This window comes from Ictidomys tridecemlineatus, chromosome 2 (assembly GCF_052094955.1).
Source record: "Ictidomys tridecemlineatus isolate mIctTri1 chromosome 2, mIctTri1.hap1, whole genome shotgun sequence".
NCBI lineage: Eukaryota > Metazoa > Chordata > Mammalia > Rodentia > Sciuridae > Ictidomys > Ictidomys tridecemlineatus.
Window position 1 is genome coordinate 9715548 of NC_135478.1, and position 136285 is coordinate 9851832.

Here is a 136285-nt window from a genome sequence, read left to right on the forward strand (position 1 = left end):
CACGCGCGCGCACACACACACACACCGAGTTCCAAGCACAGACTGACATGGGCTGACACACACAGACACACATACCCAATACAGACACAGAGACCCCTCCCTGGCACATGCACACGCATCACACAAACACAGGCACTAGACACACCCACAGATGCTCCTTTCCTGGAGTGTGCACACCCACCCCACACACCCCAGTCACATGGGCTGACACAGAAATAGATGTCCAACGAAGACACATGGTGTACTCACACACTCACACACCTAGTCACACTCATTAACATGACCTGACACACACACGGGCACACACTGACGAGGTCTCACACACACACACACACACTGACGTGGCCTGATGATGTCCCTGACACAGTCACAAAACCCTCCCTAACACACCCAGGAACCTGCATCTGGCCACTCTGGTACACATCCTCGTCACTGTTCCAGACCCACCGCACAGACCACCACACAGAGGGAACGACTCACTCAAGGACAGGACCCGCAGGGACACTTTCTGCACAAAATTCCTGGTCATGGGCAGAGCACTGATCCCTGATCACATAGAGACCCTGATCCCTGCCAGAAAGCCCTGCCACACTCACCCTGACTCACCCCAACTCACCCCCCCCCCAGCTCGCCATGACACTTTCCAGAAAGACACTCGTGATGCAGCCCCGGCTAGCACTTGCCGTCACACTTGGATACCCATCAATGTCCTCTGCACTTGACATCCACAGGAATGCTAGCCCCCAAGGGCGGGGCCATTTGTCTTGTTCCCTACTATGTCCCTAGTGCTTGGCATAGGGCCTGACAGACACCTTCTCTGACTCACTGACACCCCCACGTATACAGCCAGACCCATGTCACCACTCACAATGTGCTGATCCACATATAAAGACTCTTGAGCGTAACCTGACCTGAACTTCTTAGGAGTCCCCAGAGGACGCCCAGACCCCCTCCAGACACTCCCAGACATGCTGCCTGCCCCCCCCCCGCCCCGTCCTAGTGAGGCACTGGGACCAGAAACATTCCCCCTCAGGAACATTCACACGTAGACACACACGCTCTGTGCCCGCTCACAGGGGCTCAGTGGGCACAGCACAGGGCCCTCCAACAGCCAGCCCTGCCTGAACATATGTGTACACATACACACACACACACACACACACACACCCCAGGCACCCATGGCCTCTGAAAGACAATGCACAGCTGAGCATTGCCACAGCTTCTTGGCCTAGGAGAGTGAGATGGCGCCGGCTGCACCTGGTGGCAGAAGGGCTCTGTCTCGACAGGAGCTGCCTGGGGGCTGCAGGCACCTCCCTACCCACCCTGGGGGGGTACTCCGGGTCCTCAGCACCAACCTCTTGCATTATTTCTTTCTGCTCTGGAAATGAAGAGTCAGGGGCCTGCCAGAGGGGCTGGGGCCTCAGCATTGTGTGTGTGTGTGTGTGTGTGTGTGTGTGTCCATGTACCTGAGGCCCGATGCCCATATTTGCCCCTGAGGGCTGGGCTGTGTGTCTCTTGCTGGATGTGCAGAGTTGGGGATGGAGCCCAGGGCCTGTGCCTTGCTCTCTACCACTGAGCCGCACCCCAGCCCTCTCTGGCTCTGTGTATGACCTTGATCAGGGCTACATGCAAGTGGTGGGGGCATGTGGAAAGTCTGAGGTTTGTGTGTGACACCTACGTGTATGGCCGGGTGATCCTCTTAGGGGTCTGCCCGCTGAGTGGGTATCAGAAACTGTTGGACACGGTGCAGAGGCCTAGAGGTACATTTGGGCAATACTGTGTGTGTGTCCCTGTGTTGTGTTACATTGTATCAGTGACCCTTTGTATCTCTCTGCTTTGTTTGGCTTGTACCTCCAGGTAGCAAATGGTGTGTGTTGGTGTGACAATGTGTTCATCCTTTTCTCAGTGTCATTCTCTGTTGGGGGTGTATTGCCACAACTGCCAATGTATTTTAGCTTGGTGTGTAGAAGTTTTGGGACAGGGTGTGGTTGTGGGATCATATATGTGTCAGTGCTCTGCAGGAACATTTTTCAGGATGTGTACATGTGCTGGTATGTACTTGGTGTCAGCGTGCACTGATGTGCTTAGCGTGTGCTAGTGTGTATCTGTGAGGCCCACGGAGGTGCATCGGTGAGTCTGTGTCTCTGCGGGTGCTTCCTCTTCGGGAATGCCTGTGTGGGTACCATCATATGATGGGCCTGTGTGTCAGCGTGTGGGTCCGGGTGTGGGTATCACGGCGTGCGGGCAGGGGTATGTGTCTATGCCGGGTGTGCGTTGGTGTCTGTGCTTTGTTGCTGCATGAGGAAAGGGTGGCCATGCGTTCTGTACGTGACATGTGTGTCCGGGTCCGAGCCCCGCTACGTGTCAGCGTGTGTCTGCGCTGGAACGCTGGCCAGCACGTGTCGAGGTGGCCGCGTCGGTGTGCGCCCCCGCGTGTGTGTGCGTGCGTGTGTGTGCATGTGTGCATGTGTGCGTGTGTGCGTGTGTGCGCGCCGGCCGCCCGCCGCTCCCCCGCCCCGCCCGCCCCTCCCCGCGCCCCTCCTCCCGCCCGCGCCGCCCGCCCGCTCCCTCTCCCCGAGTGCGCCGCTTCCAAACTTTGTCTAAACTTTCACTTTCACAGCGCGGCGGTGGCGGCGGCGGCGGCGGCGGCGGCGGGCGAGGGTGACCGGCCGAGCGGCGGCGGCATGGAGTAGACGCGCGGCGACAGCGGCGGCGGCGGCTGCGGCGGCGGCGGACGCGAGAGGCAGCGGCGAGCGCGGCGGCGGCGGCGGCGGCGGCGGCCCCGGAGCCCGCGGGGCCGAGCCTGCAAGCGGCGAGCGCGGAGCGGCGCCGGCCGAGCGCGGGGCCGAGGGCCGGGCGGGCGCAGCGCGGCGGAGGCCGGAGCAGCCGAGCCGGAGCCGGAGCCCGAGCGCGACCGCCGCCTGCCGGGCCTCCCCTCGCCGCGGCCGGCCGCCGCGCTCCCGCCCGGGCGCCCAGCTATGTACTCCCCGTACTGCCTCACCCAGGTACCGGCCTCCGCCCCCGCGCGACCGGGGGAGGGAGCGGGCGCGGGAGGCCGGCGGGCGGCGCGGGCGGGCGGGCGGAGGGGGCGCGCGGCGGCCAGCGGGAGTGAGCCCGCGGGCGCTGAGGGGTGCAAGTCGTGCCGCCGGGAGTCCGGGCACGCGTGTGGGAGTCACTGCGCGCGTGCGACCCTGGCCACCCGGAGGACTCCTGTTGGGGACTTCGTTGGTGACCCGCTGCGTGCGTGGCGCTGTCCCTGGGGCACAGGGCGGGAGTGTGTGAGAGAGTGCGCGCGCGTTCTACTGGGGTGCGGTGGGCAGCGGGACTCCAGCCGACCTGTGGGGTGACTGTGGCGCGCACCGGGGCAGCGTGGCCGCTGGCAGTGTTTGCAAGGGTGACAGAGTGGCCGGAGGGTGGTCCCGAGGACACAGAGAGGACCTTGGGTCTGCCGATCTCCCTGGGGCGGGCGCAGCGGTTCCCAACGGTGGCAGTGTCTGGGGTGTTTGGCGGCTGCCTCTGCGTGCCGCTGGGGTGCCCCGGGCGGGCCGAACTGCCCGGGCGTCTCCCCAAAGTCTTTGTTCAGGCCTCACATGGGAGCGGGGCTAAGAAAATGGCGGGGCTCCCAAATTTCGGAGGGGCAGAGGAGGGGAGGGAGGAACGGGCGTACTGCCAGCTGGGGCCGCGCCTCTCCACCGACCCTGGACGTCGCAGCCGCGCCCCCCCCCCAAAAAAAACTTTCCTTGGTGCAAACTTTTCGGTATCAGCGACCTGGGCTGCTGCGGAGTGGACCTGGCGGCACCCTGGGAATCCGTCCCGCCACTCCGAGGCAGGAGGGGCGGGAGGCAGCGGTGGACACAGACCGCTGTGTTGAGACCACACCGTCGGGTCAGCCTCGGGTACAACAGCGCCGACCTTGGCGCGCTGGGAGAGCGAGTCCCGTCTCCAGCGAAGTTCTCTGCGCGGCTGAGGCAGAGACAGAGGCCTGAATCATGCTTATCCTGCTGTCCCACTCTCCCTGGGCCGTAGCATAAGGCTCTGAGCAGGCACAAAATACTATAGTGGCCCCAAAAGCACTGCCTGCAGGACCAGGCCACTGGCAGGTAACACAGATTCGGCAAAGGGGACACCTGGGGTTGCCTAGACCTGCTTACTGGCCAGGCCTGTCTGTGGCAATTCTCTAGGCCTGGGGCTCCAACTGTCCCCTCTGTCCAGCTTGAGCCCTGCCAGCGTGCCCACAGTTTATAGTGGATGTCCAGATGGATGTGGCCAGTGACTGTGCCTGGGGTGTGCCAGGAGGTTTTGAAGGGGCAGGAGGGCACATTCAGGTGGGTGTGAATCAAGGCCTGCTTGTGCTCTTGTATGCACAGGTGCAAGTTTGTGTGTGTGTGTGTGTGTGAGAGAGAGAGTTAATCTAGAGCCTGCGTGCGGCCCTGTGGGCTGGCTGAGATCAGGCCTGCGTGGCATAGACATGTATGACCCAGACAGCGGGTTTTCCTATACAAGGCGGGTCTGAGTCTAAGTGAGTGTGGGCAGGGGTGCACATGTGTGCTTATGTCTCACTATGTGTGTGCAGGTGCGAGCAGGCACTCTGACTGCCTTGGTCATGGGGGAGACCCCTACATATGTGCCTCCAACTCTACCGCTGGCCGTTGTATGTTGGATCACCCACATGAGGCCTTTGCCTAGCCAACTGGGTCTGCACTGTGGCTGCTTTTCGGTTGACACTTCGCTGGCCTGTGTGACTGGAGTTTGAGGCCTGGTGGGACCAAGACCCCATGCTCAAGCAGCACCTTGTCCACCAGGCTGCCAGCCCTGCTCCCAATTCAAGCATGCCCGACATCTGGGCCTGCTCCCCACCCCCCACCCCACGGCCTGGCTGAGACACCCACCCTTTGGATTTCACAGCACCTCAGGAGAGAAAATGCCAGCTGATTCACTGGTGACAAGACTAGGAAGGGACTGGGTGGCCCCAGACTCAGGGTGATGGCCGCGCTTGGCTCTGTGATACTCCAGAAGGGAGTATGGGCTTAGTTCTGTGTGAGCTGCAGCCCGAGTGTGCCAGGCTGGCTGGGAGGGGAGTGGGCATGGTATCACCAGGCTGCCAGCCCTGCGTGGTGGGCAGGGAAACCCCTCGGCTCTGGGCAGGCTGTCCGCTGGTCAGCAGGGTCTGGCTGCCCCTCCCCGGCAGCCACAACTCTGTTTTTACAAATCTTTCTGCTTCCATAGTTTGCCCTGCCGGTCTCTGCTTTCCTGACGGTCTCTGTCGTTGGCTGTCTTTTTCCCTGTCTCTGCTCCTTTTCTGTCTCTCTTTCTCCATCTCTGTCCTCCTGAATTTGACTGTCCTTGTCTCTGGTCTGGACCCATCTCTGCCTCCCCCTGCCCCCTGAGTCTCGGACTCTTCTGTCTCTCCCCAGCCTCTCTCTGGCCTCTCTCTCTCTCTCTCCCCCTTTCCTTTTTTTCAAACCAGAATTGGCTTCGATTTTAAAGTCAATAAATGATTGAGCAGGAACGAGCTTGGAGCAGCGGGGCCCTGGCGGGGAAAGGCACTGTGGGTGAGGGGGAAGGGCGGCGGGGGTGGGGGGCGGAAATCTCCTTCTAGAAAAAGCATCAAAATCCAGGGCGGCCAGGCAGGGCAGTTGCTGGAGATGCTGAAGCCCACTTCAGACACAGGCCCAAGTCCCAGGCAGAGACAGGGGGTGGAGGTAGACACAGGGGACCCCATAAAAAACAGAGAGACATGCGCTGAGATGTGGACACACACATGCTACTCTACCACCAAGGTGGGGATATAAGCATTTTGGTCACATTGGCATGCAGATGCATGACCGTTGACAGGCATACAGATCAGGAAAATGTGGACGTGTGTTCAGCATGTACGCGGAAACACATGTGAACCCCTCAAGATGGGACCCATGTATCGATGTCGGCTCAGAGACGTGGAATACCTCCCAGACCCATGGCCATGGAGACACATATGGATTCAGAAAACTGTAGACCTGTGCTCACAAGCGCCCTCAACACACTCATAATGTGCCCGTGCTTGTGCGTGCACACACACACACCCCCCTTAAGGCGGGACACGAACATGGGCATCATTTCACGGAGACAGTGATACCTCCCAGACCGGTGGAGCCCTCAGTACACACTCGGTGGAGTGTGTTCACCCCACACACTCACAGATCCTAGGTTGGAGTGATGCCGGGTGTACACCTTTTACACAGAGAGAAGAGGCTGTTGGTTCACCCGGGTGTGCGCACACATACCTTCTCAAACACAGAGATACATACTGATGCGTGCGCCCCCCTCCTGGCCACGAGGTTGCACATACAACATGCAGACACTTGCGAACACAAAGACATCCATGGGCGTGCGCAGATACACTCACCCTCAGACACACACCTACACCGATAGTCCCTGCCTCCAGAGCCGCAGAATGTCCCTGCACCTTTGTTTCTGCGCAGTATCTCACACACTCCTATGCGGGGGGGCCATGCCCCCTGGCCCCCTTGCTCTGATCCTCTGGGTCACTATGGCCATGTCTCTGTCCTTGCAAAGCCTTGGCTCTCTGTCCCTGTACTAACCTGGTGCTTTTCCCCACCCCCACCCCTACTAGGTCCTGGGGATTGCACCAGGGGCAATCTACCACTGACCTTCCTCCCCAGCCCTTTTCACTTTTTTCGTTGCCCAGGCTGGCCTTGAGCTTGTGCTCCTCCTGCCCCAGCCTACGGAGTTGGGGAATACAGACAGGTGCTATCCTACCTGGCTCTGGGACTTGCTTTTCATAGCGTATTCTCTCTTTGGCTCTAGCCGGGCACACACGTCCCACCCCAGCAGTGGACATAAAGGAGGCCTGGGGAAGGTCACTGCTGGGGCTGGACAGGGGCTGTATGAGATGTTCTAGTGTGGGGCCAGGCCAAGTTCAGAGCCGAGACTCTGCTGGGTCAATGCAGCAGGGGGAATACGGTGCTCTGGGAACTGGAGCCAGGGGTCCTGCCCAGCCATGAGAGTCTTGTGTAAGCTCAAGAGCTTCCAGACAGAGGCTGTGGGTAGAGGGGTCAAAGGCTAGGCTTTGCCATAGTTCAGCACCCAGTTTCAGCTTTGGCTCTGCATCTCTTAATCCTGTGATTCGAAGTGCAGGGTTTTTCGGGTCTATAAAATGGGCATAACAGTGTGTATCTCTCTCTCTCTTGGGCTGTGAGGAGGCTCAGCATGATACTTGGCATGTAGCAGATGTTCCAGAAATGCACCTGTTCTCGATTGGGTGGTCATCCTCCTGGACCCATCTATCTGAAAGAAGGATGCTTCTGAGCAGTGGACGATAGGGTCAGGCACCTCCCCACCATGGAAATCTAGTGGACTTCCTGGAGGAAGGAGCAAGAGAAGAATTTGGGGGGCTAGCTCTTGGTCCAGCTCTTTCCTCTTGCATGGAGTCCTATAGGCCAAGCACAGGGAGGCAGGGCTTCAAGGTAGGAAGGGATGATGACGAGGGTGAGGAGGGGGGACAGCCTGCACTGTCTTATGGGGACCTGACACCCTCCTTCGTGGGCTCTGAGCACCAGTAAAGAGAAATGTGTACAAATGCACGTCCCAGAGGGAGTGAGACAAAGAGCTCAGAGACTTGGTGCATCTCGATGGCAGCCTCAGGGATGTCCCCACAGCTCCAGAGCTGTTTCTACATCTGCGCTTGGGTGTTGTCACTCGGACCCAACTGTGGGGCAGGATTTGGCTACATCAGGTGGGCATTGCAAGTGGGTGGCAAGCTGACGCCATAGCTGCTGGCACAATCTCCCTGTGGTCACTGTCTGACTGCTGGCCTATGCATGTAACCCTCTGGGAACCTGGCCTTGCGGTCTGCTTGGGTCTTGTCCCCAGATCTCAAAGTGGGAATTTGGGGTCTTGTAGCTTTCGTCCTCTAGCTGGACCAAGGGAGGCAGGGGAGGCTGATACCTGTCATTTTCTCTGACATGGTGCTGCGGACAGGGCTCCTGTCTCCCCGGAGCCCTGGATGTGGGGACCTGGGAGGTAAGAGTGGCTCTCAGAGGTGCTGGGGTTCTTCTAGGTCTGTAGGAATTGATCGATGCCCCCTCAGGGCCACCATTTTCCTGTGGATGTCTGTATGGCCAAGCGTCTATGGGGTCCTTTTCACATATCTGAGTATCTGTCCCTGGGTGCTATCTGCACGTGACTCCGAGGACCATCACACTTTCCCTCTCTTGTGTATTTGGTGACATTGCAGTGGTCGGGGGTGGGGCGTGATATCAGGCATGTCCTTGTGCTTGACATGGTCTTTGTGTCATGGTGCTGCCTGGGCAGTCCATGGGGATTGGTATTGGTGTAGCTGTCACCGTCTCCATCTTTGATTATCTGCTTCCCATGGAAATGACCATGTCACCGCACAGCGTATCCTATGTACAGCAGTGAGACCCAGTGTGTTATCCTGGCAGACCAGAGCTTACGCCTCCACGTGTGCGCGAGCCTGTACCCGTCAACCCAAATCCACATACATGCCCATGCGGTCTCCGGGTGTCGCCCTGGCTGTGTTGTTGTGCATCATGGGCTTGTCCCTGTGACCCTCATTGTGTTCCTGGCCACATGGTCCCTTCTCCCTGGCATTCCTGTCCTCTCGACATGGTGCACGATGCCCACTATGGCGGCTGGGTGAGTGGCTGCCAGCAAGCTGGCCGCTTGGTCCCTTCCCATGAGGCTGCACGCGGTGGTGGCCTGCTGTGGGCCCCGCCTGCAGCCCTGGCCCGGCGTGGACAGAAGCCTGTTGTGCGGCGAGGTGCGGGTGTGTGTTTGGGCCGCCCACAGGCCTCCCTCTGTCTGCCCAGTGCACATTGATCTTGGCTTCTGCCTGTGGCCGCCCTGGCCTGGCCAGCTGGGTGTCCGGCTGTCTCTGAGGGCCTGAGCCCGCTGTCCCTGCTGTTCCCGCCACCCCCACAGCCAGGCCTGCCCCAGGTCCCTGCCCCGGAGCCACTCGCAGGCCCTCTGAGGCTCCGAGGGCGCGGATTTGGAAACTGAGGCCCCCCTTCCTTCCCCCTTCCTCTCCCTCTCCTCCCTCTCTCCTCCCTCCCCCTCCGGCTCCCTCTCTCCCTCTCTCTCCTCCTGCCAAACGCGTCTTGGCTCTGTCTGAATATCTCTCCTCCTCGATTTTTGGCTCCAGCTCTGGGCGCGCTCACTAAAGGAAGAAGGGCTAGCTCCCCGCCCCCACCCTTCCTCACCGCCTCCCCCTTCCCGAGGAGCCCCTCTGAGGGCGGGAGTGGCCTCATATAGTGGCCTGAGCCCCCCAAGTGGGCTTGGCCAGGGGGGGCACAGGCCTGGTGGGGGAGGGGCAGGGTAGATTGGGCCTGGCAGCCCCAGGCGGGCAGTGGGCAGGGTAACTGTGCTGCCCGGCTGGGCGGGCAGGCGGGGAGGGGTCGGGGCATGGAGCTGGGGTGTCTGGCTTCTGGTGGGGCTGGCAGGCCTCTGTGAGGCGCAGCTGTGCCCAGAACTCCGAGTTGCGTTTGCCACCACTACCAATGTGGCTGCGCCAGCCAGCGAGGGGAGGCGAGTCGCGGGCACTGCGGCGCTCCGCAGCCAATCAGAAGCCGGGGTTGCACTGGGGAGCTCTCCCCCTACTGGGCCCCACCCTGAGGGGAGCTGGGGGTGGTGGCCAGCAGCAGGCAAGGGGCAGCGCCTACCACCACCATCGAGGACCCTGCCCCCGCCGCTAAAACTCAGTGCCAGCCTTCCAGGCACAGAGCAGGCAAGACCAGGGGTCTGTCCGTCCCCACCTGAATTTGTGTGAGCTAAGCTGGAGGAAGGGACTGCTCATAGGTGCACCGGTGCCCCCTGCCCCCCACAGCCAGGCCTTAGGGATTGGAGTTGGGGGCCAAATCATCCAGGTGGTTCCGAGCAAATATGGGCTTCGTTAGTCGGATCATCTGGTGTGTTGGGGGTTATTCTGAGTCCATTTCACACAAAGTCACACATCCTCACTGGCACATGTGGGCACAAAGAATCCTGCTGCCATACACTGGCATTCTGTGCCTCCCTCCCCTAGGCACACAGAGACATAGGCGTTCACACATAGAGGCTGCCCTGGACACAGACACCTGCAGACACCTAGCCACACCAAACACTGACACAGCATGGCACGCCCGGGGGCTCCCCTCACGGATGCAAATGCATGGAACACCCAGTGACATGGCCACAGGTTATACAGCACAGTATAGACACGGACTACCACTACCACCTTCGGTCACCCAGGAGCACACACCAAGACCGTGAGGAACACGGCACCCGTGCCCAGTGGCACATCAGACTCCAGAAAAACCCAGCCAGCACCAGGCACACAGGAACACACACAGCACACGGGCCGTGCAGCATTTGGGGCACGTGGACACACACACCTCCCAGACCCACCCAGGGTGATTTGTCCACTGGGAAATGTCTGGAGAGATTTTTGGTTGTCACACTTGGAGAGAGGACTGCCATTGGCATCTGGGGGTAATGGAGGCCGGGAGTGCTGCTCAGCACCCCACAGTGCACAGGACGCCCCAAGGCAACGAATGATCCAGCTCAAGAGTCAGTAGTGCCAAGGTTGGAAAGCCTGCCCCGAACACACACAGGGTGATGTGGCTATGGCTGGCCCTCAACACTCGTGGCGTGCACACACACGTGCCACACTCAAATGCGAGGCTGGCTGATGTGGCGTCACGCGGTGCTGCTCACCCTCCCAGACGCAGGTATTGTCTTATATGCAGCTATCCGCACACAAACCCGGGCACAAACTGTGCGGCGGGCGTGTGCTCCGTGCCACGTTACCCCAGCACGCAGCGGCAGGACTCACACCCCCACATGAGTTTGAGCCTGGTCACAACTGGCCCTGGTTGGAAACAGCATCTGAGAGATGAGACCTGCCCTCCTGCCCCTCGCCCCGCCAGCCTTTCTGACTGATTTTAAGAAGCATCCATGGACCTGGCCTCTCAGCGTAGAATTTGGAGCCCTGAATCTCTGCCCTGGTTTGTAAAAGCCTGGCATGGGAGCAAGCCTGGGACTCCATAGGCCCACCCCTGTGCAGGATGTCACTGGCTTTCTGGGCCCAGCAGCCGAGGGCCCCACCTCACTGCCCTTCGGCCATAGAGAGAAGGAAGGGGGACAAAGCTACGTTCTCAGGCTTGTGTGTCACGGGGCTGTCTCTCCAAACCTTTGACTTTTTATGTATTTATTTTTGTGGTGGTGAGGATGGAACTCAGGACTTTGTGTGTGTTAGGCAAGCGCTCTACCACCAAGCCACACCCCTAGCCCAATCCTTTGGCCTTTGATTTCCCCATTTATGACCCTGGGGAGAGAGGGAAGAAAGATGGGTGGCAGAATAGTAGTGGGAGAAAGCCTTTTGCAGGATCATAGCAAAATGAACGGTTGTCCCCCAAATCACAGCGATAGCTAGCATGTACCATCGCTCACCATGCTAAGTGCTTCTTAGCTCACCTCCTGGAATCCTGGGCAAGGCGGGTACTGTTGATTAGGAGAGTGGAGCTTCAGATTCAGCTTCTTGGGTTTGGATCCTGGCTCTGCCTCTCTCTAGCTGCGTGACATTGGGCAAATCACTCAACCTCTCTGGGCCTCATTTTGTCGTTTAGAAAACAGGGCTTGTAGTAAGGATCTGAGGAGCTGGTTTGCAGAAAACGCTTCAAAACTGTGCTTGATGTGAAGCAAATGCTTTATTTGATAGATGACAAGCCAAGAATCAGAGAAGGGAAGTCCACTGTTACAGTCAAGGTGGGATGTGGTGGGGCCTTCGTCAGTCCTTTACCACTATCCGAAGTCTTGCCGATGGAAGAGAATTGCAGCAGGTTCTCTGGCCTTTACCTGCACACTCTCGTACCGCCATTTGGAGCATGCCGCAGCTGTCAGTCCTCGTCTTCTCCTTACTACTCTGACCTTCAGATCTTCTTCCAACTAGGGCTCAGAAAACGGGTGTATGATGGTCTCACCCCCTCTGAACCTACACTGGCCAGTCTTGCCCTCACCCCAACAGGACTGGACAACCTCTCCCACACCTTGCTGGGCACCCAGCCGGAGCCCGCGTGCTGGGGGTGCAGCCGGGGGCCTGTGCATTCCTTTGACAAATATTTACCAAGCACATCCTGGGTGCCAGGCCCTGTTCTAGGCCCTAGGGGCTCGGCAGGGAGCAAACCTGGCAAAGGTGCCAGCCTTGGTGGGAGGGCAGACAGAGAATCTGATAAACAAGGGAGTGCCCTGTCCTTGAGACGGTGCTAGGTGCAGGGGGGAAAGCACTCAGGACAGGCCCGAAGGAGGATGAGTTTAGCAGAGGGGGTCAAGGATCAGCATTGTCCTGCCTGTCAAGTGTGGCCTGCAGGCCCCTTTCCGTCTCAGACAGGCAGTTTGGAGGTCAGGGTGTGTGGTTGGGCATGGTTGTCTCCAGCTGCCCAGAATGTAGGGCCTGTTGTGGCTTCATGATATCAAGGATGGATATCCTTGTGGGTACGCCCTATGCTGCCCACCCAGGACCTGGGGACAAGATGGCTGGGATCTCTCCTGTACAGAATCCAGGCCTCGATGGGCACTGGGTATTCTCAACCCTGCCACTCTGAGCCAGGGGGTGGAGCAGGGGCAGCTGGTGGCCCAGAGTGGCACTTCCACCTGGGTCCCTTGATTTAGCTCCCCCAGGGCGGGCCCAGTTTATTTTTACCCGAGCCTGTCACCCTGGCAGTACCAGGCTGCGCCATCTTTGCAGGGTCTTGGGTACTTGCCCATAGTTTGGGGGCACACCTGGCTTTGCCTGCTGGGCCCCCAACTCTCACTGGGCTCCAGACTCTATCTCCCCTCAGAGCTCTGGGTTGAGGGCCCTAAACTGGGCGCTGATGGGGTCCATGCTGCAGGCTGACAACCACCATGCCCAGCCTGGTGGCATTTGGTTTGGCCCCCTGCCTGTCCGCCACCCCCACCCTGCGCCTGGGCAGAGATGAGCGGCTGCCGCTGCCAGTCTCCATTTCGAAGCTTGGGGTGGGGGTGGGGGAGTGCTGTGCGCCTGTGGGCCCCCTGCCTGTCCTGTGCCACCTAGGGCTCATCCTCCCTGGGAGGGCCCCTGGCTGCCTCGCCCGCTTGCTGCCCCTTTGCAGCCTGGAGCTCGGGAGGATGCCCGCCTGGCTTCCATCTTCCCGCTCCTTCCCTCCCTCTCTCCCTCTCCTGTAATGGCTCACCATTTCTGGCATCTCTTCCCCTTCCCCCTCCCATAGGCGCCAACCTCACTTCCAAACCCGCCATTGCTGGCTCTCGGGCCTTCTTTGCAGCTAAGGGCTGGGACCTGGAGATGAGGGTTTGGGGGGACCAGGCGTGAGGGCATTGGGGCCTTCTGGATGCTGTGCATGTGTCTGGAGGGCATGTGCCCTCAGCCAGCTGGCTCCACCCATGTCTCCTTTTAGCCTCAAGGTTGGCAGAGCCAGATGCGATGAAAAATGGGGATCCTTCTGTGTCTCACAGCCCCCCGGGGCCCCATGTTGCTCTCTGGGCTGCCAGGAGACCAGTGTGGGCATCTTCACCCAAGCCCAGGGCCTGGATTAGCAAAAGACAAGTTTCATGCATGGAGTGTCCCTGTGTTCCTCTCCCAAGATCCCCCCAGATCCCCGAGATTCTTGCTCCCCTTCTCCAGAGCTAGGGTGTGGGGGGAAACCAAGCCCTACATTGGGCCCTTGTGCCCCCAGAGGGGCAAGGGACTTCAGAGAAACCGGTTTACTGGCCCCCCCCAAGCCCGCTGCCCGCGCCTCTCTCGGCACTAAACAAAGTTTGCTAAGTAACTTCAAATGTTATTTGAGGACGGCCTGGCCTCAACCCAAGGCGGCCCTGTGGAAACTTGTTTTTCGCTGCCGAGGCTGCAAGTATCAAAGACACACTTTCGGTGGGGGGGGGTTTGCTTCGATGCCTCTTCCCCCTCCATGGCAGGGGCTGGCCCTGAATGGACACTCAGACACATGGAGCCGACACACACAGGCCAGTGCCGACAGAGGGACCTTCACATCACCCTCGGGCCTGTGCATCAGAGACGGCAGGGGAACGGCTGTGGAACACCGCGCTCATCATGTGCACACAACATACCCACACTGCCACACCAAGGAGGCCTGGGCCGTGTGTGTGTGTGTCTCAGGTGTGCCCCCAGCCCAGGTCCCTGGATTCTCCCAGCTGGTGAAGTTTTGCCACATTGAGGAAAGCGTGGCTCTGACACTTGGACTGGTATTTTCATGACTCGGGGGCCCAAGGAATAGGTGGACAGGTGCCTCCTAGCCTCAGTTTCCCCAACCATAAAGGGAAATTGTGGGTAGGAATGGCACAGGAGGCAAATCCCGGCTGAGCAGGAGAGCACCTGGTCTGGGATCTTGGTCTGGCTGCTTTTCAGCTGTGCCTGGGTCTTCTCATCCCACTGGCTGGCCGAGTCCCTAAAGGTGGGCTTGGAGCATGGTATCCACTGATGCTCCTGCCCATCCTGATGGCCTGAGCCTGGTGTGTGCCCCCCATCCTTGCAGGGCACCCCACCAGCTCAGGGCTCTCAAGGTGCTGGGGAATAGCCCATGGCAACCGTGCTCGCTCCCTCTCTTCCCTCCGCAGGCCCTTCTCTCTGGTTTCTTTCTCCCTTTCTCTTCCAGCATTTCCCATCTTTCTCCAAATCCCCCTTCTTCCTTCTCTAGGTCTGCACTGGCCTGGAGCTCAGGGAAAGTGTGGGAAATAGGCACAAAGTGTGTGTCCTTCATCGAAGCCAGCCAGGCCTAGGGTCCTTCGTGTCCGTGACCACCCTCCTGTGGGTACTCCAAGCCTCAGCAAGAAGCTGAGGGCTGGGCACTTGAGCTCACACAGTGGGTCAGGAGCGCCTCTGTCACAGTGCCCTTCCATCTCTCACCTCTGAGGTTTACAAACAGGTGGCCCCCATGGAATGCAATGGAAAAGCGAAGGCCCAGAGGGGACACAGGGCTGCCACTCTCTCTCAGTCCCCAAGAGCCTCCCCACCCTCCCTGTCACCCTAATCCTCAATGAGGTAGGTTTATGGGGTCCCCCAGTCCCAGCCCCACACACTGCCTCATCTCCACTCACAGTCAACGCCCGCAACACCCCGCCACCCGCAGTCTGTCGCGCGGTGACAGCCTGTCACAGGCACCGCCGCACACCGGCACAATCTGTCGTCCACGCACAGTCTCACACACAACCTGTCACACACACGCACGCACACACACACACACACAGCGGCACAGTCGCACACACAGCCAGCCTCACGCGATCACACCAAGCGTCACAGCTTGTCACAGCCATAGATTCCTCACAATAAAAATAACAGCTACCATCTCCAGAGCAATTGCGCTGGGCAGGCGGTTGGTGGGCAGGCAGGCAGGAATCCATGACCTCCTGTGACCTGACCTCCCAACACGAGGCGTCTGTGAGGAACCTGTTTTACAGACGAGGAAACAGAGGCCACAAGGTCAAGTACCAAGGTCATGAGGCTAGAAGTGGGGTGACAGGAATTAGCCATGTCCCCAGGGGTATGCAGGACTAAAACAGGTCACTCCACCTTTCCACCTCCTCTTGTCCACCACAGGCTCCACCTCCTGGCTCTTCTCTGCTCTCCTCCCTTGCCATTCCCCCCAGCGGGGAAAACTGAGGTTGTAAGCAGCCCAGGTCAAAAAACGGGATTTAAGCGTGCTTAAATTGTCCTCGGCTCGGGAGAATTGAGCTGTCCTCCACCTCACATGCTACTTGGTTCCAAATGGGGCACTGATGGGCAGTATGGGGCTGTGAGAGGGGGTTCCTACATGTGCTGTGGGCACCAGTTTGAGGTCTGATGTGTGGTTGCCCTTGGAGAAGCACCCACGTGGCCCGAAGTGATGTCAGCCTGCGGTTCTGTGGAGATTCCTGGGTAGGCTGGGGCGGGAGTCCTAAAAAGCACCAGTCTCTGGACTTCAAGCCAGTCCCCGTCCACACGGATGGAGTGGGGTTCGTGGGTGCCTGGGCCTCCCAAGCTCGCGAGCCCAGGGCATCTGCACCCTATCCACCCCGCCCCCACTCATCCGCGTTCCAGGGCGCTTCCTCCTCTACCACCTCCTCTGCAGCTCGCCTTCCCTAGCTTTTGCCTTCTTTGTTCCACCCCGCCTGCTCCCCGGGGCTTCCCCCATTTGAGTTGCCTCAGCCAAAACCAACACGGTTCCAACGACATCCCGCCGAGGCCCGCCGGGCTGCCGGCCCTGCCCCTTGGCCTGCTGGGGGGCCAGATCCCGGCTCCGCGGAGGCCCGACGGGCGGCCGCCGCGCACGTGGCCACTCGTCTAGGGCGCTTGGAAGCACCCGCTCACAGTTCTGCGCCGCGGTCCAGAAGAGGGACCCTGGCGCACGCAGACCCCTTTCCGAAACCCCAACAGGATATTTGGGGGTCGCACACGCACGTAAGAACTCTCCTGCACTTCACTCCAACCCGTGTCTGGAGCACGCCTTGGGATCCCATCCGGATCCCAGGCTTATCTGCACACACAGGCCTGACACTCCAACGAGGCTTCCGGGCGCACACATGCCCATCAACACGCCGAGCCTGGTACCTGATGGGGTCGGGGAACACAATCCATCTTCACTCCCCTGCTGGAGCCGGGATGGGCTTTGCGAGCCGAAATAATGCCCTGCGCCTTCAAGAGGGTGAGGTGAGGGGTATGTTCCTGGCTCCGGTGGGTCGGTGAGCCTGCAAGAGCCGCTAGTGCCCACACATATGGTTCCAGGACCACGAGAGCACACACCTCCCTGGCCTGCACAAGCGTGTATTTCACAAACCATACACCTGCCCTGTCAGGCCGCCCAGGGCACCTGGCTCCAAAGCCGCATTCAGGTTGTTGGGCAAGGGAGTTGGTGGGATTAATTCCCACCTTGTCCTTTTCTCTGTGAACTCTCATCTCCCCAAATGTCCCTGGGGCCACAGGTGAGACACCCCAGAACTGATTCCGCACAACACCCCTGCATGCACTATATTTATATTTGAAATTTGTACCTCCATATATATATATATAATATCACACACACACACACACACACACACACACACACACACACACACTGCTCCCCTCGTCCTTCCCGCTCCACTTTTTATACTTGGATTTTAACACCCCCAGTAGGTCTCATACCAAACCTTCAAAACCCATTTTGCTAGGCAGGGAGGTGGGGCGAGGCAGGAGGAGTCCCCCCCCCTACCGCAGACGCCCCACGTTTGTAAAGACCGAGACCCCTTCTCCTGAAGGGCGGGACTGCACCGCCAAATCCCGCAGCCCTTCCCGAAACACAATCGCGGGGGTGGGTGCTGGCGGCGAGACGTTGCTTTTTGGTGTGTTTGCTGTTGCTGCTTAAATTAATCCTGAGTGACAGCTCGCAGTTCTCCACAAAGAGGCCATTTAACGCCCCCCCCCACACAACCCCGGGCGAAATTTCCACTTGCCCCCCTGGGTCCAGCTTGGCCGCTCGGGAATTTGCTTCCAGCGCTCCTGGCCTTCCCCTAAGGTGCGCCGCAGGCGTGGAGGCGGGTTCCTTGAGCGTGCGCCATGGACTTCGGGAGTGAGTGTGGGTGGGTTTTGGAGGGGTGGGAGACGTCTTAAAATAGAAGCGCTTGGCGAGCGAAGGTGGGGAAGGGTGTCCCAGGACTTCCCAGAGTGCCCCAATGCCCAACCATAGAGCTCCAATGTCCTAACCCTGCTGAAGAAAGTCAGATGGTCTTCTGTGTCTCAGAGTGCCTCGAGGGGAGGAGAGGGGCTGCTCTGTACGCAGACCTGAAGCCCCCACCCCACTCCGGAAGGGCACTACTCCACGTGCCTGTGCATACCCGGGCAAAGACATGCCTCTGGGGAAGTGTGCTAGCCCCAGCTTGTGCCCCTTGACAGGTGCCCGCCGCCCACAGGCTTCTTTCATTATAGCCTCCCGGGTGTTCTCTTAGCGCGTGGCATTTCCTGGACCCATTGCTACAACTGGCTCAAGACTGGGGAGTGCACGCGGAGCTGAGGGTGGCGGGGATGCCTCCCTTGGGCCCAGGCCGGAAGAAGGCCTTCAGCTTTCCACTCCACAGAACGTGATCACACACTGCGGCTGTCACTTGCACCGCGCACCGCGCACCGCGGGATGGAGGGAACAACACAACCCTCGATGGTGTAGAAGTCCTGGAGCCTGGGGCACTAGGGAACCTCCTGGCTACGAGCGGATGGTGCGCGTGCGCGGCAGCAAAAAAGGCGGGAAGCAGTGCTTCGAGGCCCCGGATGTGGGAAGCGCCTGTGGCGCGCCCCAGGGCGCTCAGGCCGAGTCTCAACGAGAGTTGAGTGGGCAGTGCCCGACCGTAGACCTCGCGGGCAGGTGAGGGGAAAGAGAACGAAGAGTGCGAAGGGGTAGCGGTAATAAGCGAGGCCTTCAACCGTTTGTCCTCGTCAGAGGCCCCAGAATGAGCCCTCCGGCTGCCATAGGCCTTTGGGGGTTCCATTTTTGTCCTCCAGGCCTCTCGCGCGCGGGGCGGCTCCCTACTGCCTGGGGGGCGGCTGAATCCCTCTCAGCAATCCCCCCCAAGTGACTCCCCTTAGAAGACACCTGCGCCCGCAGCGTGGAGGGCTGGCCTGGTTTGGGCTCTGGGGCGCCTGCGGTTTCCAACTCCGAAGGCCGCGGCCGGAAGGGACTCGGATGTGGGCGCACGAGGTGGGGTCCAGGGCGGCCCAGGCGCACTCTCCCTCCTGCGGCCGTCCTGACACCCCGTGGAGGTTTGGGATCGGACGCGGTGGCGGCGATTCCAGCTGCGATTCCCTCCAAGTGTCTGGGCTCAGCCGTCCGGAGTCCGACGGCAGCGGGCGGCGCAGTGGGCGCAGACCGTCTGCCCTCGACCGCGCCGCGTCCTGTGCGCTCGCGGACCCGGGCCTGCTCCCAGCCTTCCCAGCCATCCCTAAGCCGCCTCTTTTTAGGGAGTCATGGCGGGGAAATTTGCTAGGGGAGAGTATTGTTGGTTTGCAGTGTTGGCTGAGTTTGGGGGCGTTTGGCGTCCAGCGAGAACCGGGAAGAAATGTGACTAAGTGGCAGAAAATGCGCTTCCCTCGTCCTGCCTTCAGGACGCCGGAGATGCGAAGCCTAAAAGAACATTTAAAAAAAAATTTCCCCTAAATCCCCTCGGACCAACACCGCCTTGCCTTTCGGAGGTAGCTAATTGAATTTGGGGCGCCGAGGCCGCCCTACCCAGGGCCAGCAGCGCTGCGGTGGGACTCCCGGGGCAGGCCAGAGGGAGAGGAGGAAAAATGGGCGGGGGGTGCGGCGGCCAGAAAACTTGTGCGTCCAGCGGACCCGACTTAACCTGTTGGAGGAGGAAGCCGGTGGCCCGAAGGCCCGAAGGCCCGGGAGCCGCCCCGGGGCATTCAGAGAAAGTGCCCTGGGGCCTCCGGTCCCTTCGGAAGTCAGTTGTAACCGTCTTCTCAAAACCCGAATTACTTCAGTGCGCTTTGGTGGTGTTAGGTCCATTTGCTTTTCCACGTGCACGTGACTCAGCCGGCCCCAGCTGCACCCGGGGAGGTGAAGGGGGCCCTGCACCCTGGACCCAGAGCGACCCATCCAGGTTGCAGACTCCTCCGCTCCACTCCCAGCTCCCAGACAACACTTAGCTCCTTCCCTCTTCCCCCGCTTATATTTCGAGCCTTGGGGCTGGGGATGTGGCTCAAGCGGTAGCGCGCTCGCCTAGCATGCGTGCGGCCCGGGTTCGATCCTCAGCAGCACCACATATGTTAAAATTCTCTCTCTCTCTCTGTCCCCCTCTCTCACTCTCCCTTTAAAAAAAAAAAAAAAAAAAAAAAAAAAAAAAAAAGACTCGAGCCTTTCTTTCCTTTTCTTTAAAAACATTTTTTTTTAATTTAAAGGAGTTTTTATTACTTAAAAAAAAAAAAGCATGCGAGACAGAGGCTGACTGATAGAAACAGGCTGTTTCAAAAGGGGGGCGTAATGTACGTTCGGGTGGCACTCGGGAGATGGCCATCCTCGCCTGCCCGGACCAAGACTGCTGTGGCTGATTCCCGAGTAGAACCGGGCGTCAGGCACTCGGGATCTCTGAGCCTGAAAAGGCGCTATAGAAATGCAAAGAATTATTATGATTTTAATAAAATTGTGTCTCATTTAGGAGCGCGCTTCTGCGCTGCCTCTATCGTCGGAGCCCGGGTTTGCCACTGCAAGGTCTGTAATCAGAGAAAAATACCAGCTTTGTTGAGGGTTAGAATATATCATTGGCTAATGTGTGTGGTTTTTTTTTTTAAATAATGCTAAGCGTTGGAATAATTAAAGAGTGAGAAATAACTCGTCTCTCCTCTCTCCTTTCCATTCGGCATTGTCTTATTTAAAAGCGGAAAGAGCGCTTCTCCCGGGAGCTGGTTAGTTTTAATGCCGGCTTTTTCCCTCACCCGCCTTTCCCTTCGCTCCGGTCTGATTCGCAAATCCCCAAACTGGCACAAGCCGGGAAACTTGCGGCCGGTTGTTCTTCTCCCCGAGTTGGAGACAACCCTCCAACCCTCCCCCGCTTCTGGGCCCTGACCCACTGCCTGGCTTCTACTAGAGCGATTTAAAAAAGAAAGAAAGGAAGAAAGGAGCCGGGCTCTGGTACCTCGATGCCAGCCGAGGGCGCGTTTCCCAGGCGGCCGGCTGGTGGGAGAGTCAAACCCAGAGTGTGGGGAAGCCGCTTCAAGCTCACCCACATCCCCATCCCCCCCCCCCAGAAAAAAAGAAAAGGGGATCAAGTATTTCTAAGGATCAACCACTCTGAGGGCTTAGATCCCTTGTCTTATTTTATTCTATATTTTGATCCTGGAGATTGAACTCAGGGGTGCTTTACCACTGAGCCATAGCCCCAGTCTATTTTATTTTGAGTCAGGATTCCCCCTCCACTACTTTGTCCATGATGGCCTCAAACACTCTATCCTTCTGCCTCAGCCTCCCTGGTTGCTGGGATTATAGGCGTGCATCACTGTGCCCAGCCCCTTGTCATATTTTAAATTAAGCCAGTAGTTCTTTTTTCCTAGACTCCATATGCATTAGGAAAAGAAGATGTGGTCCTGGAGAGCCTGCCTTGGCAGACCTGTGTGGTTGGTAGGGGACAGAGCTGACCACTGGGCTGGGCCTGGCATGGCATCACCTCTCCCACAGTGTCCACAAGGCCCAGATCTGAGAGGAAGAGCAGGGTCCAGGGGTGCTGCTTGGAGAGATATGGCAATTGGGGAAGGGGCTTTCTAACAGGGCTGCAGAGAGCTGCTCCTGGTGGGTGAGATGGATGAATGTCTTGGGTCTTCCTCCAGGTGTGGGGTATATCACTTGGAAGGAAAAGTGGGCCTCCAAAGAGCCTGGGAAAGAGGAGGCTCCCTGTGAGAAAGGAAAGGGGAAAGTAGGCAAGAAGTGGGGGCAGGGGCTCCTGCCCACAGGCGCCAGTGGCTGTGCAGTGCCTGCAAGTTGCAGAGGGAGTTATTTATTTATTTGCTTCAGGTGTTTTTAATTAAATGTGTTTCTCTCGTATTTTCCTTGTTATTTGGTGCTTAGACTTTTCAGCGATCCCTTGCATTTGTCGTTTTACATAAGCAGAAACTTTTTTCCCCTTCCTTGGAGAGATATTGTGGGAGGTATTTTGCCTTTAGTGCTTTCTCTTTCCTGCTTTTTTTAAAATTTAATTTTAAAATTATAAAGTAAATTTAGTGCTAGTGAAAGTGAGGGGGGAGCCAGCTGGGGCTTGAGCCAGGGAAAGGGTAGGCGGACCAGGGTTCAGCTCCCTTCTGAGAAGCCGCTCGCCCAGGACCATGGGGCCTAGCCTGCTGCTGCCCACTTCTTCCTCTATCCCCTTCTTTCTAAGCACCCCACTCCCCTTCATCATCTTGTAGGGGTCTTGTGGACCTGGACCAGGGCAGCCAGCTCTGTTGGTTCTCACTCTGGCCTCCAGAACCCCTGGCTCTGCAGTCACTTTCCCTCCTGACCTACATACTGAGGCCCCCATCTCAGTTCCTGCTTGCAGACAGGGTGAGAAGGGGGCCTTGATCCCCTCAGTCACTAGGCTGTTTGGCTTTCAGCTCTATGGGTCTTGATTGTCCCCCACACACGCCCTGCTAGTCTGCTAAACCCGCTGTACAGTTGGTTGCCCTGTTGATGGGATCAGAGTTGGGCAGGCACTGAGAAAGAGACAGGGAACCCTTCGGGAGTAGGGAGGGTTATCAGGCCTTCTTTCCCCCACACATATCTGTGGTTCACATGAGTGGCACATGCTGCTCTATAACACGGCTGTGCACATAGGTGTTCACAGTTGATGCTACTTGTATTTAGCAGAGCTATTTCTAAAGCATATAAATTAGGGGAACTCTATAGCTTAAAATTTTAAGGCCTGTTCAACGGTGCTGAAAATGTTTATTTCTTAATCTGGGTGGAGTTGCATGGGTGTATTCTCTTTGTGGAAATGTATCAAGAGGCACACTTACAATGGGTGCACTCTTTTTATATACTCCACACTTATGTTAGAAAGTTTATTTTAAAAAGCAGAAGCCCTGGCCTGAAAGGTAAAGAAAAGGCCTTGCATTACAAAATAATAATAAAAATTAAAATTAAAATGTCCTCCAGCCTGTTTCCCTAAATCCTCCCTGCTCCGAATAATGGGAGGGCTTGTAAAAATTAGTGGTCTGATAAAAAAGCTCGGCAGGCGTGTGGTGCTGAGGCTTCCTGACCTGTCCACATGTGTGGAATGCCTAGAAACCACTTGTAGACGTAGGTGTAAATGTAGGATTTTAAAATCTCAGGACGGAAGGATAAGAAGTGGTAAGGGGAAACTTACTTGCCAATTACATTTTGCTGTCAACATCTGGAAAGCAAAATTGCAGCTGTCTTCCTGCCCTGCTGATTGCCACCTCTTCTTTTTTTCTGCACACTTTAATTTTTTGTATGCTTGCCATCCATACTTCAGTTTTCTGCACTGTTAAAACATTTTCACGGCTCTATTCAAATTGAGTTGTTGGGTTTAGACTTTTTTTTTTTTTTAGAAAGTATGTATCTTATAGTCTGACAGCATGATTTTTGGAGCGGTTTATTTGAACAGGCCTGAGCCATCGGTAATCCCCTCCCTTTCCCTTCGCTCCTCCGTATTCCCAGAACTGCTCAGGCCAAAAGTGCCCAGAGAAGACGGGCGGCTGCCCTCGCCCAGCTCCCTCTCTTTGCCTCTGTTCCTCGGGCAGGTACTGACAGCATCGCCCTCCACGGCCCTTCTGTGGTGTTTTTGTTTTCTCTTCGCCCCCCAAAAATATTTGAACCAAAAAGCCTCTTTTTTTTTTCCTCCACCCACAGCACACTGAAAGGGCTAGTGAACCGTGATTCAACAGAGCGAGGGCGCTGCTTTTCTTCCTCAGCATTAATTAACTCAAGTTCGTTAGGACGTTGGGTCTGTCGCCCACAGTTTTCTCTTGTGTGTGCTGAATCGGGTCATAGAGGGAGACTTCCCGTGCAAACAGTTTGTGTTGGAGCTGGAGGACGCAGAGGGGGAGAGAGGGTGAGAAAGAAAGGGAGCCGGGAGGGGACGGAGAGCGGCTGAGGGGTGGGCGCGTCCATCCAGCTCCTCCAGGCGCCTGGTGCCAGCCTCCGCAGGGGCCAGACACCAGCGAAATGAGGATTCTCGAATTTCCTTGGCTCTGATCCTGATAATAAAATAATTGGGGGAGCAGTACATTTTGAGGGATTGAAAAATATCCTTTTGACTCCTTAAATTGTACATTTTGGGGAAGCTGCTTGCCCAGACAGGGTGACCCACCTTCCTCAGAACCCTTGAGCATTGAAAATCCCAGAGCTGGGCTCTGCCTGTTGCTGCAGTAACTGCAAGAAAGAGGCTCCCTCAGGGCTGAGGGTGCTGGCAGATCAGAGTGGGCTCCGCATAGGGGGCTCAGAGAAACCCTTCCTCTCTTCTGGCCTCTTGCTCCGGTGCCAGGGAAAACGTGACAGGCAAAATTGGGCAGTGTGGGGATGGACCGTGACCTCCTGCCGAGGGGCTGGGAAAGCTCCTGCCCTTCAGATTTTGTCACAGTTGTGATCTCCCGAGCCTCCTGAATAAGAGGGTTTGCTGCTGGGCCTGGCGCAGTGGTTTCAACACCTTGCCGTTTGCCCTGGCCTCCTTTCTTACCCCCCAGATATTTTCACAGTGCACCGGGCACAGACCTCATTGTCATGTGCCGGTCTTTCCTTCCCTTGCCTTTTGTCGGTTTTTCAGTTCCTCTTTAGAGAGAGTTGTGAAGCTGGCCGGTGGGGTGCCTCCCTCTTCCCAGGCCCTGAGCCACTGTGGAACAACACTTTCCAGGCCAACTAAGTTGGTGAGGCTCAACGGCACCCTTGCCCCTTGAAACCCTTGGCTGCCATCTGTCCTACAGGGTCTGCAGAGGGTTCCTCCCCACAGAGCCCATCAGCTAGAGGAGAGGGCCTGGCCTTCCTGGCTTTTTCTTGTATTTGGTGACACAAGGAAGTTGCAAGCTAAATAATGAATTAAAGACTAGGGTTTTTGTTTCCCATTGCCCATGGGGAACCAGATGAAAGTAAACAATTTCCAGTCGTACTGGAGAGAATAGATTGTCTCCCCCAGCACCCCCATTCTCACCCTAGCCTGTTCTGTGCCAAGAGGGTGAGGGGAGATGTGCCCGGAGCAGGGGAGCCGTTTGGAGCCAGAATGAGATTGCCTGTTGGCCCAGTCCCAGGCCACCGCTCGGGTGTGTAGTCAGGAGGAGAAAGGCAGGGGAAAGGGGGACAGTATATAGGAGAGAAGTGTGCAGCCTGGTTCTGAGACAGGCCTGGAACTAGTGCTAGACCCAGCATAGGGGTGTGGAGCAGATCCGTTCAGCCAGCCTGAGGATGCTCTCCAAGGAACTGTGTGGCCGCCTTTCCTGAGTGGAGGAAAACAGGCCCAAGTCAGCCAAAAACCCGCTTTGTCCAAATTATGAGTCTCCTCAAAAAGTGCCTTTTCCGGTTTCCATTACTGGTGTTTCTAGACTCTTGGGTGGTTTTGCTGTGGCTGCAGAGCCCCTTCCCATGCATTATCGGAGAAAGAGCCCCAGAGGGGAGGCCCCACCCACCTCTAGAATAAGCAGCTGGGTCCCTTCCCTTTGCTATCCTGAGCTGAGCTGCCCAGTCCTGTCTACAGTCCCCTCCCTTCTGTGTCCAAGAGTCTGGCCACTGCCTTCTTGTGACCTTCCATGAAGCAGCGATCATGGGACAAGAGGGGAATTTCAGGGATATGAAGTTGGCTGGCCTCTTTTGGTTCTTACCAAGGTTAGATTGTAAAATGCCAGAAACTGGGCAAACTCTTGGATCCCTATTTGTGGTCTTTAAATTTTTCTTCATCTTTTCTCACCGAGTCTGCAGACAATGCCATAGTAAAATAGATACTGGAATATCTGGTTATTTTTTTATGTAAGTTTGTCAGTTATTTGTGCTAACTGTATAGTTATCCAAATCAGTTGGGCCTGTGTGTTCAGGATCTGAAAGAATAAATCTGGGCCCCCAAACCAGCGTGTTGTGGACAAATGGGGTTTTAAAAATGTATATCTCCCTCCTACCAGTGGCCTGGTCTTTAGAAATACAGCGTCTTGTGCTTTTAAATGTTTTGCTGTTGGCAGGTACTGGTACCGACCAGTTGTAGAACCTGTCTCAGGCTGAGAAAATTATTTTGTTGTCTTGAAGAATTTTTAACACATGTGAGTGAGATGCTGTACATGTCTTCCTATTTTCCCTCAAATAACCCACCAGGCCTCAGTCGGTAGGACTGTATTTTGTGGTATTTTTGAAAGCCTCATATTTTTCCTTTTCACCTCTGGAATCAGTGTTTTCCTTGCTAGTTTTCTCTCCTCGCCCCGTCCCAGCACCCTGTTCTGTCTCTTCTCCCTGCTTGTTTTTCCTTCTCTGCTGTCTCTTTCCCTTCCATCTTGTCCTTTCTGTTTGTAGCTCTGGGCCCTGCTTGGTGCGCGTGCTCTCTCTCTCCAGGTTTGCCCTTTGCCTCTCTTACTGTACCTCTGTGGCTCCTTTAGTCTTTTTTGGGGGGGTGGGGGTGGGGGCACATTTCCCCTAATGATGGCTGAAGCCAGCAGGGATATTTGAGACTTGTTTCATGAAAACTGTTGATGTTTATGGCCAAATTCTATATTCTCAACAATAAAAGAGGGAGACCTTTATTTCACAAATGCAGAAAAAATCCTTTTGGAGAACGAAAAGCCCATGTAAATTTCAAAAAGTCATATTTCTGGCTTCTGGATTTTTCTTTTAAATAGGGAAAGTACCTTTTCCCCAGAATCTTCCTTTTCTTTCTTTCCCCTGTTGTCTTGGGTTTCCCTTTTTGCTCACTCTTAGCATCACTGGCTTCCTTTCCCGTTGGTTGTTTTTCCCTCTTTCCCTTTCCCTTCTTCCTCCCTCCTTTCCCTCAGGGGCCTGCCAGTCCCCTCACTTCCTCTGTCTCCCAAGTCCTTACTCTTGCTGTGACTCAGACCTGGAGAAGCCCTGATTCATCTGAGGGTTCTTGGGTCTTGGCTCTGGTCCTGTGTGCTGGGTGCAGAGCGGTCTGATCTGAAGGGGGGTGGAGGGGAGAAAGGAAGGAGGCTGGGATGGGGACAGGTAATCTTCCAACAGGAGCCACGACTCTCTCCTAACAAAAGGGGGACAGTCCCCTTTTGTCTGGGGCTCTTGAGGGGCGTGTCTGGGCTGGCGGCCACCCCTAGTGGCCTTGGAGCAGCAGGAGGAGTTGTCGGGGGCTGTGCTTGAAGTGTTTCTAATGGAACCTGAGCAACTCTAAGGGGAGACTGATCTTCTCCCCTTCCCAGGCTTTCTGAATACCTCGCAGTTCTTTCAGAACGGCCGCCCTGCAGGGAGTAGGATCAGAGAGAATGCTGCCTAAGCTGCCTAAGGATCCTCTGCCTACCCCTTCAAGGTTATGCCACTAGCTACAGAGGGATGGTTGACAATTGTCCTAGGTGTCCCCCCCCCACAGAGCAGGGAGGGGGCCTGTTGCTCCTGTGCAGGGCTCTACAAATGGGCCCTGAGGATCCTTGGAGATGCCCCTCCTCAGCCACTGTTCTGTCAGATCTCTTTGTCAGTTCACCAACCTTTGATCCCTCCCTTTCTGCCTCCTTCCCATGGAGTGATTCCTGCACCCCATCCTGTTTCCCAGATTTCCACGGATCCTTCCATGGGCATCTCCTAGCTGTGGGAATGTGTTCTCCCCCTTCCCTCACCCAACCTGATCCAGCTGTACCTCCAGATTCTGATTCAACCCCTGTAAAGCACATCTCTTTTACCTAGCACCGTGGTCCTTGGAAAGGAACATGCCAGGATTCACCAGGAGACTCATGCTGGCCATTTTCTGTTCAATGTCTGATATTTAGCATAATCAGAATACCAGAAAACACCCCCTGTGCCAAATACAAACTCACTTGCAGTTTTTATGGCCTCATCTTGACTTTAAAGAGTAAAATTGCTTTCTCAAGGTGGAGAGGCAGGGGCAGGGTTCCCTACCTTATGTTGCTGAGCTAATGTGCTTGGCTGGTTGGACCAAAGCTGGTTATTAACAGGACATGAATTATTGAACAACACCCTAAGCGGCCTGTTCCTGAGGGCACCTGCCTCTTGCACTGTTACCTCTGTTTATCTTGAGGTCAGTTATGAGCTCACTTCACTTGAGTCTGCCATTTAGGATGAGGGGTCCCAGGTGCCAGGGTGGCACCTCTCCCATTATCAGGCTTCAGTGCCAGCCCCGTGCTGGATGTTTTGTTCTGGAACACCCCAGGTTCTCTTCCGGGAACCTTTCTGATGAACATAAAGGCCACTGAGTGCAGGGTTTCAGATCAGGAAGAAAGGGGCACGAGTGAGCAGTGACCTTTTTTCCTTTGCCAGCTGAGGGTTGAGCTTGGAGAGAGGGAAGCTGTAGGGATGGCTGGAGCTGAGCAGGTCAGATCACTCCCTGTCTTCGTGGACGCCCTTCTCATCTGCTTTCCCTTCCTTCATAACAGTCTCCTTCTTACTATGTTTCTAAGGCCTAAGGCATGGCTGCCCCGTAGCCCTCACTGGAGAGATCCCCCAAGGAGGGGGGCTCCACCTCCCACCACTTCTCACCCTCCTGGCCTGATGGGGGAAGGCCTGGAGTTGGAGACCAGGAGCAGGGGCCTGTCTGGTGGGTCTCTGTGATTGGTTTCCCCAGGTGTCCGAGTTCCCTGATGGTGCCCTGTGCTTCCATCTCACCGTGTCCTCTCTTAGCTCCCTCCCTTTCATTCGGGTTTCCCATTTTACGCTTTTGCATCTTATACTTTATTTTGGGTCCTTTCGTCTGAATTGATATGGGGACAGCTAAGAAAACTAACCTTCCACTAAGTAGAGAGGGTAAATTTGGAGAAAGCAAAGAATTCAACATTTGTGGGGGGTGGGCATCGGTAAGATGCCTCTGTTCAGAGGTACAGACCGTCCATCTTCCTTTGTCGCTTCTCTCTGGGGCTGGCTGTTGTGTTTGTGGCTGCGTGTAGTGCTTGTCAGCGGAGTGCTGTGACAGGAGGCTATTTTAATAAACTGTTGCAGTTCCGCGAGCCGAGCTGCACTGCGTTGGCATCCCTCGTCACCACTAATGGAGCGTGCGTGGCTGGGTGTGGGCTGGGGAAGGGGGGAGGCGGAGGGTGCTGGCCCCTTGTCTGGGAGTGCTCCTGCCTCGGGAGCAGTCAGACCTGGGGGCCGAGGGGTGGCTGCGCCTGGGCATATAGGGTCCTGCCCCAGAGGTGCCTCTGGCAGGGACACTTTCTGAGCTGTTTCTTTTCTGTTCATAGCACTGCCGGCTCGTGGCTCATGTGTGTGTATGTGTGTGTGTTGTGTGTGTGTGTGTGTGTGTGTCCAGGGAGAGAAACTTCCAGTCGCCTCTGTGTGCGCCATAAATTAAAAAAAGAAAGAAAGAAAGAAAAAGAACAGAACTAGAACCAGAAAAAGAGTGTGCGGGCCTGAGAGAAAGACTGAAACCAAAACAGAGAGAAGGCGCAGCTGCTTCCCCAAGGCCTTCTGGGGCTCCCGCCCGCCAGCCCGCCCGGAATCAGGCCTTTATTTATTTATTTTTCTGGCTTAAAAAAAATTCTGTGTCTTCTTCAATCCCATTCCTCCCACCCCTCCACCCCCAAATTTGCTGGATGGCTACTGCCAAATGGACCCGAGTGGGAGCCTGGAATGAAAAATTCATAACTGCTGGACTTTGCTTGTTCATTAGACGTGAACTTGTCGATTGGGCAAATTGTTTTTGGTCTCCAACTGCCGGGGGCTCTCCCCACCCTCCCGGCTCGCCCAGCTCCCTCCTCCCCTTGGACGCAGCCATTGGCTGCGCTCGGAGGTCTCTTTGCCAAATAGGTGGATCCTTCTCTCTCTCTCTCTCTCTCTCTCTCTCTCTCTCTCTCTCTCTCTCTCTCTCTCTCTCTCTCTCTTCTCTCTCTCCTCTCTCCCTCCCTCTCTCTCTCTCCCTCTCTCCCTCTCCCTCTTCCTCTCCCTCTCTCCCTCTCGTTCTCTCCCTCTCCCTCTCTTCTCCCCCCCCTTTCCTGGCTTGGCACGAGCAAATGGATGGGGATTGAGCATGAAAGGGGAGAGAGAGAGGGAGTTTGAGAGAGAAAAGGAGCAACAAAACCCCCCAAACCCAGCCAGCGCTCGTGTACACACACACACACACATACACACATACACATGCACACTCACACACGCACACTCACACCCCCATCCCATCCGCGTCCTCCCTGGATCCTCGGTCTCTCCCTCTCCCTCCCCCTCATTCCCTCTCTCTCTTTTGCACGCGTCTGCCAGCCACAGTCTGCAGCCGGTCAGAACTCGTCCTCTTCCCCGGGAATCTGCGAGCTCCCCCTTCTCCTCCGATCGGGTGGAGGGAGGCAGCTCGAAGTTTACACCCCTGTGCTGCTGCCAAAGCCGAAAGCCTTTTTCTTCAGCTGCCGCTATTTCTTCCCTCCTGGTTTTTGTTTTTGTTTTTGTTTTGCACGGGGGTGGGTAGGGTGCGTTGTTGTGTGTGGGTGGGGGGAGATGGAGGTTGGTTTTGATTTTTAAATTTTGAATATTTTTGTTTTCTTTTTTTTTAACTGAAAGAGTATGCACAGGGGGAGAAATTGAAAAACAAATTTTTTGTTGGCTTTTGTTTACCTGGCGTGTGTGGCAACCAGCTCGCTCCCTCTCTCTGCTTGCTATCCCTGACCTTTCTTTCTTTTTGCTCCTTTTCAAAAAAAAATATTAATTTCCCCCTTCTGTGCAATGGAGTGTGGGGGGGCAGAGGGGGAAGGGTTTGAGAATCCACCCAAGCCCGGCCCCTATTCCCCAGAACACCAATAATAACCCCCTTTAAAACATTTACCTTCCTCCCCTGCTCCTCCCCCTCCCCCCTCCCCCCACCCGCCCCCAACTCACAACTCTGTTGAGTCCAGAATCTCAGAATCGGGCGTTGGGCTTTGCCGGGTGCTTCAGATCAATGGTAATTATTTAATTTTCTCCAGTTTTATTTTTGTAAGCAGAAATCAGTTATTATTTAAACTTCAAACAAGCAAAAAAAAAAAAAAAAAGCAAAAGCTGAGAGCCCGGCCTTCTGTCACCTGACTGAGTGGAAAGAGGGTGAAGGGGTCGTGGGAGGCTGGGGAAGGGGCCGCAAGACGACCCATGCAGCTTTTAACCCTAATGTGGCTGAGACAACCACCTTATTTGTGTTAACAAGAAGTGTTTTTGTGCATTATGACTGTGATTAACATTAGTATTGATGTCGATAACAAAGCTGAAATCACATATTTAGGATTTAGGTCTGATTTTAAAAATGCTGGGGTGGATATTCCAACTGGATCAGGAGAAAAGAAAATGAAAACAGCCTGAGGAGAGGGAATCCAGAGCCGTTTCCTCGATCGCTAGTGGATGTCATTTTCTGTCTTCTTGGGGGCAGCCAAAAATCAGCCAGTGTTGGGACAGGCGGTGGTCCCGTGTGCCCCGCGTGCATCCACGGTCATCTGTGCAGACGGACTCGGCGCTGGGGCGAGCTGACACGAGTTCCCGGCTGCGATAGAACATGGAATGTCATGGGCGCGACAGAGCTTGGCGGGGATACCAACAGCGTGTGTGTGTGGACGGCAATGTTGTCTGTGCGCGTGTGAGGGAGAGAGAGAGAGAGGGAGAGCGAGAGGGAGAGAGAGAGAGAGAGAGAATAGGTGTGTGGACAGGCTCCCGGTGGCTCTGTCTGGCTGCTGAGGCTGAGATGGGAGCAAGTGGCTGGCGAAGCTGGTGGTGGCTTCAAACCACACTTTTGTAGAACAATCGCAAGAGAAAATTGTTGGGGGGGGGAGGGAGGAGGAGGAGGAGGAGAAAGAGGCTTTCCTTGTACCCCCCTTCTAACGCCGCTTTTCTCCTTCTCTTTCCCCTCATCCCGTCTTCCCCTCCTCCCGTCCTCCCGCGCCCCGCATGCTCCCGGCTTGCCGCCTGCAGGATGAGTTCCACCCGTTCATCGAGGCGCTGCTGCCTCACGTCCGAGCCTTCTCCTACACCTGGTTCAACCTGCAGGCTCGGAAGCGCAAGTACTTCAAGAAGCACGAGAAGCGGATGTCGAAGGACGAGGAGCGGGCGGTGAAGGACGAGCTGCTGGGCGAGAAGCCCGAGATCAAGCAGAAGTGGGCATCCCGGCTGCTGGCCAAGCTGCGCAAAGACATCCGGCCTGAGTTCCGTGAGGACTTTGTGCTGACCATCACCGGCAAGAAGCCCCCCTGCTGCGTGCTCTCCAACCCCGACCAGAAGGGCAAGATCCGGCGGATTGACTGCCTGCGCCAGGCCGACAAGGTGTGGCGGCTGGACCTGGTCATGGTGATTTTGTTTAAGGGGATCCCCCTGGAAAGTACTGATGGGGAGCGGCTCTACAAGTCGCCCCAGTGCTCGAACCCCGGCCTGTGCGTCCAGCCACATCATATTGGCGTCACAATCAAAGAACTGGATCTTTATCTGGCTTACTTTGTCCACACTCCGGGTAGGTGGCTCTTAACCTTTCTACCCCTGTTTTATTTGCTAGCATTTATTCTGTTTATTGTTCCTCTTATTTCTAACCCGTACCAGGCCATGGGCCTAACTGCACACCTGTCCTGGAGGGCCTGTGTTTTGTCTAATGTGCCTTTCTGCCTCTTCTTCTCTTGTCTCCCTCTCTGTCCTCTTCCTCTGCTCCCTTGCCTTTATACCCACTGTGCGCATTTCTATTTCTGGAGGACTCATCTGATCAGAAGGATACTCTGTGTCTTAGGACGGTTCAGGCTGCCCCCAGAATTATCGGTGATGGCGAGTTTGAGACAACAGCAGCACCACCAACAACCAGTATTTACTCTTATTTAAATTGAATCAGAAGAAGTATTAGGGGGTTAGGTGCTGGCTTTCCTGTGGCTTTATGTCAAGTTCCAGGAAAAGCTAGATTTGGCACAAGCGGGGTGGGCAGCAGTTCGGTGGAGAGAGGAGCATGTGAAATCCCCGCACATGAGACTGAACAAATAGAGAACAGGAGAGAAGGCAGCAGCGGGCAGATTCTGAGGCCCAGATGCCCAGGCGAGAGCTGTTTTGGCTGGGATTTGGCTATCAGAGAGCATAAGAGTAATTTGATTTTATAGAGAGAGTGAAAACAAGCGGGAGATTCCTTGAGCTCTGTCCCTCACCTGGTCTCTCTGCAGAAATGGGAAGGCCCCTGGGTGTGTGTGCTGCCCAGCCGGCCCAGGCTCCTGTGCTGGGGGTGGAGAGGCTTTCCTGAGGAGCAGGCCTGGCAGGGAGCTTCGTTGCTGTGGAAAAGGTCTTAAACAAACAAACAAACAAAATCTGTAAAATTTCCTTTCTTTTTGTGTTCCAAGTAGTTCCACTTCTCTTGGCTTTTCTAGTCTCACTCTGCATTTTGGGTTGGGCTGGTTTAGTTCTCCTCTTCTGATCCTTTTCATTTTTTCCCCCTTACCCTTTCCCTTTTTATAATTTCTTTCCGCTTTTGTTTTCTTACAAATTGAAACAGAGATGGCTGGTTAATTTTTAGCCTCCACTCAGCTACGCCCAATTTACTGCCGCCTTTGAAACCTAAACGGGCGGCACTCTGTGATTAAGCAAGGCAGAAGTGTGTTTACATTATGCCCAACCAACTTGTAATGAGAGGGCTACCGAGCCTCTCTCTCTGTATGTGTGTGTTTCTTTCCTCGCCACCATTCCAGTGTTCTTTCCCCTCTCATTTCCCTTTTTCCTCTCTTTATGTGAGTGTGAGAATGTGACTTCACTTCAACTCTCCAAAATGTTCTTTCCTGTGAGTATGCGTCTCAGTGTTTTCCTTCCTGTTCATTCACAAAAAAGAAAAAGCCACTCACAACTGCTGTGGTCACCCCCTTGCCTCTTTGGGAAGTTGGGAGGATTGATATGACTGGATCCAGAAATAAATTGGGAGGGGGGTTGCTTTTGGAACATAATCTCTCCTGCCGAGAATGAGCGCTGAGAGTGTGTTGGAGAACTCTGGGTAGGAAAAGATGGCATTTGAGGTCTCTCTCTTACTCATTCTCTCTTGTTCTGAGAGGTGGCTTTGGTAGGCTGGCTGGAGGCTGTGGATGCCACCCTGAACCCTGCCTGCTTCTGTGGATCTTTCTGGGCCTGCACCTGGCACTGTGTGACCATTAGGACCCCTTATACTGAAGGGCCAATTGCCAGTTCTTTCCCCTCTCCAGCTTGGATTTTTTTTTTCTTTCATCTTTTTTCTTTTTGGAAAAGAGACTAAATGGGGAGGGTGTCTCTCATTCTCTGTCAGCATAGCAAGCCACAGTTGGGAGGGTGTGTGCCTGGTGATGTTAGAGGAGATGAGGGGCGGCCAGCAGCGGCTGCTTAGAACCTGGAGCTTGCTAGTGTGTCCATCAGATAGCTCTTCCTCAAGAGGACTCTACACCTTCCAGTTTTAGAACTTGGATCCCAGGGGTATCTGCAAGGAAAATCAACACTCCACTTCTTCTCCTCTCCCCTGTGTCTGGACCCTTGTAGCAGAGTTGTTTCCCTGACCTCTTTCATTGTAGGCCCAGATCTTGACTACTACCAGCATGGGGCTGAGGTAGGATGAAGTGTGTGTATGAAGGAGACCATTTCCTGGCCAGCCTCCTGGCTCTGGACTGACCGGGCAGGTGTCAGGGGAAGTTACCCCCACCCCTGCCAGTGAGATCATTTGTCCAGGAATATGAGTGAATTCCTATTCCGCTGAGTGTAGCCAAGGCCACCTATGTCTGGGCTGAGGCTGAGTCTCCTCAGCAAATGCCAAATAGAGAACTAAGGATTTACTTTCTCTAATTCAGTCCACAGACTTCAGAGAATCTCAGTGAATAGGGTTTTTCTTGGAGGAATTGCTGGAATTGAGTATACCTTTGTGAAGAAAGTTTGAGTTGCTATTGCTGGGGCTACCAGTGAGCCTCATTGCTCACTTCCCCTTGGAGTCCAGTTGGTAGTCTTGAGATGGCAAGGAGCAGGTAGGCTTCCTCCCTGAGCTATCTGGGTTTGCTAGAAAATGTCTTCTCCCTGGCTGAGCCACCTGACAGTGTTGATTCCCTGGTACCACCTTCTCTAAGCCCATGCCCACCAGATACACTCGTACAGCTGTCCCCTTCTTTCTTCTTCCCAGTATTATAGACTGAGGTCAAGGTCTGGAGCGACCGAGGTGCAGATGAGACTTGCTTCCAGATAAGAGTTGCTTTGGACTGTGAAATAAGTGTTTTTTTCTTCCCTTAAAACTGCATCTGGGGACTGGGGATATAGCTCAGTTGGTAGAATGCTTGCCTCACATGCACAAGGCTCTGGGTTCAAATCCCAGCACCACACACACACAAACAAAACAAAACAAACAAACAAAAAAACCCAACTGGATCTGGGAGCTGAATCTGGGCTGAGCTAGTGGTGTCAGGTTGATGACCGTCAACTTGACCTGGCGTTAAGTGTCGGGATGTGGCATTGCTCTCAGGTGCCGTCATCACCCATAGCCCTCATGGGCCCTTGTTATGCCCTGGAAGAAGCTTCAAGAGGTGATAGGTTGGGGGGCTGGGGTTGTGGCTCAGTGGTAGAGCACTTGCCTAGCAAGTGTGAGGCACTGGGTTCAATCCTCCGCACCACATAAAAATAAATAAATAAAATAAAGATATTGTGTCCATCTACAACATTATATATATGAAGAGGTGGTAGGTTGGGAGAGAGTAAAGTATGTGTGTGTGTGTGGCATGGAGAGCCCCACTCCCAGAACACAGCATCTGAAGGCTCCATAAGCCAGCCTTCCTGATGGAGAGAGGAGTTGACCTGTGTCTCTGTATTTTATGAGGGGTTGACAAAAACCGCAGGGTCTAGGAACTCGACCAGTGAAATTAGCAAAATCTGTTGAGGCAGGGTAGGATCAGAGAGCCTTGCCATGGTAGGAGGATGTCTATTTCCTGATGATGTCCTTCCATCCAGAAGAGGTGTTCCAGAGCAGGAGGCCCAGCAAGGAAAGCAGGCAGTGGAGACCTTGTGTGAGGAAGGACGGCCAAGCAGACCCGGAAGCGAAGCTAGACTACTTCCAGAGCTTCTTTGGCTGTCCTAGGCCTCAGTCCTAGGAAACAAACAAAAATCCAGTAAAATGCTTGACCAAATGGAACAGTCCACCTACTCCAGTCAGCTCCCTCCAGTGGGCCCATAGGGGAAGCCCATAAAATCCAGGTATTCTGGTGGTGGCTTTTTTCTTTATCCAAGCTCCTTCGTGATGGGGGCTTTCACACTTTGAGGGAACCCCCCTGACACTCATCACCAGTGCCAACAGCCACCAAGTCAGGGCCAGTCTCAACTCCTCCAACCCCCACTGCCTGCCAGCACTGGGCCATCTAGAAGAGAGTCCAGCATCCTAGTCTTTCCATCCACAAACATTTCTGTGCACATATCTAAAGATAAGGGCTTTGGAAAAACGGAACTAAATGCCACTATCACACCTGTGAAAAATCAAATTTCCTTCATCTCATCAGATACTTGGTTAATGTCCCCATTCCCCTACTTATCTTCTAGTTTTTGTTTATAGTTTGTCTGAATTAGGATATAGATTGAATTGTGACAGTTAGTCTATCTGCCGTGGTGATGGTGGCAGTTGTCATTGTCATTGTCCTTGTGGTCGTGATCCTCCTTGGTCTTGTTTTCTTTTCTGGCAGTTTTGCAGTTGAAGGGACTACGTCATTTGTCCTGTAGAGTTTCCCTGTCTGGTCTCTGCAGGCTGTGCTGCCCTGGGTGGTTCAGCATGTGGCTCTGAAAGGAAATTCTGCCTTCATCCGGGCTTCCAGGTCCTGGGACCACTGGGCTTGGCCTTACCTGTCACGGGAAATGGGTTAGCATCTGTGGATTTGCTAAGTGACCTTTTTCAAGTGTGGATTCACTCTCTTGGTGTTAGCTCTCTGCTCTAGGGTTTGGGGATTAGTAGTGAGCACTAGTTTTCAGGTCCAGTGGGGGGCTTCTCATCTACGTCCTTCCCTAGTGGTAGAGGGTATTGTTTGGCAGTGTCCACCCTGCTAAGACAGTACCAGGATGCCCCACAAGCCTTTGGTGGACTCTCAGCCTCTCTGGAAGCCCTGGTGTGAGTGTGCAGGAGGGGCCGCAGGAGTGCAAGTGCATTCTCAGGGTCCACCCATATCCATCACCTCCTTTTTCAAGGCCCCAAAGTGCTGCTGGTCTCTCTTTGAGGCAGCGCCATCTGGTGCCAGGGTTTGTAAAGACCGCAGGGCTTAGGAACTCGGATCAGTGAAATTAGCAAAATCTGTGGATCATCCTTTAACCCCATGTAGGGTCCCCCTTAGAATATCCTGTAAGCAGAGTCTGTCTTTGTTAGCTTTGGTGGTTGTAAAATTCTCTTGTTCATCTAGTTCAAAGACTGGCTCCAGGATTAAACCAGACATAGATACAGATCCTGGCACCTAGCAGGCAAGTAGGAATAGCAGCTGCTTTGAGTTCAGAGTCCTTCCCTGTCACCTTCACTTGTTGATCTTGTTTGTGTCTTAGGGAACACCCCAGGTGTAAGCCAATTTTACTGTAACACCAGCTTTTTGACTGAAGGTAGCTCTCACATCTCCCTTCCACGCCTTCCCCTAGGAAACTGTCTTCTCTCCAGGCCAATGTCCCTGGCCCCCCTGCCTCCTGTGTTGGATATAGTTCCCACTGCCCATGCCATGTTTGGTCACCATCCCCTGAAGGCCCTGGTTTGTCTCCTTAAGCTGGAGTGGTCAAATTGAACTCAGAAACTCCAAACATGATCAGATCTCAGCTAAACATGGTAGCTCCATTTTTAGGGCCTTCCAGCTACGTAATAGGCCAGGCCCAGAGTAATATGAAAATGCAGTGCTCCTTTTTCAAAACTGTTTGGAATGGCATCTTCACAGCAGACAGAGCATCCAGCCAAGTGCAGGGTCTCCGATCACGGAGGTTGCCTGCCCACAAAGCCAGCCAAGGCCGCCTTTGCTCTGGACCCTCTGTCTGTTAATGAGACTTAGAATGCCTGGCTCCGGATGGTGTGGAAGGATGACAAGGCTCAGACCAGTCTCTCTTGGGGTCAGCCATGATCCCAGAGAGGAGAGCAAAACTGCCTGCTCCCTGTCCTTGGGTTTGAGCTTATTTTTCAGACTCCTTTGACCACCTGCCCTTGTCCCCTTTGTTCATAGTGAGGTCCGCCCAACCAGTCAGTGCCTGAGTCGCCTAAGCACATGGGTAGAGAGCTTGATCTGCTGGCTGTTTTGGAGGCAATAGCACAAGGGGAAAAAAAAAATCGCCCTACCTGATTGCTCACACTGTCATTCCAGCGACTCGGGAGGCTGAGGCAGGGGGATCAGAAGTTGGAGGCCAACCTCAGCACTTAGCAAGGTCTTAAGCTACTTAGACCTTGTCTCAAAATAAAAAAGATGAAAAGGGATGGGGATGTAGTTCAGTGGTAAAGCCCTGCTGGGTTCAATCCCCAGTACCAAAAAAAAAAAAAAAAAGAATCAATCATCCTTTTCTGAGCTTAAGCCACAGAGTGTGGACTGTGAACAAGCCAGAGTAGGCTGGATGGCCAAGCCCATAATTACAGGCATGGTGACCAGCTGTGTTCCATCCCAGCCCAGAGGAAACGGGCCACTTTACAGCAGGAGGGCTGGGGTCCAGACGTGCAGAAGAACTTCCCGAGGCACTGCTAAAGGAGGGAAGAATTTCCTTTATCCATGAAATGCACACTTAGCGTACTGTGAGCAAGGTGTTACCTAGGGACTCCGAGATCTCTAAGAATGAGAAAATCCTTCCTGTGTCCGTCAGCCTCTGGATGAAGGCCTGCTGATGACCTCTCGAGAGCTCCATCGTGTTGGCCTGAACCTGCAGCCACCCATGCTGGAGGGGAGGCAAGGCCGCTAGGGTTCCTTGGGAACAGTTCAGCCTTCACTGGTTGTGAAACAGGAGGCAGGGCCCTCCGTGCCCACTCTCCAGTGCTGCAGAGACCCAGGGTCCAGGTCCAGAGCAGATCAAGAAGGGACAGCAAGGCCAGAACCACATTCTCTCCCTGTTCTGATGTCCTGCGGCAGCTGGGCAGAGAGGGAGTGGCAGTGTCCCCCTTTGCCCAGAGAAGGTGGCTGCCTCCCCACCCCTTCTCTTTGCCCTGTCCAGCCCCCGTCTCAGGAGCTGCCACGCTTCAGTTATTTCATCCTTCAGTGTCCGATTCACAAGTCTTTCAAAGGCCCCAGCCGTGTCAGCCCGGTGCTCACACAAAAGGCCTCTTTGATTTCTTGTTTGTTTTCATTTGCCAGCGGAGGGGGAGGGGGGCAGGAGAGAAAGAGCTTCTGGGTTTTAAGATTTTTATTTGGGTTGCTTCATTCTCAGAGGAGTTGGCTCCCTGGAACTCCTTTCTGAGTTGGGGGCTCGAGGCAGCGATGGCCTTCTGGGGAGCAGGGCTGGGTGGGGTCTGGGCAGCACAGCAGGAGGGGTAGGGTTTAGGATATAGTTGTTGATTCTCCCTATAGACAGGGATCTGGCAATTCTTCCAAGCTGGGCCCGAGGGTGGGAAGGCTTGGGTTGGAGCCTGCTGCTGGGTGGAAAAGGGTCTGAAGTGCCGACACCACACAGCTCTCCCTGACTGTCCCTGGTATCTGCGTAAGACCCATCACCGTCACCGCTGTGGGTCGTGAATCTTGATGGCTGTTTTCTGTTTTTCATTCCCAACTCCGTCCCTGCCCTCTTGGTTGGAGGGGCAGGGGTTTCCTTCTAGCATAAACAGTTTTTAAATATTTTAGGTGCCTCAGAATATAGGCTGGGGCTTCCTGCTCTGTGTCAGGGAGTAAAGAGGAGGGGATGAGAGGTCTACCTGGTGGCCAGGTATCTTCCCAGGAATGGTGCCCAAAGGCCCAGGGCCCCCACGCATGTAGGATTCAGGCAGAGCAGCACTGCCACGGCCCCAGCGTGCAGGGAGTCCAGGCTGAGAGGAGATGGAAGGCCACCTTTGCCCAAGGTTTGAGACCAAAGTCACCCGACCAGTACCTATAGAATGTATACCTGGAGCACACTTGGGTGTCTCTGACACACCAGTGGCACACCAGGGTGTTCCTGGCTGGCTCACATACACTGAGGCCTGATACTCGGGGCTCAGGAAGAGAGAGTGGCGGAGACAGAGGCTTGGGCAGGTGGTCACGGGCATCAGCAACAGGGACGTGTGCCCACTGGGTGAGGGGGGGCTCCGCAGGGTCTGGTTGGCAGACGGGAAGAGGAGGCTGGGGGGCTGAGAGATAGATAAATATAGCTGATGGCATTTCTGATGATAGGTTTTTTTTGGCACTAAGGGCACCATGGAAAACAGCACGACAAACGCCCGGCTCTGCAGGCCGCCGTCGCCATTTTAAGCGTGTTTGAGCCGAAGGGTTGTTGGCGATAGAACAGGGTCCCAGAAGGCAGAGGGGCTGGGGTGGGGGGGTTGGATGGCCTGAGTTTTACACCCCTGGGTGCCTGCGTTCTTTACTTTGTCTCTATAGATACTTATACCTGATTTTCTGGTCCTTTGGGGATTAAAAAATTATTTTGGCGGTGACCTTTGTGACCAGTTTCTCTGTCCCCCCAAGAGCTTCCATGGCCTATTAGTAGCAGGTATTCTGGGTTTTCACCACATTTTTGATGTCTCAGTTTTGACATGGTGCACCACTGCCACCCCAGGGTCAGGGCCTCCATTGCTGTTATTGGGGGTCACCCAGTCACTTAAGGGTGGTCTGTCTGTCCAGGTTCCCAAGAACTTTTTGTATCTTGTTGACAGAGGAAGGTGACTGTTCCTTGCTTTAATTCCATTTTTCCATTGAAGACCCAGTATGGCCTTAGCCATGTATTATCTCCCCAAATTTTGGGCATATTCTAGTTTTATACTTGTACTCCTGGCTGAGCGTGTGTGCACTCAGGTGACACACGTGGAGGTCTCTGTACATAGGGAGAAACCAGCACACCAGACTCAGAGACCAGTGAGGCTTCCTGGAAGATGACCTTTCTGCTTTGAACCTTGACCTGTGCAGGTAGAGTGTACAGACACTTGCAAGACAGCAAAGAATTAGCTTGTTTTTGTCAGCTGACGGAGCCTTTTCAGCCTGCTGGGAGCCAATTTCCTCCTCACAGTGGTTGAGTGATGTAGGCAGGGCAAGTATTATTTTATCCACCATACAGAGGAGGGAACCAAAGTACGGAGATGTCAAGGGACTTGGGTCACCCAATGAGTTTCTCGCAGAATGGCTCAGACCCCAGGTTTCAGGTCAGTTAACACTTGGCCTGAGGGCCTCACAGCTCCTTGAACTTCTCTGAGATTACTGGCCTTGGCAGAATCTCAGAGAAGAAAGTCTCATAGATCCTGGTGGTGGCGAGTTCTATCCCTGTGGTCTCCATCACTCTCTAGAGGAGGGGCTAGAGCCCAGCTTGGGGCTCCACTCGAGGACTCCCCCAGCCTTTGAGCACGTGGGGGTAGAGAGAGAGAGCAGGCACCTGGCCTTGTCCTGAGCATTGGCCTTTCTGCCTCCCGATAGCTGCCCCAGCTCCCTACTCTGCCCTGGAGAGGTGACACACTAACTAGACAGGGTCTGGATGCTGCCACCCTGCTGTGGCCAGCTCAGCTTCTTTTGGTTTCTATTTATTTGTTTTTTCTTAGCTCAGCTTCTTATCATCCCTCCCTGGGGCTCTGGTAGAGGCCGCAGTGCAGGTGGACTGTACAGGAAATGTAGGCCTAGCCCAGGCGACTCTGTGGGATTTGGAGACCCTGATCCTTGCTCTGTCACATCTTTTTCCTGGGAGTCTGTTTGGAATTACAGTTTGACCTAAAAATGAATGTGGACATCCATGGTTCCGACCATGACACTGTGAATGCCTGGACTGGACTCCTTTGTCCTGAAGAATCCTCCTGAGCATCGCAGGTGGCTTAGTAGGATCTCTGGCCCTGACCCACTAGATCCCAAATTTACCTCCCTCCCGAAGGTTTAATGATCCAAAATAGCCCCACCCATTTCCTAGTGTCCCCTGGGAACAGAATCATTCCCGGCTCATGACCTCTGGCCTGGAAGAAACGGGGATCCAGACAGACTGCTTGTTGTATTTATTACTCCTTGCCTTTCTTCCATTTTAGGGCTTCATATACCTTTTTATTTTGCATGGCGATGAAACCTCTGAGACCTGGCTGTTCCCCTGTGTGTCCTTTGCCATTTCTCCCCATCTGAACAGTAGGACCCTGGGCTGAAGTAGTCTGGGGGCTCAGGATGCAGCCTGTGTTCCGTTTCCCCCGTCGGGTAATGAGCCTACCTCCTTCCTATGCCCCTGCTGAACGCTGCTCTTGCACTCTGGTCGCTATGTGCTGCTGTTATGGGGCCTGGAACAGGCGGTCTGCTTCTGGGCTGACCAGGCCCCAGTGATGAGCCCATCCCAGATTCCAAAGAACAGTAGAAATTTTTCCTTTAGCATGGGATGAGAGACCAGAAAGGTTGTAGCAGGATCTTTGCAGTCTTCTTCCTTTTTTTACTTGTTGATGGATGTTTATTTTATTTATTTTTACGTGGTGCTGAGGATTGAACCCCGAGCCTCACACATGCTAGGCAAGTGCTTTGCACTGAGCCTCAACCCAGCCCAGCAGTCTTCTTTTTTTCTTTTTCCCAAGCATCCATTCTCTAGTTGTAGTTGGACACAACACCCTTATTTTATTTATTTATCTTTATGTGGTGCTGAGGATCGACCCCAGGGCCCCCTCGTGCTAGGTGAGCACTCTATTATTGAGCTACAACCCTAGCCCCATGCAGTCTTTCTTTTTAATTCTTTAATTCTTTTTAATTTATGTATTTGCAGTACTGGGGATTGAATCCAGGGGCACTTTACCACCAAGTTACAGCCCCAGCCCTTTTAAAATTGTTACTATTTTTTATTTTGAGACAGGGTCTCACTAAGTTGCCCTGGAACTTGTGATCCTCCTGCCTCAGCCTCCCAAGTCACTGGAATTATGGCACCCTCTCAGCAGTATCTTTTTTAAACAATGTATTTGAGTTTTTAAAATTACAGTAGTAAAACACTCTGTGAAACTTTAAACAGTTGGGAAGTTTAAGAGGCAAGGCCTCCTCCCCAGATCACGGCCCCATGCTTCTGAGGACCTCACTTTACAGATTCATGTAGGCTTTTCTAATTTTTTCATCAATTCATATATCAAGTAACTTTTAAATATAGAGATCTATTTTAGGAGCAGACAGTATGTTTGGGTTAATTGAGTTGGCTCTGTAGAACGCCTTGGTGGTCTTAATTTTTCCCGCCCCCTTCCTTTATACTTGGTTCCTGTCATCCTAAGTACAGAGCCATTGTCCCTATCTTCTTTTCCCCTGAGGTGACAGCTTCAGGTTGTCCTTCCTGGAAGAAGGGGGAATAGCAGAGTGTGTGTTGGTGTCCAAGTGGCCAGGATCCTGCCCTGGGGATCCTTGGGGCAGTGTAGCCTGACCACCATAGAAATCAGGGCTGCAGCCTCATTCTTCTGGGCACCTCAGTGCCTGCTAGGGGTCTGAGGCCAGTGGGAAGGTTGCTGAGAAGAGGTCCATTTGGCTACCTGACTTGGTCTCTGCGCCTTGCCTCTGGGGTCAGCTTCCCAAGTCCTTCCTGTAGGGTTAGGGTACATCTGTGTGTGGGGCAGACCCTCCTCCAGCTGTCCTGGCGTCTGGCAGGCTTCCTGTCCTAGAATGGTGGGGGGCGCGTAAAACATCAGTCACTTCCAGAATTTATTCCATCATATCCATCGTATCTTTGTTTCAATATTAAAGACATGGGGGGGGCGGGGAGCTGTGGGGGGAGCTTGAGCTTATGAGGGAGCATGCAAACCAGCTCAGCCTGAGAAAGCATCCTCTCCAGACAAGCGTGGGGTTGGGGAGATAAGAAGCTAGACAAGACCTGGAGAATGAGTCCAGAGAGGGCTTTGCCACTGGGTCTGCTGGTCTAGGGAAGGCTGCTGGCTAGAGAGAGATCCTGGAGTAGGGTGACACCTGGTGACTCTCCTGGGCTGGGCGGAGCAGGGTGAAGAGATCAGGAGATCCCCGAGGCGGTTTGCAGGAGGCTGGCCGAGTGCAGCCCTTAGGGAGTGTGTCCTTATTATGCCTGCAGATTATATCCCCATTAGCGCATAATTATTATATAATGGGCGTTATTGCATAATGGCAGTTATATAACAGGTGGCCCAGAATACAGACAGGGGGTGTAATAAGTGTATATCCTCTGGCTATAAATAACCACCAGCCCCACACTGAATATGTGGTCACACCAGAGCCACCTTATAAATACCCTTGCTGGGCTATAAATTTCTAAGCAGTGACGTCAGTGGGCATGGTACCTAGTTAGGGGGTGGTAGGAGGAACCTGCAGCCCCACCCGACCACATGACATCATTGTTTCCTTAGTAACAGGAACGCTCCCCAGGGGATCAGTGAAGAGAGGCCTTTAGAGGGAGGAGACAAATGGGTGGAATACTTGGGTAGGGGGTGGTGCTGAGCTGAGGGCTGACCAGGCTGGGGTGGAGTCCTGGGGGCAGTGAGACAGGCCACACAGTGACAGGGCAGTGGACTTCATTTCCTCTCATCTGAACCTCTAGAGAGTCTAGAGTCCCCTTCCCTGTGTGTAGCAGGTCATGCCAGCCTTGATCTTGCGTCAGGGAGAAGAGGAGAGCTAAATGGTCTTCCCTGTCTTTCTCTGTCCCAGGTGGCCTCTCCATATTCTGGGGTTACTTGTCGAAGAGAAGTTGAATGTGGACAGACCCAAGCTCTATGCCCTGGTCATGTCCTCCTCAGGGTGTGGCTGTTTCTCCAACCAGAGGTTTTAGGCCAGTTTCAGCCTTAGTAACAGAAGAAATATGCAAGCAATTTGGCAAAGGTCTCAGGGAGCCTCGTGGCAATAATGGCGGAGGGAGTTGGCGCCTGGGAAGGAAGAGGAGACAGGACAGTGTGAGGTGGGCCACAGTATTTTAGGTGTATGAGAGAGAGTTTCCTATGGGTGGTGAAGAGCTGGTTCTCATATTCCTGAGCATAGGGAGGAGAGTCTCTTTGTTGGCAGGTAGGGTATTGAAGTTACTTTGGAGTAAATATGGATGACCATCTAGACCCAGTTTTATCAAGAGGTTTTCAGTTTTAGTACCAAGTCCCTTGTGCTGACCCAGGAAACTCCTAAGTCCCAGAAAACCAGGACGATTGGTTATCCTTGAATCAACCAGGGTGATTTTGCCCTTCAGGAAACATTTGACAGTATTTGTTACCAGGGGGAAGAGTCCAGTGCACTGACAATACCCCAGGAACAAAGAATCATCTAGCGTGGAGGCCTAGAAACCCTGCCTTGGGGGGAGGGTTGGCAGACCTTGCTGTGTGTGTTCCTTAGGATGTTCCTTGCCACTGCTGGCCAAGTGGGCTGCCCAGCTGCCTCTGTGAACTTCTTACAGCCTTGTTTTCTATTCTTTGATTAGTGGTGTAGGGGTCTGGGGTTGGGAGACTGCACTAGGAAATCTGAAGCTTCTGCAAGAGTCTTACCCCTCACAAAGCTCAGAAGCTTTTTGCAGGTGAGACTTCTGAGCATGAAACCACTGCAAGAAACCACTGCTCTAGACCTTGTGCCTGTTGTCTAAAAAATACTGGGGGCTTTAGTGCACACCTGTAATCCCTGCAACTCATGAGGCTGAGGCAGGAAGACCACGAGTTCAAGGCCAATCTCAGCAATTTGGCAAGACCCTGCCTCAAAATAAGAAATACAAAGGTCTGTGAGTGTAGCCCAATGGTACAGGGCTTCCCTACAATGAGTTAGGCCCTGGGTTTGATTCCCAGTATGACAAAAAAAAAAAAAAAAGAGGAAATTATCCAATAGCTATCTCTTACTGCCTGCCAGAGAGCTTTCAAAATGCAAAAGCTACTGCTTTCCCTGCCTTCCAGGTCATCTCTTCCACAAAGACCCAAACAGGCTGCCACAACCTCTGGGCTCACAAGTTCCCCGGACTGCACCAGCCCCAGGGTGAGAACTTGTATCCATAAAGGCCTGTTTCCTAACCCCAGCAACCAGGGCTTGACAAGAGTTCTCCAAAAGACTTCTTAAATGAAATAGACAGGTTGGCAACATAGGGGAGCAAAAGCCTCTCCTAGCAAGTGGGGTTTACAGGAATTTGGGCTCTAAGCTATGTGATATCAATCAAATAGAAGAGTCCGTTTGCCTGGTATATGTGAAGTCTCATCACAAGCCACAGCACTTTCTCCTTCACCTGTGTGTTGTGTCAGTTTAGTTTCCTACCTGGCTACAGTTGACTTGGCACCCTCTGTCCCTGACCTCATGCAAATGTGGCCAACTGGGTCATCGTTTTTGCTGGCCTCACTTGGGGCCCACAGATAATGGTCAGGATGATGGTGGTGCAGCGGTCTGGCCAGAGGTGGGGACCAGCTAGACCCCAGGCTACCTACTCTTTGTGTGTGTCAAGCCTGCCTTTTGAGCTTGGCTGTGGGCTGGAGACAGCTGAGGCAGGGATGGGGAGACAGGACAAAAGGGTCTGCATGCAGGGCCCTGCCTGCTGGGCAAAGGAAACTGGGGAGTGGTGCTTGCTTCTAGCACAAAAGCCGTAGCTCCACAGAACAACAATCCTCAGGATATTGCCAGCCCGAGAGAGAGGGCCAAGGGAGAGGCCCCTGCCCTGAGGACGGGCCAGATTTCTCTCACTTATTTATGGTATCATGGTTTATAAAGTGGGCCCAGCACACAGATCTCTGGGCACAGTTTCAAATACATGCATTTCTTTTAAATTAAACACCACACACACATTTGCTGTGCGTGCGCACACGATCTGTTCAAGCCATGCTGCTGCCCAGGAGTGTTCCTGGCCACGTGGGACGGTAACTGAGGATGATGGTACCAAAGCCACCATCTAATATTAGATTTTGTAACTCAGAGATTCATTAATATAATTACTCAGATGCCAGCCTGGCTTGGCAAGGCCTCTTGAATTGTGTTCCTCCCTGACAAAGCACTCTGGCTACAGGGATGCCCTGGTGAGCCTCCTTGTCTGTGGGCAGTGGGCAGAGGCACTCTCCCACACACCCTCCCACTGTGGCAGGTCCTGCTTTTTTGTGTCTTGTCACAAGACAGGCACCTCTGGAGAGTCGGCCACAGGCTTGAGCAGCCTGCTGGGCGGGCCCCAGTTCTCTGTAGCTGCGGGCTGGGTTACTTTTCTCCCCTGTGTCACTTTGCACATAATTGTGTAGGATTCTCTTGCTAGGCTGGAATTTTGGAGTGGGGATTGTGTTTTATCTGTTTTTACCCTGTCTCTTGCCCACATATAGTTTTATATGGATCCATAAACCCATTCTGAGTATTGAATTAACCTTCAGCTGGGGAGCAGCTGATGGCTCGTCCTTGAGATTTGGAGCAAAGGCCTGCAGTGGTGTAAAAACCAGAAAGGGGCTGATGGAGCAAGGGTCGGCTATGGGGAGCAGCAGGTGTACTCTGTGAGCAGATATCGCCAAGGGGGAGTCCTGACAGCTGAGTGACAGAAGCTTCTGGAACACTAGAAGAAGCACAGCATACAAGTGAATGCTATGGGTTTATTGGTTGAAAGGGACTTGGTTTCTCAAAAAATATGTATTTTTCCCTTTCAATGAGGTATCAGGAAAGTGGGGGAAGAGTAGTCCTCTTCTTGGCCTTTCCTCCACCCCTAGCACCCTGTTGCAGAGGGTAGCCCTGTTACTTGCCCACTCAGTGGGCAAGTAAGCCCCAGCTCAGCTCGTTCTACCCACACCCAGGCCTGCCTTCTGTCTCCTTGGCTGTGCCTGCTATGTAGTCCTCTTTGAGGGGTGTCCCCACTTCTGGCCACACAGCAAATGCCCTCCAAAGGCCACATCCTCTCTAGATTAAGTCCAAAGGGTGATGGTAAGTTCTCTTACTAATGATGGGTAAGTTCTCTTCCAGGCCAGATGCCCCTGCATACTAGCCTGGCGGATGCCGTGCAGCGCAGTTTGGCAAGGAGTGACCCTGAGCTCATGGGGATCACTCACTTTTTGTTCTGGGGCTCCTTCTGCCTCGCTTCCCTCTCCAAAGAAGCCCTAGTCTCCAGGTCCCTCCTGCAGATGGGCTTGTGGTCACTCTTCTTGCCTCTTCCTGTGGAAGGGGGATTTTTTCTTCATACACTAGCACATGCACAGTCAATTCTCTAAGCTGACCCCAAAGTCAGTTCTGCTGCTGGTGCTGCCCCTATACTTGTTCAGACTCCAGAGCCATTTCCAGTAGTTTTCGAATGAATTACCAGCTCTTCTGTGTCTGCTTTAGACTCCAGGCAGCTTGCTAGCTTCCTCCCCTTGCACCTGGTCTTAAGTCTCTTTCCTCTGGCCCGTTCAGAAGCCTGCCTTCTCCTGCGAAGTACCCCCCCCCCCCATTCAGCAGAGGAGCATCAGGGAGCCTTGGGCATCCAATCTTGGTTGTGTGGCAGGTGCACAGAGTGTAACAGTAATTTGAGAATGTCTCCCTCCATGCTGCTTCTTGTCCTTTGAGCTGGAGTCCATTTTAGCATGAAAAAAAAGGACAGGAGGCTTAGAGAACTCAAACTCGCCAAGTTTTTGCATTTGTCTCACTGTGTTCTGATTTGTAGAGCACCACATTCATACCTCTCAGTCTACCCACTGTTTTAAAAAGTGCAGGGGGCTGGGGCATGGTGGCACATACTTATAATCCCAGTGACTCAAGAGGCTGAGGCAGGAGGATTGCAAATTTGAGGCCAGCTTTAGCAATTTAGCAAGACACTAAAGCAACTTAGTGAGACCTGTTTCAAAAAATAAAAAGGGGTCTAGGGTTGTGGCTCAGTAGTAGAGCACTTGCCTAGCATGTGTGAGGTTCTAGGTTCGATTCTCAGTACCACATAAAAAAAAAATAAATAAATATAATAATGATTTTTAAAAAACACCTCAACATTAAGTAAATAAATAAAAGGGCTGAGGATCATAAAAATACAAAATAAGTGCTCAGGTGTGGTAACAACACTCCTGTAATCCCAGCAGTTTGAAAAGTGGAGGCAGGAGGGTGTCAAGTTCCAGGCCAGCTGGGCAACTGTACCTCAAATTAAAAGAAAATTAAAAGGCTGAGGAAGTGGCTCAGTGGTAGAGTACCCCTGGGCTAAGCCCTCAGTATCAAAAAAAGCAAGCAAGCAAACAAACAAAAACATATTTAGGCCCGGGCGCAGTGGCACACACCTGTAATCCCAGCAGCTTGGAAGGCTGAGGCAGAAGGATCGCAAGTTCAAAACCATCCTCAGTAACATGGAGAGACTGTAAGTAACTTAGCAAGACCCTGCCTCAAAATAAATAAGAAGAGCTGGGGATATGGCTTAGTGGTTGAGTACCCCAGGTTCAACCCCCAGTGCTAAACAAACAAAAAACAATAATGTAGAGAGGAAAATAAAAATTATCAAAATTTTACCATTTCAGTAGCCTACTATTAGCCTTTTTACACTTTTCTATACCCATTATACGTATTTTTTTTGTAGTTGTAGATGGACAGAATGAACAAAATGCCTTTTTTTAAAATTATTTTTTTAATGTGATGCTAGGGATCGAACCACCCAGTGAGTGCCTCACACATGCTAGGCAAGTGCTCCTGCCACTGAGCCATAGCCTCAGCCCATATTTTATTTATTTATTTATTTAAATTTTTTTTAGTTGTAGTTGGACACAACCACCTTTATTTTATTTATTTTTATGTGGTGCTAAGGATTGAACTCAGTGACTCGCACATGCTAGGTGAGTGCTCTACTGCTGAGCCCCAGCCCCAGCCCCACCATATTTTATTTTTTATTGGTGTTCATGGTATAGACTTTGGATCCTGCTTTAAAATTTTTAACACAATGTGTATTCTACCATGTCAGTATTTTTCAGAAAATTAATTTTTAATGGCTTAGTATCTTTTTTATTAGTGGCATTGCTTCTGCTTCTCAACATTTTTAAAACGTTGCGAAGCAGAAGCAATGCCACTAATAATAAAAGGAGACTTCTGGACTTGGGATGTGGCTCAAGCGGTAGCGTGCTTGCCTGGCATGCGTGCGGCGCTGGGTTCAATCCTCAGCACCACATACAAATAAAGATGTTGTGTCCACCAAAAACTAAAAATAAATATTAAAATTCTCTCTCTCTCTCTCTTAAAAAAAAGAGATTTCCATCCTCTTTTTATTTTGGAAATGAGAAATTTCCTTTTAGTACAAATGTAATAGGTGCTCAAATGTGCTTGCTGAGCTTGGTGGCATCACCTATAATCCCAGTGATTCTAGAGGCTGAGGCAGAAGGATCAAAATTTCTAGACCAGCTTGGGCAACTTGGGGAGACCCTGTCTCAAAAAGAGTGGGGAGTGCTGGGAGGTAGCTCAGTGGTAGACATCCCTGGGTTCAATCCCTGGTATAGCAAATAGATAATAACAGATTTTAAAATAGTGCTTTTACAATGGCAGCATGAGATTTCATTTTGCTAGAGTTGATGTAACCCCGCCTCCATCAAGGCTTCTTTATTTTATTTTTTTTTGGGGGGTACCAGGGATTGAACTCAGGGGTGCTTAATTACTGAGCCACACCCTCAGCCCTTTTTGATTTTTATTTTTTTTATTTATTTTTTTTTTTTATTTTTTTTTGAGTTTTTAATATTTATTTTTTAGTTTCCGGCGGACACAACATCTTTGTTGGTATGTGGTGCTGAGGATCGAACCTGGGCCGCACGCATGCCAGGCGAGCGCGCTACCGCTTGAGCCACATCCCCAGCCCTTGATTTTTATTTTGAGACAGGCTCTTGCTGGTTGCTGAGGCTGGCTTTGAATTTCCAATCCTTTACCTCAGCCTCCAGGTCGGTTGCTGGGATTACAGAGGTGCACCACAGCCCCCAGCCCTATAAAGGGCTGTGAGCTGGGTCAGCTTTATCCCTGTTATAAATTCTGCTCAGGTGGATGTCCTGGTAGACCTTGCTTTGTAACTCTTCATTATTAACTTTAGAGGGGGCTTCCTAGCAGATGAATTAGTAGGCAGAAGGCGTGGACTCTTTTGAAGGCTCCTAATATATGTTGTGCATTGATATCTGGAAATTTGATGCCTGCAGATAGTACTTGAGGGCCCATCTCATTATATCCCAGGCTGCACCCTGTCCACGTTACTCAGAACCCCAGGCAGATGCCATCACCCATACCTCTGCGTGCATGTCGCCTTAGGATGCATGTTCCTGAGTCAGTCCTCCCACCCTTCTCTAGGTGAACGTCACATTTCCACGTTCATTCTTTGCATCGACTCACACATGCCCTGGTAGACGCGTGCCGTCGCCCACTGAGAGAGCTAACCCTGGACATCAGCCCACACTCTCACACCTTCCAGCCATGTTTTTATGTAAGTCTGAGGTGCTCCCTCCCAGGACTCTGCAGCCGCTCCTTTTTGACAGTGCCTGAAGGAGATGGCCCCTTGAGGGTCCCTGGCATGGCAATTCCATGCCAGCATCTAGCCCAGGGCCTGCAGGAGCGGCTCTTGATGCTGCCAGGCAATGAGCAGGTATTGGCCATGGCATCTTAATGGCAGCAGACTTCCAGTGCCACTGCTGAGGTACAAGCTCACAGTGGCTACCAGCATGTGCCCCCAGAACTCCTACAGAAGCAGCTGCTGCCGATCCCTGAGCCCTGATGCCAACCTGCAGTCTGCACCAGGACCCCAGCCTGCCTGCTGCAGCCCATGTCCTCCAGGACTGGAGGGGAGGCTCAGGAAGGAGCCCTGCCTCGGGACTGTGGACTTTGTTTTCACTCACAGACACCTCTAATTCCATCCCAGCACGCAGGAAATGACCACCTTGTGTCCTGGCCTGGGTCCCTCAGTGAGAGTGAGCATGCTCCTGTTGGGCTCAGGTCCTACTGCCACTGCACTCCCATCTTTGTGCACAGACACGTATTCCTTCACTTCTAAACTAGGCCTCAGTCACTTTCTACATCCTGTTTGGCTCAAGGAAGTTGAAGTATCTATTGCTTCTGGCACTCTTTGTCTCTGAATCCTGGTATTCTGTTGTTTTTGCAGTGCTGGGGATGAAACCCAGGGCCTCACTCATGCTAAGTAAGAGCTCTGCCCCTGAGCTGCAGCCCAACCCTCTCCCCACCCTTTCCATGTAGTGTTCCATCTTGCCCACAACTTGGCTGTCCTCAGGCTCCCGTGGTGAGAACTGTCCCAAGATCCCTGAGGCCTGGCAGGAGGCCGTGAGGTGCAGCTTGTGGAGGACAGGGAATAGCAGCAGGCTCCCCTCTTCCCAGCTTGCCCTTCCTCTGCAGCGTGGCAGGGCCAGGACATCCAGCCTTGAGGACCTCTGGCCAGGCCGTGGTAGGCAGGACTCTGTGCTTATGGAGCTTGGTCTGTCCTCTCCTCTGTGGGCATTCAGCACACGATAGCCTGTGGGTGTCTGCATGTGTGTCCTGAGGCCTTCCTGGTGCTGTGCCTGGTGTCAGGAGCTGGGGGTCTGTATACAAGGGTGGGTTGGGGCTGTGTGTAAATGTCAGCATGCATTACGCCCGAGGATGTAAGATGAAGTGTCTCAGGTCTTGAGGCCCAAATCTTGTTGTTGTCCTGAGAACTTGGAAACCCAGGGAGGGTGTAGTGACTTGCCTCCATCACCTATTGAGTAGGGTCACCGCTGATGTTTCCCTCCTGTGCTCAACTCCCTACCTGGCGCCCCCATGGCTCCAGCTTCCGCATCAGCAGGCGGGTGTGCTTACCGAGAAGTGTCAGGCCCTTCCCGCCCGCTCAGCAGCTGAGCAGTTTCTTTCTGGGGCTCTTTGTGAACCTGCCTTGCTATTAATCTACCTGTTAGTAAAAGAGATTACAATTGCTGTAATTACAGGGCGCTGTGTCTCCACCGTCAGGAACAGGACTGAGTGAGAGGCAAGGGGTGGGGGGAGTTAGCCCCATAGGAAGCTGCTATTAAAAGCCCCATGTTTGGTTGGATATGGCACAGGGACAGCAGGGGACCTGAGGCGAGGGGCTGGTCTGGCTGGGGAGATCTGGGAGACTGTAGGACCAAGGGCAGTGAATAGGGCCAGCCTCCAGGAAGCCTGGGACCTCTGAGCCACACAAGGCCTGGCATCCTGACCTCCCCCACCCCATGCTGAAGGCTGCCTCCACCTCTGGGTGACCTTCATTGGCATGGAGTGGAGGACACCTGGCATTCCACTCTGAGGTGGTGCTTGTTAGGGGGGTTCAATAGCTTTCTTTTGAGGGGTCTGCTTAGCCATCACTGCCATTGATTTGTATGGACAAACGGAAGTACCTAATGTGTGCCTAGGCTGGGCCCCCGAGGAGAATGTGAGGCTACCCTGTAGCACAGGGGTCCTCAGTGATGGCCATTTTTCCCCCAGGGATGTCTGGCCATGTCTGGAAACTTGGTTGTCACTACTGGGGGTGAGTAAGCTACTGGCATCTAGCAGGAAAGACCAGGAATGTTGCTGATGGCCTGCCCCCACAGATGGCCCCCCAAAGCAGAGAACACCGAACACCGAACACCAAGCCCCAGCGTCGGGGCTCTGAAGGTGTGGAAACCCTTGCTGTGCAGAGGAAATGATGGCCAGGAGGAATCAGGTCAGTGTCCTGAGGCCTTCCTGGTGCTGTGCCTGCAGACCCAGGCCCAGGGCACTTGGCAGTCTGTGGCCAGGAAGTAGAAGAGAAGACTGGCAGCCACCCCAGATTGACAACCCCACAGTGTTGACCTAGTGGCAGGCATTTGAGGATCACAGCCCTTTGTCACTTCTGTACCTTCCCCTTCCTTTTCCTGACAGGCTCCTTTCTCCTCCAGTGGTAAGAGCTGGACCCAAAATCGAGGAGTTTGCCCTTTCCCTCCCCAGGATCTCCTTATGGCCCCCAGAAGCATCTGGAGGTAGGGGCTGGACCTCCTCCATCAGCTTGAGCCTCCTCTGGAAGGAGGGTATGCAGGGATGGGAAGGGCTGGCACCCTCCAGCTCCTGTCTTGCAAGGACACTGGCCATGCCCCAGCTTCCCCGACACACATCTGGCCCAGCTTCTACTCTGAGGAACAGAGCTGGGCAGGTGGTCGCTGAACCCTGGTAGGCAAGAGTTGGGGTACTGTTTAATGGATAGGACATTGCCCAACATCCAGTCCCATTGACCAAAAGAGCACCTCATAGGCCCGACTGTCCGCTTCCTACATTTCTTTGACCCCCCCTCCACAGTGCCTGGGGGAGAGGACAGGTGGGGGTACAGGAGGGCACAGTGAGGAGTAGCCTGTGAGCTGAGTGAGAGGGGTGTGGGCACACTGCCCCCTATTTTGGGGTGTATTCACTGCTTGCTTGCCACATGTGGGGGCTTCTGCTGCCCTCCCAGCCTTTGGGCCACTATGTCTCATGTTTCCTGCAGACAAAGCGCTGAGATTTTCAGCTGTTGTGAATGCTGCATTTCACACCGAGTCCCTAATAGTGGAGTCGCTTTGCGTTTTCCCCCCTTTTTTGCCTTGACAGCTCCAACCTTATAATTTTACCTTCTCTTGCCTCACACGCACTCCTTTTCTTCCTTTTCCCCTTCCTGGGGCTTTTGCTGCTCTTCGCTGGGGACCCCCTTTAGGAGGGATCGTGTCTGACAAGAGAGGAGGGGCTTCCTGTCAAACATTGGGAGTTGATGTTTTGTTTGGTAAAATGTCTGTAAATAGGCTGCAAGGCGGTGATTCTACACGGATCCCGGTGCACGTGAGCGTCTTTTTGTGTCTGTGCACGTCTCCATGCATGTGAATGTAAGGAGCTGAGAGAAGGGGAAGGGAGGGTGAAGAGAGCAGAGAGATGGTTTCTGGGGGCACTGGGACAACTCGCTTCCTTCCTGGGACATTGTTTAATCACAGACCCTGATCAGGAAAGGGCTTAAGGCCTGGACCCATCAAGGGCCATGAAGAACATCAGAAGGGCAGCTACTGCCCTCCTAGGCAGCTCTGGGCAGGCTGTTCGTGAGTGCTGGCATGGAGCAGTGGGGCTGCCCCCAGGAATGCCTTGAAATCCAGCCATCCAGGACTCTCAAGGCCCTGAGGTTCAGTTTGAAGGAGGCTGTTTCTCCTGCCTAGCCCTGACTGACTGTCAGCACTTAGATCCTTGGTATAGACGTCAGTCTTCCACCATGAATCGGGAGCAAGTTTCTCCTTGGAGTCAGCCTACTCCGCAAGGTGACTCCTTGCTTAAAAAGGACTTATTGCTGGGCGTGGTGGCGCACACCTGTAATTCCAGCATTTGGGAGGCCAAGTCAGGAGGATCATAAGTTTGAGGCCAGCCTTAGCAACCTAGTGAGACTGTATCTCAAAGTTAAAAAGGGCTGGGGATGTAGCCCAGTAGTAGAGCACCACTGGGTTCATTCCCCAGTACCCCCTCCCCACAGAGTAGAACGTATTGCCTTAGATGGGGGTCCCCTTTTTAAGCTTCAGGTGGTTTACCTGTCCTGGGCTTGATTTACAGCTCACTCACTAGAAACCCTGGGCTATTTGATTTTATAAGCCCAGCCACATCCGTTTTCCCGCCATTAGCTTTCGAGACCACAGAGTGCTCTGCCTTTGAACTGCTCCTCAGCCTCACCCTCCCTGAATCCATTTTGAGTTTCTCTTCTCTGGCCCCATTAGAAAATGTCGGCTCTGACTGCACCGTGCTCGCGGAACAAAGGTGCAGAACGATTTTGGCTGCTTTATCCAGGAAATAAATTCCTCTCTGGTGCCAGAAACCATTGAGTGGTGCCATGTGTTGAGCTCCAGGGCCCAGAGCCGTGGGCAGGGTTATTGCTGAGGACAAGGAGGGTGGAAGCCTGGTACAGAGGCCGTGGTGAGAGAATGCGCGGCTTCCCAGGCAGCCCTGTGAGCCTTGGGTCTGGAGCCTGCTCCCTCCTACCTGGCCTTCTGTCTGCATTGCCCATGGCGTGGGCTGGTCCAGGGCCTGGGGCCCTCTCTGCCCCACAGTGGCTGTGCCGTCCCTCATCCCTGCCTCTTTCTTCCTATGCCCCTTTCCTGGTTCTCTTGTTTGCTCTGTGCTGTGAAGGGCTGTTTCCCTGGGCTTGGTCACACTCTGCTGCTCCCCACACCCCACACAGCCGGTGCTCTCCCTGCCTTGGGTAACACTGTTTGTCAGCACCTCTGAACCCCAGCTTTGCGAAGCCCAGGATGGTGGTGAGCTAGGGGCTGTGGAAACACAGTGCCACACATGCAGCTGGGCAGGTGGAGCACTTGCTCAAGGCCACCTGCCAGCAGCAGCAGTGCCTGGCCCACTGTGCATCTTTGCCACTTTCCACTGGGCATCCCAGCTCATCTCAGATTTGGATCTCCCGTGGGCCCCAGACTCTTCTTTCCAGCTCCCCCTCATACTGGTGCTCCGCCCTCACAAGGGACCTCCCAAGCCCCTTGCTCCCTCTTATCTTTGCTCCAGGCCTTGTTGGGAACATCACCACCTCATCCAGAGCCTCCCAGCCAGCTGAGCACAGGCCCTGTGGAAGCCCCAGGCCTCCCAACTCTTCACCCCCCACTGTCATTTTCTGAATTCAGCTTCTACTCCCTTCCAGATTTGTATTTTATTGAGCTATAATTCACATAATAAAACTCACTACCAATGGGCCCAGACTTAGAAGGGTTCGATTTAGGATTTTTTGACCTTATGATGGTGGGAAAATACACCCATTCAGCCGTTGTTTCTCACTTTCAGAATCCAGTGAATTATAGGATACTGCTATGAAATAAGCTTGATGTTAGATGATTTTGCCCAACTATAGGCTAATGGAAGTGTTCTGAGAACATTTAAGGTAAGCGAGGCTGAACTCCAGTGTTCAATGGATTAGGTGTATTAAACATGTCTTCAGCTTAATAATATTTTCAATTTAAAGTGGGTTTATCAGCAGATAAATCCATTGTGAGTTGAAGCATATTTGTATTTTTTTTCTCTAATATTCGAGATTGAATCCAGGGCCGCTCTGTAGGAGCTACATAACTACACCTTTTTATTTCTTCAAATTATTTATTTAGGTACCAGGGATTGGACCCAGGGACACTTAACCACTGAAACATGTCCCCAATCCTTTTTTATTTTGATACTGGGTCTCACTAAGTTACTGAGGCTAGCTTTGAACTTGTAATCCTCTTGCCTCAGCCTTTCGAGGCACTGGGATTATAATATGTGCCACCATTCCTGGCTTTATATTTTACCTTGAGACAGGGTCTTGCTAAGTTGCCCAGGCTTGTCTTGAACTTGCAGTGCTCCTAACCTTAGCCTTCAGAGTCTCTAGGAATACGGGCATCCACCACTGCACCCAGCTGACATCTATACTTTAAAGTGTACAATTCAGCAGCATTTAGTACATTCACAATGTTGTACAACCATCACCACTAATTCCAGAACACTTTCATCACTCCAGAAAGAAATCCCATACCTACTAGGAGTTAGGCCCATTTCTCCCAGCTCCTAGTAACCACTAATCTGCTTTCTGTGTCATAAACAGGATCATATAATATATGGTCTTTGTGAATAGATTCTTTCATGGAGCATAACATTTTCAAGGTTTATCCATCTTGTAGTTGGTATCAGTGCTTCTATTTTTTATTTTTTATTTTTTGGTTCTAGGGAGTGAACTCAGGGCACTTGACCACTGAGCCACATCCCCAGCCCTATTTTGAATTTTATTTAGAGACAGGGTCTCACTGAGTTGCTTAGCACTTTGCTTTTACTGAGGCTGGTTTTGGACTTGCAGTCTTCCTGCCTCAGCCTCCCAAGCCACTGGGATTACAGGTGTGCACCACCATGCCCAGCCTGCTTCGTTCTTTTTTTAAGGCTAAATAATATTCCATTATGTGGGATATGCCACATTTTGATGATCTGTTCATTCATTGACGGACATTTGGGATGGTCACAACTTTTTGGCAGTTGTGAACATTTGTGTACAAGTATCTAAGTAGACATGTATTCTTCTTCTCTCGAGGTGTGCATCTGGGAGGGGAATTGCTATCTTCTGGGGATTTGTAACTGCCTGCAAAGAGGCAGCTGCTCTCCATCCTCTTCTCTGCCAAGAGGCACTGTCTTTTTAGGCAGGCACCAGGTCACTCATGGTTGGGTCCCTGCTGAGGCCATGTATTTCAGCATTCACAGACTTCCAGCATACTACACCTGCTGGCCTTGGACTTGTGATCCTCCTGTCTCAGCCTCCCAGATCACTGGGATTACAAGCATGGGCCATGGTGCCCAGCCACATGGAGCAATTAAAGGAGGTAAATAGGACAGGACTTGGGGAGCACCAGTGACTCTGAGGGAGCTCAGTCCTCTTTACAACAGATGCCTTGCTGTTCCAGACATTGGGGAGGCTTTAGTCCCAAGGGACATGTGGCCTGGCTTTCCTCTCTCCCCTACTTACTCCTCTGTGGGAGTGGCTAAGCAGCCTGTGGCGGCCAGAGGGGCAATCCTCTCCTCCTATCAAGACCAGCCCCCTGGAGGTGGCCTTAGGCCTGGAGCCAGCCCCCTGAGTAGCCTCCAGGGCTCTTGGGAGGAGTGTGGTGGCACTGAGGACGTTGGCGGATTACTGGGAGGGTATGTGTTGCTGAAGCACCCTGCATGCCTCTAGGAGGCACGGGAGCAGCTGCCTCACCACCTAGGTGCTGTGCTAGGGATCCCATTGTTGACGAAGGCAAAGACTTCCCACCAGGCAAAGATTGTCCCACCAGGAGCTTGGGACACTGTCTAGGCCCTGCACCAGCCCCCCTTGAGGTCCAGATGACTCAAGTGAGTCACTCAGCTCAGGCTCTGCCAGATAGCCTAAGGTGGACTCGTGTCACAGGTGGGTGCCGTGCCACCCCACTGTAGACCCAGGGAGGAGCAGGGGTGTCTTGAGGCCCACCAGTGCTCTCTCAGGGAAATAGGGGTGAAGGGAGAGGAAGGGCTGCCTGGCCCCAGAGGGTGGACACAGGTCAGAGCCCCTGGCCATTGTTCATGTCTTTTCTTTCTACCAGATTCTTCCCTGGGGTGCCAGCTCCAGCCACTCAGGGACGCATCTGCATCTCCACAGCAGTGGCCAGTGAGTCCAATTTTTCCTAAGCCCCAAGCACAGCAGGTTCAGGGAGGCAAGAACTGCCCAGGCAAGTGCTGGAGAGGCCCTTCCTCAGAGCAGCCCAGCCCTCCTCCTCCCTCCTCGGCCCTCTCCTCTCCCTGGGCCTCTTCCCCACGTGGCTCATTACAACTCCAGTTGTTCAGGTCTCGACCTCAAGAGCCTTCCCTATTGACCCCTGACCAGCGATACTAATCTGTGTCAACAGGCCCCAGGGGTTAAAGAAACACAACCCGCCACTGCCGCCTTAGCAGGTGCCTGGAGGGGGCGGGGTGGCTCCTGGGAGCAGCCAGCGGCGGCTGGAAGGCAAAGGAGCTTCTGCAGTGCCCCCTCCCACTGTGCCTGCCCTCTGGGCTCCCCGTTCTGTGCTGGCGGGGTTTTCCTCTTCCTCGGCAGACCTCCCTCCCACCAGCTGCCCATCCTGTGCCATGACTTCCTTTATGTCTTTCCTTTGCTCTCTGCTCTGCCTGTAGGATTGGAGACCAAATGTCCACTGGCATCCAGGTGGTGCCCAGGTTAACAGTGAGCAGAGAAGCTGGCTGCCCTTGTGTCTCTCTCCAGCACTCCATCTTTCCCATCTCTCTCCCTCCTCTTGCAATCCCAGTCAGGAGCCTCTCACCAGAGTCCCTCGAGGGATCCCTGGGACTGTCCCATAAGTAGGACCTGTGATTCTGCTCTTCCAACTAGTACCAGTGCTACTAATCCTCCAGATTGTCCCCCAGCCTCAGTTGTCCCTTACTCCACATGTACTCTGTCCCCAGGAGTGGGGCCATCCTTGGGAGACCAAGGCACACTGCTGGCTACCTGGACCAGGGCACAGATTAGATAGGAGCTGTCCTAGGGAACACAGGGGCCAGAAACACAGGTGGACCACCTGGGATGGCCTGGTGATCACATTGGGGCCGCTGGGCAGTGCCACCATGACTCATGGGGGTCATTCAAGGCGGCATCTTGCCCTCAACCTGACTACTGGGGCCATCAGGGCAAAGGGTCACCTCAATTAACCAAGACAGTCTTGATCCTCTCAGAGAAACAGTCCTGTGTCAGGCACGTGCTCTGACTTGGGATGAATTTTGAGTTGTATATGGCATGTCCTTGGTGCCACTCATCCTTAAGATGTCCTGTCTTTTTCTTCCACGGGGCCCCACAGCCCAGGTGTTCCCTGGTGGCAGCACACTTGTGTCTGGTAGGGGTGGCCAGGGAAGGTCCTGAGCATGGTGCAGGGTAGGACCCAGGTGAATCTGGTGTGCTGGGTGGGCCTCAGGGCATTTTTGGGGGGGTCTTTCTGTTAATTCCAGAAAACCTGGATGGAGCTCGGTGGGCTATGGGGCACGCTGAGTGCTCCTCCACTCCTTCCCCAAGTGCTCTTTTCCTCTTCTGACTTTACTCTGTCCCCCACTCCCCAGACCGCCCCCCTCTTCCTTCTTCCTCTTGGCAGGTCTAGGGAGTAATAGAAAAACTCTCCAAAAAAAAAAAGAAAAAAATTTTTTGAGTTTCCCAAACTTTTCCAGATGCCAAGAAGAGGCCAGAGAAACTCTGCAAATGCAGAGCAGGGAGGGGGAGGGACTGTTACAACCTCTCCTTTCCTTCCCCAGAGGAAAGCAGGGACAACTGGGGAGGGGACGACTCTGCCATCTTCTGAAAATCCGTCCTGGAGGCCAGAGAGCCCCTCTACCACCCCTATCCCTGATTCCCCCCAGGGTTCCTAGGATATTCTGGGGTTCAGAAGGGTAGATTTAGGGCAGATCCCCTCCTACCAGCTGAGGGAGGTGGGGAGCTGAGAAGTCGGACAACCTGGGCCCAGGGGTCTTCCCTGGAGTCGGGACCCTGAGCGGGAACCTGCTGTTGCTGGGCTGAGGCATGGGGAGGCAGACAGGAGGGGGCAGTGTGTGCTCTCCCCAGTCCCACCCCAAGGGGTGCTGCCCCCACCTCTACTGTTCTGTCCATCCACTCCCTGGACACCTCCTAAAACAAAGGCCTCTTTGTGGTCCTGGCCCGCTGGCCTGCTGCCAACCGCATTCTTTGCGAGTTTCCTGAGCGAGGATCCCGGCTCTCCGTGGTCAGCTCCTCCCCCACTCAGCCTGCCTGGCCCCACTCCTAGTGGCTCAGAGCAGTCCCCTCTCTCCTGCCCTGCCTTGCCCAGGGTCATCCCACAGTTCCCCATCTCTCTGTGGGTGGATCTGGATCCAGGCTGAGAAAGAAGACCCCTAGGAAGAGCTGAGCCCCTGGCCTGTGGAGGGAGCCCTGGGAGGCAGGCAAGTGGAGGTTCCACTCCTTCAGGCCCTGGCTGGTCTTGGTTGACCAGATGGGTTCTGCTGGGTCCTGCCTGGGGGTGTGAGCACTGGACTCCCCCGAGTCTCACCATCTGCTCACCATCTCAGTTCTGATCTACAAAAATGGGGAAAATAACTATCACCCCATGGGGCAGTTAGGAAGATTAAATGTCTCCCAAACACTTAGTTCCTGCCCCCACACAGCAGAAGAGCGACCAACTCTTCACTTCTGACTGTGCCCTGGAATCCTGCGGAGCTGGGGGTGATCTCAGTGGGTGTCTGAGGAGCTCAGAAAGGTCTCCAGAGCCTTGGGCAGGATGTTTCCACGCAATCCTTCCATTCCATCCTAAAGCCTACTCCTGAGGATGCTGAGGCCTGCAGGATGGGGATGAGCTTAGCAAGTGGCTTGCCAGACCCAGGTCTGGTCCTGCTCCTTGTGCCTGACCCCCTAGCAACACCTCACTTTGTAACAGCAGTGGGGTGCCCCCTGGGGTTAGGCATAACAGGATGGTGGTTACCTGAGGAGGGTGGTGACCTGACTTTGGGAGTAGAGCAGTTTGAGATGCAAGTTGCACACCCTTCAGTCATGACTGCACATGGTCACAGACGGGTGTGCATGCGCGTGCACACACACACACACGCACACACACACAGTCCTATGAAGTCCTAGATCACGGCTCTGCCCCCCCCCTTGTTAAAAAATGCTCATAATTTGGAAAGTAAAGGAACTTTTTACAAGCTGGCGGCTCTAGGGAACTTTCCGTCGGTTCTTTTTGGCCTCGTGATGGGTGGGGCCCACTTTTCCCTTCCCTTGCTCTCTTCTGGTGTCCTAATAATCCCCCTTTCCAGCCCCACAGAACTCACATACATTCCAGACCCCCAGCAGCCAGCTGTCACCCCAAGAAGGCTGAAGGGAAGCTAAGGACCTGTCTGTGCCCTTCTGGGTCCCATCCAAGCCCTGGGCACAACTTTCCTGCCCCTCCCCCAGAAGTTAGCTCCATCATAGATTCTAGAGTTCTCATACTGCTGAGCTTTCCAGAATCTGTCCTGGACCAAGGGCTAGCAGCCTGCCTCTCCTTCCCTGTGGGCCTGCCCCACTCTCCTGCTGGGTGAGGGTCCTCTGAGTTCTCCAGGCCCTGCTGGAGAGGGAGCGGGAGGTGCTGAGCTCACCGCCTCGGCATCTACCCCCCCCACCGCCCGCCTCTGGTGCGAGGGCCGGCCGCACTCCCGCCAGCGCCTCACTCCCTAATAGCTTTTTAAGTCCAACCACATGTGTCTGCGGAGCGGAGCCACCCCTCCCGGGGCCTCGGCTCCCCCCCTCCCTTGGCCAAGACCACCCTCCACTTAGAGCAGCCTCGGGGCTGGGGGAGGGGGGCTCCTCCTGAGAGCCCATCTGCTCGCCCCAGGCCCAGCTGAGCAAGGAGGGGATCCACTGGTGCCAGACCTGAGCACTGGAGGGTCTCTCTGGAGTGTCATGTGAGGTCAGCCCTCAGGGTGGGCCAGGTTCCAGATCCCCTAGGCTCTGCTCTCTGTCCTGGGGACTAGGATTCACTCTTTGCCTGAAGTAGGCTGCTGGATGAGGAGTCCTGAAGGTGCCTCAGCATCCTGGCCAGGGCTTTGCGCCAGCAACTCTCCTTGCACCCAACCTCACTGGACTGACCCCACAATCGCCCCTTTGACTCAGTACATGTGCGGTTCCCTGTGCGTGTGAGTGGTCTGTCGGGAGGCCTGTGGGGTGCGGTTTCGCAGGAGGGGAGTGAGGGCTGAGAACCAACGGGCAAGCAGGCCTGGGGTCTTAATGAGAAAATTGCTTCCAGCCAGGGAGCCCTGCTCTGCGGCTGAAATTGCATCCAGCCCCAGCCAACTTTGCAGCCACAGACCCCGCCCTTCTGAAGGAGGTGGGGAAGCAGCCGGGGCAGGGGGAGGAGTGGGGATTGCACACAACTCAGCACCCCTCCCCATACACACACCTTGGAAAGTCTTGGGAGGAGGGGGTGTGAGTGAGCTGGAGGGAGGCTGGGCTTGACTCTGGACCCATCTGCTCATCCTTGAGAGGGATACGCGGGAGAGGAATTAGAGGGATTCCCTTTCCTTCCACTCAGTTCTGCAGTGTGTGCACCCGCTGTGCACCCGCTGTGCAGAGGGCTTGGAGAGGTGTATCTGTCTGGAGCCTCATCTTCAGGATACTTCGTTTGAAATTCAGCCTTCCCAGGGCTCAGGGCTCTGTTGCCTGTCTCTCCACTCGGGGGAGTCCAGGGCTCACACCCCCAGGCAGGACCCAGCAGAACCAGCTGCAGGGTTTGTGGAACCCAGTTCAAAATGAAAATGCAGGGCCCCTTGTTCGCAAGTTAAGAATTTCAAGACAGCAACAGCAGAAACTAGGGCCATAAAGCCAACTCCTCATCCGAGGAAATCTGGTACCACCTAGTGGCCTGCAGCAGGGGTGGGTGTTGGGCGGGGGCGGGGGTGGGGGTTAGGCTCTGCCCCAGGGGCCAGAAGGTTCCACTTGCTGGATACCTGTGCAAGACTTGTCTAATTTGGTGAATATCTTCCCAACTTGTGCTTTGATCTCTACCACCTCATCCCTCGGGGACTCCTGGTCACCCTGTTTTTGGTCTTTGAAGGACAGTGGTTAGGAGAGCTGCAGCGTGGAGGGGAGTGGAGAGAATGGACCGTGTCCTAAGTGTGAGGCCAGGATGCCCTCGAGGCCCCTGAGTGAGATGGCAGTGAAGCCAACCCTCCGGAGGGCGCCTGAAGCCTGCTGGACTCAGCAGGTAGCAGGTTGACTGGGGCCTTCCTGTCGTCCCCCCCCCCAAGCCTTCTCCACCAGCGGTGAGTTCCAGTGACTGCGCAGAGCCAGAGGGAGCCTGAGCGCCTGCAGGGAGGGAAGAAGGCAGGAGGAAGGAAGCAGCCCCATTGTCATCCCCCAAATTACTGGCTGGGATGGCAGGGGAGGAGGCGGAAGCCGACATTGTTTACTTAATTAAAAGTAAACAACAATTTGCCGCTGCCAGCCTCCCATTAGCTGTGTGCAGAGCCCTAGGAGCTGGAGACTGGCTTTCGCTCCCACCAGGCAGCTCCTGAAGCCACACTCCGGGCCTCGGTTTCCCAGGTTTCCCAGGGCCCTACGTCCTTCTTCGTTGGTCCTGTTCTCCTCAGGCTGAGGAGAGGGGAACAAGCCAAAAAACAAAACAAAAAACCCCAGTAATGTCTTAGAGTCCTGTGGATCAGGAAGCAGTGTCAAGAAACTGTCATTTGGCAGGCTACTGTGGAGGACTAGAAGCCCATTGGTGGCACAGTTAGGGTGGTGGTGGCGGGTGGGTAGAGGCTGCTTCCTCCTCCAGTCTGCCAGATACTGAGCTCCCCAGAGAAGTCCACCTTCCTCCTCCCTCCCCGCAGGGCCCCAGTCTGAACTACCTGGAGGCCTGGGCCTCTCAGCCCCTCCTCCCACTTTTCCCTTTTAGCAGCTTATAAACATCCTTCTCCCATCTTTTTGGCTCTGCTCCCAGAAGGGAACTGTTCAGGGCTCCTAGAGGGTTGGGGAGAGAGGCAAGCTTCCTCTGGGCCTAGGGGAGAAGGGCTGTTGGAACTGACCCTACCCTTAGAACAAGACTGCTACAGGTGACCTCTGGAAGGGGACTGGATTGAGTTGGGGCTGAACTGGGAACCCCCCCAGCTCCTGCTTCTCTGGAGCCTCCCAGTGTGAGGGATGGTTGGATAGTGCAAGAGGATTGGGGTTGGGGTAGGTAGACTTCTGCTGGCCTGGGGCTACGCAGATGTCTTTGCAAGATCTGTCTCCAGGCAAGTAAGCCCTCACTTCTGTGACCCTTCCCTCAGTGATGCAGAATACCAGCTTTAGTCTGGGCCTCCTGCATTACCTCAGATCCCGACTTCAGCTGACTCTGTGTAGCCACGCCCATTGGGAGAAGTCAGGGGCACCTTGCCCTTTGTAGAACTATCACTGATTCTTCTGGGACCAGGTGGCAAGGCCCAAGAATACTTTGGAAGCTACAGGGGGAACGGGAGATGGGACGCATCTCCATGGTAAGGGCTTGAGCTGGTTTTCATCTGATGCCCAAGAGCAGTGGATCTCACCAGGGCTGGATTTGCCCCCAAGGGACTTTGGCAATGAGGCTGCTGGCGCTGAGTGGGTGGAGGCCAGAAATACCACACAATATCCTACAGTGAAGACAGCCCCAGGACCCACCACAGACCATGAGCTGACCACAGTTCAGGGTGTGGGGGTTGAGAGCCCTGTCTGGAGTCTCCCTCCAGGGAGAGCATCTCTGTCCCACCTCTCCCCTCCCCATTCCTGATGCCTCACTCTTCTTCCTCTACCATCAGGGTTCACACATCCACATGTGCACACACGCACATGCTGACAGATCTCCGGATTCATGCACATCAGGATTTTCACATGCACTCACACAGAAAAATCTGGGAAGTCTGTCCCGTTCTTAATTTAATTAAAGGACGGGGTTTGGCAGGACATTGTGTATCTGAGCTGCAGCTTCTTGAAGCTGATTTCAACAGCCCTGTTCAGGTTCCCTGTACTTCCAGCTGCTGCGGCCACTGCCCTGTTCCCTGTCTTCGCCCCTCTGCCCTTCCCTTCTCTCTTGCCCCACTTCCCAGGCCAGAGGCCCAACAAGACCTGGGAGGTTAGGGACACCACCTCCTCCTCCCTTTGTCACTACTTTCAGCCTCTATCTGCTATAAGGGGAGACTGGGGTGTCCTGAAGAGAAGATATTCCCCCTATCATCCTGAGGCCAGGGGACTGTCAGGGACAGAAGGATCCTGGCCAATCCCCTCTTCAGGTTTTCTGCTGTACATTCCTGGAGTGGGAGCTGGAGGGTACCACTGTTTGGAAAGGGGACACACTTCTTAGTCAAGTGTAAACCACCAAGCTCTGGGAAGTGTGAGGAGTTTGCTCCTAGGACTGTGGAAAACCCCATAGGAGTAGCCAGGAGCTCTAATGGATGGCGGGGGAGTGCTAGTGCTTCTGTGTGTGTGTGTGTGTGTGTGTGTGTGTGTACTGCACCCCACTTGAGCTGGGAGTGGGAATGGGGAAGGGATGTGTTGCAGAGCAGAGGGGTACTTTCAGAAATCTCTCATTTCCTATCCCTACCCACCCCCAGTTCACCTTCTGCTTTGGCTGGCTCTGGGGGTGCAGGACCTCAGCCCCCTTTACTGGAGACAGATGACCACTGAGGGCAACACTAGCGCAGAGCCCAGACCCCACTCTGAGGAAGTCCTGGGAAGTCACTGGAAAAGGCCTGGATTTGGAGGGGCGTGGCCGGCCAGCCGGCCTCTTGGGCTCCATTTCCCAGCATAACACGTGCTTCACTCTTGCACTGTGCTGCTGTATGTTGAATCTACCCCAAAGCCCACAGCTTAGGAGAAGCCTGGACAAGCTGCAGTCAAGACAGGCAGAGCAGGCTTCCAGAGACCCATTGGAGGAGCTTAGCCCAGCCCCATAAGTGTGACCCTTAGTGTTTGGGCAAGTCAGGGGTAGGAAGCAGTCCTCTCACAGCCAAACTCCATGGCTCTGCTCTGGGGTGGAGGATTGGGAGGCCAGGGAAACAGCTAGGCCAGCCCCAGGCCTAGTGAAATGATTTGCACCGCCCAGGGTCAGGGGGGTTGGGGGGGCGGGACTCACCTCGGCTAACCTCCCAGTGGAACAAAGGGGCCTTTCTCCACACCGCCCGCCACCGGGAGGGTGTGCCTGCCCGGCTGCTGCCACCACTGCAGAGTGCTAGTGCTCCCCCCTTCCTGACTTTTCTCCATTTCTCTCCCTGTCTCTGGTTCCTGATCTCTGATTTTCAGTCTTCATTTCTTTTACTCTTTTTTTTTTTTCTGCAGTAGCTGGGGGTGGGGATCTTCCTTTTCCCAAGTTTATCAAGTGCAAAGACAAGTCTGCACTGTCAAAAGGTAAGGGCATCCTGGTGTGTTAGAAGCATTCCTGGGGTCACATGGCCACAGAATCCCCCTAATCGAGAATCCCCCTCTCTGAGAGAGGCAGGCAGGACCCGAGCTGCTGGGCCTGCAGGGTGTGACTGGGCCCTCAGGATTACATCCCTCCCAGCCATGCACCTGGCAGGCCCCCCACTTCTCCTCACCCACCCATTCCAGGGCCCCCTTTCATCCGGCCCCCTCACTGCAAGCTGTTCCTAATCAATGCAGACGGGAAGCTCGGCCCTCACATCACATCACAGGATGTGCTTGGCAGTGGCAGCAGCAGGAGCCAGTGCCTCAAGCAGCTCCTTCCCTGGTGCACAACCTGGGGTGTGAGTGGCCTGGGCCTGGATAGGTCTTCTCCTTCCTGCTGGGTCCTCATGGGTGTGCAGAAGGAACCTGCTGGGTCCCCTGGAGCTCTGGGCCGGCTGTCCACAGGTTTACCCCGCTGCAATCCACAGAGGCCAGCTAGTGTTAACTTGCTGCGCCACCTAGCTATGGTGTCTGGGAGCGCAGAGTGGCCCTCCCTAAGCCCCGCATCAGGGCCACCCTGGGATGCCCCCTTGGGTCCTTTGGAGAATTATGAATGGGAGAATTTTGTGTCTGCCAGTCTGAAGGGTCATTGTCATTTTGTCCCTTCAGAAGCTTGAACTGTCCTTACATCTGCTTGTTACTTTACAGTGCACCCTCTCAGCTCAGCTCATTCTCAGGGAAGGTCTCTGTGAAAGTCCCGTGGTTCTGTTTGAACAGGTATTGGTTGTTTTGCACAAGGAGGCCAGACAGACACACTGGGGGTCCAACAGCAGGTCTAGCTTTGGAGCCGAGGCTTCCAGTTGCAGAGCTGGAGCCCCACAGCACCTAGGGCTACCTCAGCCCTTAGGAGGCCTTCTTTTGGGCTTAGCCCTGCTAAGGCTCTCAGGGCTCCAAGTTGGAGCCAACTTCCAAACCCTTTCTGCCTATCTGGGCAGCTCAGGACAGTGGCAGCTATGGGGCCACCCAGGTGAGGAGAGGAGCGGGCCTGGGAGAGAGGCTCCACTGGATTGCCCTGCCATTCACAGGGAGCCTCAAGTTCCTTCCTCTGGTCAGCCCAACCCCAGTGTGGCAAGTCCTGTACCCAGGCCTAACTGGACTTTGCAGGAGGGTTAGTGTTACCAGGATTTCGGCATCAGTTTGTTGGGCATGAGGTCATTTGGCCTGCAGGAGACGTTCTCTTTTCAGGGGCAGAAAGTGCCAGATAGCTGGTACTTCTGTCCCCTGGGTGGCCAGTGTAGCTACAGTAGGAAGATGAGTCTAGAAAGGTCTCTTTAGAGTCTTATTCACTCCAGCTGTGGGTTTAGGGCCAGGGGATATTGCAGTAAACAAAACAGGAGCTAGGCACAGTGGTGTACACCTACAGTCCCAGCTACTGGGGAGCTAAGGCAAGAGGATCGCAAGTTTGAGGCCAGCCTGAGTAACTTAGCAAGACCTAAAAATAAAGGGATAGGGTTGTGGCTCAGTAGAGCATGCTTGGGTTCAATCCTTGAGTTGGGGGGACAGACAGAGGCTTTATCCTTGAGGGGCTGAAGATTGAAAGCTCCTGACCAGGGTGATCTGATGTCTAGGTCCAAGGGCTTTCACGCAGTCCAGAGCCAGAGTCTCCCATTTGCCCAGCCCAGCCAGAGGCTTTGGCTTGAGTGGCGTTCGAAGGAAGGACTGCTCAGCTTGCAGGCAGGAGCAGGGCCTTGCCAGACCATCCAATTATGGGGTGCATTTGTGTTTGTTGCTCTTCAATGAGCCAGAGTCAGTCTCCCTGCAACCAGGGCAAGTTCCCAGGTAGAGGACTTGGGCTCTCTCACCTGGTACTGGATACTGCCCCATAGAGGTTATAAAAAGGTAGAGCACCTGGGGATGGAGACAGGTACCTTCAGCCTGATTGCTGCTTCCCTAAAGGGTGAATCGAGGTAGTGGGTTCTGGTGGGCTCTCCTCTCCAGACCCCTGGATTTCCTGGATGAATTCTCTCAAGGAAGCGGGGCAGTAGGATGCAGGAGGGACCAGGACCCTGATCAAGGACAAAAAGAGGGGGGTGGGTTCAGATTGAAGGGGACATTGGTGCTCCTTCCCTGCAGCCCCCGTCCTGCCAGCTCCACTGTCTTGATGAGCAGGCGCAGGGCGGCTCCTGCTGTGTGGACTCACTTTCCACTTCCTATCCATCAGGTGTTCTTTCTTCCAGCCTCTTTTCCCTTTTCCTCTTCTCCCTTCCTGAGAAGCTGCCTGTGTGTTGGGGGCGGGGGTCCTTGTCCTGAGGCCTCCCCATCCCTTCTCCTTGCTGAGTGCCTACCAGGCAGATGTTGGCAGTCAGCTGCAGCCAGGAAGCAGCTCTTGAGTCTCTCAGGTTCACCCCTCCCGTTCTGTGTGTTCCTCTACCTCCTCCTCTCTGCGGGTCCCTTGTACCTGCCCCCTTGGAGCCTTGGCCTGCTCTGATGCTTTCTGTCCTGCCTTCTTTCCTGATGTGTTTTACTTTGGCCCTTGCTGTCTTGCTCAGCTTCTGCCTCTCTCTGTCCCCTCCATCTCTTGGTTGTACTTTTGTCTTTTTGTCACTGTAGTGCTCTGGGGTTACTGCCTCCTTCCCTTCTTTCCCCCAATTCCCGCTTGTGCCAGGCAGTACCCCATGTGGCCTCCAGAGCCTCTGCTGCCCCGTTCTCTTCCCAGGTTGGCATGAGGGCCAGGAGGACTCTGTCCCTTTATGAATAATTAGGCCAAGGGCAAATGTATTTGGGGGCTGGGGGAGGACTCTGGTGCCCTACCCTGGGAAGATGGGGACACTATTAATAGCCCAAAGAGCAGCTGGGGGTGGGGGTGGACGTCAGGCCAGCCTGGCCTGGGCAACTTAAAGGGCCAGAAAGGGCAGTGCTGGAAATAGAGAGAGAAGGTGGGGATGGAGAGCAGATCTGCAGACTCTGCTGGGAACGAGTGCCCCTTCTACTGGGCCCCTGGATTTTCCTGGGGTGTGAGGCATGGAGAGCATTCTCCACCATTAGACTCTATCCATAGGTTGGGGAGGGAACACAGGTTTCAAGGGCTGGGGCCACTTTCCTGGACCCCACTATCACATGATTTCTGGCCTCAGGCTGTCTTGGAAATGCTGGCTCCAGCTAATGGCCAAGTTGTGGCACCAGCTGGCTCTGCCAGGAGATGTGGCATGCCCTGCCACCCAAGGGTCAGCACCTGTACTCCTGGTACCCTTAGCTCTCCGTATCCCCAGGGTTGGGCAGGGCTGGATGGGCCCTTGGGGACAGCACCCTCAGAATACAGGGGCACAAGCTCTGTCTTCCCCCTTCCTGTTGGGCTGGCCCATCTCCTGACCTTCTCTTTCCCTGCCTCTCCTCTTCCGGCACAGTGACCAGCCTGACACCATTCACTGATGGCTACTGCACACTGATGTGGGGAGAGACATCTGTACAAAGTGTCCATCCTGGCTCTGCCTTCTGCTTGCCTAGAAACCTCTATGCTGTTCCTTGTAGATGGTGGGCCAGGCCCTAAGGGAGCTCCTCTGCTGGCCAGCCATGGTCTCTGGGCCAAGACTACAATCTCAGACATGTTTACCATGTCATAGAGCAAGAGCTCCTGTGCGGCCAGGAGCTGAGGGCCAGCCTCAGCTTCCCCACTGAGATAGTGTCTGAACAGAGCCTGGAGGGACAAGGATGTCATTAAATGGAGATGGAAATGGTAATGAGGTGGAAAGACAGCTCACTTTACGGAGCCCCTGCCCTAAGCTGGGCCCTGAGCTAGCACCCTACTCACGTTTTCTCACTGGCTCCCTGCCCAGCAACCATGCAGGGTAAGTGTGCTCCCCACCTTACAAAAGAGGGCACAGTGCTCACTTGGTCAAGGCTGCTGGCTGGGGGGTACTGGAGCTCAGACAGGACCAGAGAGAACTGGAATGCCATTGCTGTCTGCCCACCTTCTTCCTCTACTTCCCTCTGCCTAAGAGTCCCTCTTCTACCCCTCTTTGCTGGGGCAAGGGTCCCCACCCAGGCTGGGGTCTCTGAAGTGGTAGAGCACTGCATTGTGCCCACTTCAGCAGTCACAGGGTCCAGACTAAGGGCACCTCCCTGGGTAGGCAAGGACGGGCTCAAGGGGGAGGCAGAAGCAGGCATGGGCCCCACAGCTCTGCCTCTCTCTGTCTCTGTGGGGTTCTTCTCTGTGTTCTTTCGGTAGTGTCTGCAGATTCTGCTCTGATGGGCATTCCTTGCTCCTGGGCACCTCTGAAATACCCAGCTGCTGTCGAGCAAGCCTCAGCTCTGCTCATTCACTCTGCAGATGGTTGTGGAGCCCTGTCTGAGGTACTGAAGGTCAGCGCTGTGTCCACCTGCAGGCACATTCCCACCTCCCAGTTCTGCAGTGGCCAAAAGTCTCATGTATTAGCTACTGAGCAGAGCTTGGAGTGGCTTCTGACAGGCAGGTGACCTGGGCTCTTTCCCTGTCCTCTCTGCCAGGTGTTCTGCAGCAGGGGCACATCCCTTCTCTCTCCTCTCTTGTTCATTGCCTGTCATCCTTCAGAGAGGAGCAACGGAGCACCCAGGTCCCCTCATGGCTCCTCCCACTCCTGAGTGCCCAGGACTTCAGCTCTAGTTCTCCCTGGGCCTTCTGGCAGGTGGCAGGTGCCTGGCGGACAACCCTGAGATGCTCGCCCAAGAGAGGTCCCTGGAAGGCTGCTTGTTAGGGATGAAGGGCAGGTGCAAGTTCTGACTTTTATTATCTTGGAGGAAAACCATGAGTTTAGGAAATCCTTTCTCAGTAATTGAGGGGAGTGGAGGTGGGCTTTGTGTCTGGAGGGCTTTGAGCTAGGGTTCCATTGCTGTTCTGTAAGCAGGGAGTGGTGACCAAGGGCTGGAGGAGTGGGCCTCCTCCACCTTGTTGCTGCCTGGGCCCTGGGCTTTCAGGTGGAACCTGAGCATGCCCCTCTGGCCTCCTGGGTGCCAGAAGCACTGGCCGATTCTCCTCTTCCCTTCCTGCAGCCTCACTGTCACGCTGTGAGGCCTGCAGCAGCCCGGCCTGGCCCTTGCCCCAGCAGCTCTGGAGGCAGGGCTGGGTCAGGGTGGAAGGTGGTTATTCCAGGGTCGGCTGTGGGGGTGGAATGTCCACCCTGGTCTGCCAGCTGCCTGTGGCCTATCCCATCACCCCTACTCCATGGCTTTCCTTGAGCCTCCGCCTCAGGAGCAGCCAGAGAGGAGTAGAACACTGTATCCATGGGTGTCTTCCCCGTCCTGGCACCCATCCCCTCTGCCACATTCTCCCCACACCCTCACCAAGCAGGTGACTCAAGGCCCCCCCTTGAATCCACGAGCAGAGGTAGAATGAGGGAAGAGAGAGAAGGGTGAAGGAGGGGTGTTCTGTCCTCCTGTGCCACCTGGCTCCCACCAGGCTTCAGAGCTGTGCTTCCTGGCCAGGCTCCTGCTTCCAAATGGAGTCTGGGGATGGCAGTGGAGGGGAAAGCCACTGTCTCAGGACGGCCATGTGTGTGTGCAAGTGTGCTGGCCCATGGGGGCAGGTGGGGAAGGCAGGGGAGGGAGAAGGTCCTGGAAGCCCCCTGGGTTCAGCCCAGCCCCTCCTCCCTCCGCCCTCTGGCTGCCCTGTTTTCTCAAGGACTTCCTCAGTCCCCCAAGTGTCCTGTTTGCTGAGCCGGGGAGAACCCCCTCTGTGACCCACCCCCTAGCCCCTATCCATCCGTGTCCCCCTCCTCAGGGTGTCTCAGATTCTTGGACTTGGGTTTCAGGAGGCACAATAGTCACATTCTCCAGCTCTGATTGCTGCAGGCTGGGCCTCTGGCTCCCCTCAAGATTGGGTTTCCCGTGCCCTGAACGCTCCTGATTCTCAGAGGAGGGGGAGGCAGGCAGAGGAGGTGCGGCTGGGGGAGGGCGGGTGTTGTGGCTGCCTGGAGGCACCCTGCCTGCTTCTGGAATTTCGGGTCTGGGGAGGGCCAGGGGGAGGGCAGGCATCCCCCAAGGGCTGCATTCCCCACCCTTGGAGGCCAGCAGTCCCCTGGGTCAAAGGGGATTCTTTTCAGGCAGCTTTGGCTGTGCCATCTTATTCTACCCTTTCTTGACAGTCAGGACTTGTGACATCTCCAAGTGTGCATGTGCTTCTGATGACAAGTGTGCTCTCCGGAGTCTACACACATGCCTGGGCACACATTTGTGGGTGCAGCTAAGCAGATCTGGGCACCCCTTTCGGCCCCCAAAGAATTAGCTGGGTGAAGTCCACAGGGGCAGCTGGCCGGCAAATTACACGCAACCCTTTCATAGAGCACATTTGTTCTGTGTGGGAGCTGAGGAGAGTGTTGGCTGCAGTGAGCAGGAATTCCTCCCTCACCTAGTGGGCGCCATAAATATATCCCCGTCTGTGGCTGGAAAAAAAAAAAAAAAATATATATATATATATATGTATATAAACACGCTATCGGTCAAGGTTTGCAGGCAATGCTGGGTTCCTCCTGGCTGTGGGAGCCTCCCCTCCTGAACACTGCTGAAGAGGTAGCATCCTCTCCAAACACACACTGTACAGACAGCAGCAGGAGAGGAGCGGGACTGGAGGGAGACACCCGTCAGGGGAGCCCAGAAGCAGGAGCCCAGAACCATAAAGGAAGGCCCTGGCGGGTAGAGGTTCAGGGGGTGAGAAGCCAGAGTCTGCATGGGGTCAAGGGCAGCACTGGGGGGCTTTGTAACTGTCTGGGGATACCGAGGGACCTGAGGGAGGGAGGGGCCCATGCTGGCTACTGTCAGCAGGGCTTGGCGGTGCTCTGGGCACTGCCTGACACCTCCAGTCCACCAGCCATTGATGTAGTGGAGTGACCCATGGTGCTGGTGGATGGGGAGCCCAGAGCCAAATCCCGTGTCAGAGGCTTATTCTGCAGAGTCCACTTGGGCCCTGCCCAGAGTCCAGATTTATCAACTGCCCCTTCAGATCCCTCCTTTCTATCAGCCTACGGGGTAGCCACAACCTCTGGCAGGGGTGCCTGTGCCTTAGAGGCGTGAATTGCCTGAGCAGCCCAGGTCCCCAGAGAAGGACCATCAGCAGAGCTGTGTACTATGTGACACAAACCAGCCTGACCACCCCCCACCTAACAACACTGAAAATGAGATTCTCTCCCTCCCAAAAGCTGGCCTAAGGTAGGGACCCAGATGTCTGCTTATCCAGGCATCTGTCAGACACAGTGGCAGCTGCACTTGATGGGTGGAGTGGGAGGCATCGTAGAGCTGGGAGGAGACCTGCGCTCCTCAGCACTAGGACCCCGGGGCCATTGGATTGTCTTGGGTCCAGAGTGGTGGGGGGATCCTCTATCCCATCTCCTCCCTCTGCAGGAAGTGGTGGGAGCTCTGGTCTTTGAAGAGGGTGGGTACAGGGCGGGGTTGGGGTTTCTTCCCCTCCTTAATCAGAGTGGCCTTGAACTGGGGGTGTGCAGTTGGGGACCCCTCTCCTCTCCTCTGGCAGCCAGGCCAGAGAGAAGGTCCAGGTGGAAAAGGTGCCAGGGATGTGGCCCCAGAAGCCTGGGGACCCGGAGAGAGCCTCTGGGTGTGAGCTGTTTGGGAGAGGATAAGAGAGGGAGCCAGCACCTGCCTGCCTTGTGCCAGCCAATACCATCCCTGCTTCTCCACTGGCCCACAGGCCACCAGCTGGCCCATTGTCCCCGGTGAGAAAGCAGACCCTGGGAGGGGGGCTCTGTGTGGGCAGGGACTCACTCATGCACGTGTGCCTGGCAGGGACTGTCAGGGAAGAGCCACCCTGGGCTGGGGGCAAGGAAGGAGGAAGGGGGGGTGGCAGGGACATGGATCGGATCGGAGAATCGAATGGTGGAGGCACAACCAGAGTCAGGGAGGCAGCCCTCCACCTCCAGAGTGGAGAACGGAGCCCCGCTGTGCTCCATCAGGTCCCCTCCTGTGCTGTTGGCAGTGGGCAGTGTGCGGGGCCTGTGAACAAGAGATAAAGAGTTCAGGCAGAGTGTTTTTTCTCACTAACCGTGGATTTGTGTGTTTGTTCAGCTGGTGGCTCTGATAAGCCCTATTCTGCCAGATAAAAGCCAAGCAGCCATGAGGGGGGCCTGGGGAGGGGCGTCATAAAGGGGCCTCCTCCTCTGTGTCCGGAATCCCCGGGTCATCCCCTCCCCTAGGGAGCCCAAACAAAAAGGGGTCAAGGTGCAGGCTGCTGCGTAGTGTGCCTCCCTGGGCACAGCTCCTGGTACCTGGGGTCTGTCCAGAGCAGGCAGCCCTTTCTCCCACCCTAGGAGAAGCCGGCCCGCTGGCTCCCTCGTCTCGAGGGGCAGAATGTCCCCTCGTCTTCCTCGGAGCCAGACCGCCATGGGCCCAGTGATTGTCTGGGCCCTGCAGCCACCGATTGGGTCCCTGTGAACTCCCTGCCCTGTCTGTCTGAGGCACGTCCCTGAGCTGAGGTTCACATCCCTTCCTGTCCCAGCGTGGCCATGACTCTGTCGGGCAGTGGTCCACATTTGATCAACCAGTAGAGTCCTTGGGCTTGGATGTGGCCCACTTGGGCTTCATCAGCCCTTGAGCAGAGCAGTGGTGTCCCCAGGACCCTGTCCTCCCTCCCTGCCTCTTCCACCGTCTGTGCCAGGAGGGTGAGGGCTGCGGCTGGAGCAGACCAGCCGGGTCCTGGCCATAGCTGCCCCGGCTGCAGGGCTGGCTCCTCCACCTCAGAGCGCGGGTCCAGCTTTCTAGTGCCTTTGCCTTTTGTCCTGACGCCGAGCTGAGCATGTCGGGCCTGGCGGGGGCGGCATTGTGGGGACGCTGGCGAGGCCACCGGCTGGGCCGCCGGCTGTAAGATGGCTGCCAAAGCCTAAGATGGCTGCCAGCAGCGCCCGGAGCAGCGCCTGGAGGCGCGTGGCGTGGCTGGGCGGCCTCGCCTTCCCTCCACTTGCTGCTTAACAGTGGCTAATGGTGACGACCCGGAGTGCCCTTTGGGGGCAGTGTCCTGTGCCGCAGGGGTCCCTCCTGCCTGTCACGCTCTCTGCCTGGGGCTGGCGCACCTCCACCCCTTTGTCAGGCGCTCTCATCCCTGGCTGGGCCTGTGCACACGGCCTCGGGCAGTGTGTGCGCAGCCTCCCTTCCTCACCTTTGCAGTGGGCCAGCAGCGCTCCCATGGGTGGACTCTGAGGCCGCCTACCCCACCGACTGGGCCCGGAGGCCTTGGTGGGATGGAGCTGGCCCCAGGGCTCATGGCTCACGGCTGGGTTGGGCAGCAGGGTCAGGGCCACATGCTCCCTGCTGGACTCTGCATGCCAGTTCTGAGGCATGTGCCCTTTCCTGAGGTCCGCAGTGAGGGAATCTTATAGCAGGGAGGCCCTGGCGTGGGCCACCTGCCACCTAGGTCGCTCAGCTCCCTCCTGGACAGGCTAGGGATCCCGGGATGGGCCAAGATGAGAAAGTTCACCCCTTGTGACACTAGGGCACAGAGAGGTCGCCCTGCCAGGAAGGTCTTGTGGCTCCCTCCACAGTGGAGAGTGCCACCAGCCAAGATATGGCCCCAGTCAGGATCCACTGTCTCTATCTGCAGGCAAAAAGCGAGGTGTTAAGCCAGAGTCAGGCACTTCCCTTACAATGTTTCCTTGATTTGTTAGAACAAAGTTTATTATTATTTTTTGAAATTAAAAAAAGAAATGGAGCAAGGTAAAGGATGGGGAGAATGAGGCCCCAAACAGTCACCCTTTTCCACACACATCACCTCAAGGCAGGGAGCCAGGAGCGGTGGCCAGAACTCCCAGCTCCAGACATGGCAGGCCTTCACTCTGAGAGCAGGGCCGCGGCAGCAGGCTGCTGTTGTGCATGCCAGCCCAGCGCCCAGCCCTCTCCCTATGCCTCTGGGGACAGCAGACTGAGTGCAGGTTGTGGGGAGGCCCAGGGGGCAGGGTCACTCTGAAGAGTTGAACAGAGCCCTGGCCAGCACCACAGCCCGTTCAGATGCCACCACACCACCGGCCTTGCAAGCAGCCGATTCTTTACCAAGCGCCTGCCTTCTTCCTGCCCCACAACCTGCCCCACCACCCTGGCACCCTCTTGCCAGCTGTCGTGTCCAGGCAGGCATTCTGGAGGTCCCCGTTGTGTCCCTGGCACACAAAGCCTTGAGGACCTGGGGCGGGGGTGGGGGGCTTTCCCAAGCTCAGCAAAATATTCTCACACACACACACACACACACACACGCACTCCACCCTGCCCCCAGCCCTCTGTGAGCTCCACTGCACAATGAGCCCTTGTCTTGGGGCTCCCTCTGAGCAGCTGTGGCACTGGGGCATGAGACAGCCTAGACAGGCTGGCACAGAGCGGGTGGTGGCAGGGCAGACCTCCCGCTCAGGGTTGCCAGGCTCTGCTTGCAAGCACAAAGGTGAGGTGGGGGAGGTGCGGGCCCATAGGACTGGCTTCAACTGATGAGGTTAGGGGCGAGCATACTCCTCAGGACCCTTGGGTCCGCCACAGCCACAGATGGCCCTGCTTGCTGGCTTCTCTCCTGGGCACCTCCTTGCTTCTAACTCTTAGCTAGTGCCATTCACCCATGGGTGACTTTGTTCCTCAGGGGACATTGGGCAGTATCTAGAGACAGTTTGGGTTGTTACTGTTGGGGGCTACTGGCATCTAGCATGGAAGCCAAGGGTGCTGCTAAATACCCTGTAATGTACAAGATGCCCCCTTCCACCCCACCCACCCCATGGAGAATGATCCAGCCCAAATATCAGTAGGTTGTCAATAGGCAGAGAAACCTGCACTGGGCTAGAGCTATTTGTCCTTCCCTCTGCTGGTCTCCCTGGGCTGGCTGGGGAGAGGGCACTGGGTGAAGTTGTCTGCTGGCCAGGGTGGGCCACCCTCCCCGTAGAGCTTGAGGGCAGCTGCTGAACTGCAGTTGGTGCAAAGCTTTGCCCCTGACCCATGCTTCCCTTTGTGTCTCCTGCAGAATCCGGACAATCAGATAGTTCAAACCAGCAAGGAGATGCGGACATCAAACCACTGCCCAACGGTCAGTGTTCCCTGCCCACCACGCCCCACCCCCTGCTCATTGCTGCCCCACCCTCTGGCCTGGCCGACTGGGATTCTCCTTCCCTCAACCATCCTTTGACTGAACTTGGGTTGCCCTCCCAAGGAGAGGGACTCACCTGGAGCAAATACCCTCTTCAGGGAAGACCTGGGAGCTAGCCTGGAGCCCACACAGGGCTGGGAGGGAGGGAGTCAGAAAAATGGGAAGGAGCGTTGGGGAAACAATCGGACAGCCCCCTCCCAACCTGGCCTGACTCACTAGCCCTTTTCCATCTTAGGGCACTTAAGTTTCCAGGACTGTTTTGTGACTTCCGGGGTCTGGAATGTGACGGAGCTGGTGAGAGTATCACAGAGTAAGTGAGTCCTTCCTTCATGCTAGGGACCAGAATTGGGCTGAGGTTGGGCTGAGGTGTGGGGACTTGGACCTCACAGGGCCCCCATTCTGATGGGGTCTTAGATCAAGCGAAACAGAGAAGGGACGGCCTCTGTCTCTTTGGCCGTAGGCTGGGTGGAGCAGAGTTGTCCAGAGAGCCCCAGCCAGCTCTAATCTCTGCTGCTTTAGGAAAAAAAAAGTCACAACCAAAAGCTCTTCCCTGAGGACCCCCAGTGGGGGTTGGGGGGAGGTTTTCTCAGCAGCACAGGTGGCCCACCTTTCTATCCTGTGTCCCTGTAGCAAACCCCCCCCCCCCGGGCTTCTGGGAGCTGCTCACACAGCAGTTTACGGGCCCTGGGGGGCCTCTGGTACCTTCTAAACCTCACCAGCCTCTTACTCTTCCTAGCTCCTGTGGCAACAGCGTCAGGGCCTAACTTCTCGCTGGCCGACTTGGAGAGTCCCAGCTACTACAACATAAACCAGGTGACCCTGGGGCGGCGGTCCATCACCTCCCCACCTTCCACCAGGTAAGCCTAGCACTGCAGCCTTCGGTCTGCCCCAGATGACCCCCCGTTATTCAAAGTGCCTGGGCCTGGATGCTTCAGGATGTTACCCCTTGTTGGAGGCACTAGCTCGCCATGGCCTGGACCCACTGTACTCAGCTACCCCACTGAGCTTCCTGTCACACAGCACTTGCCCCTGGGGACCAAACCTGCACAAGTCATGGCTAGAAGTAGAGTCTGGCAAGGTCTCCTCTTGGAGAGGTGGCACTTGATCCCAGACACATGGCAGAGGTGGTGGTTGGGGGACGTGGGATGGATGCTCTAGGCAGCCTCCCTCCAGTCAAAGCTGGAGAGATTGGCAGGGCTACCCCAAGAGGACTTTGGAGACCTGAGGAAGGCATGTGGACTTCAGCTAGAGCGGCAGAGACACTGAAGAGTTTTGAGCGGGGCATGCTGGGGTTGTGTGTTCCAGCAGCTCCTCCAGCAATGTGTGGGCAGCGCTGACAGAGTGGGGAGGCCGAGCCTCCAGGCTGGGGTGGGGAAGGGTCTGAGTAGGTGGATTACGCTAGAGAGAAGGGGAAGAGTTGAGAGGTGCTAGCCGGTAGTCAGTTGGCCTCATCAGGCACATCTTGCAGGGAAGAATCAGGTTCTGTCTTCTTTTATTCATTTTTATTTTTTATTTTCTTTTAAAGATTTATTTTTTAGTTGTAGTCGGACACAATACCTTTATTTATTTATTTATCTTTATGTGGTGCTGAGACTCGAACCCAGGGCTTCGCACGTGCTAGGCAAGCGCTCTACCACTGAGCCATAACTCCACCCCCATGGTTCTGTCCTCTTTTAAAACTAGGATTTTTTTGTTCACTGTGAGGTTTTAGGCTCTGTGTGTGTGTGTGTGTGTGTGTGTGTGTGTGTGTGTATGTATGTGACTAGCGATTGAACCCAGGGGTACTCTACACCTGAGCTACATCCCAACCCTTTTAATTTTTATTTTGAGACAGAGTCTCGCTAAGTTGCCTGGGCTGGTCTTGAACTGTGATCCTCCTGCCTCAACCCGCCAGGGTTGCTGGGATTACAGGCATGTGCCACCATGCCTGATTACACATTCATTTTGAGATTTTTAAAATCTTTCATTAAAATATTCTTTACCTTGATGACTGAGTTTTGTGCACCTCTGACCTTTTTGTCTCTGAGAGTACCTCACTGGCCCTTGGGGACTGACAGGAAATGGTGGGTGGGGCAGAGGAAGCAGGTGCTCCCTTCTTGGATGGGCCCTGGATGGACCATAAAGGGCTCTTGAGGGAGCAGATTTTGGAGCTGCCTTGCTCCAGGGAGCAGGTGGGCTGGTCTCAGGTTGGACATCCAGGGGAGAGTCCAGAAGCAGTGCTACAGGCTGGCACCTGCTCCTCGCACAGGGAGCTGCCAATATACAGTTCTCTAGCCGGGGCACCCAGTGACTCCTTGGAGCCTTGGCCCATCTGACCCTCTCTTCCTTCTCCAGCACCACCAAGCGCCCCAAGTCCATTGATGACAGTGAGATGGAGAGCCCTGTCGACGACGTGTTCTATCCCGGGACAGGCCGCTCCCCAGCAGCTGGCAGTAGCCAGTCCAGTGGGTGGCCCAACGATGTGGATGCAGGTATGGGCATAGCAGTTCCATCTCAGCCCCAGAGCAGCCAGAGCTCCACTGACTCCCCCATTGTCAGGTGGCCCTGCCAGTCTCCCTCCTAGATTTCTGAAGTGGGCACACCAACTGAAGGAGGGGAGTGGAGGCAAGGAGCTGGGCCACCCCTAAGTGGGCAGCAGAACCTATGGGCATGGTGGGGAAAAGTCTGCAAGCCTCAGGTGCCCTGTGGTGGGGGGCTATGGCCTCTGCTTCACAGCCTCCTCCTCTTGATATTTCTGCAGTGATTGCCCAGCCTGGTGGTCCCCAGAGTTTAAAGCCATTTTCTCAACCAGGGCCCCAGTGGCATTTGAGACCTGGTCACTCTGCAGTGGGGACAGCCCAGTGCATTGTAGCGCTGGGTGGCATCCTTGGCCTCCACCTGCCAGATGCTAGTAGTAAACACTCACTCCTTGTTTTGAGGAACAAAAATGTCTTCAGACATCGCTGAATACCTGCTAGGGGACAGACTTGTCCTGGCCTCAAGGAGGCCAACTTACAGAGAGATTCAGAGCCCAGTGAAGAGCAGGCAGAGCCGTTTTTAGACCAGGCGGGGAAGCTCTAGTGAAGGGTGAACTTCTGAGAAGCCTGTAAGAAGCAGCTCAGACCTTTGCTTCCCTCTGAGTGGCCTACGCATGTGGAGCCCACCCACCTTCACCTCCAGTGTTGGCTGAGGGTGTGGACAGACTAGAGAGCTCAGGAGGGAGTGTGTGTGCCCATGCTTGTTCGTGTTCCTGTGTGTGTGAGGAGGGAGGGGAGAAAGGGTGAGAGAGAGGAGGCTCACTGTAGGGGACCCTGCCTGACATGTTGGACCTATGGCCTATGTAGGTCCTTAAGGGATAAGGGTCTTGGGGCCTGGGAGTGCATATCTGCTCATGTGGGGTGTACACAGGGCATATTTGCTCTGGACAGGGCTGGAGACAGAGGACTGGGCTTTATTCATTCAGGGTCTGACCTAATGGCATCTTGTCTGCTACAGATTGGGGTCAGGGATGGGGGTGGCCAGTGGAAGGGCTACAGATGCAGGCTCTGGCTTCTGCTCTTGGCTCCTGGGAGGAAGCAAAGCCTCCAAGCCTTGACTGAGGGAGTGGGCTCAAGACCCTCTAGACCTCTAGTGGAGACTGGACTCTGCGGGAAGAAGCCCCAGCATGAGCGTGACTTTGGTGGCCCTTCCGTGTTTACAAGTCCTGGGCTAGCATGGCCCATACGGTCCTCAGGGGAGCCTCTGGTGGCAGAGAGAGGGGGAATTGAGAGGACCCAGGAGACTTGGGCTGCATCCCAGGCACCTGCCAGGACCTCAGTCAGGTGATCCCTCCTGCAAGACTGCCACTGGTATGCCTTGAGGCCCCATCTGCTGCCACTTGCTCCTGGGAGGAGGGCTTCCAGGACCTTCCGCACAGACCTAGTATCCAAGGAGCCCTTTTCTTCCTGGCCCCTGCTTTTTCCTTCTTAGCTCTCTGCTCTCGCGCCTGCCATTTCTGCTTCTTCCTGCAGTCCTGCCATGCACGGCACCCCCAACATCCTCCTGCAGCACCTCCAGCTCCCTCCCCTCCTTGTCGTGTTTCCCTGGGCTGCGACAAATCGCCAATTAAGCAGCCCAGCTGCAGGATGGGGAACAGCTGGGGAGGCGCTGTGCGGCAGCAGGGACAGCTGTGCACAGCTGGTGGGGGCCTCCCTCCCCCCACCATGCCAGCTATCAGGTGGCACACAGCTGCCGCCAGATAACACCTCTGCTGGCGGCTGGGAACTCGCCCTTCCCCCGCCTCTTTCCAATGCCGTTGTGGCTCTTCTTTCTCTGTTCTACAGCCCCCCCTCAACTGATGCAATTTGTCCCTCAAAGATGGCAGCTCTACAGATCTGCCTCCCTTCCACCTCAAGAAGTTCAGCCCAGGACAAGGTTCAGTCCAGATGAACTCCCCCAGAGACCTCACCCACTGGGAGCCCTCTTTGCCCTGGTGTCTTTGGGATGTCACACCTATTGGGCAGAGATGCCCTTGGCTGGTAGCTTCTGGCTCTTTGAAGAAGCTCAAATAGGGTGTCTTCTCTGTGCCTGTCTCCTGCAGAATACCACTCTGGCACCAGGAGCAGAGCCCATCCCCAGCCTCCAAATCCCCTGAAAAGGGGCATCCTTTCCCGCTGGCTCTGCCCCTAGGACCCACCCAGGCCCTCTGGCCCCACTCCCTCCTGCTCTGTTGGATGTGTGTCCCTCCCAGGGCCCCTGACTGTGCTTTCCCTTCCCCAAAGGGAGTACTGGTTTCTTCCCTCCAGAGCGGCCCAGGGCCCAGAGTACCTCCTGGGCTTGGCCCTTTGGCCCCCTTCATCACAGCCATCACTCAGGCTCTCAAACTGGCTCCCTAGGTTCCTCCTGCACCCCATTTCTGATGCTGGCCCTGTGGTCGCCCTTTTTATTCCCTTATGGGTTTGTTAGTGGGCAAGATGGGCTCCCCTTGCTCAGCCCCAGCCCAGCACATGCAGCCCATGTCATGCAGAGGCTTTATTTTCCTCTCTTGCCAGAAGCACCCACGGCCAATCTGCACATGGGGCATGGAGGAGCCCAGATAAGGCATCGTGGGCAGGAGGCCTCATGGTGGAAGAAGGGCTGGCAGGGGCACCCCGAGGATAGAGGGAGCGAGCTGCTGGCTTCCCACCTTTCCTGCTCCCACCCCGGCCTGGCTAAACCTGCCTGTGTTGCTGCTTCCTCCCCCCAGGCCCGGCTTCTCTAAAGAAGTCAGGAAAGCTGGACTTCTGCAGTGCCCTCTCCTCTCAGGGCAGCTCCCCACGCATGGCTTTCACCCACCACCCGCTGCCTGTGCTTGCTGGAGTCAGACCAGGTGAGAAATGGGGGACCCGGAGCGGGCAGTATGGGAGGTGGCCGAGTGCCAAGGGGAAGCTGACCAGGTGCAGGGGCCAAGACTGACTGGATGACAGCCCAAGGCTCCCTGTGTGGGTGATAAAGTGGCAGCAAGGATAAGTGGGACGGGGGGGGCCCTCTTGCAGCACCACCCACCACCAGGCCCGGCCCTGAGTCTGCTCACCTGGTTCCCAAGCACCCTCCCACTTGCTTCTGACTCCCATGTGCAAGAGTGTGTGGGTGCATGTGTGTACTGCATGTTCACTAGGAACCTCCTGAGTCTCCTCCAACCTGCTCTCCAGCCAGACAGGCCTCGGGCCCAGTTTACCTCCATCCCGTCAGCCATAGTGGGAAAGCACCCTCCCACCCTGCCTGCCTTTGGCTCTTCTCTACCAACCCCTAGCTGAGCCCAGGGTCTGGTCTCCCAACATGAACCCAGGGTGGCATAGATTGAAAAGACACTCTGCCTGGTGTAGTGATGCAGGAGGCTGAGGCAGGAGGATCACGATTTTGAGGGTAGCCTGGGCAACTTAGCAAGAGCTTATCTCAAAACAAAACAAAAAGGTCTGGGGGTGGAGCTCAGCGGCAGAGCACTTGCCTAGACTGTGTGAGGCCCTGGGTTCCATCACCAGGACTGAGAAAAAACAACACTGTTTAGAGCCCCCGGTCTCCTGCCTTGTATCCTGGGGCAAGCAGCTGCCTTCTCTGGTTTTCTCTGTCCTTTTCCAGATGTGAAGGCCTGGGCCTGGGGGATAGGTGGCCCCTGGGAAAGGGTTCAACCTGCTGCCTTGAGGGTGCATCTCTCCCTTCAGTGTCTCTAGTGTGAGGAGTGGGAGCAGGCAGGAGGTTGGGGGGTGTCACTTGGGGAGCCCCTTCACTCCCTTGCTTTTTTCGTCCCTGCCTGGTACCCACCTGGTAGCATGAGGCCTGGGCACAGGCCTACATCTGTCCACTGTCTCTCTAGCGGGCTTCTTTGCTGCAGGACACAGAACAGGGAGGTTTACCTTTTGGCTTCCTCCTCAGGGCCTCCTGGCTGGGAGCCCAGAGGCAGCGGGTGCTGGGGCAGGGTGTGGTGGCTGCAAGGTGGGGGCAGGGATCCCAGGCAGCAGGAGGGCATCAGGCCCCACTCTGCTCTGAGTCAGTTTTTATGAACTCCAGAGAGAAGCCAAGTTTCCTTAGCCTCCTAATGAAACCAGCTAGAGCAGCTGATTGGAAACAGACCGGAGAGGGAGGGCCCATCAGGAGAGGAGGCCTGTGCCGGGGGGACTGTGTGTGCAAGGGCACACGTGCGAGGGCCATGGGGCTGAGCACGTGAAGGCAGCCTGTGCTGGGGGTGGGAGCATCCCACGTTGCACTCAGGAGGTGTGAGTGTGTATGTCCAGTGCCTTTCCGGCACCAGCATGGGGCAGGTCTTTATCTAGAGCCTGGTAGCTATCTGCCCACATAGTCCCTCACCCAGGCTTCCCACAGGGCCTGTACCCCAGGAAAGCCAGTTGTTTATCTTCAGCATAGAATGTCAGAGGGTGCCAAAAACACAGTCATCAAGATAGGTAATATTTTAATGCATTATTTAAAAAATAAAAAAAAAACTATTACAAGAAGACATATGATAAGCTGGCTAGGGTGGCACTTAACCTGTAATCCCGGCTACATGGTGGGTGGAGATGGGAGGATTGCAAATTTGAGGCCAGCCTCAGCAATTTAGTGTAATCCTGTCTCAAACTAAAATAAAAAGGGCTGGGGTTGTAGCTCAGTGTTAGAGTGCTTGCCTAGCATGTGTGAAGCCCTGGGTTCAATCCTCAGCACTGAAGGGAAAAAGAAAAAAAAAAAAAAGCATACGATAAGCAAATAACAAGCTAAACAATTTTATACAGAGACAGGATCTCTGTCTGAGCAAGACCCTGCTTCACCTGTCTCCTCGTTGTAATACCCAACCTAGTTCCAATCACATTTCTAATTTTTTAAAAGTTTTAATTTCTTTCTTTTTCTTTTTTTCTTCAGTACTGGAAATTGAACCCGGGGTTTGAAGTGTACTGAGCCAAGACCCCAGCCTACCTTTTGCCTATAAAAACAAGTGGCTGGCCCTCAGGCCCAAGCCTACTAATTTGATTATTATCTGGGTATTTTGGGAGGTTTTCTGGTTTTATTTTTGTGGTGCTGGGGATCAAATCCAGGGCCTCACACATGCTTATCTTTAGTTTTAGGACACATTAAATGTCACTGACCTGGATGACAGCTCTTTTGGTGCCTGTCAAGTAGCTGTCCTGCCTCGCCCTCCTCCCTCCCCATTCTCCCTCTTCCTTAACCTCCTCAGCCCTGGGATCACCAGCTCCCCTCTGCCATGCCCCCAATGCTGCCTCCTCCGCCCTGATGCCTTTTCCTTCTCCTTGCCCATGTGTACGCAGGGAGCCCCCGGGCCACAGCGTCAGCCCTGCACTTCCCCTCCACGTCCATCATCCAGCAGTCGAGCCCATACTTCACACACCCGACCATCCGCTACCACCACCACCATGGGCAGGACTCGCTGAAGGAGTTTGTGCAGTTTGTGTGCTCGGATGGTTCAGGCCAGGCCACAGGACAGGTGAGTCCAGAGGGCCCCAGGAGCCCTGCGGCAGCCTCATCTCTGCACCTCTGTCTGTCTGTCTGTCTCAGGGCTTACAAGGAGAGGGCCCACTTGGGGCTGGAGCAACAGGGAGGCAGTCTTACACACACCTTGATTTTTCTGGGTCTGGGGTTGAGTGTCCAAGCGTTATGTCAGGGCCTATCCATCAAGGTCTGGAAAGGTGGAGGGCATCAACGTGTGGGCCCATCCTGCCTGGGCTCCTTGCCCTCCCTGTGGGCCTTATTTCCTCAGCAGAAGTGAACCTGTGATCTCTCCATCCAGGGCTTGAGCCCCCCCACCTCCCAGTGCCCCTCTTACACCTCAGAGATGCAAGGATTTGACAAGGTTCCAGGCAAGAGTTTGGCATGGCTGTTGACATTTGCAGCTGTTTGTTCTCTGTGGTGTGAGGCTGCCCTGGGCATTGTAGGATACTGAGTAGCATCCCTTGCCTCTACCTGCCAGATGCCAGGAGTTCCTTTCTGCTCCCCAATTGTGTCAATCCAAAATGTCTCCGGATTTCAGTGAGCTGTGTGGGCAGCAAGGCCGTGCCCAGATGAGCACCTCTGTGTGAAGGGAGGCCCCAGTCCACGGAGCTGCCATGGATTCTCCTGTCAGCAGGACTCTTAAGGGGTTCCCAGGACCATTCTGGTTTTACGGTGAAGCTCTTCTCAGCCCTGGGGACAGAGGAGATCCCCAAGAGCCTCAGGGCCTGATTATGCAGGAGCAGAAAAAAGGGGACAGCTCAGCAAAGGGATTATCCTAGGTGGTGGGCCAGAGATGACCCCAGGTGGGACGCTCAGTTCCTCGGGGGTCACTCTGAGTTGGGACACATTGTCTCTAGACCTCTGGGAAGGTTCTGTAGCCCAGGCAGCAGGCTGTGCTGTGAACAGCCCCAGCCCTCTCAGCTGGCTGTGGCAGCCTGGATTCCTGCTGTGAGAGATGTATGTCACATTGGTGTCGGGGAAGCTCCAGGGCTGTGGCCAGAGGCAGCCCAGCCAGAGTGGCCAGCGTCCTCCATTCGGCTGGTGCTGTCTTGGTGCACTCTGCGTAGAGTGGGCATTTGCTGTGCGCTGGTATGTGATTAGAGATGGGCCTCCTGGAGCCGCGGCCTCCGGGCTCTCCCGTCCATCTCTTCCCTCCCTCTTGCTTTCCTTTCTCTTTCCTCCTTATCTCCTTTCCCCCTTTGCCCTGTGAGGGCTTCCCTGGCTGACTGCAGCTCCTCAGGATACTGGTAGCCTTGCCCTCCTCTTGGGACAAGCGTTGTTCTGCTTTCAGGGGCGTAGAAGAATAGACCTGACCTTTGGCAACTGCTGTACTTCCTTCAGAGATGTGGCAGTGTTGACAGGGAGCCACTAGCCTGTGCCCTGGTTCCCAAAAGGCCTGATGTCAGGAACACAGAACTGAGAGGCCAGGAATGCTGCCTTGCTTGCCTTTTCACCTAGGCAGCCAGGGCTTAGAGTAAAGATGGAGTGGACCTAGAGACTGAGGGCTGAGTCTTGAGCTTCTCACTTGACTTTTCAAGATTGAGATCTCACTTTGCTTAAGAAGGTTTTCTTCTTTTGCTTCAGAGAAAACCTGCAGGCAGGTTTGCGAACAGGCACCCTGATGAAGCAGAGTATAGCCAGGCTGGGGAGCAGCCTCTCTGGGTTTCCTCTTGTAATCTGTCATCTGAAGAGAGAGGAGGGGGATCTGCGGGAAGCCTGCTCCAGAGGGCCATTCCAAGGTTCAGAGAGGAGATGAGAGCCAAGAGTCACCAGCATGCTATGGAGGAGTCTGATGTAGCTGCAGAGAGCCAAAGGCCAGCTGAACTTGCTGTAGTTCTCAGACTTAGTGTGCACAAGAGGAGTTCACAGGCCCTCAGCCCCAGAGCTTCTGTTTCAGTGGGGTTGGGGGAGGGCCTAAGAAGCTGCATTTTCCCCCAAGTTCCCAGGTAATGCTGGTGTTGCTGGCCAGGAGATCCACTTTGAAATCAGTGATCTAGAGCCTAGAGAAGAAACTTTCTAACCTCCTCAAGAATCTGAAGTTATTGACCAACTTTGCAGGAAAATACATGGAGAAACTTTATAAACAATTGCAGGAGGGTTCCCAGGCACCCTGATAGCTTGTCCTTGGACCCCAGGGTAAGGCATGCACTGATTTCATTAAAAAAATTTTTTTTGAGGGGACTGAGGACTGAACCCAAGGATGTTCTATTACTGAGCTATATCTGCAGCCTTTTTTATTTATTTTTTTGAGACAGGTTCTTGCTAAGTTGCCCAGCCTGGCCTCAAACTTGCAATCCTCCTGCCCCCAGCTTCCAAGTAGCTAGAATCACAGGCATGTGGTACCACACCTTGGCCACACACTAGTTTCAAAGAACCAAATCAATAGTAGCCAAGGGCAAGTGGAGACACCACTAGGAGAAGGACAGAAAGAAGATGCTTGAGGAGTTGTGTTTTGGGGAGGGAGAAGAGGTGGTCAAGTGGATGGGAAAGTCACAGACCCACTGGGAAGGCATGATTCTGAGAGGCAGGAAGACTGGCTGTGGCTCAGCCTTGTTTGCCCACGTTGGGATGGCCAGGCCTGCATCTTTAACTGTAAGACCAAAGTGAGGAGCCATACCAGCTCTCAGGTGAGGTGGTGACTCTGTGAGGTACCGCAGAGTCACAGGAACTTGAGATATGTAAAACCTTGATTTACACTCCAGCCGCAGCTAACCTTCCAGCCTGGTTAAAAGTTACTTCTAGAAACAGAATGTTGTACATCACAAACTGTAATGCCTTATCAGACCGAGCCAGGACTAGCCCTATCGGATAGAATTAGTGGTTTAATTTACTTTTTTATTTTTTGGTACTGGGGATTGAACCCAGATGCTTCACCACTGAGCTACATCCCCAGCCTTTTTATTTTTTTATTTTGAGACAGCATCTCACTAAGTTGTTTAGGGCCTCTCTGATTTGCTGAGACTTCCCTTGAATTTATGGTCCTCCTGCCTCAGCCTCCAGAGTCTCTGGGATCACAGGCATGCTCCACTGTAGCCAGTGAGATTAGCAGCTTAGATACTCCTAGGGGAGACAGGCTCTGAAGGTAGGAAGGAGGCAGAGGCCACCCTAGGGCAACAAGTGCTGCCTGGAAAGCTTGTGTCTCAGCTCCTGGGAGCATGAGTTCAGGATGCCCAGAGAGAAGGAGGATTCAGGACTATTCTATTTTTTTTAAAAAAAAAGAAAGAGTGGGAGAGAGAGAGAGAATTTTTTAAATATTTATTATTTAGTATTTGGCGGACACAACATCTTTGTTGGTATGTGGTGCTGAGGATCGAACCCGGGCCGCACGCATGCCAGGTGAGCGTGCTACCGCTTGAGCCACATCCTCAGCCTCTATTTTTTGTCTTGATGGAAGAATGAGATAGGAACCAGGTTGGCCATGGAAATGAGGAGAGGCAGTGCTATTTGGATCTGGGTGTCACCCCTGCAGAACTGGAAATCCCTGCCCTTTCCAAAAAGACACCTAGCACAAAGGGTCTCCAGCCTGACACAGACAGGGACCAGAAGCCACTGCATGCTTTGTCTAAGGCCTCTAAGAATTGTCACCCTCAGAGAAGCAAGAATAGTTGAGGGAACAATTTAGAGGAATAATATGTCAGACTTCAGTGCTGGTCATTAAGGATAGAGGACAAAGGGCTAAAAGCTAAAGTTGAGCGGAGTGAGGCCTGCACAGGTCAGCTGTGAGTTCTGTGATTTTAAACTGCAGCAGGACAGCAGGCAATCTCTCTTGGTCAGTGGGACTCAGTACTGCCCATTTCTGCCATCTCCAGGCACCACTCGGAGGTCCAGGGTGTCCTGGAAGAACAGGACAGAGAGCAAGGAATGTGATTCAGGAATCTAGCTGGTCCCGCCGAGAGGAAGTGTTCTCTGAGCAGGACTTGAAGTAAAGTGCCTGGTCTAGGCCTGAGCACCAAGGGCACAGAGCTGATGGACACACTGTGGCAGAGGGGCACCCCTGGAGTGTCACTATCACTGTCTTGGTGAAATGAATGAGGACAGAATGACGGGCTGACTGCAAGCACTGAGTGGGTGGACTTCACAGAGTTTGTCCACTGATAGGAGGAGGAGCACAGGGACCCCCCACGGGTCTCATAGCTGGGTGATCAGAAGGGCAGAGCTTTGCCCCATAGGGTAGGACAAAGAGCTGGGGCTGGGCCTCCCCATGTCTGGGCTGTAGGTGGGCACTGAGGGTGCTGCCCAGAGTAGCAGGAGGCTCCAGGAAAGAGGCAAGGGAGCCTTTGGCAACTCCCTTCTCTGAAGCCAGAAGGCTGACCCACGAAAGGCCAGGCACAGGGCCTGGAGGAGGAAACTCAAGTTTGAGGCCAAAGAGGGCATAAAGGACAAGGAGTGGAACCTGGTGGCCTGACCTCCCTGGCTCCTGAGGGCGTCGTCCAGGGAAGCACTCTTGAAGAACCTCACGGAAACTGGAGCTGGCAGCAGCGCGTTTTCCTCCCTGGCTGTTCTTTAGAGAAAAGGCCAGCACCCCACTGTCCACAGGCGCTGAGGACACTGGCTGCCGGGGCCCAGAGTGAGCTCCTCCCTGCCGGCGTCCTCCTGAGGCTGTGCCAAGAATGGATGCTGGACGGGCCTGCAGTCCTTGGCTGGTCAGCCCGCCCGGCCGGGCCCTGGAGGGAGGCCCGCATGTGCCTTTGGGGGATGGTGGGGGTGAGCTGGCTCGTCTTTCCTGCCGTGGGAGAAGGTCTTCAGGAGTGTGAGAACGCTGAGTACAGTTGCACGCATTGCTAGGTGGCACTTTTTTTTGTACCTAAAACATTTTCCTTAAGAAATAACAAATCACCTGTCGGACGACCCCCTTCCTTTCTCCCACAACTTCAAAAGAGGACTGAAAAAAAAAAAAGAGAGAGAGAGAGAAACACCCGAGAGACCAAATAGAGGCCTTACACCCTTACCCATCCTGTGCCCCGGATGAGAGGACCTTCCCAATCCTGCATCTTCCACCGGGAGCGCCGGCTCTCCGGAGCGAGCTGGTGCGGCCGCGCAGGGGAGCGTGTGTCTGTGTGTGATGTGCCTTCATGCGTCACTCTATTTATGTTGTTCGCAGCCCAACGGTAGCGGCCAGGGCAAAGTCCCGGGGTCATTTTTGCTACCGCCGCCGCCTCCAGTGGCCAGACCTGTGCCCCTTCCTATGCCTGATTCCAAATCCACCAGCACTGCCCCAGACGGCGCCGCCTTGACTCCTCCATCACCTTGTAAGTGGACGATGAAACTGAAACCACAACGCCCAGCGTCCCCGGCCCATCCAAACAGTCTGCACTGCAAAAGAGAACAGCCCCACACCCATGCCAAAGCCCCCAGCCCAGAGCGCCACGGAGCCACCTGCCCGGACAAGAGCAGAGCCAAGCCCCCAGCCACAGCCTCCTGGGCCTCTGCTGCGCCAGCCAGCACCCCATGAGCCCCCTGCCTGCTGCTCCCAGCTGGGGCCCCTGGCCCAGGCCCCCCTGGGGGGGCGGGAGGGACAGCACAGTGGGGTGCCAGGCCAGGGGTGCTGGCGCGGGTGGGAGGGGGCGGGGAGGCACAGCCATGCCATCTTCATGCCTGATTGCTGTTTTTTTGTTTTTTGTTTTTTTGTTTTTGTTTTTCAATTTTTTGTTGTTTCGTTGTTCCTACACACACACCAAGAAAATTAAATGTGACCACAAGGCGACGCCACCACCATCCCCTTTTTGCCTTACCTCCCTTACCTCCCTTCCTGGCTCTTGGGCCTCTAAAGATGCAGGAGGCCAGCCCCTGACCCCCCACCCTCAGTCTCACATTTGGTTTCTCGTTGTTCCTCTTTTTTTTTTTTTTCCTCCTCCTCCCATCCTTTCTCCTTCCTTCCCCTCAATCCCTTAATTCCTTTCCTAGGTTGATGTTCCAAGGACAAGGGAGGGCTCTGGGCCTCTGCTACTTCATCTCTCTCTCTTTCTTCTCCCCCCCCCTTTTTTCTCTTTTCTTTAAAACTGGTGACAAATTTTATCAAAAGGAAGAAAAGAAAAAATCTGAGTCAAGAGGCCCCAGATAGACCCGACGTGAAGGACAGGAAAGATGGAGGGTGGGCTGTGCGCTGTCTGTGGGCAGGGTGGCTGAGGGTGGGCAGGGCCCTGTGGCTCGCAGGCCATAGGCCAGGGTGCTGCAGTGGTGGGCAGGTGGCCCATCTCGCTGCTGTCTGTTGGCCCTGTTTCTCCTCCTTTCTCTCGGTTTGAGTTCTTCCCCCCCATCCTTCTCATGCCATCTTCTCATCTGCATCTACCATAAGACACGAAGTCATGACCATGGTCATCTGAAGTGGGCAGGGTTGGAGAAGGGAGTTCAGGCCGCAGGTTGGGGGGCACTTCTGAAGAGAGGTGGACAGAACCTGGTGAGCATGGGGTCCCTGAGTATAACTGGTATAGGGCAGGGGATGGGCAACCGGTGACACTCTTTTTCCCCTCTGGGGACATCTTCCCTCCTGGGAGTGCAAGGCCTGTTCCCTCCTGTCGGGCTCTAGCCAGATAACCCAAGAAGAACTCAGGGGTGTTCCGTTCATTTGCCACCTTGGGCTGCAGGACAGCTGTCCCTAGGTGACTGAGCTTTGGGGCTCTGCCAGGCACTCCGGTCTCCTCTTCCTCTGTAGCCTTGGCCCATTTCAGGCTTTGGGACCGTGAACCCTTTGGGCCAGGTGCATTGATCAGAGAAGAAAGGCGCAGGCTTTGTGACCCCAGGCCGAAGCTGAGAGATCAGCTCCTACGTCCTTCTCTGACCCCATCCTTCCTGGCTCAGTCCTTTGTTGGGTCCCCTTGGAGTTCCCCACATCACCTACCCACTCCTTAGGACTGCCCAGGGTGCACTTGACATGGCCTGAAAGGTGGCCTGAGAACACTTTCCCCACGAAGGGTGGAGGCAGGCCACCAAAGCTGCCACCCTTCTTTGGACCCTCTCTTCAAGTAGGAAAGCCAGGATACCCACTGAGGGCACATTAAGGACCAGGTTGTCCCCAACCCTGTCCAGTATCTCAGTAGGGGACAGAACTGGGTCCAAGAGACCTCAGCTACAGCCTCCAGGGCTCCTTCCTTACCCTGGGCCCTGAAAGAGGCTGCCTGATTGAGGCTGCCAGGGCTGGGGGAGGGTGGGGTGTGTGCTTCTGGTCGGGGAGAGGACGAGGGGCCCCTCGTGTGGAGGAGGGACAGGCTTGGAGCCTGGTCTTTAGCACAGGAGCCCTTGGCCCAGCCTAAATTTGGCAGCACAGCACAGTCTAACCCAGTCTCTCCCTCTCAGCAGTCCCGAAGGGCAGTACCCAGGTGGCCCAAGGCCTGACGGGGTCTCTCCCTCTCTCCCTGCTCCCACAGCATTCGCAGCGACAGGCGCCTCCTCTGCCAACCGGTTTGTCAGCATCGGACCCCGGGACGGCAACTTTCTGAACATCCCACAGCAGTCTCAGGTAGGAGACCACCTGTAAGCAGGCGCAGATGGACAGACAGGGTTGGGGACACCTTGATGTGAGGGAAGAGGCTGGGGTCTTTACAGCTATTCAGGGAGCAGGCGGAGCTTCAGGACCCAGACTTTTGCATGCCCAGCTGAGCCTGCCTCCCCAGGCAGCCCCCAGGCTCCCTGGCTAATCAGCTAATTGGATAATTAGCTCTGACAGCCCTGGCCCTGGGGAAGGCGGCCAAGGACCCAAGGCTCCAGGCGCTTTGGGCCAGGCCTGGTGGAAGCAAAGATGGAAGCCGGAGGCACCCTGTCAGGAACAGGGACAGCGTCTGCTTCACTGCCCTCCCACTGCCCCTCCCTCCCAACACTGGCTGGAAGTCCTGCCCCATGCACCCTCCACCCCGCCCTCCCCTTTTCCCTGGCTTTGGGTGGGCTGGGCAATGGTGGAGGAGGGACAGAGTGGGCCTGGTGGGCTGAGTGCCCAGAGACTCTGGCACCAAGGGCAGGGCAGGACTGGCTGCTGCCCTGGAAGCCCCTCCCCCAAGTCCCAATGGGTCCTGTTAGGGGTAGCCAGACTGCAGGAGCCCCCAGTCCCCACTCCCCTCTTCTGCTGACACCATCCCTACTTCTCTTAAAGGGATAAGCCCATCCTCAGCCCCTCTAGCTGGAAGCCCCTGGACTTGGCCTTGCACATACATGTGGGTGTCCCCTGTGTACCTGTCCCCAAAGAGGCTGAGAATAGTCAGCAGAACCCAGGGCCCTGGGAGCTAGGAAGGACCCACCTCAGGAGCAGGGCACACCAGCTATTGAGGGCCCATGGCTTTCACAGGACAGGGTTTCAGAAAAGAGTGTGCAAATGTCTTTTTTTTGCACATTTTACAAGAACACCTCCTTGTGGACTTTCTTGGCCCTGGGAAACCCACCTTTGCCCAGAGCCCCAGAGCTACCTCTGTTGGTTCCTGTTCCGCCTCTGCTCTAAGGCCCCCATCCAGAGAAAGTTAGTGGATGGAAGTTTTGTGTGTGTGGCTTGAGGGCTTGCTTTCTTTCTTTCTTTCTTTTCCTTTCCTTCCAAAAAAAAAAAAAGCCAAAAAACTTTGTCAAACTTCAAACTTCAGAGCTCCCTAGTGGCAAGGAGGGGAGGGGAAGGGAACTTCAACCCCCTCCAGCTTCCCACCCCCTTTCCCCAGAGTCACGTCTGACCCGTCTGGTTTCCAGGAGCAACCAGACATGATGTAACACCCAGATGAACTTGAACTTGGGGGTGTTGAGAAGAAAAACAATGGCTCCGAGCAGGGGCTGGAGCCAGCCCCCTCTGCTCTGTGCCAGGGAGGCCGAGAAAGCCCTGCTGGCAGAGGGCGGGAGGGGGTGCCAGAGGAAGGGACAGCAGGCGGGCCTCCCCTCTGGGCTCTGGGCTGGCACCAAGGGCAGGGCTCATTCACTCCCTCCCTCTTGCCGTACCCCTGGCCGCCTGCAGCTCTGCAGTGCGAGTGCTTGACCACTGCCAGAGCCCTCCCTGTTCAGTCAACCCCTCTCGCCTCCTTCTTCACTTTCTCTGCTGTCTTTGCTTGGACGTTTTGGGGCCAAGGCAGAGTTTGAGGCAAGTCTGGTAAATAACTTCTCTTCTCCCATGTTCCCATCTTGGGCTCTGGGCATTCGGGGAAGGAATTCTCTGCCGGGGTCTAGGGTGCCTGAGCAGGCAGGTGTGTCCAGGGGGCAGTGGGAAGCCAGAGCAGGACATGCTGCTGAGCAGGAGTCCCCGGGCCTGGGGCAGGCGGGCGGCTGCAGTGGGCACAGGGGGTACAGTCAGAAGTGGTTTCCACAGTAACGAGTGACTTTTGCTGATCCCTGGAGCACCAGATGGAGAGAGAACAATAGAATGAGGGAAGAAAAGAGAATTTTAGCAATTTTGTCATTCCCTGGGCAGCGCTTTTTACTTAGTTTTAATCAGTTTTGGACTTGGCTCAGGAAGCAAGGAGGGTGAGCAGAAAAGCCACTCCGTGCTTGGCAGCAGATCTTCTGTTCTCGGGACCTGTGGGGAGGTGCCAGGGAGCTCCCTTGGAACTGCCTTTGTCCCCAGCTCCAGGACTGGAATCGAGTCTTCCTCCTCTGAGGAGGGCCCCCAACCTGAGATTTGGTTGTTGAGCCCCCTGCTGTGGAAGCTCATGAAACTCCAAACGGGCCAGCTTGGGGCCTTGGAATGATCTGCTAACAGACAGGGCAGCTAGAGCCCTCCCTGTCCATGTTGAAGGAGAGATGGCTCCGGAGCTGGCTGCCCCCAACTTGGGAACAGTCGTACAAGAGTCCTGCATAGTCATTCCTTATGAAGAGGGGTCCCATAGATTGCCAGGGCGAAGGGCGCGGGATGGGAAGCCCAGGAGCTAGCTGCTGCCCTGGCTCTCTTCTGCTCACTCTGGGGTGCTTCATACCTGGGTTTCTGCCTCATCTTCATCAGACCCCCTGAGCCTCTGCTTGGTTTTTACTCATTTGACAGGTCAGACTTGGGGCAGGTGCTCGGGGAATGCACAGAGGGAGGACAGGTCTCCTATGTGCATATCTTCCTGTATGTGGCAGGCGGTTTATCTCTGCCAGCCAGCAGTGCCTGGTCACTGTGGTGATCCCAGATCCCACATTTATAGATACCACAGATACCCATCCACTGTGGTGGCCACTGGCCACATGTGGCTGTGAACATTTAAATGAATTAGCTAAAGAATATATAGTCACAGAATCCATATTGCATGTGCTGAGAAACCATTTGTGCTACTGCATTGGACAGCACAGATAGAATTTCTGTTGTCACAAAAAGTTCCAGAGAATCTCTGAACCCTATCCCCCACGGCTTTTGTTTTTCTTAAGAGGGATCTTATTATGTTGCCCCGGTTGGTCTCCAGCTCCTGGACTAAAGTGATCCTCTGCCTCAGCCTCCTGAGTATTGGACTACAGGCATGTGCCAGTGCACCTGGCTTCTCTGAATCCCTTTCTAATTCTCACACTCAGTGTCCCATCTCACAGTGAATAACATCATGTGGTCCCAACCAGAACTTGAGTTGTGGATCTGGCCTGTAGACCATAAGCTAACCAATATTGGAATAATAAAGTAAATATTGGAAAATTTCACATGAAATTCTGTTGCACTTCTAGCTTCTTTTGAAAAGTTGGTGGCTCCAGTCACCAGGGCTCTTACTCCAATGTGGAAGGCCAGGCTCTAGACAGGGTGCAGGCATTCTGGCCACTACAGACCCTGCCTCCTCATGATCACCACACTAGTAGTAGTTAGGAGCATGAATTCTTCACTGCCCCCTGCATTTCAGTCCTAGCTGTGTCACCCTAAGGCTGTGTGGCCTCAGGCAGGGCACCTACCCTTTCTATGCCTGGCTTCTGTGAGGGGCTGGGTAAGGATAGAATGGACACATCTGGCATGTGTTCTGTAGTTAGCTCTGTCTGATCCCCACAGACCAGCAACTGTGACCCAGTCTTGGAGACCCCCATTTTATAGATACAGTCAGGTGTACCCAGCCTCCTGACCCAACCCTTGGCCTTGGGTCTGGACTGGAGCCTTTGATGGAGAGCAAATTGCAAGCTGCCCTGCCTCTGGGGTCTACCCAGAGTGTGCTGGGTGCAGAGCTGCTAGACAACGCCCTGTATGTGGGAAGGCGGTGCCCCCTGCTGGCTTCATGAAGGAAGGACGCCCACCCCAGGGAGCCTCGGGTCCTTCCCCAGATTCTAGTGCCCTAAGGGTAAAGGATCTGCAGGGTGGGCTATGGCCCCTCCCCCAGGTCTGGCACTGCTGGGGACTGAAGCCATGTGGTTCCCCCGCCCCCAGCCTTTCAGCCTGTGGGACTTTGGCTGGGATGTTCAGACGGGAATTTCTGCTTTTAATCCAAAGAGACAGAAAGAAAACTCAGCAAGAAGCTGGGCCACCCCCACCCCACTCCTCAAACCCCTCTGGGCACAAAAGCTCAAGCCTGGCATCCTCCCCACCCTCCAGGACCCACACAAAAACCTAAACAATTGCAAACATGGCCAGATCCCAGGTTTGTGCCAGCGCCAGCCACGGGGGTCCCACCCGCTGGGCACTGTGCCCACGGGAAGGCCAGCTGGACTCTAGCACTGGGGTGCAGGGTCTGGGGGATTCCCGTGAAGGGGAGCTGCACTTCCTCCCCAGTGGTGGGTCGATTGCCCAGCACCCTGGCTCTTTATGAGCTGGACTTTGAGCTGGATCCTCAAGGAATCAGCAGTCACAGTGCCAGGGACCCTGCCCCAACTGTTCTCAATATTGCCTTTTTTTTTTTTCCGGCTTCCTTTCAGTCCTGGTTCCTCTGATAAGATCGACAAAGAAACAACAAAATGAAAAGAAGAGGTTCCTCAAAAGGGGGGAGAAGAAATTTTGAGACATGGAAAAATCCCCCAGCCCAGCCCAGCCCCACCGAAAAGCAAAAATTAGATGTCGTCAGCCACTCAGCCCTTCTCTCCTCCAGCCCGGGGACCCCTGCAGGCCCCCGAAGCAGCCCAGTTCTCAGAGAGCCCTCGGAAGGGGTCTCAACGGAGCTGTGCACCAGCAGCCAAGCAGAAAGAAACATGCAAAACGGACTCTGCCAGGCAGAGGACAGACAGAAAGAAAGGATGCGGCAGGACTGCCTTCTCCCCACCCCAGCCCGGCCTTCTGGGGAAGGAGCAAAATTCCCAAACAGAGCAACCAGCACAGTTCTGAAGGGGCCTGGACCCCACCCTTACCCTTTCTAGGGAACCCCACTCTCTACTCCAGCCTGAGCTTTCCTGGGGAGCCTGGAGGACCAGCTTGTGAAGATAATGGGGTGTAGGTTGGCGAGCTCTCCCTTCTATACTTGGCCCCCTCCTTCTCTCCCTTCTTGCCTGGGTTCTGGCTCTACCCCTAGCTGCTCCAGACCAGGTGAGAGAGGCCCTCGGGTGGACAGGGGGTACCCCCTGGAGCTACCTGCTGCATCAGCCCAGAATGGAAGGTGTTCTGCCATTCCACCCTGAGCTGTAGGGGCAGTTCCTGAGGCCCCAAACCCCTTTGTACAGTCCACAAGAAAAAGATGGAATGCTCTAATTGATCCCGCCCCAGCTTGGGACAGGCCTCCTATTCCCTCTCTCTGAAGACCAGGAGGGCTGTCCCCTATTCCCGCCAGGAGTGAAGGGAGTCGGGCTCCAGGTCGCCCCTGCGCCCCAGCCCTGCATGCAGGTGCCCTCGCTCCGCCCCACTGGTCCCTGCCCCTGCCCCTCATGCTTACAGCACTGCTGGGGCCAGCCCGAGATGGAGCAGAAAGGGGACCCCTGGAGCCAATCGAGGAGGATGAAGCAGCTTCTGCTGCCCCGTTAAGCTGCCACCTGCGCTTAGGTAGGCGTCCTGCTCACCGACTTTCAGTTCCTTTGGAGGGTGTTGGGTGTTGTCCTTTTCAAAAGTGTTTTGGAGCTTTCTGTCCCCCACCTTTCCCACCACACCCCCCCCCATGGCCACTTCTCTCTGGATTTTAGCTGTAATGTCTTTACTCTTTATTTAGGGGTGGGGCAGTCATTGTTTGGGTCTTTGCTGTTGCAATTGGGAACTCCTCCTCTATTTGAGCAACTTGGGAACAATTTGGTAACACACCACAGGAAGTAGCTCCCCCCAAGTCCCCTCCTTCCCCAAAGGATGGTGGGGGCCTGTCCAGAGGATCTTTAGAAGTCCCCCTGGGAGGGAGGGGAGCATGAGCACGCCCAGCCCCCTCCAGGGTGTGACTTGGCCCCTCTGGCTTGTCTTTCTGTGCCTTACTCCCTCCTTCCTGCGTCTCCTCTCCCTGACCCCCTTTTCAAGTCCTTGTGCCTCTCTTTCTCTCTTTCTTAACGGTATGAAAACACAAAGCACAGGTCAGGATCCTCTGAAAATCAATCAATCCAACATTGCACCAGTAGGGGTGGGTTATGGGCTTTATTTATTGAGAATCTAGTTTGTGAGGCTGTAGCCCTGAGCTGGCGGAAGGAGGGAAGGAGCCGTCCGGGGAGGAAGGAGGGCCATTACCTGGGGTTACGCGGCTGGCAGGTGGTGCCTGCTCCCCAGGGCGAAGCCGCTAGGTGGCTGGCCCCAGGGGCGGCTTCTGTTGGAAATTGAGCGAAGCCCTCCCCCGCTCTCCTCGGCGTTCCACGCTGAGAGGACCCCAGGGCTGAGGGGCAGGAGATCCCGTGGGAGACTCCCGGGGCGTGAGGAGCAAGGCCCCGGGGTGGGGGGCCGGGCGGGCCGGGCGTGACGCGCGGTCAAAGTGCAATGATTTTTCAGTTCGGTTGGCTAAACAGGGTCAGAGCTAAGAGGAGCGGAAGGGGGGTGGTCCCTGCCCGGCCGCGTGCGCCCTTTCCGTCGAAGACAATCGGGCCGCGGTGTGCTGTGACACTGTGGGAGCCGGGGGTCTGCGGGGCACCCGCCCGGGCGAGGTCGAAAGCTGCAGGCCAGCTGGGCCCGGCGGGGTCGTTTGGGCGGGCAAGGTGCGCTCCTTTCCCAAGTAGTGGTGTGAGGGGCAGGCGAAGGGCAATGAGGGCGAAAGATGTGGGGACGTGTCAGGAGAGGGAAAAAAACCCACAAAAATATATATATGGGGGAAATGAACTTTTTTTTTTCATTGAACCAAGTGCAATGCATCAGAGAGTTTTCCTATCTTTGTATGTTAAGAGATTGTTAAGAAAAAAAATTCTATTTTTGTTGTAATGTCCTCGCGGCTCTGGGGACGCTAAAAGAACTAGGCCTGCCCCGCCCTGCGCGGGGATGACGAAAGCTGAGTGTTTTTCCTTTCCTTTTTTTTTCTTCTTTTTCTTTCTTTTTTTTTAAGTCATTTTCCTGCGTTGACGAGGATGATCTGGGGTTTTTATTTGTTTCGTCGTTCGTTCTCGGTTTCGGTGGGAGGGCTGAAGGAAACGTACACATTTTGAAGTTAAAAAAAAAAAACACCTCGACATGAAAAATCAAAACAAAACCAACACAATATCAAAAAGGAAAAAAGGACGAGAGAAAATTATTTTAAGATAATTAAACATAAAAACCCTGGTGCTTCTTACATTATAAAGTACGTTTAAAAACCCACAAACTATTATACATAAGTTTATGAATCAATTAAATATCCTGCACTTGTTAGGAACACGCATATCCCTTCTTTGTTGAGTTTAACGGAACGGGACAGCGGCGTGCGCCCGGCGGCTGGGCTGCTCTTGCCGCGGATCTCCCCGGGCGTCCCCTCCCTGGGCACTGCGCCCCCTCCTCGCACCATCGCCGTCTGGGCACAGGGGCGCGGCAGGGGGTCCCAAGCCCCTCCCCTGCAGAGGTCAATGCCAACGAACAAATGTTCCTTCCCTCCCTCCCTCTCCGCCCCGAGCGCCCTTCTTCGAGCCAGACGCCAACTTGACCCTCACCAGCATTATCAGGAGCGCGCTCAGCAAGTTGGTAGTTTCCTCCCCGAACCTCTTCCCCGGTGACCCCCACCATCACCACCACCACTACTCAACATCACTCCTCCTCCCCCGGCCCGCTCCGGGGAGCACCCGGAAGGCTCGATGCTCCAGGACAGGACCAGCCACGCTGACAGGTTGATTTGCCCAGACCCGCGCTCGCACGCACGCACGCACACGGCCCCGCACATAGCCCCGCCCCATCCCGCAACCAGCCCTGTCGACTGCCTTACACACCCGCCCCCGCGCTGGCCGGCCGACCTAGTGCCTTGTTCTCACCCCCGTGCTGGCGGAGCGGACGCCGCGCTCTGGGTCCCAGAGGGGCCGGGTGGCTCAGACGACCCACCACTTCCCCACCCCGACCGTGCTGAACGGACCCCCCCCACACACACACACACGAGAGAAAATAAGGAGCAATAAAGTCACGAGAACTTTTGTCCCCCAATCGAGAGCCCGAGGGGCACCCCAGCCCCACCTCTGCTGCCCCCATCCCACCCACCCTTGGGGCGCCCCCTTCACCCCGCAAGCCAGCCTGGGCCAGCCCCGCTTCAGCCCCTCCCGGGAGATCCGTGCGCCCGACCAGCACCAGCATCGCGGACCGCAAAGGCCGCCCGTCCCGTCAAACAAGTTTCTTCTTAGGCTAAGAAACGCAGTATATACGAGTATCTCTATATATAGTACTAATGGATTTGGTGTGCTTCCCCCTTAGCGTCCCCCTCCCTCTGCTCCTCCTTCAGCCTGGTCTCCCCCTCTCTGCCCTCCACCCGCCCCCCGTCTCTGCACTGAGATACATAAGAAACAAGGGTAGTTTACTGTCTGTTTTGTTTTCTGGGTTTTCAGTGTCCTAGCGGAATGCAAGTAGGCAGCCAGCCCGTCTGTTCCCTCTCCGCCCCGCCCCGCCCCGCCCCCGTCACTGCGCTTCTGTTATACCATCTTTGCCTGACTCTCTCCGGCTTCTCCATTGAATGGCTAATGTGTATGTGAAATAAAGAAATAAAGAAAAACAAAAGCAAGAGCTCCAGAGCCTTCGCTAACGCGATCGTGCGGGACCGGGTCGAGTCTGTGGGCTAGGTGCCGGGTGTCTATGCTGCCTGGCTCTTCGGGCGCCAGGTGTGCTGCACAGGCCATCCGAGTCAGTTCTTGAGTCTCCAGGAGGGGGCGCCGTGAGAAGGGGAAGACTCCTCCCTCCCCCACAGCGACCCCAGTACCCCCACAAGTGCAGAGGTGGAGCACCACTTGGGTCCGACGACCGCGCTTCCTGGGTAATCTACAGGGCGGAAAACGTCTGCGGGGCCCCTTGGGATGATGGTCACCCTTCCAGACCCCCAGGATCTCTCCCCTATGGAGACGTCGTGTCTAAGTCCCTCTTTGACAGTTCGCTCGGGAGCCGGCGAAGCGAGACCTTTCCTCCACTGTCCCGGTCTGAGTCTTCGGTGGCACCCACGGCTCAGAGGCGCCGCTGTATGGGGGTCACCGCACCTCGGGACTCACAGCCGCTTGCTCCATTTTGATGGGCCGTACTGCCCCATTGGGGTTGATGTCGGAGTCTGCCAGGGGCGCGGGCTGCGAGCGCGCCGCCACCTCGGCCTTGCGCCCGGACCCCCGGAGGGCGCCATCGTCTGGGCTTCGGCGAGCAGGCCGTTTACGGGGCCCGGGTTGGGCGGGGCCTGCAGCCAGCGCTGCTGCCTGGTCGCGCAGCAGCCGCACCAGGAAGCCGATGTACTTCATGGCCAGGCGGAGCACCTCGTTCTTGCTCAGCTTCCGGTCGGGCGGGTGAGTCGGCAGCAGTTTCCTGAGCTCTGCGAAGGCGCCGTTAACGTTCTGCTGCCGCCAGCGCTCGCGGCTGTTGGTGAACACGCGCCGTGCTACCTTCTGGGGCTGGTGCCCTGCAGATAGGACGGGCGGGGCTACCCTCCAGGCCCAGAGGGCACCCCCTCCCAACCTCACTTAGGGCACAGAACCTTCATGGGATTTACGCCCAGGTGGTGGATTGTGGCACCACCACACAAAAGATCCATGTGTGGGGTCCATGTGTAGCTTCCCCTCTGCCCACGGGCCCCACAGAGAAGGATCCTAAGTCCAGACTGTAGACACCAGGGCACTTCTCTGCACCTTCATACCCATGGCTGAGAGTCCCCAAGGAAACGTTTCCTTGGAGCTGTCACTCTGAGAAACTCCCCCTGCGGCCCACATTCTCAGTGTGCAGCTGGGTGTGCCTATGTTCTGAGAAGTGCTCGCATTGTTGGGGACGGTGGTCCTGTTGGGGTCTCATGTGGCCAGGTGATTCCTGATGGCTGTGCTCATGTGTGACGCTATCATGTGGTGGTGGATGTTTCATGCATAGCTGTAGTTCTGTGGCTGACTCTTGTGTGGTTGTGGTTGTGTGGATATCTCCTCTGTACCTTTGGTCCTGTGGCTCTTTCATGGCTGTATGTCCCAGTGGAGCTGTCATTTTGTGGCTCCTATGCCCCACTGTGGCCAACTTTGTTTTGCTGTGACTGTGCGGCTGTGAGGTGTGGCTGCTCAGTGACAGTGCTCGAGTGGAGTTACCTATGGAACTGTAGCCTTGTACTTGGGTACGACCTGTGTGTGCACATATGTGTGTGCATTGGAAACACATCTTACTGTGGAAGAGTGTGGTACAGACCTGGGCCCAGGCAGAGAGAGCCACTCACAAGTACACACACACACACACACACACACACACACACACTCACCCTCAGCCAGGTCCAGCTCACAGTGGCTTGGTCTCCGCTTCAGCCGGCTGCTAGGGAAGATGCTAAAAGGTCCTGCTGGCCCAATGTAGACGCTGTAAGGGTTTGTGGGTCACAAATGCCTTGTGGGCAAGGACCCTGGCCCCCAATATCCAACACCACCCCCAAGCCCCAGCTCCCCACTGACCTGTTGAGGAAGGGGTGAGGGTGGTAATGCAGAGCCAGGGTGGGCGGGGTAGTTCCCAGAGTGGAGAGGTGCAGCAAGGGGGGCCGGAGGGCACTCAGCTCTGTGGTGGGCATGGCTGCCCCTGGGGGTCTGGTATGACCCAAGCTGATCACTGGTACACCAGGGGGCAACCTGGATGGGGAGCCACCTCTGTGGCCCACCTCATCTGAGGGTAGAGGCCCAGGTGAGGCAGGCTTAGTGGGTGGGACAGGGGCTGGGCTGGAAGCACAGACCATCTCGGCCTTCTCAGTCATGGTGGGGCCCACCTCTGCCAGGGCCTGGGGTGGGCACATGGACCCCGAGGAGGGGTGCTCACCTGTGGGAGGGAGGGGAGCCAGTGGGAGGAGGAACAGGTGTGACCTCCCCTCACCTGCTTAGGCTAACAGAACCTTCAAATGGAAAGTAAAGCGGGGAGGAAGGAGGGTGGAAGTTCAGTGGGAAAGACAAGTGAGTGATTCCAGAAACTACCAGGACATCGGAGGGCCTACTCTAAGAGAGGGGTTGTCTACCAGGTGGTAGGCAGCATGGAGCCTGGCAGTGCCTTCTCTGGGCTGTTTGTGAGGGGATGTGCCTCCAATTTCTCCCAGAATTCCCTCTCGCCTAGAGCCTAGAGCTGAGACAAAGCAGAAGCCCCCGACTGACCCTGGAATCTCCTGAAACTCCAAGACTGAAACTGTGACCCTCAGATCTGAAGATCTGATTCTGAGATCCTTCCCTGACTCATTGGTGCCATGTGACCTTGGAGTCCCTCCAAGATCCACTCTCTTTCTCTGGCCTCCCCTTCCCCCCCACACACCCCAAGGCTGGCCCCATGGACTTCAGGTATGGCCCTGAGGTTCTTCACCCTGCCTCCACATTTGACCCTGGAAGCCCTCCATAATTGCTCTGGAACTCTCGCTCCTGCTGAAAATGTTCCCCTTACTAGTCCTGTAATCCCACTATCACAGGGTGATGATGGTGCCTGATGCTGACCCTGGGCCCCACAACACTGTTTCCAGTGCCCACTCCAGCTCAGTCTAGCTCACACCCTCCCTCTGGCTTAGACACCCACCCCCACAGCATCTATACTTTTGCACCCTGCTTTTTTTTTTTTTTATTATTTTTCTTTTTTGCAATGCTAGGAATTAACCCAGGACGTTGCCCATGCTAAGGCCAGTGAGCTGCACTCCCAGCCCTGCACCCTTCAAACATTCCTGTCTGTGGGATCCCAGGGTCTGGGGTATCCCAGCAAGGTGTGGAACTCCTTGCTCCTCTGCCCTGACTTCTCCAGCGGGGGAAGCTGGTCTGGCCCCAAGGTTAGGGAATCCTAGCTGATGAATGAATGAATGAAGAACAAAGGAATGCTGGTGGGGTCCCAGGCAGAGACCCTCCACCTTCAAGCCGGCTCCCTTCTTACCCCGGCGCTGTTCCAGCAGCCTGGTGAGTGCCTGGGCTCTGTCTCCGCAGGACTGGCAGTCCAGGCCAGGATGCGGTTTCCGCTGTCGGGGTTCAGCCAATGCCCTCCAGGGCGCCCCGTCGGCCCAGGAGTTGGGCCGCGCCTCCTACCGGGCTCCCGAAGGCCGCGGCGGCCGGTGGCGGCGTGGGTTCCCCGAGGGAAAGTGAACGGCTCCCGGCCCGGCCCGCCCTCTCCCCGCCCCCGGCGGCCGGGTTTCCTCCCTCTTACCCCCGGCGCAGCGGCCAGAGGATGCTGGGCCAGCTCAGATAAGGGCCAGGCCGCCTGGCCGCGCCTGATAAGGAGCCGGGCTGACCCCGGAGGAAACCGGCGGGCGGGGATCTCCGAGCGCGCGCCTCCCGGCCCCGCCCCCGCCGGCGCGGGCAGCGGTCACCCCTCACCGGCCGGCTTTCCGCTTCCCCAGGCACCCGAGTACCCCGGCCCCAGCGTACAGCCTGGGGGAAGGGCCCGGATGCATACCGAGGGGAAACCGAGGCATGGAAACTTCAGCCTTTGGTGTTGTCTGGATCTGTCCTTTGGCTTTGAACACCCCCTGCCCTAATGGAGTGTCTCTGCTGATAGGGTGGAGGAAGGCCCTTTCCGGCCCACTTGGGCCTCGTGACTGGGGCCCCCTTCTCCCCTCCTAACCCGCCTGGTTGGTTCCTCTTTTTTTTTTTTTTTTTAACAGATCCCCTCCCAACTTCTCCACCCCCATGACGGGGTGGGGCACCCCAGGATATACAGTTCTGGTGGCCTGGCTTTGAGCTGATGGGCCGAGCAGTGTTCTGGGCTCTGGGGCACACTCCACCCATTTCCAGGTCCAGTTCTTAGGTGATGGGACTGGAGAGGACTTCAGTGGCTGCCCCAATCAGTCCCCACAACCTGGATGTCTGGACTACTTAGTCACCCCGAAGGGTGTGGCCACCTCCTGGCTGGCAGCATCCTGGAATGATGGTTCTGTTCAGGACCAGGCTGAAAGTTCACAAAGGGAGGGGCTCTGGTCACAGCTAAGTAGCACTACAGACCTCTCTTATCCCCTATCCTGCATAAGGATCTGTTCTCCGTCGCCCTATATCTGGTTAACGGCAGGGGTTCCCCAGGCAGGCCCTCCACTGCCACCTACCACCACAGCTACCATCCTCCCTGGAGTCCAGAACCAACTGCCCTCCTGTCCCCCACCCCACCTAGGGGAAACTCAAGTTTTAAGCCCTTGAATTAATTGATGGCCCTACAAGGAAGTTCTAGAATTGGTCTTCCTTTTCAGCTGGGGATGAAGGGTGCACGTGGTGGACAGGAATTTTGCCCCAGGATTCCCCCTAAGGTTACTGAGCCCCTGCCCTCTGGGGAGGGGGATGCAGCTTCCCTTCATTGGGTGTCTGGGCAGCAGCCTGCTTGGCCCCTCTCTTCAAGCACCCCGACTTGGGCCACAGGGCAGGAAGCACCTGGTCTGGAGCGGATGTACAGAGTGCCTGGTTCCGGTCCAGCTTCCGCCGCCACAGCCCCGGGAGAGCTGGGCCAAAAGAAACCAGGCAGCGGGGAGGCGGTGGCAATGGGAGGACACACTGGTTGCACTGGGCCCAGGAGGGCTCCAAGGGAGGGGGGAGGAGCAGAAGTCCCACGGGTGCGAGTGCAAGGCTGCCGCCCTGTGGTCACCTTGGGAATCGCAAGTGGCAGCTCTTGGGGGTGTCTAAGCAACCCTTGTGGCAGAGGGACATACCACACATGGTCAGCTCCTATTCCCAGTCAGGCAGGGGCAGACATCCCCCAGTCAGGCAGATGCACAGCCACCTCAGATAAGGAAAAAGGAGACAGAGGACTAGGACCCAGTCACACTGCTGGATGGATGGGAAGGAGGCCCTCACAGCCCACAGCCAGCCTCCCCACTCAGAATGACAATCAGCAGAAAATGACATGTCTTTATTGGCTCAGTCTACACCTGGCCCAGCAGCGGGCCCCGGATCTAGGGGGGTTCTGGCTGGGGGGGTCTCTAGGCAGTCTGTGGGGGTGGCATCAGCTGAGGCTCCGGGCAGAGGACTGTGTGAGTAGCAGCACTGGTCTCCTCGTTGACAGGTGCCCTGGTGGGAAGAGGGTGACGTGAAGCCCTCTGCAAGCACGTGGCTGGCCCCAGTTGTTTCAGGCCAAGAGGGGTATCCACATGCCCAGAAGTTTTGGGGAGACAGGAGGTACCTCACCTCCTTGAACCTTTTGCAAGGAAACGTCTTTAGGCGAGCAGCGCGCTGGGCCCGATCTTCAGGGGGGTCCTTCCGCTTATTCTGGAGGAGCCTGCATCTCTCCAACACTTCGCTGGCTGCCTTGGCCCTGCAGGTGGACAAGAGTGCTGGGACCCCAGCTGGTGGCTGCCTCCGCCTGGCCCTGGCAGAGCCACAACCCCACTCACCCTGGCCGAGCTCGGGGCCGGGGACCCCAGTTGGCCTCCGGGTTGGCCTGAAAGCGCTTGAGTCCCCGCTGGCGCGAGCTGGGGTTAGCATCCTCCCGAATGGTGAAGTTGGCCTGCAGCCTGGACAATGGGGATAAGGACTGGAGCAGCCACCGCATGGGTGTCCAGGGACCACTGTGGAGCCTGTCCAGCTTGGTGCAGCTTGCCGTGGCTGCCTCTGCCCGGGTTTGTCATTCATTTAATAAACATTTTGCTTTTACTATCAAGTCTGCATGGTTCTCTCTGCTGGGAATAGGCCTGCGTGAGGCAGGGCTGACTGTCTATCGCAGGAGACGGATGAGCAAGCAACGGGTCAGATCAGAAACAGGTAAACGACGTTGCGTCAGGACATGTGGTGGGCGTTCTGGTAAAAGGCACGGGGAGCCAGGAGGGGTGCGATGCCAGCCCAGGTGGTGGGGTCAAGGCAGGCTTCCCTGGGGAGGCAGGAGGTGAGAGGCAAGCCGTGCAGAGAGCGAGCACAGGCAGAAGCTGGAGATGACCGCCCGGCGAGACTCGGAGTCAACAAGGAGCAGAGAGCACAGAGAAGATGATGGTGGGGGGCTCTTCAAGGTCTGGGGGGGCCACAGATAGGACTCTGGTTTCTCTCGAGTGAAGTGGGAGCCATGGAGGGCTCTGGGCAGAGGAAGGGTGCTCTGCTGCTTCAGACATGCACAGCCCCCGCCCCCCCAGCAGATGGTGATAGCCAGGATGCGGGTGGGTCTGGAGGGCAGAAGCTGAGGGAGGAGCGGGCAGGCTTTGGAAAAGCCCGTGCAGGGAGGGTCTGTCCTCTGCACACAGGGGTCCCCATACCGGAGGGTGGGCCGCCCTGTTCCCTCCCGCAGTTCCCATCTGTACCTGGGCTCCACACTGAGGATGCGGAATGCTGGGCTGGTCTCGGACAGTCGCTCCCGTTTCACAGGACACGTTTTCTCCTGAGGGCGGAGGTCAGGGGATGTTGGGCCCAAGGGGCCTTCAGGGCACCCACCGGCACCCGCCCATCCCCACGTGGTCAGCCTGCCCTCACCCACCCAGCAGCGCATTATGTCCCAGAGAGCCGTGGAGGGGGCGTCCGTCTTCACGGCACTCTTACAGGCGTGGGAGAGTGAGACCCGGAAGCCAGCATGGAGGAGGGCCGACCTGGGGACAGCAGGGACTGTGATGGGAGACTGGACTCCTCGCACAGGAGTGGCACACCAGCGACCACAGCAGTAAGGCCACGCATGGGCGGCCTGGCGGGCCAGTGTGCTGGAGAACCCTGGCCGCCCCCACCCCACCCTCACCGCAGCTGGAGGAGGCTGGGCGTGTTGCAGTGGATGGTGCTGCTCAGCTGGTCCAGCGTGTAGTACAGGGGCACATCCGGGAGCTCCTGGGGGGGCACAGGAGGGGCTGTGCAGCTGGTGGACAGGACAGGCTCAAGAGGACATGGGCACAGGTGGGGCCCCCCCACCAGGCACGGCCCACCCCTACCTCAGTGATGACACTCAGGACTCCCCGAATCCGCTCTGAGGTGTGGAAGCGCCCAGGGTTGGTGCTCACAGCCTCCAGGACACGGCCCACAAAATCCAGGTTGTGGATGGGCTCTGCCCACAGGGGACCACCAAGCTGCGGACACACAGGGAGCAGTGAGCAGGGTGGCAAGTGGCCACTGGGATTGCTGCACCCCCTCCCTCCGCTGGCTCAGTCCTACCTGGTGTCGCTGCCCACAGTGTTCACACTCGGGGCTCACGGGGGGACCACAGGCTGCAGAGAACTTGACCCTGCAAGGGGCAAGGCAGTTAGGCAGGTGGTGACCCTGGGACACCTTCACCCTCCTGCCCAAGGACCCCTGCTCACCGGCCACCAGAGGCTTCTGCTGCTTTGCCGAGGCGCTGAAGGTGCAAGGCTCCACAGCCCACGCACTGGAAGACCAGCGCCTGCTTGCTGTGGGGTCCAGGGCATGGCCATGAGCTCCCAGTGTGGTCGCCACGCCAACTTCTCCTTCAGACTGGCTCCGTCCCTTTTAGGACCCCCAAGTCCCCAGGACGAGGCCTGATCTCCCCCTCAATCCACCATGCCTCCCCTGCCCTCCGCTGCTGACCTGGCTGAGGCCTTGACTTTGGCCTGGCCCGTGAAGACGCGCACAAACACACGCACGTAGAAGTCTGCACTGATGCTGAGCAGCGGCACCACAAAGCGCTGGTAGCAGTTGGCGCGGAGGTCCAGGCTGTGCAGGACGATCCTCAGGGCCTGGGGGCGGAGGATGGGGTCAGCCCTCCCTTCAGGGTCCCCTCTGCCGCAAGGAGCCACACACAGTGCTCAAAGCACCCGTTCCAGGCTGGTTCCCTAGGTTCCAAACCCAGTCCCAAGTGTCCTGGCTGTGTGACCCCGGGGGCTAGCCAGCAGCACCCCTGGGCTCCGTTTCCTCATCCACAAAATCACAACCATCCCTGTGTCTTTGTGGCCTTGCTGGAACTAATGAATGAGGAATGGTCATCCTTCTGTTGACCTTGCCAGTGTGCCTCCTTCACTGTGGACTGTGGGCTGAGGACCTAAGTTCTAGCCCCAAGGGCTCTGTGTAGGAAGTGGGGACACTATGTGATGCAGAACTGCCCAGCCTTCTCCTTGCCAGAGGCTGCCATGAGACTCCAACATGGGAAAGGAGGTGGGTGGGCATTTCCCAGACTGACCTGGGAAAAGGGCCTCGAGGACAAGGAGCCCCTGCCTCAACTCCCCACAACAACCCTCTAGGGTCGGTACCATCGTCATGCTCGTGTAATAGATGCAAAACCAAGGCCCAGAAAGGTGCTGTCAATTGCCCAGCAAACGTCTGAACCAAACCTGGAAAAACAACTCTTTTTTCCCTTAAGCTGAGCGCAGTGGCAGGCCCCTGCAATCTCAGCTACTTAAGGCTCAAGTAGGAGGATCACAAGTTGGAGGCCAACATTGCAAGATTCCATCTTTAAAAAAAAGAGGAACAAGTATACAACTGCTATCCACCTACTGCTATCCAGCCCCTTAAAGACCTGTTTACGATCACTCCCTGGATTAATCTAGCCCTGGCTGCATGGAGGAAGCAGAGCAGGTCTTAGGTGTAGGAAGGTGTGCTGGGTAGGGGTGCCTGGTGCCTCCCCTCCCTGGAGGGCTGGGAGCACCCCTCACCATCTCATGGCAGGCCCGGCTCTTGAGGGCCATAGCCCCGTACTTGCTGTAGCATGTCTCCCCGCTGTTCCCGGCCAGCACTGCCATGTCCGTGCAGGTGACACACAGCAACCCTTTGGGGAAGAACTGGGTAGTGAGGCCCTCTGGACCCCCCCAGCCCTGCTCCAACCCCCACATCAGCCCAGCCTCACCTCCTTCGCTCACAGCCTGCACAGCTGCGTCCAGGAAGGGGGCGGGGCTGCCATAGGGGTCCAGGTCAATGACATCGAACCGCTCTGATACCTTCTGGTGCTGGTACATCAGCATCCTAGGCAAAAAAGGTCCAGGTCCTCAGCCTCTCCCAGCAGGTACCCCAGCTCTGTCCCTTACAAGCATGAACTCCTGCAGGGTAGTGGTTCTGGCCTTGAACTCAGGGGCCAGCTCCCCAGGTGCAGGTCCTATCTTGGGCATTTGTTAACAGCATGGTTTTCCCCCTTAGACAGGCCCCAGCTGAGCTGTCTAAAATCTTGGTAACAGCCAATACCAAGATGTGACTTAGAGCTGGCCCTCTGAATCCACGAGAAACCAGGCTAGAAGCCCCCCAGGCAGCAGTGAGGCAGCTCGTGCAGAGGTCACAAGTTCTACTGTGTTTACTAACCCACTATTGGCACCAGAGCAGTGCCTGGCACACAGCAGACACTGGATATGCCACGGTTCATTTGAACAAATAAAAGGAGCACAAGGGCTGGGGCTGTAGCTCAGTGGAAGAATGCCTGCCTAGCATGTGCGAGGCACTGGGTTCGATTCTCAGCACCACATACAAATAAATAAAGGTCCACCAACAGCTAAACATATATATACACACACACACACACACACACACATATAAAAAGGGGGGTCAAGGAGTCTAAAATGGAGACCACACAGCATAGCCACATGCCACATAGAGATTTCAGCCAATGACACTGCGTATTACCTACTGATATTATAGCTGTCTTAGTCTGTGTAAGTATACCCTCATGTTCCCACAACAAAAATTGACTACTGACACATTTCCTAGAACATGTATCCAATGTGAAGCAACATGTGACTACACTTACTTTTGGCAGAGTTTGGACCAAACATTCTTTTTTTTTTTTAATATTTATTTTTTAGTTTTAGGTGGACACAATATCTTTATTTTATTTTTTAATGTTTTAGTTCTAGATGGACACAGTACCTTTATTTATTTATCTTTCTGTGGTGCTGAGGCTCAAACCCAGGGCTTCACATGAACTAGGATTTGTTCTAGTTCTACCACTTGAGCCACAGCCCCAGCCCTCCAAACATTCTTCTCTATTACTTGAACATTACCACAATCTGTGTAAAACAACTGTTCTCTGGCACACAAGAAAAGTAGGGTTCAAATAGACTCAGTCAATCTCCCAAGGTCATGTGTCAAGACTGTGACAGGGCCAGGATTTGGCCCCAGACAGTCTCTCTCTACAGTGTACCTTACAGTCACAGGGCAGAGTCACCCAGAACCTACCGGGCATCTGCCTGGTTGGGTTGTACCAGATGGGCCACACCATTGAGCTGCACATTATGGCGCATGAGGTCCACAGCCCGGGCGGAGGCATCATTGGCAACCACAGATCGGAGCCCAGGCACCTCCAGGGCAAATCGAATGGAACGCAGGCCTGAAGCTGCCAGGCCCTCCAGGACACGCAGGCCTTCCTGTTGGAGGAAGCAAGGACCCTGTTCCATCTATATCTCCTTCCTCTTCTGGGCCCCAGAGATTCCCCACCACCCCAACCCTTCCCCCTCCAAGAGCTCTCCTTCCCCTACTACCCACTAGATTCCAAGCCTGCACCTCCTCTGCTTAGGTCTTACCTCACAGATCTCCCCAACGACAGCTATTTGAGGTTGATCTCCTGGGGCCAGGTTTTCACCATCTTTCGAGTCAACCTTTTCCTCCTCTTGCTCGGACAAGTCCACAACCACCTTTTGCAGGTCCTTCTCACCTGGCACCTTGACTACAGTCACCCAAAGACACAAATCAGGGGATATCAATGACCCTCTGAGACCCCCATAAACTTCAGAATACTTTAGATTCAGAGATGAAAATCTTTCTGAAAACCCCAGGGGAAAGGCTGACAGAGCAGAGGGCCTTTCTGGAGTCTTGGGGGAGAAGGGGATGATACAGGGAGAGAGCTCTGTGTGATTGCCTGGCCCACTGGGAGCCTGGACCTCCACTCACTCTGGATTCCTTTGGTCCCAAGCTGAATGCGAGCAAACTCGGTGATCACAGCACACCTGGTGGGAGATGAGATGGAAGGTCAACTGGTACCTCTTGACAGGGGCACTCCTTTGGAGTGGTCCTTGGTAGTGTCATTCCCTTTGCCCTTCAGCAAGAATGTAGTACCACCCTAATCCTTTTAGGTCACCTCCCATTTGTCCAGCATTTTAAATTCTAAAGAGAAGCCCCACCTAAATAGTTAAGATGTTAATTGTTAAATCTTTCTTTAGATTTACAGAACCCAGGACATCTCAAGACCTTCACAACACCTTTATTTCAACTAACACAAAACATGTAAATTACTGTGAGGTTTAACTTGCAGAAAATGTCTAAGATCTACAGGAACTAGCCCCAGGAGATTAAGGTCAAATGCATGTTCCAGATTAGAAAAAAAGGAGACACATGCTCAGGATGACAAAGACCCTACTCAGCAAGTAGCTTTCCGGCTTTGCTCCTCCTTCCCTTCCTTGTAAAAGTCCTCTATGACCCTGAGCCCCTCAAGATGGAGCTTTGAGGTTGAGCTCATTCATCTTCTGAGATGCCAACCCTCGAATGAACCCGAAACCTTACTACTAACTCTTCTCTCCTATTGATTGGTCTTCGAGCAGCTGGCAGCCAACTTATTCCGGTAACACCCTCAGCCTCACTGACCTATTTCCCTCTCCTAGGCTGACCCCTGACCCTTGCTCACGTCAGGTCGCGGTTGAACTCCTGCACCGGGTTGTAGAAGACCTCGTTGGAGCTGGGGAAAACGATCTTGGCGGCCCCCTCGGTGACTGTAGTCTCCTGGGCCGTGGGTGGGCGCTCTTCTCTGCAGGGCCCAGTACCGTTCTCCATTGCTACAGGATTCGGGGGCTTTGGGGGCTGCCACTCCACAAAATGAGCTCTACAAAGGCTGCGGGTGGAGCGGAGAGTGAGGCTCATCCACAGAACAATTCTCGCATGGGTCATCCACGGTCGCTTCTGCCCACCAAACCTAGTTCGGGGACCGGGGAAGGCATAGAGGGAGGATCAGAGAGCTGCATCCGGGGCCAGGAGTGGCCTACACAGTAGGGACTAAGTAAACCCAGTGGCTTCAGTAAACTGACACCCTCCGTTTCCAGAGACATTAGCCCCTGCAGAGCTTAAAGCTCTCAGGTGAACCCGCCCCAAGTCTAGATCGCTCCCGGCATCATCTAAGTTCTTCTCACTTCTTCAGGGATAGAGAGCTGAACAGTCTGGATGCACGTTTCCCGAATTAGGATCTGGGAGCCGCCATATTGGCACAGTGTGGGAGGGGCTGGTCACATGACCAGGGCTAACCAGTCAGTGACAACACTCACGGTGGGCGAATAGGATCAAAATTTATCGCGGCAAGAAAGTTCGCTGAATGTGCTGCGCAGGTAGTCTTAAAGCACAAAAGCTCCCCGGGAAGGAAACGCATCACATCTCTTTAATCAAACTGAAGATATTGTGGTTTGGAAAGGGAGAAGTAAACAGAAACTCCACACCTACTGATCGCGTCCTGTGTGCTGGGTGCAGTATACAAATTATTTCAGAGCATCTTGAAGGAATAATTCAGGCTCTGGGATCGGATTTACTGAGTTTGAATTCCAGCCCCCTCACATACTGAGTAGGTTAATTAAACTCTCGGGTCCTCACTTTCCTTACATGTTAAAGCAGAATCTTGGCTTCCAAGTAAGAGCAAAGTAAAACGACAGAATTCCTGGAAAGTGTGCAAAGCAGCCGCTCACACATAATAAGCCCTCTATAAGTTCTAACGGGTCCCAAAAATTGAGAGTAGCGGACCCGGCTACCTGGGTCCCAGTCTTACTTCATCGTGTTGGTAATTCTTAACTCTGCTTTTAAGTTTCTCTATTCGTAAAACGGGCAGAACGTTTCAGTTTTCGTTATGGGCTGTGGTGGAAATAAAATGAGTTAGTACAGGCAAAATGCTAACGGAGGCTGACATCACTTAAGCATCATAAAAAGTTTTTAATTCTTTTAGTTCTTATTCGACAATAAGATTTAAATGTTGGCACACGGAATCACTTCCTTGCTGTGTGATCTTGAGCATGTTTCCTCGTATCTCTGCAACTAGCTAATTACAAAAAAAAAAGAGAGAGAGAGAGAGAGAGCCTAAAACAGTGCCTGGCACAATAAATAGCAGTCATTATTTTCATTTTACAGGAGGCTAAAGTTCGGAAAGGCGGTGACGTGTCCCAAGGTCGTGGGACTAGAAGATGGTGGGATCGGAATTCGAATTAGTTACTCTGCAGAACCGAGGTACTAGCGAGGATCCAGAGGGGACAGAAGGAGAAGCCGGTAGGAGCGGGAGGGAGGGGTGGGCTCGGAGCTCGGCTGGCCTGGCCTAGGAGGCGGGGCCTGGGGGAGGTGCACAGGCGGGGCCGAGGCCGTTTCACCGGCCCGGCTGCGGCGGCGGCGCTGCTTGCGCTCGCTCGGCGCTCGGCTGGGGCGGCCTGGCCCACAATGAATGGCCGCCGCGGCTACCGCTGCTGCTGAGGCGGAGGCCGCGGAGGCCGCGGAGGCGGAGGCCGAGGCCCCGGCGCAGGGGGGCGCGCCCCGGGCCCAGGCCCGGCCCCAGCTGCCGCTGCGGAGCCCGCCGGGAGCCCCCGGAGCGCGGCCACGGCGCAGGTGAGGTGGTCTGCCCCAGGCCCGGTTCTGGCCTCCTCCAGCCGGGGCGGCCGAGGGCGGCCGAGGGCCGGTTAGGGCTGAGACGGGGGGCCGAGGGCTTCCCTGGGACTGGCGGGGAGCTGGGCCTGCAGCTCACCCTGTACCGGGACCGGCGACTGCGCGGAGAGCCGGCCACCGCGGGCGGCCTACGGCGTCCGGCTCCGGGCCGGGCCTCGGGGCTTGGGGCGGCGGGATTGGGCCCAGGCGCCCCGCTCCCGGCGCGGCGGGGGCCGGGCCGGCCGGGGCCGGGGGTCCCGGGAAGTTGGAGGGCTCGAGGGGGAGCCGTGAGGAGGCGCCCGGGGAGGCCGGGGGGAGGGGAGGAGCCGGGCTCGGGCCGGCCGCTGCGGGAGGAGGGGAGAGCGGCGCGGCGGCGGGGAGAAACGGCCCGGAGCGGCGGGGAGGGGCTGCCGCAGGTACTGCCCGGGCGCCGGCCGAGGCGGCGGGTCGGGTTACAGGCCGGGCCGGCCGCGGAGGAGCCCAGGAAGTGGGGCACGGTGGGTGGGGGCGGAGAGGAGGCGCCCGGGGATGTGGGCCGCGGGTCACCCGAGGTCAGGGCTCCGGGGCTTGGGGGGAGTCCGGATCCGAGGGTCCGCCGGGTAAGTTAAGGGACCGCGGCAGCAGCTTGGGGAGCTGCGGGAGGCTGAAGCTGGAGTTGGGCCGGTGGGGATGTGGGGGCCGGTCGGGAAAAACTAGTGTGACCAGCAGGGGCGAGCCGAGATGGGTCCCCACACCCCAAGTGTTCACGCAGGGTCAGACCCAGGGCTTTCCTCTCCCCACACCCATCTCCCGAGCCTCCGCCAACTGTTCCAGGAGCGGGCCGGCGGGTGGGTGTTTGTGTGGGCAGCTCCGGACATGGTCTGGAACACCTAGCTCAGGCATCTTGTTTACCACCCGGGTGGCCCTCGCCTGCCCCCACCCCATGCACAGACGGGAGGCAGCCTCCTGCTCCTAGATTCGTCCTCCGCTTGTTGGAACTGGAGCCTGAGGGCTCACCCCTGTGGACCAGGACCTGACAGTCACAGGCCATAGTTGTCTTAAGTGCTAGTTCCCACGCCCGAATTCCGTGTGCCCCTCCTGGAGGTGAAGAGTTAGGAGAGGACTGTGTACAGCGTGTTTGTTGACTGTGTCTTGGAGGTTCTTGCTGGGGTAAAGGCGGGTTATGGGGGGAGGCTAAGGGGTGGAGTAAGGCACCTGCACCGTGGCCCAGGCTTTGGACTGCAGTCCCCAGGTCTCTACCTCCCCGCGCTGTGCTGGACAGGCCCTGTGCTGAGCTTGCTGGTGGGATGAGCTCATGGATTGCTCACCACCACAGGCTTCTCTTAGGCATTTTCTGTGGTCCAGAGGAGGAAGCTGGGGGGTGTGGTTCCTCCAGGGTCACATGACTGGACAGGCCCATCTGGGATTGACTGCCCCTCAGTCCAATCCCTTGGGCCGTTGGGTCATCCTTCCAGGGATATGAGTGGAGTAACTCCCTATTCTTTCCCAGTTCCTGGTCCCAAACTTACCTGCTTCCCATCTCCAGGACTGCTCAGTTCCCTTGCAGACAGACTGATATTCCCTGGTATCCAAAAGGAAAACAGTGGAAGCTTCTTTCATAGAGACCTGGTCACATCTTCTCCCCATTCCTGGTCTGAGAGCCAAGAGGTCAGGGGTCATGGAGCTGTGGGCCTGTGGGGGAAGGGGTTGTGAGATGGAATGCCACTGGCTCTGGAGCTGGATGTGACTTGGCTTGTCTAGGCTGTTTTCTCCCCTACTCTGGTTCCTCATCAGATTGCCCAGCTCTTCTTTCTTTTCGACTAATTGCAAGGCTGTTACCAGGGTGTCCTGGGGACTTTGATTTGGGATCCACAGCACCTGAGGCAGGAGCCACAAACTGCTGGGTCAAGTGGTATCATCCAGTTCTCCTGGGTTTAATGATGGCTTGTCTCCTAATCCACGCCTCAGTCTCCTTGCAGTTCCCAGAATACCCCACCAGTAGCAACCCAGGCCCTGCCCTTCTCCCCTCTCTGACTGGCCTCAGCTGCCCCACGGAGAGAACTTTGCACTTGTTCTTTGTTCCTTTGTACCTTTTTCTGCCATGACCTTTCCTTTGAGTCTGAGCACACATCTCAACGAGCCCATCTCCAGAAGGACCGCCCTTCCTCTGTCCCTGCAGGACTCTTTTGTGTTAGTTGGCATCACTGTTGCCTGGGACCTTTGCACTTTTCATTTGTTACTTCTACCCTGTGCTGCTGCCGCCATGTCTCTTGGGATAGATATACAAAGAGACCTTCTTTCCTGCCTGGATGGGTCTGGGTTGGCTGCTGGAGTTGCTGTGGCACAGACTGGATCCTCCTGGGGTTCACTTGGGCTATGTACTGAGGACAGGGGTGGGGGGGTACCATCTAGTCACTGCTGAAACGGGCGGAGACTGGTGGGAGTTGGCCCAGATGTGGAAGATGGAAGAGGCAGGGGCCTTGTCCACAGCGAGAGAAGAAGGCACTGACTTTTCAGTGAGAACTTGGGGTGCACAAATAGTGGGGATGAGGGCAGCAGGCAGGCGGCTCAAGAGCAATGTGACGTCACTGCCATACACTGGGTGTCTGCTGAGGCCAAGGAAGCAGTTCAGCTCTCTGGCAACTTCTGGCAGAAGTGACTGACCTTAGACGAGGTGGCGCAGGGAATTCCAGATGGCTGTATTTATGAAGATGGTATAACAAGGCGAAGGAGTGGGGGGCCTTGAGCGGGCAGGGAGATTTCAGCTGGGTGGTCAGGGAAGGCTTCCGGGAGGGCTGTGATCTGAATAATAAGAAATTAGCTGAGGCGAGGGTGGGGGTGTTCTAGGCCAAGAGGACAGCACATTCAAAGCTTTTATTGAGTATGTGCCAGGCTCCTGCTAAGTGCTTGAAACATTTTGTCTTCATGAGGGAAGGGAGTGAGGATGACCCTACTGTGGCGATAAAGAACCCTAGTGCCATCCAAAGGAGAGAAAAGCCTTGTCTCAGAGTCTCCCCATCACCCCCAGTTGAAAGTTCAGACCTCTTGGCCTGCCTTCAGGGTTTTTTGTTGTTGTTGTTTTTAATCTGGCTCCTTGGTTGGGCAGGGGGGAGCCCCAGCGTGTTCTCAGGTTAGGCTCCAGGGGATCTGGTTAGACAGAGGGTCAGAGTTTGGGAATTGGCTTGGCAAGGTCTGACCCGGGAGTTCATCATCGCCAGAGCCTTTGATGAACAATAGGAGCCTGCCAGGACACCTGAGCTGTGCTTGAGGTGATGACTCGAAAACAGGTGGTATTCATGTCTCTCTGTTCCCTCTTTTGGACCCTCCCTGCCCCTTGTCACCCTCCCCTCCCGTTTTTCAGTGAGCACTTTTCCCATGTTTGAACTCACACAAGCCCATGACCAGTGTGGGACCTGTGTGTTGTCATCACCAGTTGACATACAAGGAAACTGAGGCACTCTGGTTCTTTCTTCAAACGGATGCCCCTGCCAGTCATCCGATTCCCCTCTTTCTGAAGCCTGTGGGAGTGGTCCTCTGTCTCTTTGGCCAAGAATGTCTTTGCTGGAGAAGCTCGTGAGCTGTAGAGGCCATGAGGTTGAACTGGACCCAAGTGTCGGGTTGGCTGAGGACTGGGTGAGTCTGCAGAGAGGATGTGTCAGAGGTTACGCTCAGTGCATGGTTGCCATCACCTGTCCACTCTCCATCTGTCCCATGCTGCTGCTTCAGCAAAGGTCCGAGAGTCCTTAGAGACCTGCAGGGTTTCTGTGATGACGTGTGTCAGTAGTGTTTTCTTAATGGAGCCAACAGGAGGTAGGAGTGAGGGAACTGTGTATTTGAGAGTCAGAATTGATGACTTGTACCATCTTGCCTGTCCACAAGACCCTGGACAGAGGAATTAACTTCTGAGTCTCAGTTTCTTCATCCAACAAATGGGCACAAGCAGTCATGTCTGTCCCATGGCTTCTTCAGGAGCAATCCTGCCCTGTCCAGTGACACTTAGGAAATGTCTGGAGACATTTTTGGTTGTCATGGGAGGGGATGCTACTGTCCTAGATGCCTGGGACAACATGTAGGGCCAGCTCCACCACAAAGAATGATCCAGTGCAAGGGGCAGTAGTGGAGTGGTCAGGATCGCCTGTTTTCTGGTTATTGGGGGATTAAGCCAGGGGTAGGTAAGCAGTGTGGTTGGTTGATGCTGAGGATGCATTGGCAGACCCTCAGGGGCTACTTCTTGGTAATTCCATGAAATAGCACCAGGTTCTGGGAGATAGTGAGTGGCAAAAGATGTCTCCTACTCTCAGGGAATTTACAGTCTGGGAAGGGCCTAAAGGGATGGACTGAAAGGACATGACTAATTACAGCTGGCATTACTGGGCACTGACTGTGAGCTGGGCACCAGTCTGCCCATGTTCTTCAGTTGTTTAATCCTTGAAATAGTCTCATGGTTGGCTGCTGCTGTTAGCCCATTTTATAGTCAGGGAGACTGATGTCAGGAGGCCAACAATATTATAGATAAATGTTGTCTCGAAGCAACATTATTGAGTGAGAAGCTTTGTAAAGGATTCAAGCTGAGTAAAATGCAGTGGGCTCTCATTTGCAGCCTCAACCAACAGCAGAACAAAAATATATGTGAAAAAAAATGCATCTAGGGCTGGGGATGTGGCTCAAGCGGTAGCGCGCTCGCCTGGCATGCGTGCGGCCCGGGTTCGATCCTCAGCACCACATACCAACAAAGATGTTGTGTCCGCCGAGAATTAAAAATTAAATATTTAAAAAAAAAAAAAAAGCATCTGTACTGAGCATGTGCAGACTTTTGTTGTCATCATTCAAAATACAGTTTAACAACTCTACACAGCATTTACTTGTATTAGTTATTGTAACTTTATCTAGAGATGATTTAATTTAGATGAGTGTAGGATGTATATAGACTATACAATATATGCCATCTTATATTATGGATTTAAACATGATTTTGCAATCTTTAGGGGTCCTAGAACCAATTCTGAACAGACACCAAGGGCACTTGGACACTGAACTACATCCCCAGCCCCCCAACCTTTTTTTTTTTTTGAGACAGGATCTTGCTAAATTTCAGTTGCTGAGGCCGGCCTCCAATTTGTGGTACTCCTGTCTCAGCCTCCTGAGTCTATAGGTAGGCATAGCAAGATTTAAATTCTTTTGCTGGGTGTGGTGGTGTATGCCTATAATCCCAGCAGTTTGGGAGACTGAGAAGGAGAATCACAAGTTCAAAGCTAGCCTGAGCAATTTAGCAAGGCCCTGATGCAAAATTTTAAGAAAAGGCTGGAGATGTAGCTTAGCAGTAGGGTGTTCCTGGGTTCAGTCCCCAGCCTGCAAAAGAAAAAGGCCAGGGTTGTGGCTCAGTGGAAGAGTGCTTGCCTCTTACCCTGGGTTTGATCCCCAAACACACACACACACACACACACACACACACACAGTTTCAATTCCTCCTTGCCAAGGCCCTCAGGACATTTGCACTTACTGTTTGTTCCTGCCATACTGTCTTTTGGGTCTAAGTGCACTCTGGGAATGGCTTATGGTCAGAGTTGGGGGCAGTGCATGGCATGGGGCTGCTGCCAGGTCCTCTAAGGAGCTGGAGTTACTGCATCAAGTCCATTCAGATTGCAGAGGGCTGTGAAGAGAAGTGGGAGGGAGAGACAGCAGGTGGAGACTGCTCTTTCCTGGAGACTGGCTGGGGGGGTGGGCTGGGGGGCAGGGAAGAATTGAAGAACAGCTAGGGAAGGGAAGAAGGTCTTCCTAGGGAGCAGAAGCAGCACCATGCCAGTCTGACCCTTGCAAGGCATCTGAGACCCTGAGGTGAGGGCCCCCAGCAGTGATTCCATCTATGAAGTGGCCTCACTCTGTTGCCTCACAGCATTGCCTGATTCTCAGAAAAGTCAGGTCCACATCTAGGTCTGTCCTTTAAGAGCTATGTGATGTAGGCCTCTGTTCTCATCCTTAAGATGATGAGAGAGCTCGTGGCTTCCTCAGGAACTGTCAGGAGGAGTGAATGAACCTTGCCTGAGCCTTTGCTGGGTACTGGAGCTCAACAGGCCCAGCAAAACCTGAGCTGAACTAGTCACTAATCGCATTCCCACCAAGGGTGATTTAACGTTGGCCTATCTGGGAAAAGAAAATGCTGGCGCCATCACGCATGCACAGCTCAGGTGGCTGAGGAAGGAGGATCATGAGTTCAAAGCCAGCCTCAGCAAAAGTGAGGCACTAAGCAACTCAGTGAGACCCTGTCTCTAAATAAGATGTGGCTCAGTGGTTAATCACCCCTGGGTTCAATTCCCGATATCAAAAAAAAAAAAAAAAGAATGAAATGTGCATGCATTTAATATGCAGATACCAACAGTAGGATTTGAATAGTCCTTCTATAGCAGTATGTTAGGGGAGGCCAGCTTTGTGTTTGGCCCTGACCAAGGGTCTGAGTGGCTCTGGGCCAGGATCCAGCTACCTCCTGCTGAGCTGGATAAAGGATTATGGTACTTTCCAGGGCCTTTCCTCCTCGTTAAACATGGAGTTGATGTTTTCCCTTAGCTGTTTTACATGTTGCCTTAGTCTATTTAGGCTGCTATATAATAAAATGTCTTGTACTGGGTAATTTATAAACAACAGAAAGTTTGTGGGGGATTTTTGTTTTGTTTTTTACTTTTCTCGTGGTCTAAGAAGTTAGGCAAGTGCTCTGCCACTGATCTACACTTTAGCCCCAACAGAAATGTATTGCTGAGTTCTGGAGGCTGGAAAGTCCAAGACCAAGGCACCAGAGAGTTAGCTGTCTGGTGAAGGAACCCGTTCCTCACAGATTTCCACGTGTCCTGACATAGTGTGTGTGTGTGTGGGGGGGGTGAGCAAGCTCCTGGCCTCTGTTGTAAAGGCATCAACCTCTTATGAAGGTAGAGCCCTTATAAATTACTTCCTTCCCAGAGGCCCACCTCTTGACACTCCTGCATTAAACTACTGCATTCTCCAATGGTTTAAACATAAGAATTTGTTTTTATTTTTTGTGGTGCTGGGGATGGATCCCAAACCCTTGCACATACGTGCTAGCAAGTGCTCTCCCACTGAGCCACACCCAGCCCAGGCAATTTTGGAGGGACATAAACATTCAAACCGTAATACATGCCAGTAGTATCTCAACAACTTTCTTTGAAAATCACCTGGAAACATCTGTCCGGGCGTTTGACAGTCCTCAGGAGGCTCAAGTCTATGCCCTTGCTGGCTGGGGGGTTCTGGAGCTCTTTGCAAAGAGCAGTTTCTGTTTCCAGAATTCTCCTTCAGCCTCTTTCCCACAGTGTGATTGGTGTGAGTGGTGGTCAGCAATATGAAATTCAGTGACATTGGCCCCAAGTGGGACACTGACTGTAGGCCACCCCACTGTAGCAGCCATCAGAAGAGGGCACGCATGTGCTTGGCTGAGGTAATGCCTGTGCGCCCCACTCTTGTTACAGACTCGCTGATGTGGAACAAAATCGGGAGTTGGATTGGAAGTAATGGACATAATTATTCATTCCACAGATGACTATTAAGCACTCACTGTGTGTCCTGGGGGCAGGGGGCACAGAGGTGAACCACACAGGCGACTCCCTACCCCTGCAGAGCTGGCACAGCAATAAAAACCCTCGTTTGCCAGGTCATGGGAAGAGCACTAGTGAGGGAGGCTCAGGTGGGGAGCAGCCTACGGGGCTGGTATTGGGAAGGGCTTAGTGGGAGGTACCAAGAGCGCTGGCCATCTTGGAGACAGCATTCAAGGAGGGCCAAGAGCAGGCAGGGCCAGACGTTGAAGGCCCTTAGCTGTAGCACGGGTGGGGCTGTGAGTCTGGCCCCATGGGAGGTGTGGCCCAGAGGCTCCTTTTGAATAGAAATGAATACCTAGTGTTTTGAGCCTGGGTCGGTCAAAGGCATTTCCTTACAGTTCTGGATGCTGTGAGGGGTCAGGCTGCCAGCATGGCCGGGTGCTGGCAAAGGTTTCCTGGTTTGCGTATAGCAGCAGCCTTTGCTTCTATCAAAGTTTAATTACCCTCTAAAGCCCCCGCCTCTGGGCCAGGGATGTAGCTCACTGGCAGAGCACTTGTCCAGCCTGCTTGTGATCTCTGACTGGTGAGACAGAGGCAGGAGGATCAGAGAATCTCAGGTTGGAGGCCAGCCTCAGCAAGACCCTGTCTCAAAATAAAAAGGACTGGGGAAGTAGATGAGTGGCAGTGTGTCCCTGGGGTCAATCCCCAGTGTCCACCCCCACAAAATAAAAGAATCCCTCCTCCAAAGATGGGCAACTGAGGGTCAGAACTTTACCACGTGAATTTGTCTTTTGACACAGTTCGTCCGTAACAAAGCCCTGAAACTGAGCTGTCCTCCAGAAGCAGCAACATTTCCTAGAAGAACCAGTGCTCCCAGCCCACCACCGTCCCTCTAGATCTTGGTGTCGCCTCTTGTGGGCAAAGTCAGAGCCTCTCTCCTGTTCCTGACCCTGCGTGAGTGGGCACATCAGCTGGGCTATGAGCTCCAGAAGCAGGGACGGGGGCTCCCAAGTACTTCATGCCCTAGCAGGGACTTGGCAAATATTTGTTAAGTGACTGTCTGGAGGTCATGGAGACTGCCCTTGGGTCCAGTTGGGAGATGTGCTGGGGCCTGGGCTGGAGATGTTGGGGAGTGCACGTCCTCCCTGTGAGGCAGCGAGAGCAGAGTCATCCTACACTACTGGCTGCTCTGTGGGCTCAGCTCTGGGACAGATCACTGGCAGGTTTAGAGGCCTCGTTCCCTCACTATGCCACCACTGCTCCACCCAGCAAGCGATATGGCCAGGTGCCAGCTGCTGAGGACCTGTTTCTCCTGCGGACCCAGTGTGAGCGAACGCTCGGGGCCCAGTGCACTCTGCAGTCTCCCTCCACCCCCATCTTCCCTGTTGACAGTGACCTTCTTCACTTGGTGCTGGGGTAAGGCCACATTCAGATGTCTGCAGCTCCCAGACCCACTGCCCTACTCGCGAGTCACATGGAGCAGGGAGAGTTCCTGTGAACCCATCAGCTGAGCCTTCGAACCAGTTACTCCTGCACCACCAACCCCTGAATCACTGTCAGAGCTCCCGAGTCCTAGCTGCTAGGCTCATGAGATGGCCTTTCTCTTAGGGGGGCCCGGATTCCCTCAGCCCCACTAGCATCTTGTTGCCTCCTCTTTCCCCAGAACCTCAAAGTCCACATTGTCAGTGATCCCTGTTTACCAGGCCTGTACTCGGCACTCGGTAAGGTTCATGTGCCTGTTCCTGGGGAGGGGTTGGGCTGTACCCCACCTCTAAAGCCTCGCTGCTGTGAGCCATTGAGTGAATGGAGAGGTCTGCAGTGCCACTGGGCACTGGGCGGAGCTGGTGGGGCCCTGCTGGGCCTCTCTGCCAGTTGCAGCGTCCCGAACTCCAGTCATTTATTCCTATCTTGGTGCTTTCTATCAGCTGCTGCTTTTATTTTTATTTTTTTAATTTTGCTGGTGCTGGGCATGAAATCTGTGGCCTTGTGCACGGAGGCAAGCACTCTACCACCTCCTATTTTTCTTTTTTCTTTAATTTCTGTGCCAGGGTCTTGCTGTGTTGCCAGGCCGACTTGGGATTTGTGATCCTCCTGCCTCGACTTTTCAAACAGCTGGGGCTCCTGGTGTGCACCACAGGTCTGGCGTCTCTACAGTGTTCTCTTAACATTTACAAATGTTTGTTGAGCATCTAGCTCTGTTTTAATCTTGAACAGAACCAGCCAGGACACCTGCCCTTGGGAAACTGACGTCCTCCTTTAAGCACTAACTGTTCAGTTGGCCCTCCTGTATCTGCGGTTTCTGCATCCTGAGATGCACCGAACCTCAAAAAATACTGAATCAGGTATGCGCCACCAATCTGGACATGGTGGCACACACCTGTAATCCCAGTGGCTCAGGAGGCCGAGGCAGGAGGATCGCAGTTCAAGGCCAGCCTCAGCAAAAGCGAGGCGCTAAGCAACTCAGTGAGACCCTGTCTCTAAATAAGATACAAAATAGGGCTGGGGATGTGGCTCAGTGGTCAAGTACCCCTGAGTTCCATCCCCAGTATTTCCCCCCACAAAAAATACTGGAGAGGGCTAGAAATGTAGTTTAGTGGTGGAGTACTTTTTAAAAATAAGGGAAAACATTTTTGTCTCTGATGAATACATACAGCCTTTTTTTTTCTTGTCCCTATTTGTAGCAACTATGTATACAGTGTTTACTTTGTATTATATAAGTTATCAACGATGTATAAGTCATGCAGGCCAGGGAGGGGCAGGGCCTGGGTCTCTCTCCTACTCTCCCAGAGCAGCTAGCACCCAATAGCATCTCAGTTCAGGTTGAGTTTGCAGAACTGGGCTGGCTTTATGGACCTCAGTTTTCAGACAGAAGGAAGGGATTTGGAGCCCCTGATTCCAGGAGCAGGTCCACTCTGGTGCACCTCTGAGCCTCGGCCACAAGCTGCTTCTGTTCCTCATCACAGCCCTTTCCGAATCAACCAGATATATATGAAAGCTAACTCAGAGTGAGGAAAGAACAGCTGGGATTCCATTCCTGCCTCAGGGACTTTGCACATACCCTCTCTGCCTTTCTCTTCTTTTTCCCAGACTCAGCTCAGGCTTCTCTCACCAGCAGAAGCCTTCTTACCTGCATCATGTCCATTTAGGACCACCTCCCTCTATAGACTACAGAATTACAAATGACTCCCTTCTACTAGTGGGGTCACTTTACCAACCCACACTTGTCTTCCTTCAAAGAAGATCATCCCCAAGTAAGGGACATGGCCTTTCTATCTTTTCACTTATTTTCCCTGGAAGAGGTAGTACAGGATCTTATACAGAAGTTCACATATTGAGAGATGTCCAGAATAGGGGAGTGAGTTCCCTGAGCAGCATCAATTCCCATTTCTTTTTAAAAACATAGTACTTATCTTTTTTTCTTTCTTTCTTTCTTTTTTTTTTCTTTTTTTTTTTTTTTTTTGCAAATGAGCAGGTTCAAAATGCAAAATCCAAAAAGTCTACTTTGCAGATCTCATTCCTTAGTTTTGCCCAGAGGATATCAGCTGCAGTTTCTTTTTTCCTTTGCATTGCTGGGGATGGAACCCAGGGCTACATACATGCTAGGAAGTTCTCTACTACTGAGCTACATGGCTGCCTTTTTTTTTTTTTAATAGCTTTATTGAGATATGCCATATAGTACATCCATTTAAAGTGTACAGAGTCTTGTTTTATTTTGGTTTTGGTTTTGGTACTGATGATGCACCCAAGGGGTGCTTTATCACTGAGCTACATCCCCAGCCCTTTTTACTTTTTTGTTTTGTTGTTGTTTTGAAGCAGGGTCTTCCTAATTGCTGAGGGTCTCACTAAGTCAGTAGTTTTCAGTATATAAAGCTTTGCAACTATTGCCATAGTTAACTTAGACTCCCCCACCCCACCCCACCCCCCAGTACTGGGATTGAATTCAGGATACTGCTCCACTGAGCTATGTCCTCGGCTGTTTTTATTTTGAGACACAGTCTCACTAAGTAGCTTAGGGCCTTGCTAAGATGCTGAGGCTGGCCTCAAACTCGTGATTTCCCTGTCTCGTCCTGGGAGTTCAGGCGGGCACCACCGTGCCCATCTGACAACTTTCAGTATGTAAAGAATAAACCCTACGTCCCTTTACTCTCAGCAAGGCCCCATTTCATTTTCCCCTCCCTAAAAACAGAAGCCACTAATCTGCTTTCTGTCTAAATGGATTTGCCTATTCTGGATGTTTTATGTAAGTGGAATCATACAATATGCGGTCCTTTGGCTTCTTCACAATGTTTTCTGGGGTTTTCCATGTTGTAGCATGTGTCAAAATTTTGTCCCTTTTATGGCTAAATCATATTCATTGTGGGTATAACCTGGTTTGTTTTATGTGCTGGGGGTGCACCCCGGGGTCCTGTGCATGCTGGGTGAGCGTGTAGCCTAGGCTACCACCCAGCCCTGTGCCACATTTTAAATTTTTTTAATCCATTCATTAGTTAATAGACAGTTTCTGTTTCCACCTATTGGCTGTTGGGTGTGTTGTTTTGTTCTGTTTTGAACAGAGGATTAAACCCAGAAGGACTTTAACAACAAGGAATGACTTTCCCCCTTTCATCTTCCCGCCTTCTGTGTCTGGGGGTTCTGATTTCTCGTCCTTACCAGCACTTGCTGTCCATCCTTGTGCTGCTGGAGGGGAGCTCGGGCTTATATGTAATCTCATCTCATGTCTGATTGTTCAGAGTGCTTTCGAGTCCTGTGCTTGGCAAAGCTGACACTTGTGACTTTGGCTCCTGGTATTTACCTATCAGTGTCCAGAGATGTCATACATGATGCACTTCTGCATCTCTGCTGTCTCCCTTCCAGGCACTTAGGTAGACCTGTTGAATGTTCAAGTACATGTGGATAAGTGTGCCAGGGGTCTTCTATCTGCAGGGGACAGAATATAGCCATCGTGGTCACAGCAGGGCTTTGCTGATTTGACAGTACACTTGACTGGCTCTCAGTATTTGTGAGCTTGGCATCATGGATTCAATCAACTATAGTTTGAAAAGATTTTTTTAAAAGTATTTTAAGGATCAAAAATATTCAGAAGGGGCTGCGGATATAGCTCAGTTGGTAGAGTGCTTGCCTCATGTGCACAAGGCCCTGGGTTCAATCCTCAGCAAGACGTAAAATGAAACTACAGCTAAATAAATGTACGTGTGTGGTGCATCTCATTAAACATGTGCGACTTTTCCTTGTCATTATTACCTAATTAATATATTTATATACATTGTATCAGGTATTGTAAGCCATCTAGAGATTATTTAAAGTATGTGAGTGGCCGGGGTATAGATAAGTGGTAGAATGTCCATTTTGCCTGCCTGAGATCCTAGGTTCAACCAGCTGCACCACAAAAATGTTAAAGTAAGCCAGTTGCAGTAGCACCCACTTCTAATCCCAGCTACTCTGGACACTGAGGCAGGAAGATGGCAAGTTTGACATCAGCCTGGATAAAATTTAGCAAGACCCAGCCTTGTACCTGCCCAGCACATGCAAACCCTGGGTTAAACCCATAAGGCCCCTGGCAAGAAAGTAAGTAAAGTCCACAGGACGATTGCAAAGGTTCTGTACAAATACTGTGCCATTTGAAGGACTTGGGAATTCGATTTTTGGTATCTACTGGGGTTCCTGGAACTAGTCCCCCACCAAGGGACAGCTGAGTATCATAAAGGCAAGTCTGCTGGTGTAGAAGGAATCTGCTTGATTCTGCCTCGAGGGTGTCTGGGCTTTTGCGTGGCTTCCTGCAGCAGTCGGGGTCCATGAAGCAGGGTTCAGCCAGCACTGGATTTTGCTGCTCACCTTGCCCCCTGTCTCCCTGTCTGCAGCTGCCGCCATGGCCCAGACCCTGCAGATGGAGATCCCAAACTTTGGCAACAGTATCCTCGAGTGCCTCAACGAACAGCGGCTGCAAGGCCTGTACTGTGACGTGTCTGTGGTGGTCAAGGGCCACGCCTTCAAGGCCCACCGGGCTGTGTTGGCTGCCAGCAGCTCCTACTTCCGGGACCTGTTCAACAGCAGCCGGAGCGCCGTGGTGGAGCTGCCGGCAGCCGTGCAGCCCCAGTCCTTCCAGCAGATCCTCACGTTCTGCTACACGGGTCGGCTGAGCATGAACATGGGTGACCAGTTCCTGCTCATATACACAGCCGGCTTCCTGCAGATCCAGGAAATCATGGAGAAGGGCACCGAGTTCTTCCTCAAGGTGAGCTCCCCGAGCTGCGACTCCCAGGGCCTGCACGCCGAAGAGGCCCCATCATCTGAGCCCCAGAGCCCTGTGGCACAAACATCAGGCTGGCCAGCCTGCAGCACACCACTGCCCCTCGTGTCTCGGGTCAAAACAGAGCAGCAAGAGTCGGACTCTGTGCAGTGCACACCTGTGGCAAAGAGGCTGTGGGACAGCAGCCAGAAGGAGGCTGGGGGCAGCAGCAGTGGCAACGGCAGTCGCAAGATGGCCAAGTTCTCCACGCCGGACCTGGCCACAAACCGGACGCCCCAGCCGGCCCCGGTGGTGGCAGCAGCAGTGGCAGCGGGGGGTGTGATGAGCGGGCCCAGTACATCAGAGCGGACAAGCCCCGGCACCTCCAGCGCCTACACCAGTGACAGCCCTGGCTCCTACCACAACGAGGAGGATGAGGAGGAGGACGCGGGCGAGGAGGGCGCCGACGAGCAGTACCGGCAGATCTGCAACATGTACACCATGTACAGCATGATGAATGTCGGCCAGACGGGTGAGGCCCTGCTCCCTGCCTGGGACGCCTGCCCTGCGCCCTCAGGTGCACACATTCACATGTACACTCTGCTTTCTCCCCACAGCCGAGAAGGTGGAGGCCCTCCCGGAACAGGTGGCCCCAGAGTCCCGAAGTCGTATTCGGGTACGGCAAGACCTGGCATCTCTCCCAGCTGAGCTCATCAACCAGATAGGCAACCGTTGCCACCCCAAGCTCTACGATGAGGGTGACCCCTCAGAGAAGCTGGAGCTGGTAACAGGTGTGCTGGCCCCACTGTCTCCCTAGATCCCCCCGCTCTGTGTCCTCAGGCCTCATGTCCTGTGTTGGTTAGAAGCTACTATCCTGGGGCAGCTGAAGCCCTCGGCCCTTCAGTTTCCCCATCTGGACCTTGATGTTGGTAGCGGCCCATCCTGGCAAGACCAGTGGTGCAATTAGATGAGCTGAGAGCTGAGCTGTGGTTCATTGGCGTGCTCTTCTGGCACATGCAAGGCCTTGTGTTCGATCCCCAGTATGGGGAAAAAAAAAAAAAAGATCAGGTAAGTTAGCTAGGCTGATGGTGGCCCAGCTTGTAACCAATTACTCAGGAGGCTGAAACAGGAGGATCCCAAGTTCAAGGCTAGCCTAGGCAATTTAGCAAAAACCTGTCTCCAGTTGTAAAAAGTGGGCAGTGGGTCTGGATGTAGCTCGGTGATAAAGCACCCTGGTTCGGTATCTAGTACCACTCATAGAAAATGAAGGTGACATGAACTGAGGCACCTCAGGTGGATTCCGAGGTTTCTGGCTCTGGGAGCTAGTGCACACATGGGGTAGGTTAGCTGCCTTCAGGGCTAACTGCCACAGTGACCTGGGGCTTCTCTCTGCTCCCAGGTGACCTTGATGAGTCTTGGCCTCCTTGTCTGGGGATGGTCAGAACCCCTGCCACACACGTGTCAAGCCAGACTTGCTGCAGGGCCTGGCAGGTGGCAGGTCCCCATGGGTGATGCCTGTACTCTTTCTGTCCTTTCCTGAGCACTGACATGGCAGAAGAGGTCTGAGGAACCCCACCTGACTGCTCTGGGGCCTCCGGGGCCAGTGGGTGGGCTCCAAAGCCCAACACAGAAGGGCCTGTAAGGAGCGGTGCTTGAGAAGGGCTCGGACTCAGGCCATATGGGGGTTGGCAGTTTGGAGCACCCTCGGTCAACCTCTGCTTCCCTTACCAGGTACCAATGTGTACATCACAAGGGCACAGCTCATGAACTGCCACGTCAGCGCAGGCACTCGGCACAAGGTCCTGCTACGACGGCTTCTGGCCTCCTTCTTTGACCGGTGAGACCCTTGCCAGAGCCCTAGGGTGGGGCTAGGTGTCCTCTACCCCATCACCACCAGGAGCCCTGACTCCTTTCACCCTACCCCCCGCATTCCCAGGAACACTCTGGCCAACAGCTGTGGTACCGGCATCCGTTCCTCCACCAATGATCCCAGACGCAAACCACTGGACAGTCGTGTTCTCCACGCCGTCAAGTGTGAGTATCCAGCTTCTGGAGTGCAGGTTAGGGTCTGAGGCAGCCTTAGGCAGCTGTATTTTTATCCAGTGCGGGCCCTAATGGATGGGTGCAGTTTTGTGTTAAGAAGAATTCCGAGCTGGGTGTGGTGGCACATGCTTGCAATCCCAGCAAAACAACAAAAATTAGAATTTTGAGGCTCAATCTCCCCTGCTTGATGGGAAGAGGGCTGTAACTACAGCGGTTTCTCCACAGTTGGGTAGTGCTAAAGGGAGGCCAGGGGGTCTGTGGCAGGAGGGTCTCAAACCCTGGGCAGGCACAGAAAGGTTTAAACAGCCAGGCAAATCCCCCAAAGAGCTGGCCACCAGACAGTGCTGCCAGTTGTTAGGAGCTCAGTCAGCCACCACTGGGAGCGGTCAGTGGTCTCCCTGTGGGGATTTGGGAAAGCCTTGCAGCGGGAGGGCAGGCCTCATGGGCCTGAGCCACCTGCTCTGCCTGCACAGACTACTGCCAGAACTTTGCCCCCAACTTCAAGGAGAGTGAGATGAATGCCATTGCCGCTGACATGTGCACCAACGCCCGCCGCGTGGTGCGCAAGAGCTGGATGCCCAAGGCCAAGCCGATGCTGGCAGAGGGTGACGCCTACACCACCTTCATCAGTGACACAGGCAAGATGGAGCCAGACATGATGAGCATGGAACACGGCTTTGAGACAGCCAGCCACGACGGCGAGGCAGGCCCCTCTGCTGAGGTCCTCCAGTAACCCCACGGGACCCTCCCCAAGGGGCTGTCACACTCCCCCTTCCCGTCACACACCCGCCCACCATCTTGGTCACGAGCTACTGTCTGTCCCTCCCCAGGACCCTTGGGGGGTGCTGCATGCTCCCAGCCCCTCTGCCTCCCTGTCCCATCCCCTTCCCCCAATGCGAGCCAGGCTGGGGAGGATGGGGCAGGTGGTGCCAGGGCCTGTTGCCTTCTTTAACACACTCATGCAGTGGGGAGCACCTTGCTCCCCCTTCCTAACCCTTAGTAGTCATTCCCTGCTCACCAGGCCTGGCACAGGGAAGGGGCCAGCCTGGGAGACCTGTGAAAGGTCCCTTTCCCAGGCCCTGGGCCACTTTGTCCCCTCACTGCAGCCCCTTGGGACTCAAGGGGGCCCTGGGGGCTCTCAGGACCCCTCCTACCACCTCCCAGTGCTTCCAAGTCTCCAAAAGCGCCTTCCTGTCTCCCTCGTCTGTCCCTGTACCTGGGGGCTAGGATAGGCGAGGCTTAGAGGGACTGTCCACTTTACAGCTGAGGAAATGGGGCCCAGAGAAGGCTCAGAAATCCCAAGACTGAACTAAGGGCAGGGGCCAGTGGTGGCCCAGTGCCCCTCCCTCCCACCACCCTGTGCTCAGTCTCTGTTGCCCCTGCCAGTCCCCTGGGCCTGAGAGAGGCTGGTCCTAAGTGAGGGAGTTCTTGGGGGCAGAGGGAGGGTCTCAGAGGACAGGATAGCTCTCCGGGGCTCGCAGAGCGTGTGGGTGTGCATGTGTGCGTGTGTGTAGGTTTGCTTTCAAAAACTAGTGAAAACACGAGAGGCGGTAAGACCAGGGTTCCAACCCAGGGGATCAGGCTGGGGGGGCTACTGCCCACTCCCCCACCCCCCCACCCCGCCCCACAGCAGGGCTCCCAGCCCCACCTCCTGTACATACTTTTTAAAACATTTTTTTAGCGAATGAAATATTGAAGTATAAGATTTCCTTTTATTTTTCAAACCAACGGGACTGTGTCTGAGGTCCCCCTCATTCCCCGGGGGGCTGTGGAAGGCAGGTTGGGGGTGCTGGGTCAGGCTGAATGTGTGGGTGCATGGAGTGTGGGTGTGGTTCCATGGTGGGTCCCTAGTCTCAGCCATCACCTGGGCTCCTGGGGTCCAACCAGCTTCCCCCTCACTCCCCACCCAGACGACAGCTAAAGGATGTCCCGGGCCTTGGCTGGGTGGCCAGGCAGGCAGGGCAGGCAGGGCAGGGCCCACATTCATTGTTAGCAGTCATTTGTGAAATTCTCTCACCATTCCTCTTTTTACTTCGCCTAGAGGTAGTGTTTGGTTTTTTTGAGTTTTACATGTGAACCCGGGGTCCCCAACACAGACACATCATCATTTCGCCATCTCAGCTTGCTTTTGCCCTGTCCTTCTCTCCTCCTCCTCCTCCCAAACTCCTGCCTGCCCCTAGCTCCCAGCCACTTCTCTCCCGCAGGCAGGGGATTGCAGGAGGTCGGGTGGGGGCCAGCCAGGGTTGGAACCTTGGAATCTGATTTGGAGACCTTCACCCCCAACCCAGCAGCATGCCCCCCTAGCCTGTAGGGGGTCCCTCCAGATATCTGCTTGTTGCAGGGATGGGGGTTGTCAGATGTGTCAGGTCTGGCTGGGGTCCCGACACTCTGCTTTCCTGGCCTATCCCCAGCACCTTAGCCTCTGGTGGCCCAAGTGTGTGGGGGGAGTCGACACCCCCAGCTAAAGCACAAGCACCTTAGTCGCACCCCCACTCCCCCCACCCTCCCCTGGCCTGATGCCCCACCCCAGCGTTGATCCCAAAGCACAATATCCTGGTCACTTGGCAAGTAGCTGGGCCCAGCCAAGGTGAGGGGCAGGTGGGGACTCCAGTCAGCTCCCCTCCTTCCAGGCCTTAGTGAGGGGGCAGCTCTCTGGGACTAGGGTCTTCTCCCAACCCGCTCCTTCTCTGAGCCCCGCAGCACTGGGTTGGGTGGCAGGGCCCACTTGTTTCAGGGACCCCAGGAGGTGCTCCTGGCTCCCGGGACTGTGAGGGTGTCTAGGGGTTAGGGGTGGGAAGAGGGGTCTGGGCAGGGGGTGCAGGGGAGGAAACTCCTCACTAGGAGAGCCAAAGACAGGGTTGTGCCTTACCCCAGGAGCCACCCCTGCATCTCCCTGCCCTGGCGGCCAGCTGCTTTCCCCTCCCCTCTCCTCCCCTCTCCTCTCCTCCCCTGCCCTGAGCTGCATGGTCCCCCAACCCTGGGCAGCCAGGAAGAAATACAAGTGGAGAATCATCCACCTACCAGATTAAAAAAAAAAAAAAAAAAATAGGGCCCTCCCCCAACTCCACTGGCCGTCTACTCACCCACGCCTCTTTCACAGGGGACAGACCACGGGTCTGCCCACCCTGTCCTGCGTGAAGTGCCAACGCCCTCCCTGCCCTGGGCCTAGCCCCCGCCCCTCCCCGGCCCTAAGTGAGATTGCACATTAACTACTGTAAGGAGAGGAGCGGCGTTGGGAAATGTGAACCATGAAAATATCAGTGATGCTGATGAGGAGAATAAACTGAACGCCTTTGTAACAGTCCTGCAGCATGCTGCTCACTCCAGGGGGTGCGCCTGGGCTAGCCCTGTGGACACGAGCCACCACTCTTCCTTCTCCGATCTGCACCTGTGGGTTCCTAGACAGCCCCTCAGAAGCTAGAGGGGCAGCTAGGCACTGGCACATACCTGTAATCTCTGGTTTGGGAGGCTGAGGCAGGAGGATCATGAGTAAGTCAGCCTCAGCAACTTGGTGAGGCCCTATCTCTAAATAAAAAATACATCAAGGGCTGGGGATGTGGCTCAGTGGTTTAGCAGCCCTGGTTCAGTTCCTGATTTTTTTTTTTAAAGCTACAACTATCTAGAATTTACAGTGATGCTGCCTTACTGCCCCCGCAGTTAAGTCCTCCAGAACCCAGGAAGTCCTGTACACACTTGCCCCTTCACCCTGTTCACAGCCAGCACTCCCATGATTGGAAGAAAAGAGAAAATGTTTGTGGAAACACACTAATGCAACCCCAGGAATTTGGGTGGATAAGCCAGGATGGTGAGTTCAAGGCCAGCCTGGATCACTTAGCAAGACCATCTCAAATTCATAAACAAAAGGGGGAGGTTTGCTAGGGATGCAGCTCAGTGGTAAAGCACCCCTGAGTTCAGTTCTCAGTGCCCAAAAAGGAAAAATAGTGGAAACCACGCTGGGGTGAAACCGGTAGAGTGCACGTTTTGCACGCGAAAGCTCCTGTGTTTGATTTGCAGCACCAGAGAAGACATTTTCCATGGGAGAGGCTCAGCAACCGACATCCTGTAAGATGATAGAGAAGGGACTTCCATCTCAGTCCCCCTTTTCTTTAACCTTTATTTTTATGTGATGCTGAGGACCGAACACATGCTAGGCAAGCGCTCTACCACTCAACCACAGCCTCAGCCTAACTCAGTCCTTTTTTGAGACAGTCTCAATAAAAATTACCCAGCCTGGCCTTGAACTTGTGATCCTTCTGCCTCAGCCTTTCAAATAGCTGGGACTACAGGCATGCACCACCACATCTGGAACCAAAAAATATTTTCTCTTGTGTGGTCTTCCAGGTGTGTGCCACCATGCTGGGCAGAAATTTTCAAATTTTCCATTATTAACCCATTTTGTCCCATCATCCTCTATATAGGACACCTATAAGATATTGAGCCAGGCATGGTGGCCCACACCTATAATCCCAGCAGCTCTGGAGGCTGACACAGGATGGCAAGTTCAAAGGCAGCCTCAGCAAAAGCGAGGCCCTAAGCAACTCCGTGACTCTCCTTGTGTCTAAAAAGGACTGGGTTGTGGCTCAGTGGTTAAGTGCCCCTGGGCCAAATCCCCAGTCCAAAAAGAAAAAAGGTTCAAATCATCTTGTTCACTTTAAGAACACCTGTGAAATTGTCCAGGCCACCAAGGATATGCATATCTGAAAAGTTACCAAGTGCCTGCTTTACGTCTTTTTAAAGAAACAATGTGTGCCATTCTAGTAGAATTGGGAAGTGAGCCTAGGCCAAACCATGAGGCTAGATACAGGGTTGGTGACCCAAAAAGAGTACTGATATTTTGCTGCATATGCTTTGAAATGTAAAATAATGCTGAACTGAAGGGTTTAGAGGTAGATTCTCTGATCATTGAACACACAGGTGAATGGGGCACCCA

At 54.9% G+C, this 136285-nt stretch overlaps 6 protein-coding genes across 18 annotated transcripts in view; 2 read left to right on the forward strand and 4 right to left on the reverse strand.

The window, feature by feature from the left end:
* The first annotated feature begins 2847 nt into the window (after positions 1-2847).
* Nfix (nuclear factor I X) lies at positions 2848-101708 on the forward strand. Of its 6 annotated transcripts, none has more exons than XM_078037017.1 (11): positions 2848-3005; positions 31494-32025; positions 77764-77826; positions 78122-78196; positions 78623-78743; positions 80221-80357; positions 83090-83212; positions 85638-85813; positions 90920-91067; positions 93183-93274; positions 97573-101708. In XM_078037017.1, the coding sequence occupies exons 1-11, from the start codon at positions 2979-2981 to the stop codon at positions 97585-97587; spliced, it is 1509 nt and encodes a 502-aa protein (XP_077893143.1). In that variant the 5' UTR covers positions 2848-2978; the 3' UTR covers positions 97588-101708. The 6 variants fall into 6 exon arrangements, with proteins under 6 accessions (XP_077893143.1, XP_005336280.1, XP_005336281.1 ...); XM_005336223.5 differs by lacking the exon at positions 2848-3005 and adding an exon at positions 29483-30501; XM_005336224.5 differs by lacking the exons at positions 2848-3005; positions 90920-91067 and having other exon boundaries at positions 31246-32025.
* On the reverse strand, positions 89059-90956 carry LOC144374090 (uncharacterized). 2 transcript variants are annotated; one of them, XR_013433596.1, is made up of 3 exons: positions 90768-90923; positions 90225-90635; positions 89059-89652 (listed from the first exon to the last, which is right to left on the reverse strand). XR_013433596.1 is itself a non-coding variant. In XM_078037041.1 (2 exons), the coding sequence occupies exons 1-2, from the start codon at positions 90954-90956 to the stop codon at positions 89894-89896; spliced, it is 918 nt and encodes a 305-aa protein (XP_077893167.1). In that variant the 3' UTR covers positions 89059-89893. The 2 variants fall into 2 exon arrangements, 1 of the variants encoding a protein (XP_077893167.1); XM_078037041.1 differs by having other exon boundaries at positions 89059-90622; positions 90768-90956.
* Lyl1 (LYL1 basic helix-loop-helix family member) lies at positions 101484-105939 on the reverse strand. The gene is made up of 4 exons (XM_005336226.5): positions 105032-105939; positions 103597-103951; positions 103413-103504; positions 101484-102581 (listed from the first exon to the last, which is right to left on the reverse strand). The coding sequence occupies exons 2-4, from the start codon at positions 103926-103928 to the stop codon at positions 102166-102168; spliced, it is 840 nt and encodes a 279-aa protein (XP_005336283.1). The 5' UTR covers positions 103929-103951; positions 105032-105939; the 3' UTR covers positions 101484-102165.
* A 1030-nt stretch (positions 105940-106969) lies between these two features.
* On the reverse strand, positions 106970-114209 carry Trmt1 (tRNA methyltransferase 1). 5 transcript variants are annotated; one of them, XM_013363345.4, is made up of 17 exons: positions 114090-114209; positions 113591-113875; positions 112861-112916; positions 112494-112636; positions 112150-112337; positions 110834-110949; positions 110643-110755; positions 109582-109730; positions 109338-109424; positions 109192-109261; positions 108972-109106; positions 108785-108870; positions 108533-108641; positions 108360-108436; positions 107466-107585; positions 107260-107386; positions 106970-107142 (listed from the first exon to the last, which is right to left on the reverse strand). In XM_013363345.4, the coding sequence occupies exons 2-17, from the start codon at positions 113848-113850 to the stop codon at positions 106993-106995; spliced, it is 1986 nt and encodes a 661-aa protein (XP_013218799.2). In that variant the 5' UTR covers positions 113851-113875; positions 114090-114209; the 3' UTR covers positions 106970-106992. The 5 variants fall into 5 exon arrangements, with proteins under 5 accessions (XP_013218799.2, XP_077893131.1, XP_077893113.1 ...); XM_078037005.1 differs by lacking the exon at positions 114090-114209 and having other exon boundaries at positions 113591-113909; XM_078036999.1 differs by lacking the exons at positions 106970-107142; positions 107260-107386; positions 107466-107585 and adding an exon at positions 107943-108076.
* A 14743-nt stretch (positions 114210-128952) lies between these two features.
* Nacc1 (nucleus accumbens associated 1) lies at positions 128953-134656 on the forward strand. The gene is made up of 5 exons (XM_005336229.5): positions 128953-129844; positions 129930-130103; positions 131044-131149; positions 131249-131346; positions 131829-134656. Exons 1-5 carry the CDS (start codon positions 128953-128955, stop codon positions 132086-132088), a joined length of 1530 nt encoding a protein of 509 aa, XP_005336286.1. The 3' UTR covers positions 132089-134656.
* The window catches only part of Stx10 (syntaxin 10), a 9244-nt gene continuing 3948 nt past the window's right edge, over positions 130990-136285 (reverse strand). For 2 of the 3 annotated variants that reach the window (XM_078037064.1, XM_013363327.4), the window contains one exon: positions 133048-135415. In XM_078037064.1, the coding sequence (XP_077893190.1) occupies positions 135267-135415 (149 nt within the window). In that variant the 3' untranslated portion in view covers positions 133048-135266. Of the gene's footprint in view, positions 131424-133047; positions 135416-136285 lie in introns of those variants that run through there. The other variant, XM_078037067.1, reaches the window with a different exon arrangement.

Bases quoted from the DNA above. Each gene is read 5' to 3' on its own strand.
- Nacc1 (XM_005336229.5), top strand. From the start codon at position 128,953: ATGGCCCAGACCCTGCAGATGGAGATCCCAAACTTTGGCAACAGTATC. The intron at 129,845-129,929 runs GTGAGGCCCTGC...TTCTCCCCACAG, and splicing joins GATGAATGTCGGCCAGACGG to CCGAGAAGGTGGAGGCCCTC. The intron at 131,150-131,248 runs GTGAGACCCTTG...CCGCATTCCCAG, and splicing joins CTGGCCTCCTTCTTTGACCG to GAACACTCTGGCCAACAGCT.
- LOC144374090 (XM_078037041.1), bottom strand. From the start codon at position 90,956: ATGACCCCGGGACTTTGCCCTGGCCGCTACCGTTGGGCTGCGAACAAC. The intron at 90,623-90,767 runs GTAAGGGTGTAA...AAAATGTTTTAG, and splicing joins TCATCCGGGGCACAGGATGG to GTACAAAAAAAAGTGCCACC.
- Nfix (XM_078037017.1), top strand. From the start codon at position 2,979: ATGTACTCCCCGTACTGCCTCACCCAG. The intron at 77,827-78,121 runs GTCAGTGTTCCC...TTTCCATCTTAG, and splicing joins CATCAAACCACTGCCCAACG to GGCACTTAAGTTTCCAGGAC. The intron at 85,814-90,919 runs GTGAGTCCAGAG...TGTTGTTCGCAG, and splicing joins CAGGCCAGGCCACAGGACAG to CCCAACGGTAGCGGCCAGGG.
- Trmt1 (XM_078036987.1), bottom strand. From the start codon at position 113,850: ATGACCCATGCGAGAATTGTTCTGTGGATGAGCCTCACTCTCCGCTCC. The intron at 112,637-112,860 runs GTGAGTGGAGGT...GGGTGACTGTAG, and splicing joins TGGGACCAAAGGAATCCAGA to TCAAGGTGCCAGGTGAGAAG. The intron at 110,756-110,833 runs GTGAGGCTGGGC...TCTTCCCCAAAG, and splicing joins GCAGGCTGTGAGCGAAGGAG to GGTTGCTGTGTGTCACCTGC.
- Lyl1 (XM_005336226.5), bottom strand. From the start codon at position 103,928: ATGTGCCCACCCCAGGCCCTGGCAGAGGTGGGCCCCACCATGACTGAG. The intron at 103,505-103,596 runs GTCAGTGGGGAG...AAACCCTTACAG, and splicing joins CCTCACCCCTTCCTCAACAG to CGTCTACATTGGGCCAGCAG. The intron at 102,582-103,412 runs GTGAGTGTGTGT...TCCTATCTGCAG, and splicing joins TGAGCTGGACCTGGCTGAGG to GGCACCAGCCCCAGAAGGTA.